Consider the following 122,610-nt stretch of genomic DNA (forward strand, 5'->3'; position numbering starts at 1 on the left):
TAAAGCTGCGGAAAACGAGCTCCGGAGGGGCGGCGGGTCCCGGGTTTCCGCGCAGCCACCGCGGCTCCCTCCCCGGCGGGGGAGCCCGGCCCCATAGGGCACCCCAGCGAGGCCTGCGCCTGCCTCCGCGGGGTCTCCATAGGGGTCCTGCCCCCCCCACATGGGCACCCCCCATAGGGCACCTGCCCCCCCCAAGGCATCCCCATAGGGCACCTGCACCCCCATAGGAAATGTGCCCCCCCTTGGCAGGATAGCCCCATAGGGCACCTGCCCTCCCATAGGGGCCCTGCTTCCCCACCCCACCTGGGCACCCCTATAGGGCACTTGCCCCCCCTTGGCTGGACAGCCCCATAGGGCCCCTGCCTCCCTTTAGCAGGGCACCTCTATAGGGCACCTGCACTCCCATAGGGGTCCTGCCCCCCAGTGGCAGGACAGCCCCATAGGGCACCTGCACCCCCATAGGGGACTTGCCCCCCCTTGGCAGAGCACCCCCACAGGGGACTTGCACCCCCATAAGGGACCTGCCTCCCTTTAGCAGGACACCTCCATAGGGCACCTACCCCCCTCTTGACAGGGCACCCCCATAGGGGACCTGCACCCCCATAGGGGACTTGCCCCCCCTTGGCAGAGCACCCCCATAGGGCACCTGCATCCCCTTGGCAGGACCCAGGCCCATAGGGCACCTGCACCCCGCTAAGGGACCCGCCCCCCCCATCGGCAGAGCACACGGCCGCCCCCTCCCCTAGCGAAGCACGTGCCGCCTCCTCGCCCCGCCCCTTCCCGAGGCCCCGCCCCTTCCCCCGAAAACATTTAAAGGAAGGAAGGGGGCGGAGCAAGGCCGTCTGGAGGACCGCAGCTCCGCCTCTATGGTAGGTTTGCCGCGACGGGACCACCCCGGCCGCCCTTCTCTCTCTCCCCGTTCTCCTCCCCCTCCGCTCTCCCGGCCTCCTCTCTATGGTGCGGGGCGGCGCGGTCACGTGGCTCGCGCAGGCCGGAAGGAGCCGGGCAGCGGCGGCTAAATGAAGCGGGGGGTCGGACGGGGCGGCGCGGCTCGGCCCGGTGAGTACCGGCCGCGGGGCCCGGGGCCCGGGGCCGCCGCCCCCGCGTGGGGCGGCTCCGCCCCCCGCTTCCCCCGGCCCGCTTCGCTCCGGCCTGCCGGGGGAGGAGGAGGAGGAAGCGCGGCGGCAGCGGGGGAGGGGCTTGTTCCCGGACGCCTGGGCTCCCCTGCCTCCCCTCCTGACCTTGGGGCGGGGGCTGCCGCCCCCCGCTCCGGGCCCGGCTCCCGTCCGCGGGTCCCCTGCCCCCGCTCCGGCGTCCTCTGCCGGGTTCTCCCCCCCCCCCCCCCCCGGTGATGTACCCCGGTCCTTGCTTCCCCCCCCCCCCCCCCGTGAGTTACCGGGCCCCTTTCATATGTGCCCCCCCCCCCCGTGTCCCCTCCTCACCGGTGGGAAACCGAGGACCGTTCTGTACCCCCCCCCCCGCCCGGCGGGGTCCCGGGGCCTTTGCGTCCCCCCCTGCCCCGCTGAGGTGCCCGGTGCTGCCGGCCGGCCCGAGGGCGGTGAAGCGGGTGAGGGGCAGGAGGCCGGGGCTAGGCCCGCAGCCCCGCATCTCTCCCTGGGGCTCCTCGGCTTCCCTCCCTCCCGGCCGGCACCCGCGCCCGGGTGTGGGGGCTGCGCGGCACCCTCCGAGGGGGTCGCGGTGAGCGGCGGCTGCCTAGCACACCGGTGCGGCAGCTCGGCCCCCGCCGAGGAAGGGAGCCAGGTAAAAACTTCCTGTGGTGTGTTCGTGTGCTGTTCTGACCTGCTTACGTCAAGTGTGCTTAACGTGATTTAAAAAGGAAAAATGAGTAGGCTCTAGAGCTCATCAGAAAATGTGAATATAAGCTCGTTCTTCTCTTCCGACCTCGTGTCTTGTTACGGAAACGCTTGGTGCCATTTGGACATCTCGACATTTCAGGCATCTGCTGTGGGAGCTCCTGCAAAAAAGAAACCCAAAACACAGCTGTCCTCAGAGCTGAGGGATCTGTCTGTGTAAGAGATACTCCTCCTTCACTCTCTTCCTCTGTTTCTCTGTTGATTTGAATGCGAGCTCAGCATGGTGGGAGAGAGCAAACACTAAAAGTGCTAATATACACAGTGTTTATATAATAAAAATCTCTGGTCTATGTTTCTGCCTTTGGAATTACACTTGTTCCAGCAAATGACTGGAGGAAGGTTTGCATATTTTCATAAAATGTGTGGCACTGAAGAACTCTGAGATTTAAGAGTTTCGGCTAACTTTTAGCATGTGTATGAAGAAAGCAGCATGAAGTAATCAAGGTAGCAGTCCTTCTTGTTGGCTTGGAACTGATGAAATTTAGATCAGCCTAGAAGAATAATCATTTCACAGATCTGTTTGCTTTGCTACTCTTAAACTCTTTATTAGAACCCCTGCATTGTAGTTGGTCAGGTAACTGTCTGACCTTGTACTTAAAAATCTGCCTTGAATGATTTTTTTTTTCACTTTGCATGAAGACATAAAACATTGTCTTCTAATATCTTAGTTAAACTTATTGAAAAATACTTAAGCAAAAAACAGCCGTCATACAAAAAAAGTTAATAGTCCAAATTTCTTTTCAGCTTTCTTAATGCTTGTCAAGCAGAGTTCAATTCCTTAAATGAAATATTGTGGTTCAATCACTGATCTGCGATCTCTAATTTTTTTTTAAAAAAACCCTACTATTGCTGCTGTATGCTTTTATTTTTGTTTCTGAGGCATAATGCTGAGTACTGTGGGATTATAACGCAATCTTGTATGCCCTTTTCACAGGGGCTCTTCTTGCGTCTCTCTAAACCTACTGATACTCATACAAGACAGCGGATTTTTCTTACTTTATTTCAGCCAGCAAGCCAAAGAGCAATGACTAACTGCCTTAGTAGCTAAAGAAACAGGTAGTCTTAATGCTAAAACCTATGAGTAGGCAATTGTTTCCTTGGTTTTCTCTGTTCTTTCGTGTAGTATTTTGTTCTGTCATATGATTTTTGCCATCTAGATAGATGCATCCTTGAAGCCGCTGGAGAAGCCTTCCAGCAGTTGCCCTGGAAGGGAAAGCGGGTGTCCCCAGCCAGGAGAGCAGACTAGACTTTACATGCCTGTTTAGAAAGTAGCTTCCTCCTGCCTTGTGCTGCCTGAGAGAGGATGGAGTAAGAGCTTTTCTCCCAGCGGCCTGTTTGGTAGGTGAGGGGGGACGTGTCTGAGTCCCGTTGCTCTCCAGACACAAATCCGAAGCCTTCCGGCACCTCGCGGTACAGGTACCGTGCCACAGGAGTGTGCAGCGCTAACTTACAGTGGGGCCATATTTCTTCAGGACTAGCAGAATTGAAGGGACGGCTTTAATTACAGAACTGCATGATTTACAGCTTTAATCTGAGCTTTTCATCTCTATCAGCAACGCTGTGCAAAACTCCACTGCCTTACGTTGGGCCTTCTGATACTGTAAGCATCGTAATAGACTTCTTGTGCAGGGTGTCCGCATAGCGCGGCTAGATGCTACTAAGCTATCATTTTGACAGGGGTTTGACAAGAAGACTGAAACTCGGGAAAAGTTCAGAGCCGCTTCCTGCAGGTCTGCAGTGACGTTCAGGCCATGCTGTCGTGCTGTGTTTTGGTAACGGGCCTTCCTCTCTCTTTGCTTTCCTTCCTAGAGTGTTTTCCTGTTGGCCTGGCTGCAGGCATCTTTCTTGAGCAACAGCGTAAGTCAGAGTGCAGATAGCTGTTCCTGGAAGAGTGGCTGGGGCAGGCTTTATCGATGATAAGGTGTATCCTGGTTTGCAGCAGGGTGCTGGCAGCCTGTCTTAGGTTTGTGTTTCAGAAGCTGCCTCAGAACTCTAAATTCCTTGGTAGGCCAATGCTTTGTCTGCCTGGGAATGCAGTGGGCGTTGCTGCCATCGCCGTGGAACTGGTGCTGCCTCTGACTGCTACGGCTGTTAGCAGTGTGGCTTGTGCTTTGAAATTGGACACAAATTGCTAAAAAGTCCTGTGGCAAAAATAGGTGGAGCGTGCAACTCCGGCGAGTTAGGCGTAGCCGAAGAGAGAGGAAGTATATTTGGGGGGCCAGGAGCTGATTAGCAAGCATGAGTAGCACAAACCCAAGGGAGTGAGAAGCGAAGCCCTTTGGGTGTTTTTAGTGCCTGCTGGAAGAAGCTCTCATTCATTAGTTTGGAACGGCTGTCTTATTTATTTTTTTTCTGAAGTCATTGTGAGTGGTTCGCTGTGTAATAGCGCAGGCAACTCGGCTCGGCAGCGGGTGTCAGTGCTTGCCGCAGGCTGCATTCTTTTCAGGACACTCAGAGCTGCGCTGCTAATTCTCCGAGTCAGAAGCTTGTTTTTTTGCACATGGATTTGGTCTGGAGATATTTTAAGTCTCTGTTTAAATTATTGAATTCAAACTTGGGCCTCTGTTCTTAACTACTTAAAGGAGAGGCTCTAATAGTCTCAGAAGTCTGTAGACTGGCTAAAATAATAGCCTTGTGCATTATATGCCGTGATAGGTGGGTGGGCTTTTCAAGCTGCTACATGTAACTTCCCCTTAAGGGACCTATCCCTGGTGGCATAGGTGCCTTTTATTTATTTTTCTTAAATACTGCTCTGTGAAAGGCATGAAACGTGCCACTTATTTCGGATACTAGTTATCTTCTCGTAGTAGCTCAGGATATAAGTTTATCTGTACTGACATGGTAGTTCCTGTGTTTGAAATGGAGCCGGTAATTTGCTGATTGGCATGCTTTGAAAAGTATGGTGTTTTTTGTTTTAAGCAGATTGCTGTGATGGAGAGCTAAGGAGCTCTGGGAAATCGGAGAGGGGAAGGCAGGGCGAGGAGGAAGAAGAAAAGGACACTTAAGAGTGTTCTGGGAGGCTCAAATAAGCTATGCTTGCCAGAGTACTGAGATGTGAGATAATAGGGAATGTCTTATTGAGCTGAGATAATCTTGTTCTCAGCTGTTGCTGCCTTCATGTTGCTTTTATAGAATTTCAAGTTTATTTTGGAATATCTCAGGAGTGATGTTTTTCTTCTGGGTCAGTGCTTAAGAGCTTGCAGTGGTTTTAAATTCATAATGATCCTCAAGAAACCTGAAGGACTACGAAATCATATTTCTGTTGAATGGTACCTTTCTGTTAATTACCTGTGCTGTTGCAGTCCATTCCTTGCATCTGTACAGGGAACTGTCAATGTCTGAATAAGCAGAGAAAGTATTGGGCTTGGGGGAAAGATTTTAACAAGGTGGAGAGGGAAACTGCTACACTGAGTCACGGTGCTGTCTCTTGCTGTTCCTGACCGCGGTAGCTTAGCCTGACAGCTGGCATACTGGGTCAGTCCTCTGCCAAGAGCAGAGCTTGGAGGTGGCTGTGGGTGTAGGGAGGGTGGCAGAGCTGATACTGCAACAGCTCAGCCTGGTCGCTCACTTGGAGCCCTCAAATCATGTGGCTTGGTCAGGGGAAATCCAGATTAAACATGATTTCCTCACCGGCTTTGTGGGAGCCAGACTCCTCCGTTGCTGTCGATGATGCTTGGCAATTCTAGGAGGTAACTCTTAAAGCCCATCATTGTCACTCGTCATGAACAAAAATGGTGATCTGAACTAAGTCTGGGAGTATACGTAGATATCTGGGTGACCTGAAGGGTTTTTGGTTGGTTTCTGAGGGAGGACGAGTGCTATATTGCACATACTAGTACACTCTGCTTACCTCTGTAAGGAGGCCAAGCCATGGTTTGTAGTACTTAGATAAACATTTGGACAAGATCTGTAGAGGCATCATGTGATATTGCTGTGTAGTATAAGGTGATTAGAATCCGTACTAGCTAGAAATCTTTGGGGAATAAGAGGATGGAAAATGGCCTCAAGTGATATATTTTGTATCTAACGCCTTCTCATGCAAGGATCCTGTAATGCTTTGTCAATGCTGTCCCCTTCTCACCAAGCTGTGGGCACTTACTGCTGTTTCTCAATTGGAGAAACCGAGATGCAGTGTTTTGCTTTTTGCAGTCTTTGCAGAATCAGAGTTAGGAACCGATTTACACTTCTGCTTCCAAATGCTGCCTCGAGGAACTGATGCATTTTTGTATTTGACAGAAGAGGAAGGGAAACTGCTCCCTGATGCTTCTTGCAGATCACTCTTGTTTGAAGGTGCTCGAGGACTGTTAGTGAAAGGAGTGCGTACCCACACAGTGGCAAGTGCAAAATGTGGTGGTTGGCCAGATGTTGCAGTGGGATTGCTAAGTGAAGTAGGCAGTGATGTTGACAGCTGCCTGCAGCGGAGTGGTGATGCTGCCTGGAAGACTTTCCTCCTTTCCCTGCTCTCGCTCTAGTGTGCTCTAATGCGATATGAGGAAGATGACAGCAGCAATGTACTGCGAAGGCAGGAAAAGAAAATTTTTCCTTTGTAGGAAACTAGCAGCACAGGGCATTTTGTACCTCCCCTGCTAGCAGCATTTCCAGCTACAGATGAACCAGACTGGCAAGATCTGTTGGCATTAACTTGGCTAGCGAAAATAGTTCATGTCCCCTATACTGTTAAACCGGAATCCTATTGTAGTGGAGCAGGCTTCATTGTGTGTAAACGGGGAGGTGCCCTTGGATCAGCAATAACTAGCACAGACCGGCTTGCAATAGCTAGAACGCACCTCTGGCTTGAATACCACGTCTGAAAAGTGCTCGTCAGCTTAATGCTTTTTTTGTTTGTTTAGCAGTTTGTGGCTGCTTTTACTGACCCTCCATCCCAGATGGTTAAATAATCTGTTTGATGTTGTACTGTTGCAACACCCAGCAGAAGAATTTACATTTTGCTATGTGAAGGCTTAAACCATGTTAGACATTTGACTAAGATATGCCTAAAGGATAGGCCTGCAAATGTGCAGCCTGAAAAAATGGTTGTGTCCTTAAGCAAATGGTCTGAGTGCAGCCTGTGTACCCTCCTAGCTGTGGTCAGTAGTGGTCCTCATACTCCTGCATATGCAAATGTTTCCCTTGAGGTGAAATTGTTAGGTTCGGTGCAGTCTCCTAAATATGCAGGTCTGTGGACCTGGAGTACTAATGTGCAGTGCTTCCTTCCCTGCTTTATGGCTGGCCAACTAATAATTCATTCTGTCCTTGTGAACTTTATTCTTTTCTGAATCTCTGCTAATGCTGAATGTAGAGCATCTCTAAATCTGGCCATGATCTAATTTTGCTGGTTTCAGTTTTGATGTAGTGGTGTAATTATTTCAAACACAAACCCTTTGCTTTTCTATTTTAACAAATTGTGCTTAAACCCTGCAATGGCCACTGCCACGTGGCGTGGATGAATTCAGCCGGGAGGACTGTCATGAGCCTGAAAGGCTGCCCTCTGTTCTGCTTCTGAGAGCCTGGCTGCTGGACTGAAATGCAGTTGGCCACAAGGCCAAAGCATGCCTGCACACACAATGAAGCCTGTTTTTGTGAAAACAGTCTCTGGCTGGCTTGGAAAATCTTTTAACAACTGGTCATCTGTGGTGCTCAAGCAGCAAGGACATAGTTACCATTCCTCGGATCGGGTGGAGGTAGTCCTCCCTGTGCGGTGGTTGTTAGCTACGATAGGCCCCTTTTATGCACTTTCTAGCAAGTATCAATATAGTGCTGAGCAGGGACTTACTGCTCAGGTACTACATGTGCCTTCTGAGGTTTCTGTCTATATTTCATTTCAGTACTTAAGGCAGTTTGACTTACTTCATTGCAAAGTGAACTTGGTCTGTTGCCTTAGCGTGGCTCTGACCTGGCTCTTGTACGTACCTGGGCCCCTCAGCTGAATGCGTAAAAGCATCTTCCCAAGCCGGTGCCTGATCTTGGACTAGGAGCTTGGACAGTTTGAGTGCTAATTGTGCCTAGGCTTTGCTTATACAGTGTAAGCTGCAAGCAGGGGGAAGATCTTACAGCTTATTTTAGCATCTTATTTCTATTCTCCCAGTTATGCCACAGTTGATGCGGGAAGACAAAGTATCTGATTGAAATCCTACAAAAAGATTTCCAGGGCTGCTCTTTTTAAAGCTGGACCAATTCCTGGCAGTGCTTAGTGTGAGAGGAGTTGACAGGCCACGGTGTGGGGACATGGGCTATCTTAAGCAGGTATTACAGTGAACCTCTTAACTTGAAGCCACAGCTTCTGGCTACCAGCGGTGACCTTTGAAATTATGATGAGCACAAATGATTGGCTTAAACATGGCTCAAAGGAAAGGGTACAGCTGTAACAAGTAGGATTCCTAACCTGTGAAGTCTGTCTTATCTGCAAGCCCCTGGTTCTGGGATGTTTGGCATCTGTACACTGCAGAGGAATGGCTGGTAGCAAACTCCTAAGTTTTTGCTTGTGAAAGTACTGTGCAGATTGACACAGAAACCTTCCTTCCTTTTTCCTAAGGTGGGCTACTGCAGTAAGTGGGGGGTTTTTTCCTCCCTTTTTTTTGCCACCTCAAGGTCAAGTCCTCCTACTTCCGACTGTCAGCAGCTTTTTGAAATGAGATGAGATCCTTTGCAGACTTCAGCCATCTTTGAAAGTAAAACTTCTTGTGATATGTTCAGGTCACATTAAAAAAAAGAAAAGCCCCTCTTCCAGGTTTGTTCCTGGTGCCTATGGCTTTTCTGGATCATAGTTTCCCAAGTGCAGCTTAGGTCTTCCAGAGCTGGTCTGCTGGGTAGCAGCTTAACATCTAAGGTATTATAACAAGCCGTCAAGCTCTCTGTGATTTAAAATCCTCTAGCTGTTACTGCACCTAAAGCTGCCTCTTTGTGCTTTCTAGCCCTCTTGACTTTGGTCTAGTTAGTCACTTGCTGCTGCTGTTAATAGCAGTTTGCCAGTTGTGCAGCCCATCTCTCTCTGTTCTTGGTGCCCTCTGCAAGCAGAGCTGACAGCAGACCAGGCTGCTAGTTGCTCATCTGAGTGTCAGTGCTGTAGCATGTGAGGGTTACTCTAACCAGCAACCTTAAACTCCTTCCTTTGTTCCTTTTCCACTGAAAAACTGCTAAGATGATAACCTGAAGGCTCCTGAAGACATGCATCCAACTTGTTAAATAACAAAGTACAACCTTTCAAGGAGTTTTTTTGTTCTCTTAAACCTTTTTAAAGGTGACACTCAAGATTCCCTAAAAAGGATAAAAAAGAAAACAACTAAGTTTGGAGAGGAAATACTGCATCCCTTGCTCCTGGAGAGTGCTGTGAAGTATAAGTAATAAAGAGGAGCACTCTCAAGTCTCTTCTGGAGCAAGTAGGTCATCTCTTTTTTCTTTTCTGAGGGGCCTCTGGGTTGATAGGAAGAGAAGCCTGTTGGAGTTAGCAGTAGGTAAGGCACTGCCAGGTAGGCGTAGTGCCTGGTGGTCCATGGAGTCTTGCTTTTTCAGACACTGGTGGGCTTAATAATGGTGTTCCTCATAGGGGAGAAGTCTCTTACTGCCTGCTGTTGGAGTACATGTGAGTTCAGGGCTAGAAAACTAGAAGTAAAACTTGCTCTGGAAGTGGCAAAGCAGCAAATTGCATGATTTCACATGCTCTTCCCTTCATCTCCACCCTTATATCACAAAATCAGAACAGAACAGTTCTTTAAAATGATGTCTTGGGAGACGGCCAAGAGCTGTTTCTGGGGCCTGAAGAGTTTAGTATGTACTGCCATAGTCAAGTGCTGAGATTCCAGTACCTGAACCATTCCTCCAGCAAGAAATACCAAGCTGGCACCTATTTTTCTAATGATTGAGGGGAGGGGGAAGGGAGGCTTTAGATTTTGGGGATACTACTGTGTGGTCTTGTGCAAACCAGGAATCTGTCTGATAGAATAGCACCCTTTACAGCCTTTAGAGGCTCTTCCTCCTATTCCTCCTCCCTTCTCAAAGCCTTGAATTTTCACTTTGCTCTGAAAAAAGTAGCTCAAGGCAATGGCATTAACCCTCTTTCCAGCCAGACTTAAATTTAACTCTTCCTTTCTCAGGACTGAATTTGATATGGGGGGTGGCAAATGACTGACCTGAAGCTCCCACACCTTTTGACCTGAGTGTGCTTTTTGCATACAGAATTACCTAGCAGTCTCATGCTGGTCGGAGGGATGGGGCAGTAGTAACCTGTGTTACTTAGCAAAAGAACTGAGGTGGGTCATGGAAAGACTCTGAAACATCTAGCAGTTGAACTTGCTGACAGGTACCAGGAAGTTGCTTGAAAGCATCAGAAACTTTCAGTTTCAAGCTGAATTAGCAGTAGTCCTAGGAGTTGGATCTGCCCACTTCTACTGTCACAGCTTGGAAAATAAATGTACCTGTCCTCTAAAAGGTAAGATTGTTTAAGAAAAGCTCATGAGTAGCAGAAATCAGTTAACACTAGGAAAACTAGTACCACTCCAAGTGGCTAGGTGAGATAAAACCGGACAGATTTATTTCTTCTTGTACTTAAATATTAATAGATATAACAGAAGTGGAGGTAGAACACTTCCAAGAATTATGATTAAGTGATACTCTCACCATAATGGAATGAAGAACTTTAAGTTGACTAGAAGTGTTCTGAAAACACAGATAGTCAAGATGTTTCCTGGAAGTCCTAAGCTGATCTGCAAAATAGAAAAGTATAGTTAGTGATTCAAATTCCAATTCATCCTTAAAAATCAGCTCTCAACTGCTCCTGCCTAACCAACTTTCATTGGACAAGCAATGACATATATATAGCTCCTGTCCTGTTGTGTTTGTATCTGGTGTTAATCCATCAAAATGACTTACAATGTGTTCCTGGTAGCACTATTTACTGAGGAGTGACTGAAAATGTAGCCTTGTTCAGAAGATCTCTGTAGTGCAGAGATCCTTGTTCTAGCTGCAAGCAGGCTTTTGGCGAAGTGGGATCAGCGCAGCCCCATGCTAGTGAGCGCATAGTTGGCTTTTTGTCGATGAAGTGATAACCAAGCACTCTGCAGTTATCAGAAGACCTTCCTTCCATCATCAGCATGCCTTGGAGGAAGGGGCATTGCTTACTTGGACACATTTCACAGTGCAGCTTTGATTCTTGGGTGAGAGAGGATGAAAAGTAGAAGACTTTCACCTGGTAACTAAAGTTGTGATTATTGCCAGAGAAACTTGAAGATCCTTGCCTGTCCTGTCCATCTTAATTGTCCAGCCTGGAACAATACTTCTGAAGCCAGTTATGGTGCTGGGGTGGCTGCAGAAGTAGCCAGTGCTGTTCTAACAGTTTTCTGAAAAATGCACGCTTTGGTGTTCATTCGTGTACAGGGAGGTAAACCTTCAATTTCCATTTACTTAACACTGTGTTAGGAGGGGTGGGTTCGTGTTTTGTGGTAGGCTGTCTCCCTTCTGGTGTAATTAAATCAATTCTCTGCTTTATGCTATAGAACTGTTTTGCTGGGGACAAAATTCCTCACCTCTGCTTTTATTCCTTGCTTTTCATCAGATCTCGAGAATCCTGCTCTCCCTTCTTTGAGGGCACACGTCTGTCTTTAAAACCCTTTGTTAATCTAAGCTGATTGCTAATGCGTTGTGAAATGCTTAGGAAGTGGCTTAAAAGTTATAAGCCAATTCTGTTATTAAATGATCTGCTGGTATGTTGTGTAATGTTATTCCTCTTCAGAAAATGTGACAGGCCTGAAAATTGGTGACTGGGCTACATGGACGCAGCGATCTTAAGTTTACACCCTTTCTGTGCTCCTAAGAAGAGCTTTTGTGAGACTTATGGAGCCAATTGTACTGTTCTCTTAGCAGCAAGCCAAGCTGCTGCTGGAAGCCAGGTGGTCTTGCCTGCAAGTCTCTGCCCATGCACTCGTATCCCTTGGAGGACAGGGGCAAGGCTTCTGGGCTGGGGCCAATGTTTTCATTTTGGCGCGGCTTCCTCCTTTTGCTTAAGCTGTAAGTCGGCCTCTGTACAAACCTGTTCCATGGAAACTGTTGCAGGTACACATCTTAACCTCTGGCTTTATTCTTCTGAGAGGTGTGATGCAGTGGTGGGAACTGCCTTGTGCATCACAAATAGGACTTGTTTGTGCAGCAGCGTTTCTTGTCGGGCTTATGATCAGGGGATTTCAAACTTTCAGTTGGGATGATGCTGCTGAACATGATCGACTGCTGTTAAACTCTCCCTGCTTTTGCTAGTGGCTGTTATATGGAGCAGCCCCTAGCAAACTGTGAACCCTCTGATGAAATGTCTCTGAAATGCTTGAGTTATGCTGGTTTATTTCACTCTTTTTTTAAGAGCTGAGTTTTTGCTTTTCATATTGCTAGTTGTCACAAACCATGAATTATTTAAGTAGCTTCTCTTTATTTTTTTCAGCTTGAAACCAGCCAAAAATTTACCTTGCTCTCAGGCTACCAGAAGACAAGTTAACCGCCTGCAGGCAGAAAGTGAGGACTGAAGCTCTTCTGTCAGCGTAGGTGAGCAATGGTGGTGTTGCTGTATGGGGGGAAGACACTAAAACATAAAATAATTTTATGTCATTGACATAGCTTAAGTTGCTGCTTCCCTCCCGCAACCCATTTTGGTTGTGATTTTAGTCTCCTACCTTCCTTGAAGTGCTTTCTGTTTAGTCCTTCTGCCTTGAGCTGAAGCCAGAAAAGAGCCCTTTGGTGTCTAGTCCCATCTTGGGTACTTGGGAGTTCAAGATTTCAATATAAGTAGGAAAAAATACATTAAATTCCCTAGGAGGGAAGTCTCTCTTAGCCTGTCCCTTTAATTTCTAGTGCCATCCAGAGATATTCATTCTGACACAAATGTAAGGTAGAAGGAGGGCATTTGAGTTCTGCTCCAATTACTGCAATGAAGAAATGCCTGCATATACCAGGAGCTTGAATATATGCACAGTACAGACACTTGCTATTTTTAGGTTAGACTCAAAATATGTAATGTGATGTTCAGGGATTTTTGAATGTGTTTTGGAAATTCTTGTTTTTAAGCAACCTACGCGACTGAGAGACCCTCCTGAACTATTAGCAGCAGATTCTTCAACTCGTAGTAGTTATTAGGGCCTGTAGGGTACTCTGTAGGGTATACTTTTTTTTGTGCAAGAACCTTGTTTGGAAAGTACCTGCAACTTGCATGTCAGTCTGAGATCTAGTAAGTTCAGAGAACAGTTACACATAAGTCCCTCATGGTCTGTTTTTTTTATTTCTCCCCCCCCAGTAACTATTCCGTTAATGGGTTTTTCTCCTCAAGTTGCTGTGAGAAAGATCTGCCACAAAGTATTTTATTGCCTGTGCAGTGAAACAACTTGGCTGTGCAAATCATGAATATATGAAGTAATCTGGAAAACGGAGGGAAAATTTAGTAGAATCCCATCTTCAGCAGCATTCTTTATTGTGCTGTCAGCAGCTAGCTTCAAAGTCATGCTAAGAATTTTGCATTATCCTGTTACACTGTAGAGATTCAAGTCCCAAATCCCATTTGGTGTGCTGTAGCGTTGGTAGAAGTTCTTAAGAAAAGAACTGCTTGCCAAGCATGTGTCTGCATGCTGTCAGATCTGCTTTTCTTAAAAGGGAAAAAACCCTTATAGTTCTCGTTTGTGTCCTATACTTGCCTATATTGCAAAGAAGGTGATAGTAGTGTTGGAGCTTAGTTATAGGTAGCCCTATTTTTCAACTATAAATAGGCTCTAGCATTGCTGAGGTAGTGTAAAGGGTGTGGGGTAACTTCTTTCCATCTGCTTTGCTTGCTTTTTATTATGCTGTTAATGTAGGGCAAGACCCTAGGGTAGCTTTGATCATGTTACCGCACATTCTTTGTGGCCCAGTGTTATAAACATGAATAAACTTCTTGATTCATGCCACTAGATGGAACTGGCCCATGCTTATAGATATTTGTTTAAACGTGAATTCCCTATTGAGTATTGACAAAATGAATTACTAGCTGTCTGTGAAAGCTTGGCTTTTACCCTCTCAAAGTAGTGCTTTATAGGCTGCTTCACATTTTTTAATGCAATGTGTTTCGAAAAAGAAGTGGTGCATTGCCAGTTCCTTCCAGGTTTGGCTTTTATTTTTTGTTGCTTTGCCTGTATATTACAGTTAAAGTGCTATTTATTACATTCCTGCCTTTAAACCACCGTGAGTCTTCTGGTGATGTGCACATATCTTTTCCTTCTACAAAGGGAGTAGACTGTCTACTTTCTTAAACTTCGCTTCAGATTATTTTGTGTACCTTTTTGGATGTTCAAGGTTGAAGAGTGCAAGTTCCTTTCTAGATGGACCAGACTTGCCAATGGAGAATGCCATCTTCACAGTAGTCTTACGGCTTATCAATTGCTTTCGGATTTGAACAGCAGTGGTTTAGTTGGCATTGGGCAAAGCACCAGGTGAGCTGTTTGATATCAGTTTAGGAAAAGATTTTTTGGTGATTGTGCTAAGCATTTTTAGTGTTGAACTCCTTTGCCCTGCCCCTACTGAACTCTACTTATGCTTTGCATGCCCCATAGAGGGCAAAGTCCATACTGCTTAGCTTTGGTCAGTAAATGTAAGTGGGCACCTGTCTAGCTTCTGCTGTCTACGCTGCTTGGTGCAAGGGCTAATCTGTGACTTTTGTGTATGTGCTTGTCCCTCCCCAGCCAGCCTCAAGAGTGATCCTTCACCATTTGACAGCCTGAGCGTTGGCATTTGCCTGCCAAACCATTCCCTCATCGACTGTGAGCTTGCACGAAAGCAGCCGAGAGGAGGCAGTTGCTAGCTATGCAGAGCCTGCTGGTCATTGCAAGGAATGCTTTGTGGGACCAGCTTGCCTTCAAGCAGAAGTGGTTGGCATGGATACACTTGATTGGGTCTTGAGAGGCCTGGGTGCTATTCCTGGCCTTGCTTCTAGCCGGCTCAGTGACCTTGGTCACACTGTTCCTTTTTGTGCTTCCATTTCTCCATCTTCTAAATGGCAAGAACAATATTGATACTGTTTTTGAAGTGCTTGGAGGACTGGGGATGAAAAAAAATGCTCTACAGGACTGGGTGATAGCCATGCACAAGTACCAGGGAAAATGGAACTATAATAATACGTATGTGACATATAAAAAGGGCAATGTTTTTGCTAAGTGTGCTTATCCAGCTGCTGAGCTGCTTCTCAGGTGCCTGTCTGCAATGAGAGAAAATGGTTTTGTACCATTCTGGCAAATAAAGTGCTATCCAGAGTAAGACCTCTTTTTTTGTTTGATTGTAAGGAAGTTCAGAAGCTGAAGAACCTAGTGGAACTGATCTAAAAATCTTGAAGTGTGGCCACTGACTAGCATATTGATACTAAAAAGCAACAATATTCCTATGATATTCTAGGGGCTGCTTACTGGAAACTGGGTGTTCTCCTGAAGTTTCAGGGCTCGAATGTAGGGGTAGTGGCATATTTGTAGAAATAGTGGTTAAGGAGACCTCTCAAGGTCTCTAGTCCAACCTCCCCCTTAAAGCGGGACTAGTGCCAGTGCTGGGACCAGATGAGCTGCAGCTTTTTCTAGTCAAGCCTCAAAAACCACTAGGTTGGAGGTTCTGCGATGTAAAGGGAAGACTACTTCTGGCACTGAACCGTGCTACTGGCACCCATTATATGTGTTCAGCAAGTGTCCTGCCCTGCAGATGTGAAGATGCTGTTTCCTTGCTCCTTCATCCTGGTGCCTGCAGTGAGAGGCTCTGGGACCAGGTCTGGGCACTGCTCTGCAGAAGGGATATGTTTTCCTACCTAGAAGCTGGCTAGGTCGCCAGTGTTGCCATACAGAGTGTGCTTTGTGAAGTGTGCTTTTGGTTTTGGCTTTTTCTAAAACAAATGTTTTTGTATATTTTAGATTATACACTTATATTTTATCTTCTATTAAAATATTTTGAAGATGGTGGTGATGACTAATTCCTGGTGTTAGGTGTATGTATCTACTATGCTTTTAAATTGATTTTTTTCATCTTGCTCTGCTAGCTGCAAATCCTGCTCCCTGCAGAGGAGGTTAAGTAGAATTGTTGAGGAGGAATTTGTGCTGCTCTTCTGGGCTAGCTAACAGGATTTTATGGCAGACTTGCCACTTTCTTCTGACTTATGCATCAGTAAATATTTCCATAATGCAGATATCTGTGCTCTAGTAATGAGACAAATACTTCTCTATAAAAAGGCATCCTTTTGTGCTCCAGTGATCAAATTGTGCTGAGAGTTCCTGTATGTATTCAACTGTTCTGCGATGGTGGGCACTGAGAGCTACAGGCTGACAGAGCATAAAATGGAAACCTATTGTGCGGGTTGAAATGATTCCTCTGATCTCCTAATCCTGTTCTGGAGCCTCCAGCCAGCACATTGTGCCTGTCCAAGAACAGGTGGCAGCAGGAAATTTTAGTCCCAAATGCTCTGTCCTGTGAAGGAACTTGGTCCCTGTTGTGCTGTCTCTTCAGTTTGGGAGCAGGTGGCATATCCTGGAATTTATACCAAGCCCTCCTTGAAGAGGGAATGTCTCATAAATCGGGGAAGGCCTATCTTTAAAATAGCAGATGATGGCAAGAAAGTGTGTTCTGTAACTGTGACTTGTAACTCTGTTAACAAAGCAGCGACAGTAACACGCACTTACGCGCTCCCCCGCCGGGGGTGCAGCTTCTTTCTGAAGCCTCAATAGCGTGAACATTGCTGGAAGTGAGCTGCAAAGCATCTCTGACCCCTCCGAAGCTGTCTCGGCTTGGCAGGCGCACAAGGGAATTCAGGCTTTGATAAAATAGTCTCTCCATTGAGTAACTTTTTTACAGTTCAACTTCTCAGTAGTCAGGCCTGCCAGTCTCGCTGCTGGCTGTTCACCTTGATGCTAATATTAGCATTTCTTGCGTACTAATGGGTGGCATGGCTTGTTTCCTAATGTTACATGCAGCAGGGGATGGTTGTTAATGACGCTGAGCCTGAGATGCCAACTCGTGTGTGCAGGGTCGTCCTGCGGCAGCTCGGGCACCTGGCTTGTGCTTCTCCTGCCAGTAGATGGTGGCAGAAGCACCACTATGCAAGCCGATGCATCGGGCTTTTGCCTTCTTGGAAACCAGAGGAGTTCTGATCTGCGGAAATAGGGTTTGAATCCTGACTGGACAAAGTGCATCTCCTCCCTCCCTGTGATTGCATAGCTATAAGCATCTTCGTGTTTTCTCCATAAAAGCTTTTTAGGCCTGTTTGTACTCTTCAGTCATGCTGTCCTAACTGTCTCAACAGAAAACTAAAATGTGTCTTTCTAGGCACTGAGAACTTCTTTAGGAAGAATATCCTCTTGGAGAGGCTGTGCTGGGAAAGCCAGCAGAATCCCAATGATGCTCTAGTGACTGTCTCAGAAAAGTTTGATTAGGATGTTGCTAAATATGTATTGCTATCTTCTTTTTTAATGTTGTCTTCTAGTTCCTCTTGCTAGCCTGACTGCCATGCCTGGGCATTGATGCTTCTGGGTGCAGCTGTTTAAAATGGCAGAGAGAGGTGGGAATGAAGAGGTAATTCACTTGAACAGCTTCCGTAGCCACAGAGGGAAAGGTGAGTACTGACCCGTGCATATTTCCAAAACTGTCTCATGAAACTGTGTTAACAAGCAGCAGGATTAAAAGATATTAAACTGGCAAGTGATGTTAATGGGAAAGTGCTAACAGCCTGTTTTGCTGTGTCATATAACACTCTGTTATGCCTTATTTTCTGTGGGTGGTAGTGAGGTCTGTCATTTTATACTGACACTTGAAATATTTTGCTCTGCCCTCTTGGGTTTTTTTTTTGTTGCCTTAAGGCGGACAAGTAACTTCTTGGAAATACCAAAGCCATGTAGAGATATTCAAGCTGGTTGGAGGGGCTCATTGTGTTTCAACCTTTTAAGGGCTTCAGAGGAACGAGGCAGGGTTTGCATTCATATCCTACTAGGACTGTATGCATTGGCACTTGTTCCTCCATGAGTGGAATTCAGAATGACACTTTCTCTGTACGTGTGAAGGATGGTAAATGAATACTCCAAATAAGTGAATACTTAAACCTATTGAGTGATACAGTTGTGTGTTGGTTTACCGTAGAGTTATTAAAGTACAAACCAAAACACTGTTTCAAATCATAGAGACAAAGCATGGATGTACACTATCTATTCAGCACAGAAGTTGCATGTTTCTGGCTGGAACTTCTCTTCTGAGTTCCAGAAATTCTGTTCATTAGCATCCATGTTTCTCTGTTGACAAGCCATGAGAGACAGCCTGTTATTTAGATGACAGCCTTATCTGCTGCACCCAGACCCAGGGGCTCTATCCCTCCCTTGCATAAGGTATTCCTACAAGGTCGCACCCTTTCAGAAGAGGCCGGATTGCACTGGGGACCTTACCTCTCCTCTAGACCAAAATGCATAGACCTCGGGATACTGAAAGTTCATGACTTCTCTGCAAAAACTAGTAGATGCTTTGTACCTGGCTTACTTGAAATAGTTTTTGCAGTAGCTTGACTCCTGCTAAAGTCTGGGATAGCAGAATCTCTGTGCAGTATTAATTAGTGAATGTTTCATGCATATGCTGTTGTAGATTCTTGAGCTGTAGTTTGTGCAGGTCTTTCCCTCGGTGGGCTGAGGGACATGGGAGTGGCTGTAACGCAAGTTGCAGAGGAACCAGTGACCTTTGAGCACTTCCCTGTTGCTGCAATGCAAATGTAAAGATAGCTTTTTCAGATGCTTCAGTGCTTTTTGCCTTGTAATTTCAGCTGTGTACCTTTAGCAAATAGCTAACTTTACCTGCTTTACTACAGACTGGATAAACCACAGAGACGAAGGTCTTATCACAATATCGGATTCCTCGGATGAAGAATTACCTTTGTTGCTGGAAACGCCGGCCCAGCAGCGGCGCGAGGAAGATGACGATGATGTAGTCATCTTGGCAGAGGTAGTCCTTCATTTTTGTACGTTTTGCTGCTTTATCTGTTGCCTTTATAGCCAGTTTCTGTGCAAATATCAATGTTCCTCAGAGTCCTGTCCAGTTACAGTAGTTTACTTGGCATGTCTGAAATGAATGTTGAAATGATGGCGTTTTGCTGGGTTTAAGTGTTCAATCATATGTTGGGTATGACAGGGGAAACCTAGACTGGTGAACTGTATTGTATTTAAATTTGTTTAATGAAGGCTGTAGCTTCCATAAAACTATCTTGCCCTAGAAAGGTGGAATGCTTTGTAAGAGGACCTGTAGTCTGCTTGGGCTGCTGCTCTAGTTAATGAGACTCTTGCTTGGCTGGTAGTAGCAAACATCTCTTGTCTACTATTTCCAATAAGCTTTTGTGCTCGACGCTGATCCCGAGCAGTCTTGTGTGGGTGTCTAACCACTCATTCTTTGGGTGTATGGTGGAGTAGGTTGAAAAGCAATTGTCTTCTCCTGCATACCACTTTTATGTGGGCATTTGCAGTAGAGCAGCTGTTACGCTGCTAGTTCATATTCCGATTTACTGCAGAGTGGCCTGTAGCCGTATTCTAAGCAGGTCCAACCTCTCATAGTAGAAAATCTGGTTCTTTAAATTTCATATTTCCCCCAGAATTAGAACTTCACAGAGGTAGCACTGGCACTTTCCAAACTGTTGAGTAGCTGACACGGTAGAAGACCTATAAAGTTGAAGTGACTGCAAGAAGCTGAAAGATTTTAAACAGAAATACATTTTTGTTGTTCTATAAAATGTATGTCTTCAAACCTTGGTTGACCCCATATGCTTTATGTTCCACTATTCTATTTGGATTGGGGGGATGTTGCTGACACTTGAATTGTAGCTTTACAAAGCCAGCCTACTTGACAAACCTATCTTTTTTTTCTCTACCAGCACAGGCAGTCACACCGGAGGGTGAGGTGCTTCAGCTTCTCTTGATGATTTCTACTATTTAATTTCACATTTAAGCTATTTTAAGAGTATATTTGAATTTTTCATTGAAATAACAAGAGGCACTGAGAAGATGGGTTTCTAAGCTGGCTTTTTTCTTTCTTTTTTTTTTAACAAAAAAGTAGTAGGGACTTTTCAAAACCTCTTTGTATACAAAAGTCTTAGCCTGCCAGAAGCAGGAAGAAGGCCAGAGATTACCATTTTGAGCTTTGATTCCTGCTACCTGCTTAAATGATTTGATGAGTTGAGATGCAAATATGCTGTCAGCTAGTTTCTACTTCCAAGAGTATTTTACTGGGAGTGGAGTGGAGGTTGGGGTAAGCTCAGGAGAGTAGTCCAGTCTGAAAGTCCTGTGCATCCTCAGTTTGCCAAACGTTCTCTGCTGTGAGCACTTGGGGATGGGCCAAGGATGGAGTAAAACTGATCAGGATTCAATGACATAAAAGCAGTTTTATGCTTGGTGCTAAATGGACTTTTCATCTACCTCCTATCAGAAATGTGACCAGATGCAAAAGATGGTCTGGAGCAAGGACTCTGACGTGCAGAAAAGAGCTCCCTCTGCTTACTCTTGTCTGTCTGTCTTTTCAGACCCCAAAGCATCAGCAGCTTCTGCGTCCTAATGTCATCAGACCTGCTGCTCAGTGGCAGGGTGCAAACACTATAGGAGAAGGAGGATCTAAAGGTGCCGTAGGGCCCTTGAGGAGCATATATCTGCAAGATGAGATCTCAACTCTGCTGTGCCAGAGAGACCGGTATAATCGTATGGTGGAGAGCAGTGCTGGACCAAGCAGGGATGAGAACATGAACCTTGCCTTGCAGCAGCCTGGACCCTCTGAGCCTAATGGCCCCAGATTTGAAATTAGGAGCAACCAGGAGCCTGGACCCAGTTTGTTTCCAGCAATAAAGACAAGTCCGCAGCTTGTTAACAGGGGTGTCATTAATCTGGAGAAAGCAGATTTTCCACCACAAGCGAAGGAAAAGGTGGAAGCCCAGGGCTGGCAAGGAGAGGACTTGGAGCCAGAGCCCTTACAGAACCTCAGAGGAACAGCTGCTGCCGCCCCCGTGGGTGGGCAGGTGATCCAAGAGAACAGCCAGGTGGATCACCCACATGTCCAGCCATCGGAAAGCAAGCCGCATGCTGTAGTAAATGGCTGTGCTCCTCAGCAAGGCCAGCCGGAAGCAGACCCAGGATCTCTGAGGGCTTATGGAGAGGAGGCTCCTGGGCCAGCCTTCCCTAGACCTGAACCACAGCAGGATGGGATTCCAGGTCCTGCTTCGCCCCAGCCAGCTCATCCACCAGAAGAAACGAGAGGTCAGCAGGCAGCAATGGACAATGAACAGCCAGGCCCGGCATTCCCAGGGCAGGACTCGCATGAACTTGGCTCTAGTAATGTGCCAGAACAAGGAGCTGCTGGGCAGGAGCAAGACCTCACTGCACTGCTCATCAGAGAGACGGTAAGTATTCCCCCATGCTTGTTTGCCTTCAATGCGCACATTGTTTTCAGACAGGTATTTCAAGGTATGTCATGTTTCATGTGCTCAAAGCACAGCTCCTATTGACTTCTGCTGCAAATCCTCTGCACTCGGCCAAGTATCGGATAGGTGCAAGGTGAGGAGCATGCAATGAACTGTCTTGGAGAAGCTTGGTTTGGAGGACTAACCTGTTCTATGGCAGAAGCGAGGGGAGGATGTGAACCTTGAGGGCATCATTTGGTTTAGGGTTGGCTGTGGGTCTAGGGAATTTAGCAGAACTGACTGCAGGGTTTCAAGGGCACAGTGAGGCAAAATGAGTCTGCTCTTAATGGTTTGTTTGCAGCTCTGTTCTCTTAAAGGCTACTTCCTTCCCAAGTATACTTTTTTCTTGTCTGGCTGACCTATAACTCAGGTTTGTACAGCTGGCTTAGAGATGGATTTAGAACTAAACAAGTAAAACTGATACTAAATGCAGGTGGACGGGGAGAGGGGCAGAACAGAGAAAGTTTAGGGACACATTGCTGGGACCGATGACCACTTTCAGCTGGTTCTCCCAGCCAGAGCAGTCTGAACCATGGCCATGTAAAGGCCACCATAATTCAGGGCTAACTTCCCTTGCAGTGTAGATTTCAAAGCAGTAGCTCTGAGGGGATATTGGAGAGGCAGAGTGAAGATGATGTTTAAACTCTCCACGCACACGTGCTTCCGTACACCTACTAGGTTGGATGGTTTCCAACTGTGCATGTGAAACTTCGCACAGAGGGGCACTAGCCACAACTACTGACTGGCAAAGGAAGGCACTCCTTGTCTTTGGCCCATTCACAAACATGGGTAATGTGGTGTGTATATAAGGTACTGTGGTGATGCCCTGCATCTGCTGTTTCCCCTCTCCTCCAGTGCCATGTCTGCTGTTGATTGTTAGATGGGAAATATCTTTCCTTGATGCCTTAAGGAATAACTTTCCTTAAACAAGTGTAAAGATCTGTCTTAATTCTCCCCTAAAGTCATTCTTCCCCATCCCATATCTGATTCTATTTGTGAAAATCAAGGCTGAGAAAGTACTTTTGTTCTTATTCTCAAAGTAGTAGCCCAATGAAATTCCACTCTTCTTGAGTAAGAGCTTGTTGATCAGTGACCGGCTCTGGTAAGGTGGACAAATAGATACTCTTGTGTTATCAGAGTTGCTTGACAACCCTGACAAGTTCAATCTTGCAAAGCAAAATACCACCTGGCACAATCAACTGCAATACCTGTACAGAAACCCAAGGAGCAGAGGGCACCTCTTTGCTGCTCTTTCCACGTAGCCAGTGCTGGGAGGGCTTTTACAGAAATGCCAATAAAGGTTTGTTTTTTCTGTCTGGTCTCATCAACACTGTCTGGTTGCTTTGAATGAGTATATGTATCTTTTTCCTTTCTGCTTTGGAATGTTGTCTTTCCGCAGGCAATCCGAAACTCCTTAGTCCTCTGTAGGTAAATATTAGCTCTGCTTGTGTTGTAGATCGCGCCTGTGTGTCTCCTGTTTCTGTCCACCCTGAATCATTTGTCAAGCCAGCTGCTCATGGCCCCTCACATCGCTACCCGCATTCTTGTGAGAAAGAGCTGTTAGTCATCCCGTGGAGGAAAGGAAAGCCAGCGGATTGCAGTATCCAGGGTGGCTGGATGTACGTGGCCTCTTAGAACCCACTCTGGCCCCTGTCTCGGGCATACTAGATAATTATAAACTTCTGTCTTTGGTGCTGTTGCTAGGTTGTGCTGCGCAGCTCCTCTAACACCTACATAACCTTTAGCTTTTCCTACTGTAGGAAGCAAGATTCCCTGATGTGAAGAAGGAATATATTGAAGAGCTAATCAGCATCAAGAACTGCTATGACTTAAATGTGTAAGTATAGAGCTGAGGGGCCAGAGCATGTCATACAGCAGTCTGGCTACAGTCACACTTCCACTGCTCCTCTTGCTAATGCTGCTGTTTCACAGCATATAAAGGGCGGGAGTCAGTGCTACCTCGGTAGTGCCAAAGAGCATAGATTATTTTTTTTCCCCTTCTAATGAAGCTCTTCTAATGCAACACTTAGTTCTTTGGCTTTGTAATTCTGACATCACACTTCAGTTTCTCTGCTTTTGTTAAGGTGATTTGCAAATGCTCTGTTGCTGGTTATTTGATTATTTAAGGATGTCACATATCATTTCCCCTAACTATTGCAAGGTTCCATAGGATAAGATATTGAGATGACTTTTTTTTATAAAACATAGTTCAAAGGTGGGTTGGTGAGTTCTGAATTGGGGAAGATAGTTTCCTGCCTCTTCATTTCATTTGGCTTTTGGCTTTTTCCAGGCAAAGCTGAAGCCATCCTGGACTCCCTCATTTGATGCGTGATGCTGATTTTTCCATCCCCTTTGCTTAATCGAGTAGCAGTGGTACTGTTGACTTCTCTCAAGTCACTTCTTGCAGACAGAGTAGAGCAAACACGTTTCAAGAGTATTGATTCTAGATAGCTGCTGATGGACTGGTTTTGATCAAGTTGAGCAGAAGTGTGGGCTGGGAAGGGAAGTAGGCAGTAGAAAAAAGTTTAAGAACTGTCACTTTCCCAGTTCTGCTAGCAGCTCAAGAAGCCCCCAGTGTTAGCAATCGTATTAAATATGCCTGTGAATCATGTTAGAATCAAAAAATTAAGCTGTTAACCTTTTTCTGTTAAATTCTGTCTTCTTCCTACCCTTTTGGATAAAGCTTGCACATTCGAAGAGTGAAAGATTGTGTGTTGGCACCAGCAAATGCTGGGGAGGGAGCTGTCTGAAGTAAATTACTCTTTGACTTGTCTGATGTTAGGTGGTATCTCTCTGCAGCTGTTGCTGCTATCTGAAATGTTGAAATTAGTTATATGGTATGAGAATGCAGTATAGATGTTGGTTATTAGAGTATTCATTCCAACTTGTATGAATCTGATGCCCTTTGTGGTTAACTAGGGCACTAATTAAGCAATATCGAAGTATGTGAGGCTTACAGTTATTTATTGGACCATAAAAAAGTTAACTGGAAGGGAACTAAGGATGAGCCCATCCACTGGGCCTTGATTTCCAGTTTGCTGCCTTTGTCTATGTCATGAAGTCATGTCTTCAGAGCACGACTTGTTGGTTAGAAATTTTAAGATTTTAATTTCTTTCTTCACTTCTGAAAGTGCATTCCCTGCAGTAGTGGCCTGTTTAGCATGAGAAGCTTTTGGATGCCTGCACTGTGTACTTGATGCACCTAAGACTGGATGCTTATATTGGGATTGTAGAAGACTACTAGGGCTGTAGGCTGTTCCTCAGGGTGATCAGCCCATTACAGTTGGGCATCTAGCTGCAGGATCTTCACACAGATGGTGTGGAAAAACTCATTAGTGTATCCTGCAGGGATCAGGCAAAGCCTGATAGAATTAAATCCCAGTATCAGCCTCTCTCAGTCTTAATGTGTTCCTTCCCTTCTTGCTCCTGAAATCCCTCCTTTCTATTGTGCACCACAGAACCAGTGGGATGAAAAGGCACTTACAGGCTTCCTTGTAGGCCATCTACAGTGTCTGCTCAGTGGTGCATTACACACTTACTGGGTGATAAAGGTTTCTTCCCCATATTTTTATTTCTTTATCCAAACTACCTTTTGAGTTGTCACTGCATCTTTTGTTTTGGAACAAATGGGTCAAAGGACTGGTCAGCCTATCTGGCAGGATCTCTCTGATGTCCATGGTATGTCAAGCTGAATCAGGCTTGAAATATAATAAGTAAGGGTGGCTGGGTTTGGACAGGAATGAGGCTTTTAACTGGCTCTGTGTCCTGTGGTGCAGATAGTAATGAACAGCGCTGCAAGCGTGTGTGCACTGCACACTGGGACGCACTTAACTAATTGTCAGACATATTGAAGGTTAACATGTCTGAAAATCCTGAGCATTGAAGTGGCAACTCGCAGAATAGTTCAAATGTATTCTGACTGTGCCACAGCTGAAATCCTTACATCTGAGCTTCAATGATTTGAGGTCCTTGAAGTTCTGCTTTTGCTGGATTTAGAACAGTTACCCTTTACAAAAGGGAGGGGGGGAAAGGCTGGATGCTATTAAATGCTCAATGCCAAGATATTTTGTTGTTTTCAGAAATGATTGTCTTAAAACTTTCCACTGATGTGAAAGATAAGATGTGAGAACTCCTCTTAGCAGGGTATCATCTATTCAGCTTTTGTGTGCAGAGGCATTCACATTTAGTCAAAAGCTTCTGGCTCAATATGTCAATACCTGATTAAACAAAAAGAAATGCCTCTGCTTTGAATGTAAAAGAAGGGCTAAAGTAATTGTGCTGTGATAGTGGGTTAATGCTTTAAGGCAGTTCAGATTTCTTAATTAAGGACTGATTTCTGACATCAGGAATGTAAATTAGCAGCAATTATGTCTTTGCTCCATCTAGCACCTTTTCATTCAAAAAGTTTTACAAATGTTAATTGCTCCTTGTAGCTCCTTTCAGATGGGTATTATCCTCAGTTGGGGAAACTGAGGAACAGCTTATGTGACTTGACCCAACTAGCACAGCTGGTTGGTGACAGAGTTGAGAATAAGCTGTGAAAGTCTCATTCAAATAGCCTACAACAGACTTTCTCCTTCAAAAGGGCTTCTAAAGTGTCTGGAGCTCTGGCATTGCACATATCCTTAGACTACTTGCTAGGGTCTCCTCTATGCTGAAACACTCTTAAGCTAAATCTAACTGACAAAGTTTATAATTTTTTTTTTGTGTGTGATCAGACCTCAGCTATGCTGGATTTAGAGGGTAGTAATCATGTAATTTTTCAACTTAATCATTATTCTTAAATGCTAGAGCAGTTTCCAGTGTGAGTTGGATAATGCCTGTCTGATTTCAAGCCTTATTACAATAAACCTGTGTTCAGAGTACACACCTTAGGTAAACCCAGTTTAAACATGTTTTTATCTCAGCTTTAATGTGAAAGCAGATGAAGACTGGAACTTAATTAAAATTTGACTCTAATCCATCCAGGAAGACATCAGCCTTTCGCAGGTTTTGTGGGAGATTTTAAGCTTATTCTTCCAGGGGTGCATTTATACTAGCTGCTGTAGATGTCAGCTGTGTTTGAGTTAATGCTGCTATGCTGTGACCATTCTTTCTTGTATGGTCTTCATAATGTTAATTCCAGAGTAGCAGAAAGTTAGTATACTTTGACTTTTAGTCATGCAAGATCTGACTTGTACTCAAGGGAGGTGATACTTTACGTGGATTACCCATTGACGTAAGAGTAGGGAAGTGAACCTGTTTCCCCACTGGCATGGGATAGTAGTAGCTCACCCATACGGACTTCTGTTATATAAATGTAACTGTCGAAAGGCAAATCTGTTTGCTTTTCCTTTTGCAGTCATACAGCATTCTTTACCTAATTCTAAGTCATTTAGGTTCAGTTTGCTCTAGCCTGAGACCTCTCTTAGTTCTTATAGGACAGGCTGTAACTTGCCTGCCCAGCCTCTCAGTTGTGGGATACTAAAAACTTGAAAAGTGAGGAATGAACCTGAGCTCCCAAACCCTCAAGTAACCATGTTTATCTTTTCAGACTTTGTAACTTTCTCCTGGAAAATCCAGATTACCCAAAGAAGGAAGGCAGAGTGGTTTTAAATCCCAGCAGCAGCCTGCTTGCCAGCCAAGATGAGACAAAGGCAAGTGAGAAAGCCTCATCTGTAGCGTGCCTCCCATTAAGTGTATTCAACCTGAGCTGATCTTGGGATGTGTTGTTCTATTAGTGTGTATTTGTGGAGTGGCTGACTGTGCTGGGCTCTTATAGGAGGCCTCTGGGTGCATCTAAACTGATGTTAAGTAACAATAGTTAGTTGCTTGTAAGATGACTTCAAGACTCTCATGTTTTACTACTGTGTAGCTTCAGCTTGCCTGCTTTTCTCCCTTCAGCCAGTCCCTGTGTCCTGCCTGCTTGTTGGCTACCTCTCACCTGGAGTGTTCATTTTGGTCACTTACCTAGTAATTTGGTTCTTCTGTTGCATGAAATAGACTTGGACATTGTCTCGTGTGACATTTAGGCATTGCCTTTTAGCTTCCTAACTGAGAATCTTCCTACAGTTTCTTGACTTTTTTTTTTCCCCCTAATAGTCTCTTTGACAAAGACTTTTCTCCCTGAAATGCTCTCTCTAAGTAAATTGAAATGACTGTATGTGACTTGAGATGTCGATACTGAATACCTCTTTCTGCTCTGGGAAGTATCTCTCAAACTTGAGCTGGTGAAGCTGTTCACCCTTTATGGTAACACAAGACAGTGTGAGAAGAGGATATGTATTTGTGTAGCCACACTCCGATGGCTGTAAGCTAGTTGGCTTGGATCCTGCTGGGAGCAGAGCTGCCGAGTGGTGCAGCTCGGGGCAGGCTACCTGCACAGTGTGTACCCCAGTGAGCTTCACATGCCGTGCTGTGCTCTAAGCTCATGCTTGGGTATGTGCTCAGAACAGGGTGCCGTGTAACTTGAGTTTTGTGCGGTCTAGCAGAAGCTCCTGACTGAAAGATGGGTTGTTTGGGGGTGTTTTTGTGTGTCTGTAAAAGCCTTTTTATATCCTCTTGTCTTTTGCATTTTCTTAGGTGCCTAAAGTGGACTACTTTGACTTTTCCAAACTTGCCCCACTTGATCAGCGGTGCTTTATTCAAGCAGCTGACCTCCTTATGGCAGACTTCAAAATGCTGAGCAGTCAGGACATTAAGTGGGCACTGCACGAACTCAAAGGACACTATGCAATCACGCGAAAGGTTCTTCAGTTCAAATCTTTTTTTTTTTTTGCTAGTCACCTTTCCTCCTCTGAGGAGAGCAATGTGATATCTCTTGCCTTACTGCATTATCTGCTTGTGTGTGTGGTAGTATTTTTATATTCTGCCTTTCCTTTCAAAAAGTATTTGTCCATTTAGTTGAGAGATTTGCAAAATTTATCAGCCACAGAAAGTTGTTGCACTTTGGTGTCCTAGGAAAGTTAGGAGGCACTAGCTAGTTGATGGTGGGCGGTGGATTAAACCGAGAAATGCTCCTGTACTTTGCTGCTGGAGTGGGGCATAATTGCCAGTAAAGCCTAGACTAGCCAAGTCTTAAGACACTTAACTGCTGTGATTGGTTTCTAACTGACTACATATAATTGAAGAGGAGCCAGAGTCTCTCATTGGCCTGCTCCTCATTCTCATGATTTGCAAAATGAATCATATACTCCTTGTAAAAGAATGTCACTGTAATGGAACTTCAAAGAAGCTTGTTCAAGTATCAACAAGCTAAATGTGAATGCGGTCTCAAGTTTTTGACCTGGAGCTACTCTTCTGATACGTTTCTCTTGCTTGAGCTTCTTTCCAAGAGTTAACTTTAAAAAAGTAAAAAGAAACAAGGGGCAAGGTGGTGTCTTTTTCATTTGAGTGATTGAGTGTTGAGTAGCTGAATTGAGCAAAAGCAGGTGGGTCTAGCTCTAAACTTTCAGAAAAGAAGCTTCAAAAAAAATTGAGCTCTGTTGCATTGAAATGAACACTAGTTGTTTTAGAGATAAGCTGAAGTGTTGCAAAGCGTCGTTCAACTCTGCCTGAACAGGTGGCTCTTTTGTGTTTATGAAATGATTGTTATAAATTCATAAAGCAACAAGATGGATAAAGGGTAGAGAGGTAGGCTTACCTTTATAAGGTGTTTAGCTTTCCTGTTTCTAAATCGATCTTATGCACAATTTGTTCGTGCAGTGCTTTAATTTGATGTGCTTGCTTCTGTTTTCTTCCAGAGAGCAGAAAGGATTTATGCCTATATGTTGTTTTTCTAGGCCTTTTCTGATGCCATCAAGAAATGGCAGGAGCTGTCTCCAGAAACCAGTGGGAAAAGAAAAAGGAGGAAAGAAATGAATCAGTTTTCATATATAGATTTCAAATTTGAGCAAGGTAAATACCAAGTGGTATGCATGATGCTCTCTGCATGGATACTGTAAGCAGAGCTGGCTTGCAGAGGAAAGTACTATTGTTGGAAGGGGCTGTAGTTCCCATCTATGTCTCTGTCATTGTCTAGAATCTGTTTTGAAGATATTCTTCACTAGTGCATCTGCTTGGCGCAGTGCTGTTTGAGATGCTGGAGTTGTGTGGCTGGTAGTGTGTAGAGGAGGAAGGGTTTAAGCTTTACTCTTGCTGCCCCATCCCACTTAATTGTACCTTTAACTCTGCTTTAGGTGATGTGAAAATTGAGAAGCGGATGTTCTTCCTGGAGAATAAGAGACGGCACTGGAGGTCCTATGACCGGCTCTCACTTCTCCCACCGGTGCTCCTAGAACAGGAATTCTATGAGCAGAAAGTTAAAGAGATGGCAGAGGTGAGTGGCAGGAGCTGCTTTGATCTTGTGGGGCAAATTATTTCAGCTGTTGTAAAGGTCTTGGCCTTAAGCGTGGAAGTACGTCTCTTTTGGAAGTCGAACGCTGAAAAAAATGTTGAATAACTGATGGCTTTTGCCCTTTTACTAAATGTTAACACTTCTAACTTTTTGAAAAATGAGTTACTTGGGGGAGGGGAAAAAGCCAAGCAAGGAATTTTGTATTTACTTAAATATACCGTTGTCACTTTTGCTGCTGAAAAGCTTCCGTATATCTGCTAATGTTGATTTTTAGTCCATGATAAAATGCCTTTCTGGACTCTTACTTATTCCAAAGTAAAAGCTGTATTAATGAATTCTTTCCTCTAATAAGTAGCAGTCTCCTCTTCTGCTTTTAGGCTTGCTTAGTGTTGGTGCCTAATAGCAACCAGGCTCAAGGCAGACTATCCACTCACTTTTTCTTCTGAAAGGTGGCAGTCCTGTCTCTCCAGAACTCCTTGTCCCATGTTGAGGTGCATGCATTTCAGAGCAGAACCTTGCAACACTTCCTGATGTGTTGTCTTCCCCTCATAATCCGACAAAAGACTGAATTCACAGCTCTGCAGCCACAGTCCTTTCTGAAGTAGTTTCTTAAAGATCAGTGTCTGTCTCTTAGGCAGATGATAGTGTTCCCTTTTAAACACAAAGCTGGTGTTCCTTGGGGCTTTCTCAGGAGAAACCTATTGAGTGAGATCTTGCCTGCCCATAGAAACTTGAAGTAATGGCCCTCTGTAATCAGAACTTGGTTCTTTGTTTTTGTTGCCTTTGCTTCTCCAATCAGCTTTAGCTGAATCAGAAATATTTTAATGGATTGGAAGGATGGGCTGAGTGATGTTGTAAGCAGATGGTGTGCCTTTTGTGGTGATTTGTAAGTCTTGAGATAATGTAAAAGTGTTTAGGGGATGGAAAATTGGTTTATCCCTTCTACAAATACAGATACACCTGTCTGTCTTACAGCATGCAGATTTTCTCCTTGCTCTGCAGATGAACGAGGAGCAGTATCAGAAGGTCAGTATTGGCAATATGGTTCCTAGAGTTCAGTTTATGTGTAGAGACTATTTTGCACTTACTACTTTGCAGACTTCTCTGGCCTCTGGAATAGAGTTTGTTTTCTAAAGGGCTGCATTTGCACTGTGCTGCTTTTGCTGAGCTGGCAAAATCTGCATAGTATGTGTTGGCTGGCTCTTAGAAAAGGTAGACAAGAGCTGAGTCCAGCAAGACAGTATTGATATGTGTAATGATCTGTAGTAATTCAGTCAGCTGCTGCTTCTATCTTTACTGGCCAGAACAAACATTGCAATAGAATTGTACCAGTTTTGCTCTTGCTATCCACATTATGGCTGTTTAAAACAGATTTGCTATTTTTGGAGCTCTGCCAGTGGAAAGGCCTTTCTCATTTGCAGAAAGGACTCTGTTTAAAAAAACAAAAAAAAAATTAAACCTTTCCCTTTAAATGAAGAGAAAGAGATCAGTTCAGCAGCTGTGGATTACATTTCTTTCTCGATGCCTCTTTCTCTTCAAACTTTGGAGATGTTGGACCTGTAAAGAAGTGGGCGTACTTACTCTTAACTATGGCAAGCTTCTCCACCTCTGCAGTGAGGAAGTCAAGGCAGGGTCTCTCCAGGCAAATGGGTGAATGTTCCTTTAGAGGGCAACAGATTTGAGTCTTGGTTTTTCCAATGTGAACTGTGTGTATTCTCTACTGCTTCCTTGCAAGCACAGCTTCCCTAACCCAGGATGGTTCTCTGCCTGTGCACTAAGAATTAGTCAAACACTGTTCTTTAGGGATTTTTTTTTTTTTTGGGGGGGGGGGGGGGACTGTCATGAAGGACATGTAGATGTTAAGTTACTTAAAACTGAGTTTCTGGGTTTGCTTTCTCATGGTGAGTTTCAACCACCAAAGAGGATATTTAATAGAATAATGTATATCTGTAGCTCACTTGTGTTTTTCTTATAATTAATACTAACTTTTTTAATGAATTGCAGTTGTATGTGCCCACAGCATTGCATTCTTATTTCTGGCAGTGTTTGTTGGTATTTTGCTATAACTATTGATTTTTGGATGCTGTTAATACCTCTGTTTATGGCTGCAGGATGGTCAGATGATAGAGTGCCGCTGCTGTTACGGGGAGTTTGCATTTGAAGAGCTAACGCAGTGTGCAGACGGTCACTTGTTCTGCAAGGAGTGCCTAATTAAATATGCTCAGGAGGCAGTCTTTGGCTCTGGGAAGGTAAGGATTTCCCACCTGGAAATGGGTAGATTGCTGTTGGAAGATCATGTTGCTGTTTGCAGAATGTTGTTGCTGAAACCAGATGTAACTGCACTTCCAAGGAATATTTGGGCGGAATGGAGTCCTGAAATCCACATCTGACAAGTCTGTCTCACCATCAAATGGATAGCCAAGAACTTCACAATGGGATCTTTGTCGAATAGGATTTCTGTCTTGCTGACTGCTAACTTGCTCCATGCTTAGCAACTTTTGATGGATTATTAGGAAAATTTTTTTAGTGTTCATAGTAACAACTTGCTCTTGTTTGGTTTTGATTTACTAATTAATAAACCAATGGTATCTGCACAGAGAAACAGTGCTTATCTCTGATTTGGCTGGTCTCTTCTTAGCTAAAAGCTTGTTCTTAAATTCCTTGTGATCCCAACTGAATTTGGGGGTCAATTCCTCTACAGGACTACTAACCTTCTCAGTTTCATATAGAAATGCTGATGCTACTAGGACATGGTTACCAGAGTTGGTCCAAATTGTAAGGGAGCAGCAGTTAGCAGTTATCCTGGTACTTAGCTGAATTATAAACGAGTTATTAACCTGCTGTGAGGTATGCATGCTCTTTTACCTTGAGGTATGATGGTCAAACTTTAGGGTAATTTTTGGGGTGTACTCTAGGATCTGTATTTCATGTAACCATATAAACTGACAGCTGTACTTAGTATGAGTGTATTGCTCAGATTAGAACATGCTATTCATGAGCGTGGTGCCAGCTCCCGGTGGGGAAGACACAGTGGTAACAGGCTGCTTTGTGGTCACAGTGGCTTTGGAGCAAGTGAACTGTAATTCCAGCTATCAACTTCATGCCCAGTGCTCGTCTGAGGCCTGATGTAGCTGATTAACTAGCCTTGTTCGTACCATAGCGAGCCCCTACTCTTTTCTCTGGCAGCCATCTGCTGATTTAAGTTCTCTCTATAAGCAAAGCTCTGCAGTGATTGTATTTGGAAATGTTCTGGGTACTGAGTCATCTTGTGTTTGTCACTAGGAGCACTGAAACTGAGCACTCTCCTCTCCTTCCAATTGTAGTCAGAGCTCAGCTGCATGGAAGGGAGTTGCACGTGTTCATTCCCCACCAGCGAGCTGGAGAAGGTGCTTCCAGAGAACATCCTTTGTAAATACTATGAGCGGAAAGCTGAGGAGGAGGTGGCTGCTGCCTGTGCAGATGAGCTTGTCAGGTAGGTCTCTAATGCAGGATACATGAGTCAGAATGGATGAACTGGAGGAAATCCTGTACTTTCTGTTGTAGAAAACTGTCCTCCAGAACCGTAAATGTGTCCTGACTATGGGGCAGGTAGCTGTCAAAGAGCTGCCTTTTTAGTTCAGGGCTTTTGCATTCCTCTGACTGTTCTTCTGTAGTGCATTCTGCCTTCCTTTAACTAGGAGCAGATTAAAATTCAGTAAGGCTGATTCCCCCATCACTTGCCAGCCCTGTGCTGATCCTCTAAATTTACATGGTCAAAAGCAGTGCTGAGCATATAATATTTTGATTGCAAAGAGGGAAGTGATCGAAGAAATATGAGCAAAAAGACAGTAGTCGGCAAATCCTTGTGGCAGGCGTTTGGCTGGCAGCCTTGTTAACAGCCACGTAGCTATTTGACTAAATCCACTTTCTGCAAAGATTTATTTGGCCCTGTGTTTGTTTGGCCTATTAATAGCATCTTCTTCTGGGCTGCAGGTGTCCATTCTGTAACTTCCCTGCTCTACTGGACAATGATGTGAAGCGGTTCAGCTGTCCTAATCCCCGCTGCAGAAAGGTAATTGGGTCACACTTGCCATTTAGTCTCTTCTGGAGTGTTGGGCTGGAGAGCTGGGAGGACAACTCACTTCCTAGCAGCAGGTGAATGAACATCTGATGTGGCTGCATGGGACAGCAAAGTATTTGCTGGATACTGCTGACACTGGGTAAAGTTGTGTGGCTAGACAGATTTTTTTACAGGACACTGATATGGACATGGTGACTCACTTTCACATGGCAGGCTTGGAAGACATTGGCCAAAAAGAAAAGCCTCTAGGTGCCTTAGGTTGCTGTTTTGCATGAACAGGATTGTTTTAGGTGAACAGGGAGCAGGGTGTTTAAAAGGCATAGAAACAAATTGTAATCTGTTATCTAATAAATTCTGGAGAACAAGCTGAAAAAACCTCATCTGCTATCCTTAGCAGAATTTGACATGTTACGTTTTTCTTATGCCACTGTTTGAATACAGATTCAGCTGGTAGTGAATAAAATGTGTTTGAAGTGCTCACTTAAATGTGCCCCTTCGAAGAGCAGAAGATCTTTGTGCTTTTCAAGTTTCCTAATAGCTGTAACAGAAGAATCGTCAGGTCCAGTGGCTGGGCAGAATGGAGAAACTTACTGCTGCTACTTCTACATGTTTATTTTTCTGCAGAACAGATGGTACAGAAATGTATTTCAGTCTCCTGAATGTATGTTAAACCCTGCTTACATCTGGTGCCAGTGAGTTGGGGCTGACATAGTATCAATGCTCAGACCTAGTACTGTGGGACATCTTGCATAACTTCAGCCTCAACAACGAATTCTCACGCAATATTCAGAGCTGCCTATCCCGCAGCAGAGACTTCTGCTAATCACAGAATTTCCTTTTGAATGCACAGACTTGTATGCTTGTAGCTGCCAAAGCTTTGGGTTCTCATTTTGAAGTCACACCACTGTTTGCATGTATTGAGAAAGTAATAATAGACTTTGTATAAGAAGTCAAATTTCATTGTCTGGAGAAATTGAAGTTGCTAGTAGTGAACTTTATATTCTGTTATGAAAATTGAATATACTGGGGGGGAAGGCCATTTATGAAAGATGCACGATTCCATTTTTGATCTCTAATCTCCAGATTTGTTTTGCTAACATTAGCATTTGGGAAAGGACCCTCTTATTTCTGGATCATCCAGATTTCATGAGCAAGGAGGCTGGATTGCCGTTAGGTGGCACTGTTGATTCAGGTTTAAATCGTTCTTTTCTCCTTTCTCCGTTTTTTGCAAAAAAAAAAACAAGAATTTAGGCTTAAACAACACGAACGTTTCAATGTGTAAAAAAAAAAAAAAAAAAAAAAAAAAACCAAAAAAAGCCTGATTTTTTTTTTTTTTTTTAATGTGTAATGTGGCACAGTAAATGTGGCGAGAGGGTCAGTGCTGCAAGTGTCCTCTTCCCTCTGCTCTGCTGTTTCATTTCCTTCCTAGGGCGCTGTTTGTTCCCCCTCCCTGGGGCTGCAGCATTCCAGTGGGCTGGATTTCTGGTTTCCTGGACAGCTTGTGTTGATTCATTAGCTGAAAATCTGCTGAGTAGCTTAGGGCTCTTAGAAATCTAAAAGACTTCAGGATTTGAAGTCTAGGATGACAAACTGAGCTGGCAAGATGTGTTAGTGTCTCATCTCGGCAACTGCAGTGGTCTTTCATGTTCCTGCTAGTTTGTTTCCTTCCAGAATTAAGAATTTCAGTTCGTGTTCTTGCTTGCAGAAAGTTGTTGCCTGTAGGGGGGAAAGGGCTAGTCTAGCCCTTTCCTCTCTGGGACCTCCACGGAGGTTGGAAAGGATGCACTGGTTTTCCTAGCAGTGCCTCTGGCAGACTTTGTGGTAGCGATGAGTGATCCTGGAAGGAGTTCCTCTCCAGTTGGAAGGACTGTACTTGCACAGCTGAACTGAAAGTGAGGGGAAGTATGAAAAGGGATAGGTCAAAACATGCCCCAGCCTCCAGACTAAAAGGGTGGGGAGAGGAGGACCAGACGCTAGTCCTGTTGTATTTCAGTGCTCCACTACCTGGATGCTCTGTCCTGCTTCTGTAGTTCATGTTGATGTTTTCTGGCTTTCTGTTAAATTTTGCAGAGAGGTTGATTCACATTTGGATCAGATACAGAGGTACTGTAAAGCATGTGATGGAAACCAGCCGGAAGCCCTTATTTTGGCTGTGTTTGTGCATTGGGCCCAATAAAAGAGGAGCTCTAGGCACACCCAGCTTACTGCTTACACGTTGCACCTCGCAGGGACTGAAACGTCGCTAGCTGTAACCTCTGCGCTGGTTGCCGGTTGCCTCCTCCGGTGGCTGCGTGCATGAAGAGCATGCAGATGAGCCCGCACCATCTGTCAGTGCCATTGTGGCTCCAGCTGTGTTGCGTGAAGTTTGGCTCTTAGGTGGCCAGGCCTTGCATCTTAATGTCACTAACTCTTGCTGGGTGGAGGAGAAGCTTAATTAGCCAAAGAGAAAGGTTGTCCAAGCCACCCTGTGAATGCATTCTCCCAAGAATTTGCAGTCTGAGCATGTGTTGGGGGAGAATCGGCTTTCGCTCGGCTGGCTGACGTGAGACCTGTCTGAGCTGTGAGGTTCTGCTCTGCAGCGAGTCCCTCGCAGCGGGTTCCCAGCGGCTGCGTGCACGGCGGGAGGGTTCCCGGCGGCCGGCTCGGCCAGCCGCCATCCTGTTGTCCATGTGTGCATCTCCGTGTGGAAGCGGTGCTCGAATTTCTCACCTCCAGCGATGCATGTTTTTCCTCAGTGTGTTCTCACATCGCAGAAGGTCACCCAAACTAAAGCTGCTGATTCTGGTGAAGCTATGAGACACACACTGCATGTTGATTTCTTAAGTACTAGCAAGTGAGTGTGTGCTTTCATACGTTGGGGAATTCCTGTTTCTCACCAGAAAAGGAAGCCCTTCTCGCTCCATCTCCCTCCTCCCAGTATCCCATACCGTGCGTGAAGACTCGGCTTTTGTTCGGAGGCTGCTCGCTGCCGTCCCGGTCGCTGCTGTGGGTGGGGGAGCTGCGCCCCTCTTTGCAGTCTCGGCACAAAGCGCTGCAGGGTTTCCAGCCAGCCACGAGCTAGGGAGGGAAAGCTGTCGTTGCCATGGAAATACAGCACGAAGCCGTGCTGTGCTGTCCTGTCCTTCTAGGTGCCGGGGAGCTAAAACCGTGCACAGGTTTTGTAGCCAGACTGCGACTTGCAGCCAGCTTGCAGGGACTCGTATTTCCAAGACTTTAACTCCTTTGCATAACTTGCAGGGCTGAACTGCTGCCTGCCTCGGCGCTGGCTGGGCGTGAGGAGCGATTGCTGCTGGCTGCCCAGCGCTGGACTGTGCAGCCCTCTGACTAGGCAGCCGCCGCTCTCCTTCGCTGCTACGCCGTGCGTCCCATTAATGAGGCTGGGCTTAGGGAATGAGTTTGCCTGCTGGCTGTCTGAACTGGTGTGCTGGAAAAATGAGCATTGACATGCCTGTGCGAGTGGATAAACTCCTCGCTGTCCTGCCTTTTCATCTTAAGGATAGGCTCCCTGGCCAAAGCAATCCTTGTGTGTACTTTTAATTTGCAGGACTAAGATGTGGTGTTTTAGGAGACTTCTTTTTAGGCTGCTAGAATTTCTTAGGATTGATTTCAAGGTGTTGGCGGTGAACAGATGCACCCAACTGCTTTTAACCTTCATTTTCTTTTGGAAGATGAACAGGTTTAAGCTTGTATTGAGCTCTGCCTAGTAAGCAGTGTCTGAACATGGCTTTTCTTAGCAGGGTGCTAACACAGCATCCACAACATATGTTAATAAGCATAAGTCGTGTTGTATAGTTCACAGCAACTTCAATACGAGTGGCCTTTCTTGCTGAAATAACAAATTGTTGCTTGAGCAACCAGATTTAAAGCCATAAAAGCAGCTAACGGGGCACTCTGCAAGGCCTGTGATCGTTGTACCTGGTGTGATAATGGGGCAAGCAGCTGTTCCTGACTCAGAGGTAGATAATGAGGCAGCCCAAGCCACCTATGATCCAGTTACAAGTGTTTTATAGGGTGCAAGGGAAATGCTTGTGCAATCAAATACCCAGCAGCCGCAGCGGATGTGTTCAGGATGACATAATCCTTCCAAGGATGTCATCCAACACGTGCCACGGTGCCATGCGGGAGGCTGGGCTGTTGTTGCCCAAAGCTGCCCTTCCCAAACACCAAATGCTTTGCAGAGTTAGGCTTAAACTGTATCAATCACTGGCAGGGTGCATGTGCAACATGGGGAGGGGGGATCATTCTGGTTGGAGAAACTGAGCTTGAACAGAATGCCTCTGAGTAGGCTGTGCATATGGAGAATTACTTAATTCTCCTTGTTTTGCAACATGTTTTCCCAGCTGCTGAAGTCTCTCAGTCAGCTTCCTGACAGCAGTGCAAACATTTTGAAGGTTCCATGGTCCTGTCTCGTTCTCTGTTCAGCAGTTCTTATCCCTGTCTGTATGCTTCTCCTTGGGCATATTTATTTGGATGCAATTGTTATTTGTAGCTTACCCCTCTGCTTTAGTGGAAAGCAGAGCTGAAGATGGCAGTTGCTTATGGCAAACCCCTGTAATTTCTTTTTGATGGCACTAACCTCAACGCCCAGCTCCCCTGTTTAAATATCCATCCTGTGTCTATGTGAATGTGGTTTAGCGGAATTTGTTGGGATGAGGAGGAAATGGAAATGTGGTGTGGAGGATCTTGCTGCTTGTCTTACTGGTGGAGCTTGGGAATGGAGTACTTGTGTGCTTGCATCCAGTCTGGGCTGGGGGCCTGTCTGCTGCTTGTCTCTTCCAACAGAACAGCTTTGAAGCTGTTAAGGTTCACTGCCATCGTCTTTCTCAGCACTGCATGGGTGAAATCTTCTGCTCCAGAGTCTTGAGCTTTCTTCTTCAGCTCAGTGCCTTTGCACCCTTCTTAAATGAGTGGTGCGCATGGGAACACACTCCACTACAGTGCTGCCAAAACCACAACAAATGGCAAGTTTCCGTCTGTCATCTCGGCTCGGCTCTGAGGCACTCCACTGCTGGGCAGGCGATTCATTTTTCTTCCATAAAAGGACATTGAAACTTGTCTGTAGCGGCGGTGCTCTCTGTGCCGCAGTCAGTGAGCAAGGCAGGCGGAGATGCTATCGGTGGCAGCGCTGGCAGTACTGCAGCAGGAGCTCCGGTGACTTCAGTATCTGCTCGCAAAGGGATGGGCAGGAGGGAGGGACCAAGGGCGAAGGTGGGGTTGAGGTGATTGTAGGCTGCAGATAACAACCCATTCGACTTTCCTGCCAAGTGCTAAAGAGAGAGATAACAGTGCTCCTGATAGAGCAAAGCCTTAAAAGTACAATCCCATGTAGGAAGAGCGTGTGTGTGTGCTGAACCACGTGATGTGTCCTATTGAGGCGTGTAGGGTCAAAGTTGTGCGGGGAGTGCTGAGAGTCAGGAGACCTTCCCATGAGGAGTGCTGAGAGTCAGGAGATCTCCTCCCAGGCTTTCTCCTGGGCAGCGGCTTACCTTTCCTGGAGGCATGAGGAAAGGCCACGTTCCAAGGAGACTCCTTGCGTCCCTGCTCTACTGTGCACATCTGCTCGTTCTGCTGACGGCTTGCTCCCTCTCTGAGAAGGAGCACCCAGGAAAGTCAGTGAGCAGGAGTGAATTGTTGCCTCCAGAGCAATTCCTATAGCTTGCTTCCAAGTGTATCCTTCGTTTGGGCCAGAAGCAGCTACAAGTATTGACTGGTGCCAGCAGTAGCTTGCTCCTAAATGCCACTTTTCTGGGAGAAGGTACAGTGGTCATGTCTCCCTGCCTTGTGACTAGATACCTGCCCTCCTTCCTCAGGACACGTGGGAATGGGCTGTAGGTGCTGCAAGAATATCTCATGGGGAAAGTGGGCTGCTGCAGAGGCAGACTGGGTTCATTGCTGTGGTGGGATGCAGAGAGCCCATCAGTGGGAGCTCAGGTGCTGCTGCTTTTGCAAGGTCAAGTCTGTTTATGCAGCGGTATGTGGAAATGCTTCACCTGATAAATGAGTCTGACAGAGGAAGAGAGCAAAGCCCAGCTTGGAAATGGACCTGAGGAAAGAGGTCAGCTTAAATGGGGTATCTGTCTCTTGCAGGAAAAAAAGTTGCTGAAAGCAGAGCTTGACTTACATGGTCTATTTTTAAAGAGAGTAGCTCAGTGCAATTCAGCAACAAAGCTTACTCCTGTGCTTGGTTTCTGCCTTATATAGCAATATCCATTCAGTGAAAAAGCAATTCTTCCACTGTTTACTGACCAGTGAATACCTCTTTGTCCGGTCCATAAGAGGTAGTGCTATCTTCCCTTCATAGCTTTGTCCTCTGTTGACGAAAGGTCTGGAGGTAATAAGCTAGGCATGACTTCATGTGAGATGGAAACCTCAGCCTCTCTTTCATGACCCAGCAGTCCCGTCTCTCCCTCCCTGGGTCCAGCTTGACACCACTTAGGTGGAAGAGATATCCTGAGAGCTGCTGTAATCGCGTGGTGGTCAGCGCAGACGAGTGATGACAGCGTCTTTGGGGATCAGCTCTGAGGAGATGGATAAGAGCACTCTGGGTGGGTGGCGCTGGGTGTGAAATGTCCTCAGCTGCTCTGAGCACAGCAGTTGCTGGAGTCAACCCATAACCAGACTGGAACTGCTGCTGCTGGAAAAGCCCTGAAGCGTGTAGCTGTGCTCAGAGCAAGGGCAGGCCTGGGAGCCCACTGCAGCCTGAGACTAGCTGTAAATTTTGCCATCTCTTTCTAAGATCCCTTGAAAGAGAAAGGGAGGGGTGATGTTCCAATTTCTTCCATTTCACACAGGGAACAAATGGAGTAATGTGATGCCATCACACTAACATCAAGGAGGAAACCCTAAACCTCTACACAGAGGTGTGTAGTGTGGGTTTTTTGTTGTTTTTTTGCTTGATGCGTTGTTTTTCTTTAGCAGTGGAATAACTTAGGTTGTCCATCATTTGCATTGGTCCTCGCAACAGGTAGCGATGCTAGTGAGCTGCCCTGGGACGGCTGTGGGAGCTGAATACCGGTACTTTCCACAGTAGCAGTTACAAAACCATGGGCAAGTTTAAGGCTTATACTCTGCCCAGTGCTACTTGTATTTGCAGATCATCAAAGCAGAGTTAATGTTTTGCCGCTACAGTGGAAGTCGAGGTTGGAAAGGATGGAAAAAGACTGTTCCCAAGCCAATTTAAAAACATTGTTCTGACCTTATTCAAGAAGCTACATCTTCCCTCTCTTTCCTCCCCCTCACATTCCTGTCGTAGCAATCATTGATCTCTAACCTCAGCTTCATCTGCCACAGCTAACCACTTAAATGCACTTAGAAACAGACTTTCTGCACACACCTTGTCTTGTACCTTAGTACTTCCAGGGCAAAGTTATCTTTGGAGGGGCATGAGTCAGCTGTAAAGGTTTTGAATAGTATTGTGTCAGGGTAGTTGATGACTGTCTCCTCCCTCAGGCTAGAGCATGGAGATGGCATAGCCTTGTATATGTAGTTAGAGGAGGTGTTTTGCTTCTTTCTGTTTTCACATAAACAGATTTGAGCAGATGACACAGTCATCAGACTTCCTGGGCTAATACAAGGCTGCTGCAGATGATGTCCATTTTGGAGGCTGTCAGTTGAGTTTGTTTCCTAATTTGGTCACAGTGTGCTTAGAGCTGGCCTGCTTTCCTTTTTTTAAACACTCATCCTTTTATATCATTGTAGTGGAGGGGAAGCTGTTTGTATCGGAGAACCTCCAGCTCTTCTTACTTCCTCTGCGCAGAGGAAGTGATACTTGAATGGTGTCTTTGAAAAAGCAATGCAGTTCTGAACTTGATCTTTTTTCTTTTCTTTTTTCTTTTCTTTTTTTTGCTTCATTCTTTGCTACTCTTTAATGAGCTCATCTCAATGAGCCTGCTGCTTTTCTCTCCGTTCTGCATATTCATTTGAGCTCTTAGTGCTGGAAGGACTCTGGAATAAGTCTCTTAAGTGACAAAAGGAGCTGCACTGAAGTTAAACAATAAAATTGATAAGCGGAGGATAAGAGATGCGTGATGTAAATCTAGCCTCAGCTAATGGAGAGTGTGTTTTGCTTCATACATCATCACTAACAAGAGTTCTGGCACCATTTAGGAAGCTGAAAATGCCAAACACTGGGAGAGAAAGTGTGACTGGTTGGCTCTGCTAAATGACCTTTAAAAATGAGCTAATGTCTTGCAAATCCTCAAGAAAATTAGGGACCACAAGCCTCCTTGAAGAGGGCTGCTTTTTGGTATTGGACCAGAATTAGCCCCTGACAAACTGCCTTTGGTTCCTGGCATGTGGGAGGCAGCCATCAGCTGTCAATGTGACTTTTCAATCAGCAACAGAAACAGCTGACAAATACCAAACCTGAAGCCCCCCCCCCTTTTTTCCCCCCTGTGCTGTACTTAGCAGGAAAAGAGGGGAAAAATGTTTCCAGGTGATCCAGTTGAGGGTGTAGCTCTGACAACTTCAGAGCTGTTGGGAGGCTTCTGTGCCTTACAGTGATGGTGAAGCTGTTGTTGAGGGAGCTGCCACCAGTGTTGGAGAAGACTCCATGGTCCTTGAAGGACTAGGGGGTGCTGGGTCATCTATTCAAATCGAGGACTTTTCTAGGTCCAGAATACATGTCATAAACCGTTCCAGCAGAGCCTCAGGTCAAAGTGAACCATGAACAGATTGGTTCTTGGCCTTAAAGGTTTGGTACTAGATGGGCAGGTATGGGCTGGTCTTGGCAGAAGTTTCTCTGGAGAAAGGAAACTTCAGTGTGAGTCATGTGCTGGATGCCTGGTTACTGTTGACCTCCAATACATGAGTAATGGAGAAGGGCAAATATGTGAAGCAGCAAATGTAGAGGAGGCGAGTGAAGGTGAAAACAGGTTTTCTCTGATTTTGTAAAAATCACCTCTGTGTGTCATTCTCTGTTTGCATATTATCTTCTAATTAGTCCTGACTGACTCGCTCACCATTTCCACCTGAAAGGAATGATACGTTTTTGAAGTATGCGGTTTATAATCTCAGTAGGCCAGCGTTTCTTCTCCTCTTCCTCCCTCCTCTTCCAGTGCCCCCTAAAATGCATTCTCTTATTGCTTTTAACCTTCAAGCCTCTTTTCTTTTGCTCTCGCTCTGTTACTACTCTTGCATTATTAATGGGGCTGTAGCAATCCAGCCAGAACACTGACATTACTAATTACTACTTGTAGCAGACGAATGAGGAGCAAGATAGAAACTGGGTCAGGAAATGCTGTCATCAGAACTGCAGAGCAGAACTCTCTGTACAAGCGGGTTTGCATTGAAAACGGACTCCTCCACCCCGAGGCATACCTGTGCATGTTCAGGAGGTGGGCCCTCCGTGCGCATTTGCTGCATACAAATGAAGTGAGTATCTTGCACACACAAAACGGTTAATGGACCTTTAATCTTCAAGAGCTGAGGAATGGAGTGATCTGTTGTGCTCTGCCTGGTAGCACTTCAAGCATCACAAAATTCATGTGCTCTTCAGTGTTGGTACTGCAGTGTGAAGCCCCTTCTCTTATTAGTGTCAAAGGCTGAGGAAGCATTAGTGACTGGGTTTATTTTTGCATTTGGGGAGAGCCTGTCACACTCTATGCATTCAGCTTGTCCTTTGTAGTGCCAAGGGCATCCTATAGCAGCAAACAGCTTTCCATGCTCCATATAAAAGAATATGGCTGCTATGAAATCAGAATTAGACCATTATTTTTGGGATGCAGCAATTAACCTGTGAATACTGGGTTGCTGTAAGCATAAGGAATTGCCTGTCTATCCTGCTTCTGGTTAATGGAGCTGTGCCTTTTCACTCAATTGGGCAGAGCATCCACTTAGGAATCTGGCCTCCCTTGGAGGCCTTGCTGTGAGCAGTTGTGCTGTCATGTTAGCTTGCTCCTTGAATGAGGGGCAAGTGTGAAAAGGGAAGTGTCGTTTACTACAGAATATATTGACTCTTAAGATAAGTGACAGTTTAAAGTAATCCCTTAACACATGTATTTGTTCTCTTCTCTGAAATAGTTCAAATGGCTGAAATGCATAGGTCGGCAATAAAAGACAAATACAAAATTAAGCAGTGTGTACTGGCAAAAGACTGAGCTCTCTCTCTCTCTCTCCCAGAATGATGCTTAAAAACCCCCCCACTGAAGTCTGTACTGTCCCAGCAGAGTCATTACACAGTTCTCTGTGTTAGCAGGTTGGGAGCAAAATGGGAGGCTCTTAACTTCCTAGTGATAAGGGGAAGCGAGCATGTCTCTGAGACAGCTCAGGTGGCAGGTTCCTTCTCTTGGAGGCAGGGGAAGGGACCATGTATCCTGTTTTCCCAGCATTGCTGGTCACACAGGATGGCAGCTTGGTACGCACTCTTGAATGTGGTGTTAGTGGGCCGGAGGGATTGGACCTAGCTGCTTTGAGGGGAACAGAAATAGGCACATCTTAAGGTCCTGTCTACACTGGACACAAGGGTTAGCCCCTTGCGCAATAGAAATACTGATGCAGCATCTATGCAAGTTCTCCTATCTGTGAAGTCAGGCCATTAAGTCTCTTGCAAAGCCCAACACGTAGGAGCCCGGTGTGACTGCATGTGTATGCAGCACCTGGATTACGTTGCTTTTAGAAGAATAGAGGGAATCGGCAAAGCAATTTGTGCTCCATCTCTGCTAGACTCTCTAACATTCAGATAAACTGGTAGCACGCTTCATTTGTGTTCTCAGCAGAGTAGGTGGGCCTGCACGTGAGCAGCATGACTCCTTAAGAAGTCAGATGGTAACTCTCACATGAGAGAGTTAGATCTCTGGGCTGGACAGACTTGACAATATCCCCCTTCAAAGTTTATCCTTTAAACTGTCCTAGTCACACACTGCCTTTGGCACCTGCCTGAGTCTTTTGTAATGACGAGCAGTATTTAAAAGAGAGGCTGGCTACTCTAATCTCTTCTCTGTGGGCTGAAAAATCTATTCTACTGTCGCTGGCCAACTTTATTTCTCTAATCGATCATAATATGTGTAGGGTTTTTAAATCCTGGCTCGTGTCTTCTCTGGTGTAGGTGGGACTGTTATCCAGAAATGAGCCCAAAGCAGAATTTGCTAGTGCAACTTGGAGTGTTTGAGGGAGAGCAGGCACTCCCATTAAGTGGGAGCTGATGATGGGCAGTAATTTCTACCATGGTTTTTAATAAAGTCAGTGTGGAGCTGGAGAGGTCTAAAGTCTATAACCCCCATACTCTTTTTAAAAAGTAAGTATTGGCTTGACGTTAAAATCGAACATCTTCAGTAAGGCAAATGCTTCCTGTTCCAAATTTCATGCACACTTATTAAAAGGCAACAAGGTTAATGAAGCTTTGAATGCATAAGGCCTTATTCGCTGAGTTTAATTTTATTTTAATTGCTCCAGAGATTGAAATTCGCAGCTATGGCTGTCCCCTAACATGTGATTAAGGAACTGGAAAGGGACGATTTGAATTGTTATTCAGTTTTAACTTCTTCCTTACTTCTACTAATTTTTTTCATCTATCTTTGAAAGAGGATTAGATAAAGCTAAAACATTGACTTAAGAATGCATTTTTGTATTTCTGATGGAACTGGTGAAGCTGTGAGGTGCTGAGCAGACACCTGGGACACTGGGAGCAAGGTGGAAAATGGGAAGGTTTTTTGCAGATTGTCACTCTTCCCTACTGTCCTGTGGAAGATCAAGAACAAGTAAGGTTGTTCCTCCTCCCACCCCGATACCTGCCACCACATTCAGCATATCTGTGGGGTTAAGCTGACTGAATAATGCCATAGTCCAAATCAACCTAGTCTTCATTAAGCATGCAGTGTTTATTTAAAAAAAAAAAACAAAACTGGGGTGTCTTTAGGTTTTTTGTTTGTTTACAGGGGCTTTTAAACAGTAGCTTTAGTGCCTGTGACTTCTGTGAGGATCCAGGTGCTTTTGTGGTCCCCTGTTAACTGTTGTGCCTGCCCTGCAGAGCTCTAAAAAAGCTGAAAATTTGAACTGCAGAAAAGCCATGTACCAGCAAAGTGTTGCAGTGATGGAAACAGCAGGATCATGTTCCTGACTTCGTTATAATAAAAACTTATGGCCCATGTTGAATGCCCCCGTATGCGGCTGTCTCTGTCTTTATCTCTGACAGATGCTATCGAATATTCCAAGGCTACTGTACATTTTCATGTATCCTTACAGGCTTGTTAGCCTTGACTAGAGGGATAATAATATAAAGAAAGCTTTCAGCAGGAACAGAAGACATCAGGATTTATGTTCATCTCCAGTATTGGAGCCATGCAGGTAACAACTGTTTTAGGGTTTTGCCACAGCTTTGACTCCTTTTGAAGGTCCTAGCTGTCAAAAATCCTTGGGAATAGCAGGTAGCAGCATCCCCTTGCTATAAGTGGCAGGCGTGAGATGCTGACAGGTAAGCAGACCCTGCACGAAGAGGTATTTTGGACCTGTCGGGCTTTCCCGGTAATAAGCCAGTGACTGCTGATAAGCTGTTGTGTATAAGGTGTTGATTGGGATACGTATTGAAAAAAAGTTTTGAAAAAGCTGTGCTCAGGAAGCTTTCGGAAAGGCACCTGGTCTCTTCTTGCTGTTGTGGGAAGAGCAGATCTGCAGGTGCTGCCCGGCCGCGACCGTGGAGAGTTGCAGCGTGAACCGGGGCGAGGATGGCAAGCGCGGCTTTGGGTCCCAGCGCCCCGCGGGTATTTTTGGGAGGACCACAGAGTGCTCAGGGGTGCCCCGATGGCGTTGGGCAAGCTCTCGCGTGCCTGTCGAATCGTTCCCGAAGCAGAGGAATCCGTAAAACAGCTGGGGCATCCTTACTGCTCACCCTTGCCCAGCCTCGAGCTTCCACATCTGGCCATAGCACAGCACCTTCTTGGCTACTGTGTGAGACTCCCGTCTGCCTGGATGGTCCTGCCCTGCCGAATCGCTGATGGCCGGGCCCTCGCGCCGGGGGCCGGGGCCTGTGTGTGGCAGCTCCTCAGCGTGGGGAGCAGAGGTGACGGCTAAGTGGGCTCGTTGCCGCTACCCGTGTAAACAGAGCAGATGTTTCCGCGAGCCGGGGCAGCGCTAATGGCCCGCGTTGGCCCGGGCTGCTGTAAAGCGCTGCGGCGCGCTTTCCCGGTGAGGTCAGCGCCGCTAAAAGCTGATGGGAGTTTAATGTTGAGTCTGCCTCGCGAAACGGAGGGGTCAACCGAGAAAGCGGCAGCTAATGGAAGCACAAGTACGCCTGTCATAAATCAGTGCCGAAATCCCGACCGGGCAGAGCTGCTGCTGTGTCCTGCAGCCAGCGACGTAGCTGCAACCACCCATTAGCTCGTGGGTGGCTGCCTTCCTCGCCGTGGCTTTTGTCACGTTAGTGTTTGACTTTAAGAGGGACAAATAGTGGTGGAAAGTGGATGGCTTAAGGAAAGCTTTATCTCCGTTTGCTGAGCGAGCCCTGCTTCCCCCAAGTGTTTGTGGGGTCCTTAATTAGCGCTGCCCACCCATTTGGGGAATGATAGACGACGGTTGAAATCTTACTTTAAACAAGTCCTTCTGGTAAAATAAAACCAATTGTATTTCTGCTGCGAGGTTGCTAGGAGCTCTGAAGACATCCAGGAAAGCTTTGCGAGGCAGGAGACAAAGCACGCTTGGCACTGTTTGGAGATCATCTGGTCTTTAGAAACAAACAAATCTTTTCTTGGGGGGGAAGCATGTTTTTGTTAACAATGAAAGGCTGCTCAGCCATCCAGACCAACCAACATATTGCTTGTAAAGCTGGACCCTATAACTTACGTTTGCCAATGAGATAAGCTGGTCATATTTGCTCAGTGATTTATGCTCTGTGAAGCTAATCTGAAAGAATGCCTTATTGCTCTATTTATTTTTTTTAAAAAGAAGCTTGTTTGACCTTCTTTTTTGTGTTGGAAGTGTGCATGCCTTTAAGCTAAATCTCAAAGCCCAGTCCAAACTGGGGTCTAGCTTCAGGGTTGCTGCTTAAAACCCAATATCCACAGGCTGTTAGTGGCAGAGATGCCATTCAGGCAAACAGGAGGTGAACATCTTTCCCCCGAGGCTCTTTCTGCTTTGAAAAGCTTTTCTGGAATATCCAGCCTTATGCAACCCAGCAAAGCCAGTCTGCAACAAGGGGTGGGGAGATATCTTTCCCCCCCCCCCCCCTTATTTTTTTCCTTTCTGGGTCCCCCTTAAAGTGCAGAGGTTGAAACAAAACAGATGCTCTTGGATGTTTTGCCTCTGATCTGCAAGGAGGCAGTGGGCAAATCACTTGGGTTACGAGGCCTCGGCTTGACTCATCGCGTGTGAAATGAGGATGCGCCCTCCTGTTTGGAAGAGTGTGTCAGACCTGCTAAAAAGCAACCTGCAGGAGAGGTGATCCTCCAAAGGAGGATGAGAGGAGTATCAATGTTGTTGTTGCGTTACTGTCACCCCAAAGTTTGTGCATATAACTATCCATATAAGTAAAATCTGAAAGTGCCTTGTTATGACATCTTCTCCCCAAAGAAGGGAAAGGATTGCAGCTATTGGAGCTGTCTACTGAAAGAGGGATGGAGCTTCCAGGTAGCTGGAGCCCATGCCAGGTCTTGTGTTCAGCGGTAGCCGGCTACTGCTACTATATTTAGTTTCTTTTAGTCTCCCAGAATGAACACATTAAACCTTTCTAGATATGGAGATAGGCACGACACCAACTAGCACTAAACAGCTTGCCAACTTCTCAGCTTTATAGTTGTTTTTAGGCTGGTTCCTTGCCTTTCTTGTGTTTGGGGCTGAGCTGCGCTGATGGGATAGAGGATAATTAGGTGAGTTTGTGAATGAAAATTTGGTTTTATAGGAGTCTGGTCTGCACATTGAATCTGGGGTATTTTAGAAAAACTTCTGGAGTATTTTGTTATTTTGCGGCTTTAACTCCTTGTTTTGTGTTTCAGGGGTGTAGAGGAAGGAATTGGCACTTTACAGGAGTCATTAGGTAACTTTTCCAGTTCTATACTACAAGCAACCATTCAAATGCTTTCAGAGGCAACTTTGTTTTACTGTAAAAGATCCCTTTCTTGAACAATCCCGACTTACCCGTGTAATCAAATGAAGCACGCTTTTTTTTTCTTCCCTCTTGGAACTTTATGCTAGTTGCAGCTGTTGTGCAAGCTATAGATTTCTAGATTTGTGTCAGAAAACCATGACTTCAGACCACTGGGATTTTTGTGGGTGGGTGAGTGTGATAACAGATTAATGAGTTTTGCTCAGTATCTCCATCTGCCAGACTAAACCATGTCCTGCATAGGAGACTTAACACAGCTGTTTCAGCTCATCCTTTAAAAGCAAAATAGTCCAGGGTAATGGAAATCCTTTACCTAGTCAAAGCTGATCCTGAATATAAAAAAGGAAATTGTTCTTAAGGTGGGCTTTCAAAAGGCAGCACCTTATCCATAATATATTTACTTTTCTTTTCCTGGTATAAGCACTGTGAACTCAAAGCATGCAAATGAGGGAAAGTAGTGATCATATGGAGAAATGCAGGTGACTAAATGCAGGACTAAGTAGAAGCCCCAGGTACTCACGAGACATGTAGATCAGGTTCCTCGTCTGAAACTTGAACTCTTACTTATTTCTGCGACATTCACAATTGCCTTCCTTAACTCCCATATGTAAGTAAATTGAAACATGTAGGATAAAATCAGTTATTTCAGTTCCAGTGTGGGGGACTTGTACCAGAGGGGAATAACTGGGAAGCCATAGCTATGGATATGTAAAAGGAGATACGCTTTCTCAAATTGCATTTAGTTCAAATCTCTGTCCCTGCAAGGGGCAAACATAAAGTCCAGCTGAAAACAGAGCTGTAGTGAGGAATGAGATGACCAGATCAGACAAAAGCTGCAATGCATTAGTTGTAGCTGTTGGTTTTCCTATTCCCTCCTGAGAGCTTTGAAAGTTTAAATGGGAGTCAGGTAGCTCCTGAACAAGAAACATGTTATCCTTTGCCTGCATTCTCCTATATGTAAGAAGTTGCCACGGTTGGACACCAATTTCATGTTGTTATTTTGACCTCAAGCGTTATTCTTTAGCTTCTTCTTTTATAGAAAGGAGTATCTGTCATCTTCTGTGCCCAGAAGGCATCAGCAAAAAAATGTTAGGTGCATGTGCTGTGTGTGCCTGCAGATACCCACACCCCTGCTGTCCCTGTATGCCACTTCCCTAACTTCTCACTGCCCGTGAGGCTGGATAAACATCACCTGCACAGAGGAGCCCAAAGGCATTGGGGAGTTGGATAATGGGGGAAGGCTGGCCTGATGACTTGGACTTGCAAACACTAGAGGGTGTTTACTCAACACATTGGGTGGACTGCACTTGTGTGTAATGAGTTGTGCAACTGCACAGCTGTACCGGAACAGACTGAAGTCTTCTAACTCATCTTCCACATGGACTCATTACAAACACTTGTCAGGAAGGTGTGAAATTCCCATAATCTATTTGCATGTCTTACTCCATGTTGCTTTCTGTGTAGACCACTGGTCTGCTTTATGCTCGGAGTATTAGTGGGCCTTCTTATTGCTTTCTGCAAGCTTGATTATAGATGCCATCCGTAAAGTCTGGACAGGACGCTTCCTCTGAAGTACTTCACGTCACCCTGGAGAAGTGAAAAACCACAATGCAATTACCAGGAAGGCTGCTGTAGTCCTTAGACTTGCATGTTGGGGCATGTAGAGTCAGGGAGAGGAGACCTTGCTTTCTCTATATAATGGCATTAGTGACACCAACTGCTTTGTGCTGGTTCTTAGTCAGGATTGAAGACAAGATGCTAGAAAACACTTAGGAAAAGTTGAAGGTATTCTCTGAGGTCTAGAAATCCTGGCTTATACCAAGAAATTAAAGCTAACTCTTTCGAGAGAAATGTTATGAGCTCACTTGGTGAGTCTATAAATGTTGCATACATTTCTGAAGATGTACATCTTTAATGTAACAGGGGAAGGTAAGATAGCAATAAGAGTCTAAAAACTAAAGCTGAATGGAAACCTGGGTTTTGAGTCAATCTGCGAAATAATTGGTAGAAGGTCTGGAGTTCTTCCATCAAGTTGGACATCTTGATTCAGAAGGAAGAAGGTAGCTTTTAGTCATAAATTGAATTCTTGATGTAGAGAGCAGATGCTTTCATATGACCCCCTAATTTAATGGTCACTTTCAGCTTCATTCTGGGTTGAAATCTGCTGCTTTTTAGCATCATTACAATCTGTAGCCCCATCATTTCAAGCTGTGTTTCAACTAGATTGTCCGGGCTAAGCCAGACTAGGTGTGAACAGACGTGGCTGGATGACTGCCAAGGAGTGTGGGAACTGCAAGAAGTGGTAGCCTGAATTCCATAGGTAATGCTCTCACCCAGGGTTGTGTAGTGTGTTAATTAGCACTACCGCAGGGGAGACAACCTTGGGACTGGTCTGGTTCAAAAGCCGCAGGACAAGCTTACAGAAGAAAAATGTAGAGAACCATTAAACAAAGTACCACCAATGGTGCAGAAAGTCCCTTGCCTATATATAGCTGTTGCAGGAGAAGTATGCCTGCCTTGTCCTTGCAATGTTTCCTGTGTGTCCTCTGTCTTCCTATACTGGAGACACAATACAAGGCTAGATGGACTTTTACTATAAGAAATGCAACAGTAATTCAAGACAGTCTTGGACAAAATTAGCAATATCTTGATATCTAGGAACAAGAGATGTATATGAAAAAGAATGTAGGTAATCACTATATTTAAAACTCTACTTGTGGCCTTTATTCTGTAAAACAGCCTTTGTTTAAGCCTGGTGTTCTGCTCTGTTAAACTGCTGTCGTTCCAGGCCTCAGGTAATGGTTTCTGTACGTATACGCTGAGAGAAAGGTTATGGTATAAACTAGAGTTCATTGACTTCTCTTGCTATTGAGCTGTTGCATGTGAGTGTGAGTATACAGGAAGCTCCTGCTCTGCGGTCTTTTCTGCGCATTTCTGTTTGAGACCCTCCACTCCGTGCTGGATGCAAATGTTTATGCATATGCTTAGAAAAGACTCGTCTGGAAGAAGATTCTTTGCAGCACTCCACTTCCTGCTTTGTATTTAAGAGTCTTTGTTTCTTAGTTATTTTCCGGGTGGATTAATGTAGGTCACCAAGGCAGCCACCTGGTAAAATACAGTGCGATGTTACTGTCATCTTCTGTAACACTCTAGCATTCCCCTCCTCCATCACTTATCAACCCCTACTTCAGTAATGCTAACGGCTGTGTCATAGCAAGATTAACTGAAAATTCATGCAAATATTTACGGTTCCTTTCAAGGTGTGTATTAATCCAAGAATGTGAAGTGGGGTGGACACGTTATTAGGAGAGCCTGAAAAGCTTGCTCACGTGGACCGAGAATGAATCCTGCCAGGCTAGGTAAGCTGCTGCTGCCCGCTCGAGGCAGAGGCACAGGCGGCCGATACCCCTGCTCCATCAGTGAGTGTGAAGGAAGGAAGCAAGGACTGGACAGCCCCGGTGTGCAGTGTTTCCTGAGGATGGATTGGGGTAGAGGAGCAGCTGTAGCACATGGGGAACAAGAACAGGGTTGACTCTCTCTGTGCTGTATCAGCACCATACAGCAACTCTGTAGTAAGGGTAGGGGAGAAGAAACACAAAGGCAAAGTAAAGGAGGAGAAACTCAATGCAGAAAGGCAGAAGCAGAGGAGCTATGCAACAAGGTGGCATCTGGTATTACATGCCTGGGGTGGCAGTATTCATTAGGAGATGCTAGCTTTAATCACGGAGTGGAGGCTTGTTCCTTTGTGGTTGTGGGGCTGCGCAGGTTTCCGGGGACTGGGGAGCAATGTGACAGGGCTTATGAAGTATGGCTTTCTATCCCAGGAGAGTGGGGTTGGTACCAAGAAGATAAGGTGCTAGACACCGGTCTAGCCTGATAAGGATCTCCTCCTAACTTTAAAATCTCTGTGCTCATAAAAAGATGTAAACTAAAGGTTTTAATGGTAGCATGTCAACACTGCCCAGAAGTGTAGAGTCTGAGACTGCTGTGGAGCAAGACCTAAGGGGGAGCGTGGTGGATGTTGCAGGTCAGCTAAAGTCAGGCAGAGAGACCCCTCTCAAGGTGAGAGCTGGAAGAAGCAGTAGAGTCTTTCTGGCTGTAGCTTTACACCCTAGGAGACGTTTGTAATGTCTTTAACATGTCATAGCCAAAGAATGCTTTATGCATTAGTGATTAGCGTGGCCTTGTCAGGTAAATAGGTATTGCCACCTCTTTCCCAGAAGGGGAAAAAAGAGAGGCAGGATTCCTTGTAATTTCTCAGTGTCTTGTGGAGTGTGTTGTTCTGAATCAGCTGCAGAGCTAGGACACCAGAGGGAGCAAGTGAGCCTAAAATAGTTGCTTTCAACAAAAACCAGCAGCAAATAATCACAGCCTTTGCAAGAGGTAAATTAAAACCATCTCTTGCTTGGGAAACATGCACAGCTCAGCATCTTCCATCCATAAATATTTCCTCACTGTGGAATCTCAGTAACCCTTTCGGTGCTCAGCAGCTGTGCTCTTTCCTGCCTGCAGCCAGCCACCAGCTCACTCAGAGCTCAGGATCTGCTGGGCTGGGATTTTGACCCTTTGAGAACTGAGCTCTGGGGCTGTGGACCTTTCTGGCCGGGAGGAGTCGAGAAAGATTTGGACAAAACCAATGCAGCCTTTCTGCGCAGTGCTGGGCAGCCCGACGTCTCTACGAGTGACTGTTGGTATATGACTACTAGCGTGCGGTGGTCTCCTTAGTGCACCCCTCATGCATTTCTATTGCTTCAGCTTTGGAGAGAGTTGATTTTGTTCTTTTCCTGTTGCCTGTAAAAATGGGGATTGTCTGGTCTCCACATGCACATCAGGAGCCATAAAGCAGCTGCAAATCTCTTTGTGTGTGTGATCAAAACTCGGTCCCAGCTAGATTATATTCTTCCCCCCCCGTTGTAACAGCACTACATCCTTTTCTACAAAGAGATGCTATGAGGTTGACTTGGGCTTTCACTCTGAAGTCAGATAGCGAGCTGCCGTAAGAGGGCTCCAGAGCCCCATGCTTGAACGTGGTCTTTTGTAGAGTGATCTTCACTTTTATCAGTATGTCCAAGCTGCCGTAGCAAAACCCTCGTACACGTGGTCTAAATATTTTTTTGTACTGCTCAGACTTGTTATGAACCTGGTCTCTTTATTTTGACCAGTACATTTATATGTACTACAGAAATGTCCCATGCCTATAAAGCTTATTTCTTTGCCTGAATACAAAAATTTGACTTTGAAAAGCTTCCCCTTCTTGGGGGGAAAAAAAAAAAAGAAAAATTGCTGTTGTAAATATACCCCCATAACAGGAGCTGTGTCCGTGGGAGGTGAGGCCCAAGACAAGATGGAGAGTTCATCTGTATGCAGGGTGCTGTGTGCTGGCTGGTAGCAACACGATGAGGCTCCACGGTGGAGTTTGGGGCAGAGTCAGGAGTTAGGTGTTGCCATGACAATACAAATTGCAAGGGATGACTTTTCATCATCAAGGGATGAGAGCATCATGTTTAAAACAAAAAAACAAAAAAAGCAAAGTATTAACTATTAGTCAAAAGTATGGTGTGAATTTTAGGTTCGGTAGAGGCAAAGCCACTTAAAAAAAAAAAAAAAAAAAGTGGGGACATAGATATTTATTCTGGAAATCTTCTTCCCCTTGGGGGGTGAGGGAACAACAAGAATATCCTGTAAGAGCCAGGCATCTTATGAGTAAGCATCCAGCAAGTTTTCCATGCAAATTTTTGGACATGCTGTAATGAGTTCCAGTAATAGCTCACTGCTGACTCTTAACATCCCAGATATTGCAAGAATATGCACTGATAGTATGTTTACCGGTGAAGATACAGCTGCCAGTCTGGTCCTTCAAGCACAGTGCAGATGGCCTGCTATTTATATTACTGTTGTGCCTAGAGCAGATTCCTCTGTATTGCCACTGTCTGGAGGAAAGTAAATGTCCACTGGAGACTAGAAATGATAAGGACGTTTTTACGGGAGGAATAGTGAATCCAATTGACCTTGTCATGTTCTAGTGGCTTTTTAGTAGTCCCTGTGTTGATCTGGTTTAGACGGAACATTTCTGATCTTGATGTGTGGATTCTTGTTAGGAGTCAGTTTTATTTTGAGGCACGGTCGGTATAGCATGCGTTGCTACTCCGATGGGACACCTAACTAGAAGCTTCTCCCTTTTTGAAATAGACTCCCCAGAAGACAGTAAAGCAAGTTGCTTTGACTGTCATTCTCCCAGAGTTGTTCTGTAGGAAAGACTAAATTTATCCAGCTGCCTGTAATTCAAGATGTGTGATGATTGCGCTGGTGAGGCAGCCTGTTGTGTCTTGTGCAGCGCAAATAGAAATTCCGAGGAAGGAGAGGATAATTAGAAGCAATCCAGTGACTCTTGTGACTATATAAAAATAGGACTTTTACTGATTTTTTTTTTTAGCAGCCTCATGTCAAAAGCTCTTTTTTTTTTTTTTTTTTTTTTTCCTCCTCTGTCAGAAAACAGTAGAATGAGGTACCATACCTGTTTTTCTTCCTTTTTCGGTGAGTAGGATGTGTGATTAGGACCTTGCTTCATGAAAGGCTTCTCGGCTTGGGAAGTCGTTGGGATGGCTAGTGCAAAGCCCTCTGCCTTGTTTATGAGGGGACATTAGCACCTGCTTCAGCAGTGGGACCTGCAACTGGTCAGAACACATGCATGCGCTTAGCAGGGAGTAGATCTGTTTTGAGAAGAATGTGCTTCAAAGGAAGCATCCAAAGAAACCTTGCAGCCTGCAGCTATCCAGTGTCTCTCTGAGCTGTTTCACTTTGGTATTTTATCATGTCTTGGAGAGGCTTTTCCCTGCTTGACTGTCCTGCAGCGAAGCTCTCCCCTAAGACGAAGCGCGTGCTTGTCGCGCCTGCTCTGACGGCCGCTCTCCCAAGCGAGGGGTTCCAGGCTGGTGGACAAAAGCAGGAAGTGAAGTTTTTGTGGCTTTTCTAATATAGCGTATCCTCTTTGCCCTCCTGGGAAGTCGAGTAGTGTTGTATGTATGTGTATGCACGCACAATTGTGAATAAAAAGCACTGACTGTATAGTGGTCTCTACAGCTGCTCCCTCCGGCTGCCGGGCAGGATCGGCGCTGCTGCCCCATGCCGTTTGACAAAGGTGCATTGTTGCAGGGTGCGTGACCAAAGGTTAAGCTTATGCACCTGAATAAGGATAAACAGAATTCAAGACAAATGCTGGAAGTGCTCTTGGGAACGCTGGTGGTGGGACGTACGCTTGAGGCACGGATCTTCTAGTGTTCTCTGGCTCCCTTCTTGCTAGAAGTCTTTGGTTTTGAGACACCGATGCTGGTAAGGGTTGCATAAACCCTACAGTCATGCATGTGGGAACCACATTAAGGAAGAAACTTAAGAGGCATTCTGAGTATGAAATTGTGTTGCTTTCACTTTCTTTAAAATGCTTTTTTTTTTTTTCCTATGTTGTTGCCTCAATATTGGCAACTTCCTCCCAGACAACTACAAGAGATGTCTTCTTGGGATTTTAACTGGTCCTACAAGCATTGCACTGATTTCCTTTCAAAAGCTGTTGAAGCTCATGTTCATTTTTCTTGTTCTGGAGTCATAATCAGTTTTGTGGTTGTGACCCAAAGACCGCCACACTTTTTTAATATATGATTCTGAAAGTGAAACTAGCACAAAACAATGAAATTGTCCTGTCAGCTTTTGCTGAGTGCATTTGAAATGCAAGGTGTACAGCACTGACGACAACCAGTAAGCAATTTTAAGTGCAAGGCCATTTGGCCTTAATCTTTGTGTAAGTGGGCATAAAGGTAAGAGAATGCTTTTTTCCTTTTAAAAAAAGGGAAAAAAAAAAAAAAAAAGTAAAGCTACTATTCCTGAATAAAATCACTTCTGACTGCTCTTATTTTTGGAATGAACATGTCTGCATTTAAGCTCAGGAATTCAGAATAAGCTCAGATGGGAGAGACGTGGGGGTTTGTTAAGCAAACATAAACATGTCCCGACTGAAAGGGCAAATGCATTCCTGATTAAAATGAAATTCTCAGCTTGTTAACCATCATTTTCCATCAGATGCATGATTAAGGTTGTTTGGAAAGGTGCATATTCAGACCGGTGCATTGTGCAGCTGAAGTGCCTTCACTGAGCTTTCCAGGACCATGGCACAAGCCCAGGACATAGTTCTCTGAAGACTGCCTGGTTTTGGCTACCAGTCTGCTGCTGTCTTTTTTCTTTTTTCCCTCTATTTCTTTTGTCTTCCTTAAAAACAAGATATCTGTGCCTTTCTGCAGCCTGACATCTTTGCCCACGTGCATCCCCGGTGGAAGTGGAGAAGACCCTTTAATTCTCCCTGGGGTGCTGGTGGTGGCCGGCCTGTGGTGTTTCCGGAGTTTTAAGGAAGTCGCTGAAGTTCCTCATTGTTGACTCTCCTCTGTAGAAATGAGACAGATGGGTCTTTTCCTTTTATGGCTAATAATGCTGGTTTCCCTTTGCAATAAATTCCTGGGTCAGAAGTGGAACCGAGAACTCGGTCAGGGGGAAGGGGCTGGTCTTCCCAGCTCAGGATGGGTGGGGGTGTAATTTGCGACATAGTAATTTCTTGGCTAAAATAAATGGAGTTGCAACATCTACCCAGAGGCTTAAGACAGCTATGGGGAATGGTGACCATCCTTAATTTTATTGGGAAGAAGTTTATCCAGCCCAAACGCTGCTAAGGATGACTTTCAGATGGCCTGATGGAAGCTAGATAAGCAGAGACAATACCCACTTTTTGATGATTAACTTTTAGTGCTTTATACAAAGTGAAATGTCGCAGCCTTTTATGGATGTCTTGGAGTAGTTTTCTTCCTGGATCCTAATGAGCCATTTTATACAGCAGTTAATGTGGTCTTAGTGCTTCACGCTTGGCACCACCTTCACTCATTAGCTAGAACAGGTAATGCCCATCTGGATGGTAATTGCAGATGGTGTTAGTAAGCCAAAAGCCAACTTTGTCAGCCAAAAATGTCTTTTACAAATCATCCATGCCTTCAAATGTTTAGGTGAATCTGAACCTTAGAAGTATTTTTCTTTTTCTTTTTTTTAAAAAAAAAAGGGGGGGCAGTGTCTCCTATTTCTTGCTACAAAGTGCTTCATATCCAGTTTCACGACTTTAATGCAAATGGTTGGTTTGGCAAGTCATTTAAATTGCTATTGTTCCTTACCTGTGAAACCTGTTGGCAGCTGCTTTAGTTTCAGGTCCTGTTCAGCACTTTAACTCTGAAATTAGGAGAGAAAAAAGGAACTGGTTAGGAGAGTCTGTTGTGATGTTCCCCTGACTGTCCGTAAGCCTGCTTAGCTTTCAGTACATGGTTCACTTACAGCCCCCTCCGCTCTTTCCTCTAGCAGGCAGCTGAAGGACTGTTCTTATCCTGGTCAAACTGGTTGTTATTTTCCTGCTTACACCTTTGAACTAATGACTTGGACACTCAAAGTAAGAGTGGTGGATGTGGGCTCATGACTACCTCGGCGAGTTACAGACCTCACGTTTAATTCTAACCACCACTCATTAGATAACTTTCACCCATGGGTGTATGATTGGGGCCTCTCTTGTAGAGGAAGGTGTTTTGAAGATCTCGTTTCCTTCACGTGTGACTTCAGGAAGAGCAGCCAGTTTCCTTTGGCTGGAAAGCCTTTTCCCTACGGCTGCTGACGGGTCAGTAGGAGCTGGAATGCTCCCCCACGGGTTGGGGAAGCAGTTTGGAGATGGTTTTCAGTAGCAATTGCACATTCTTCAACTGTGACTTAACAGTGGTGTGTTTGTGGTCGCTCTTCTCCCCCATCTTTATACTAGAGGTCCTGTTCCAATAGTAAGAAAGGTCTCCAGAAAGCTAACTGGCGCAGGGAAATGAATAGAGTCTATAAACAGTTCTGGGGTTGGGGAAATAGTCAAAAACAGACTTGTTTTTAAAAATTTCCTTTGTTCATTGTGCTGCCAAAATTATTGATCTAATCTCTTGGTATCCCAGACATTTTTCTGTCTGTGGCTGGGTATTGGTTGAGGGTGTATTACTTCTTCCTCTAGAAGGAGCTACATGTACATTATAACTTAATCCAACCTTTTGCTTGGTGCTTTGAGGATTATCCTATCCGGATTCTTACATATGTTCAACTGTACCAAAGCACTCTGTAGTTAAAGTTAATTTTTTTTTTTCCCCTTTTGAATTCAAGGAATCTCAATAGTTTTCACTAGGTCCTGTGCCGGGACTCAAAAACCTGCATCGCTCGCTAGTGAGATGCACCCAGCGCTCTTCCGAGCTGAGCAGTGCCTCCTGCGCGGAGGTCTGTGCCCGGGCCTGGCTGCTGCTCGGGGTCCTGGAGGCATCCACCGGAGCATGGATCGGCAGCCCAGGCCTGGACGCACACGGCGTACGAGCCAGGAAACGCTGGGGCAGCTCGGGCTGGTTCGTGGGAGAAACAATAGCTGCGAAGCCCCGGGAGCAGGGCAGCGATGTGTGCCGGCAGCCCCGGCACAGGCTCCTCCGGGAGCCCCTCACGCAGCGGGCGGGAGTTTCGGGGCCAGAGAGCATTTTTCGAAGAAGAATGGATGAAGCTTAACGTTATTTAGGGCAATGACAGCCGTCAGCTTGATTTGTAGCGAGCCTCCTTTTGTGCGGGTGTGGAGCGAGGGACGGGGCCTGCGCTCAGTACGTGCAGGCTCCAGCAGACCCTGTCTCCGCAATGGGAAAAGCGTTTCTCGCTCTGTCTCTGCGGCCTGGGGTGGGGGGGGCTTGTTTTCCCCCTGCTACATGAGCCAGGATTCTCCCCCTTGAAATCGAATTGACAACAGTGATACAATGCAAAATATTTGGGTTTGTTTTGCTTTGTGGTTGGGTCATAGCAGAAATTGCTGTTGCTACTTAGGAATTACTGTTATTTCTCAAGCAGATCCCTGGAGACTTTTTTTTGTCTGTTACAGAAAATAGCCTTGCAACATCTCTGGTTCATAGACTAGTCGTGCCATGCAAGTAATTGAAGAGTGCATTTAATTAAACTTGTTTGGTGCTATACTGAAGCATGGGGAGAATAGGGGAAATGATCTCTGTGATCAGTGTTTGTAACAAAAAGGGAACTGCTTTGTTAGGGCTTGTGCAATGCAGTGAAAAGCAAAAAGCATTGCAGCTTTTTCTTCCTGTCTCACTTCTGTTCAGATGAGCCTTCTTTTTAGTGATGCTGAAACTACACAAATGCTTCAGTGTTTGCAATGCTTGTTTTTAATCTTGTTTTGCCCTGCCTCTTGCGTGGTCTCACATGCTTGTGCAGAAGCAAGCCTGTCTTGCTGGATTACCCTCTCTTGTTTCAGAGCAAGTGAGGGCGGAGGATGTCCCCTTGGGACTGCAAACTTATTCTCGCTGAAGTGATTTACACACATCCAAAATGGTGGTCCTCTTATTCTGAAGTGTTTCCAAACCCTAGATTTTTCTGACGCTATTTAAAAAAAAGTGGGAATTGAAAGGGATTATATGACTTAAATGAAAATTAAATTACAGAATAAACAACTTTTCAAATTAGATTACAGATGTGTCCTGCATTAGCCTTTATTTGGCAGGCTGTTGCAGTACAACTGCTTTTAACCTGCGTGGCTGCCCTGGGCTGATTGACTTTGGTCAAGATTAGATTAGTCTGGGTGTAAGCAGGCACTTTACGAGATGGCCTCTGATTGCCATGTCCCTTCTTTGCAGCACTGCCTGCAAGCGCTGGGGACTGAGCACTTGCAAGCTGGGTGCTGAGCACTGCGGGAAGTGGGGCCCTTCTCATCCTCTTTTTGTGACCTCCCTGGGACTCTCCTGGCCAGAGGAGACCCGGTGGGGACAGGGCAGAAGGAAGGTGCTGTCAGCAGTTAGGTTCAATCCGTGTGCTCCTGGCAGAACAGGCTGTTAACCTGGCCCCGTGGGAAGCGTGGCGCCTTTGGGCTGCGTGCGTATGGTTTGGGGCCGGGGATATGGACTGGAGACGTCAGCCAAGTATTCGTGCGGGGAAGGCGTAATGCAGCATCTTCTCCAGGTTGCTGAATGATCAGTGATGTCGCGGAGATTCCTCTAGCTGCAGAGCTATTGTATTTTTTCCCTTGGCAATTCTGTATCGCTTCAGACCTCTGGCAATTTTAAAACTGGTTTATTGGTGCCTGCGAAATGCCAGTATTTGTTCACTTGGTGCTGGTTGGGTCAGAACTGCAGGGTGCAATAGCATATACCTGGCAAGGGTGGACGGTGGCATCTTTCTGCCTTCTGAGGTGTGCTTTGCATAGGAGGTGGTCTTGACCGTTGTACTCTGTATGCCCTCTGGTTCTGGATATTGCCCTTTTTGCCTTGTTTTTTTCCCCTCAGAGCAGCTGGTTCTCGTTGCCCATCTGCTCCCTCCGGCCCTGGGGATGCACGCTGCTTCTGGCGAAGCCGCGGGGTCAGCGACCGGCGTTGGGAGGGCTCGCAAAGCCATCCCGGAGCTGCCGTTTGGAGGCTACTCTCGCTATCCCTGCACCAAACAAGAACCCCGGCCCAGCTGGCGTTAGGCCGGGCTCCATGGGTGTTTTAGGTACAAGGGGAAATGGAAATGACAGCTGGGGGCTCTGAGGTGGAATCAGTGAGCTGCCTGCACGTCTGCTTCCTGCTCCGCTCTGCTTTGGTTTGGTGCATGCTCATTCTTTTGATGTCTTTCTTTCTTTAAACAAGCATTTGCAGAGTTTACACTGTGCTGCGGAAGGAAAGCCAGTGTGTTTGCATTGGAAATTAGGGTATAAACTCTTCTTACCATGCAGCGCTTCTTGGTGGTTTTGGCTTTTTTAAAATCTGTCATCGTGCTCTTTCTGCCCAGGGTATTTCAGCAGGCTGCTAGTCCGGACCATTGGCTTCAGTTTTACTACTAGCTTATTTTAGCGTAGCAAATGAGTCGCAGATGACTTACTGTCACACTGGTGAATTTGGAAGATGGAGGTCAGCAGGTCAGAGGGCCGTTTTCAGTTTATCTGCCCTAAGTAGAATAGCTGCAAGCCTGTTGTGCCTCCCGAGTAGTGCAGCTCACATGGAGGGGCCCCAAGCTGGGAGGGGGGAAAGCTGTCCTCCCTTACTGTCTGCACAGGTTTTTTTCTGAGGAGGAACAGGTAAAGGGGGGACACTGCTAGGTAGGCATTTAAATATATGAATCATCTGAACTTTTGAGGTTTCAAGGAGGTCACATATTACATTGCTTCCATTTTTCTGTAGCGTTGCTAGTTCAGTGAGATGTGCTTTTATTATGGCCAGCCTAAAACCAGGAGTGCTTCACTTGTGGGGTTTCCCCTCATTTGGGTTTGATTTCCATGGCAAAACAAGCTGTGCTTGCAGCTTTTGAGGGTGTTTGTACCCAGACTGAGGGTACTTGGCAGCACAGCTGCTCTGCTCAGGAAGCTTGCCTGTCCTCGTCCCTCGCTGCTGTCAGTGACCTGGCATGTTGACTGTGCTCCCTGCTTATAGTGTAAGCTGGAAAGACTTTAAATTGAGAATAAGGTAAGGCTGCTGAATTGCCATCTAAACTGCCATATTGCAGAGATCCACGAAAAGCGCTCGTCGGTGTGTTGCATAAACCCGGGTCTCCATGTGCCTGTTGGTGGAGGAGAGGACATCTGCAAACGAGTTCCTCCTGCGAGTCCTTCCAGATACAATAAAATCTGGGAAGCAGTAGGGGGAGAGAGGAGGAGAAATGTGGGACATCCCAGTCTTTATTCGAAGAGACTTTCTCCAGTTCCTGCCACGTAAAGCAGTGGGTATAGATTTGTCTGTGGGGAGGAATCATTTAGCATCTGATGGCGTAAGAGGGAAGTTTCAAAATTAACTCCAGTAATTGTTCCTCCCCGCAGTCTCACAATGCGTCGTTAGCAGATACGGTTGTGAATAAGATACGCTGCTTTTGTTACACCTTAACCTCCCCGATATCCTGAGGTGCCACCTCTTGAGTGGCCTTCCAGAGTTACCCTTTAGAAATCAGACTGTTTGTGTTGGAAGTTAAACCTGGCCCTTATCCGAGGGCCCAGCGAGCCTGATATTGTTTCTACCACCTACCTTCTGCAGTTACTGCCGCAGTTACTATCCGGACTGAGAGTTCAGGCTATTGGAAACAGCCCCCCGCGTTGAGGGGCTGTGTATAGGACTGCATGGATAACGCCTTAGTCCTCTGGATGGAGCAAGGTGATCTGCATTTGGGGAGATGCAGGAGGGTCAGCCCTGGGGTGCTCTGAACTAGCCAGTTAGTGTTTCATTATTTGCTTTGACTGGTAACTTATAGCTGCTATCTGCTATCAGTCCAGCAAATCTAAAAGCTGTGGTTAACTACTACATATGTGACTCGAGTAGCGTATGCTATATACTAGCGTATTTCTCGAGCTTCCTGCCATAGTAAAGAGCAAGATGACTTCAGGTATGCTAATTTAAACAGAGTCTTCAGCGTGAGGTCACAGGCTATATTTAACCTGCCTATATAACTTAACCAAGCGGTACGGTTTCCTCTGGCTGCACTGCAGGCTGCCTCAGGCCGGTGGATGACGGCCTTCGGAAAGGCCATTAAGCCGATCCACCCTTGCCATCTCCAAACTTAACTGCAGGCTGAGCTGGAAAGATGCTTAGTGTAATGCCAGCCTGCTGAGGCTTATCCTATGAGAAAAACTTGTTGCTCAGTTTAGGGGAAGATATCCTGGCGAAATGTGTGAGATGCAAATGCTCCTGTGCCCATTTGCACAGCCGTCCTGCTCCCTTGATATCTGCTGCTTGCATCTCTGGGGCTTAAGAGGAAGTAGTTTTGGAACAAATATTTATTTCAAAGCATTCCAAATAGTAGAATTCCTTCAGGTTTTGTGCAAGTTCCAATTAAAGCACGGTCCTTTTCAACAAAAGAGCTCTGTTTCTCTTCTATTCCAATTATATTAGGGTAAGTGAGGAAGAGACCAGCAAGCAATTTATCATCCTGGTGCAGTTTCTGCCGTGACCAGCGATAGGGTGATGCTGGGGACAAACAGGACTTCCTTGCGTGAAGCTGCAGATATTTTTGCTCTGTAAGTCTCTAACCACTGCAGCGAAAACAACAGTTAATCTAGCCTTTTAAAGTCAAACTCTGGGGAGGGGAAAAGCTTGCTTTGGTTTCCTAAATGTGTTGCTGGAGCTTGTGAGTTGCGCAGAGGCGAGATAGTCCCACTGACTTAAAAAAGGGCCCCAGCTCGCTGCCGAGGCAGGTGTGGGGCGAGTGCAGCATGTGCTGTGGTGGTTGAATTCTAGTTCAGGTGGCCCAAACCTACGTGGGACCCGGCCCGCCTGCGTCGTGCAGGTATCCGCCCTCTGCGTTTCTGGAAGCAAACAGATATTGCACATCTCCAGTGTCGAGAGGGGACAGGGAGGGGTTACAATAGGCTCAATTTAACAAAAACAGCGTGCAAAAGAGGAATCGTTGGTCGGACTCATAGTTTTTGATAACTGGCTTTAATACATGCCATAAAAGCTTTATGACACCCAGCCTTTTTGATGGGTGTCAGATATAAATGTGAATCTTCCTCATCTAGTTTTAGCTCTTCATCCCTCGCAGGTCTCCGCTTATGTTTCTGTACTGATGCATTCCTGGAGACGAATGCGGGGCTGAGTCGTGGCTTCGTTCCTCTCCTCCCAGGATACATCATGGCCGTGCTAGAGAGAGGAGACTTTGCTTTTCCTGGGCTTCTGTTAGTAGCTCGTCTCCCCCTTTCGGTTCTCAGTTTCAGGCCCGGAGCTCGAAGAGGTGCCGTGTGGCCGGCGGCCGCTGAGCGGCAGCGCTGCCCGCGGAACCGCGCGGCTCCTCGGGGAGGGGAAGCCAAGGAGCGAGCACCCATCGCTTCCATCGGAGCCTCGGCCGGCGTTGTCCCCTCGCACATCCGAGGCGCTCTGTTCGTTTTGCTACCTGCGCGGATTTTGGAGTCGCTTCCAGCAGCACCACGACCAGAAAGTAGCCGCCGTGGTGTCTGCGCCGCCTCGGGGAGCGTGGGTGCCCGGGGAGCTGGGCTCCTGTTTCCCTGTGCTGCGTCTTGGTGCATTTCTGCAAAAAGGGGTGCTCTCACCAAAACGGACTGGTTTGAGCTGGGCCGCAACCTCTCTACCCAAGCTTAAAGTAGGAAATCCCAGAAACAGACCTGAAGTGGTTTGCTCATGAGAGTTAATCTCTGCTTGGGGTTGCACTTGTTTAACTACTTCTGCATCCATTTGTAGCTGAGGTCAGTGCAGCTCTAGGAGTAGTGGACCTGTTGCGGGGAGGAGGACTGGGTGTTTTCCCATTAACTCCTCCAGTTCGGAATTGCAGCTCTTTAATTAAACGAGTGCAATAGGGGCTGGCCCTGAGGTGCTATTGTGAGAATACTATGTTCACATCTGCTTTTGGGTAAGACTTGGCCTGCTCGAGGTTAGCCTGCGCTATTGTGTGTCTAAAAGCAGGAAGAAGCAGAGAATCAATCACTGGGGCTGTGTCCCGTTGAGAATCGAATGGATATGCAGTATGTTTTACCTCCGCCTCATCCTTAGCGGGGAGCGCGGCAGAAGAAGTCCCCATGTGTGCAATCAGCAGAGAAGGCTGGAGCGTGCAGCTCGCGCTTCCTCGGGGACGCGGGGAGTCGCGCGGTGCAGCTGCAAAAGGATTTAATTAACCAGCATATGGAGAGCTAAGGCAAGCACTGGACCCCGCTCAGAGCCACCACCGAGTCTTGGAGGGCGGTGATGACAGCCTAATATATTGCCTGTTGTTGTTGAAGTTGGGTGCTTTTTTTCCTCTCCTTTTTGCATTTTGCTTAATCAGTAAATGGCTTCATCTACATTCCTAGCGAAGGACCAGGCACGCAAGAATGGTGTGGGCAGGCAGTCGGTGATCTGTCTCTGTCACCTGATGTTTTTGTCCATGTGGCATTTGTCTGGGTTGGAACTGTAATAAAGGCCGTGCTGAGCAGATAATGGCAGTGCGAACAGCAGCCTGACCGTGGCCAAAAGGACATGGGGCCTGCCAAGGAGATGTTGGTTCTTTGGGTTTTTTTCTCCTTGATATGTGGGCTGGGCCTTGAAGAGGATTTTGTTTGGTATTTTTTTTTTTAAGTGGAGGGTGGAGTCAAAAAATAAGTTTAGACTGTTTTAGAACTGCAGCATCCATTGCAAGGGTTGGAAGAGGTGCCAGGGAAGCTGGCCGGCTCCCATAAAACACTCCTACCTTCCTCAGGTGCTGGGACAACTAGCAAGGGCTTTTAAGGATGGTGATGCCCATGCTGAAAGCAAGCCGGCTGCGCTCAGCCGGGCCGGCCCTGAGCACGGAAAGCTGCGTATCCACATTGCAGACCCTGGGAACAAAGGATCCTCCTGAACCCAAACATGTTTGTGTTAATCACGGCTGCTTCCCGTCGGCCGGCGAGCGGAAATGGAGCCACTACCTCTAACAGATGTATGGCGAGGAGATTACAGTGCGTGATTAAACACCCTCTCCATCACGTCCTCCTCTCGGCTGTCCCAGCCCGGCACGTTAATGGACTGTCCCAGGCTGCCTGCCAAGCTTGGGCAGATGTAACAGGCAGGAGATACTTAATCTCCCGCATCCGTGCCTGTTTGGGAACTGCTCGCTAGAGCCAAGGCTTCTCCTCCAAACGAGCTGTCCCTCTCGCTAAAACACAGGCTGTGTTAGCTGGACCTGCCTGGGAGGAGGGAAATGCAGAAGAAACATATGGAGTTCACACCATCCAGAAACGAGTACTTTAACTGAAAAGCAGTCAAAAGTAAAACAAAATATGCTTTCCTGCGTTAGCTTTCGTGGCGTGACTAGGCCAGGATTCTCTAGTAGACACGGCACTGGCCAAAAAGTTGGATAGGATTTTATTTTTTGTGGACTGATTTGCTTTTGACTGTTGCAGTTTGAGTAGAAGCTTTCAGGGGGTGGGAAGGAGGTGTTCCCTCTCCGCATGGGTTTAGATGTTGCCTGGTATTGTGGTAGCGAGTCTTAGTGCCAAGTGCTGCTCTTATAATAGAAATAATCTAGGCTGGTTGCAAAAAATCAGCCATCCCATTGTGTGTTTAGGTAAATTAATATGGTAATGGTAGAGTATGCTGCTTTATCAAACAAAAAGCTGTTTCCGAAATAAAAGAGCCCTCTGTGGAACTTCTGTGGAGATCAGAATTGCAATCATGTCAGATATGTAAAACCCTCATCAGCCTGGCGGCTTCGATTCAAATAAGAGAAAAAATTGAAAAGGTCATTTTTCTTGGGAGACAGCTGTGATCTTACTGCTTCGTTACAGCACTGGCGCAGCTGCATTTGCGTGTGAATCATAGGCCTCCTCTCTGCTTTTGTCTGCCGGGGTCCAATTTAACTTCCTGGCACTGTTAAAAACGTGCCATTGTCTCGGCTAGATCAAGGAGGGAAGGCGCGTTGAGCTCCAGTAATGGCACATATATTGTCAGTTTTTCTCTGTACCTACTTTGTAGAGGATGTGACTTGGCCACAGGTGGCTTGCTGGGTGAAATTCATAGCTAAAAAGCCACGGAGATGGGTCCTTCAGGAGAACACGGATAGGCAAACCGCAGTGCTGTCTATGGGTTTGCCGCTCGCCACGGCAAGCGCTTCTTGGGAAGGATCCCAAGAACACGAGCAGCCGCAATGGTGATCGTTGCCTGTAGCGGTCCCAGTAAAATGGAGAACAGGACACCTCTTACCCATGAGGTGCCAGCAATTTGAGGAATCAGCATCACTCTGCTTGTTCCCTCTCTTAGTTGCAGAGGAATGGGCTTTCCTGGGTGTACAAGACCCTACTTGGCAAATAAAGACAGCCTTAGCTCAAGGGAGAACGTTGTTTTTAAAAAACGGCAGCGTTCAAAGCCAGGATGATGGTGGTGTCAGAAGTGAATGGCTCGGTACGGAAGTGTTAGTGGCACCATCTGCTTCGCCGGGGCATTGTCTCTAATTCAGCGGCAAAGGAGGCTCCTGGAGTTAAGTAATTGGGAATAGTAGGCTCCTGGCTGGAAAGTGTGCCAACCCTTCTGGCAAAAAGCTGTTAAATCTTTGTTGCTGGCGTGTGAAAGTGATTCTGTGCATTAGGGCTCCAAAGACTGTTTAACCCTTGAGGTACTTAAAAGACATGCAACATTTTTGATCTTGGAACAGCATTTGGTGGGGTGTTGCGGATAAAAGGAGAAGGCTGGTCCTCATCAAGGTGCGTGAACGGCTCAAAGTCTGGCAGCTTTCCGAGGCGTGATCAGCAGTCATCCTGCCATGCTGATAATGGCCCTGAACGTGGCCTACCAGCAAACGCACGCAAAATGGTGCCTGTTTTAACAGCTTGAGGGGAGACACTTGGAAAACAAAGTGTGCCACAAGTGACTCATGAGAATCGATAGCAACAAGGTAGTTATTGCCCCTTAAAACTAGTGGCTGGCTGTCTAAGGCATCTGGAAGGTGAGTGAGTGGTTGCAAAACCCTGTGCTGAGCTCTCGGGACGTGCGATCGTGGGCTTGGCTCTCATCTTAGTCTAGCCCTGTGCCTTGCAATATGGAAACGCGTCAGGCTTGCCGGCCAGGGTGAGGGAACCTTTAATTCTTTCGATGAAAGCACAAGCTGTTAAGCATCTCGCAGTTGAACACAAACAAGTCAACATGTTGCACCCCCTCCTAGCAGTAGCATCCTTGGAAGCTTTGGTCTTCATCCTGTTTGTTTGACTAGTGATCAAAAGCATGTTGCTGCTTACGTGCGTCTTGAGGCAGAGGAAATACTGGGGCCTGAGGAGACCTCTTGATTAGACCATAGTTACTTCTATAACATATCTCATATAAATGTCCAATCTCTGTTAAAATGGAGGTAATGTCGTCAAAAAGACCACCAAAAAGTCTCTGGGCAGTTGTCGCCTTTCAGTGGTGTGACCAGAGCTGGGCAAAGCTGTCTTTTGGGGCTTTCTTTGGCGCGGAGGAGGAAAGGATGCTTCATGGCCTTATGGGTTTTCTTGCCAGAGGGAGCATGTTGGATTTGAAAGCCTGAGTCCTGGCAGTTCTAAAGATGAAACAGTTGGATTATGAAACGTGTACTTTTTCCAAGTTTGATTTGGATGGTTTTTAATCTTCCTCAAATTAAAGGAAAATCTCCTGTTTGATCCAAAACAAAATGATGTTTTCTTTGGACAGCCAACCGAAAAAAGTCAGCTATATTCCCAGTGTTAGGCCAAGTTCCCTTGCCAGTAGTGTCTCCACAGCTCTCCTGTTCTGTGTGGCTTCACCAGACCCAGAGTTGTTGTGTTACTAAAGTGTTTACAAGAACAGGAGAGTTCAGTGACTTGCTCTAAGTTTAGTTCAACTATTACTTCCAGTATGATTGAATTTATAAATATTTGTTCATATTGCACCTCCGTTTTACAGCCATTTGTCCACATCCTGTCTATGTAGACAAGCATATATTTTGTGAGGTTTAACAGAGCAGAATATAGATTTGCTGGTGTGCACGGTGAAGCAGAGTTTCTGATGCAGCTGCAAAGCAGTGGCAAGCTTCCCGTCACCGGCAGTCGTGAAAGCCCTTTGCATGAAGCCCCAGCGTTTTGCTAAGGACACAGATGAAGCCGATGTCCTTTAGAACCATGTTTTGATCCTTGCAGTCTTCTCCTAGACATAATGTGCTAACCTGATAGCTAGACACTCGGTAAGTTTTAGTCAAACTGGGGCTTCTAGATGCATTTTGCACAGTGGTTGTTGGCTCCGGTTGAGTTCTGTACCTAGACTCATTCTGCTCTCTAGCAGAGCCCAGACCTGCAGGCCTCTCCGCGGCCTCATGCCTCAAACAGTGCTGCCAAGGACAGCAGCGAAGAACAGTGAAGACAAGGGAATTCTTCCAATCCCTAATTACTGAATGATGCGCTGAGTCTTCTCTTCGTTTAATACGTGTTATCTTCCTCAGGAAACTTGTCGAAAGTGTCAGGGGCTGTGGAAGGAGCACATGAACCTCACCTGTGAGCAACTGGCTGAGAAAGATGACATCAAATACAGGACATCTATGTAAGTGAATTCTGCAGCTGGCAAAAATGGGGGTGGGTGGCTGTGGATAAACTTGTAATGGCTTTAGACAAACTCTTGGGTGGATGGAAGTAAGGAACCTAACTGCTTGTGGCTAATGGAGCCCCAAAATGTTGCTGGGTGTCATTACCTTGCAAGCGCAGGGTCCTGCACCTAGGGAGGAATAACCCCATGCACCAGGACAGGCTGGGGGCTGACCCGCTGGAAAGCAGCTCTGCGGAGAAGGACCTGGGAGTCCTGGTGGGCAACAAGTTAACCACGAGCCAGCAATGTGCCCTTGGGGCCAAGAAGGCCAACGGCATCCTGGGGGGCATTAGGAAGAGTGTTGCCAGCAGGTCGAGGGAGGTGATCCTCCCCCTCTACTCAGCCCTGGTGAGGCCACGTCTGGAGTACTGTGTCCAATTCTGGGCTCCCCAGTAAGAGAGACACATGGCACTACTGGAGAGAGTCCAGCGTAGGGCTACGAAGATGGTTAGGAGACTGGAGCATCTGCCCTGTGAGCAAAGGCTGAGAGACCTGGGGCTGTTTAGCTTGGAGAAGAGAAGACTGAGGGGGATCTTATCAATGTATGCAAATATCTGAAGGGAGGGTGTCAAGAGGATGGGGCCAGACTCTGTTCAGTGGTGCCCAGCGACAGGACCAGAGGCAACGGGCACAAACTGAAACATGGGAAGTTCCATCTGAATATGAGGAAAAACTTCCTTCCTGTGAGGGTGACAGAGCACTGGAGCAGGTTGCCCAGAGAGGTGGTGGAGCCTCCTTCTCTGGAGATATTCAAAACCCACCCGGATGCGATCCCGTGCAATGTGCTCTAGGTGACCCTGCTTGAGCAGGGGGTTTGGGCTAGATGTTCTCCAAGGGTCTCTTCCAACCTCAGCCATTCTGTGGTTGTGACCTTCCATCAGGGAGGTCCTAGGGAAGTAAGCTGAGTGATCAGAAGGCTTCTAGGATTTCTTTCTGTGAAAAATACTTGGCAGTGGATCTGAGCGGTAACACAAGAACATGGGAGAGTTGTCACCAGCCCAGGCTGTTCCTCTGGCTAGCCCGGTGTCTCGCAGGCTGGCACCTGATCGCTCTCAGAAGTGAGAAACCTCCGTTATGTGTTGCTTCCCTTCGGTCAGGGGAGAAGGGAGGTGTTGCACAGAAGCATACTGAGTCAGTAACTGGTTTATTACTCTGAAAATCTATCCTGGTGATGAAGTGACGAGGCATGGGTTGTTCAGCTGCTGCTTGCTAGTTTCGTAGAGGGGGATGTGTTATTTTGCGTACGTTTCTGTGTCTGCCTTAACCAGTCGTGACTTTTTTTGTAGGAATCTATACAGAATGGAGTTACGTTTTGAAACACTCATGTGGAAATCCAAAGTGTTTCCATAAAATCTTTTGAACTCTGATCTCTCACTGCTGCAGTAAATGACAAAATCCTTTGGCGTTAGGAAACAAGTGGGGATTCAGCCATGGAACTGCATGTCTAGTGCAATGAAATGGGACTTTCCTATGTTGCCCAATCGTTTCCTCTCTGATTTAAAGTCTATGTGGTACGAGGAGAGGTTGGAAAGCTCTGCCACTGGGAGGCTGGATGATTGCTACTTGCTCATCCCGCAGTCCATAATTTAAAACAAAACATTTTTATGATCTTGACAGGGCTTCTTTCTCTGCCACTCCTTTCCTTGTAGGAAAGAGGGGTGAGAGGGAGGAGGGAGGAGTGTCATGTCCCTAATAAGGAAAAAAAAATACTTTTAAAACCTTTAGCAGAATGTTGCTGTAGATGGATGAGTTTTACTGCATGATACAATAAAAGCTTCCTTTTGAAGCTCTGTATAGGGAAAGGGAAGCACAGCTGGAGTTCAGGCCAAACTTCCTGCCTTGCTCAAAGTTTCCAAAAAAAAAAAAAAAAAAAAAAAAACTGCATCAGCAGCATCCTGTTGAGTAGAGGAGGGAAGAGCAGCTGCAGCTCAGAGCAGAGTCAGTCTCAAGTTGACTTTTTTCCTCTCTGTTCCTAGTGTATATCCAAATGGCTGGATGCAGCTCATGCCAGCTATAATTGCATGGAAGCTTTGCGTAGCTGCAGGTCAGCTGAAGCTTCTACCTCTAGCTGCTCCTTTTTTTCTTCCTGCCTTATTATTCACTGCTCCTTTGGCTGTGCTGATGGATCAGTTTGTGGAGCTGCACTGAACTGCTGGATTGCTGCTGCGATCCTCCTTAAAATACCTCCCTATCTTCTCCCAAGCATATGCTGGGATTGCAGGCCCACTGAAGTAGCTGGGTGGAGATGCTGGCTAAGGAAGAAGATCATTCCCCACTGTCAGGTCAGCACAGCCAAAGGACTTGACTTCCCTCAGTCAAAATGCAGTTCCCTTACTCTTGTCATCAAGTTTCAGTTCTCCTACATTGTGAATTAACTTGTAACATGATCTCCCGTGGTCAGAAAATTGGCCCTCAGGATGACAGCTTATATTCTTAAGTCTTTTAATTAAGTGGCCAAGGCTTTCCTCCATTTCTGTGCCAAAACGATGTAGCTGCGAGCTGAGCCCTTGCACTGGAGCGTGCGCCGCTCCCAGGCGTCTCTGCGGGCCAGGCGCCGTGCTTGGTCCTGGCTTCCCGTTTGTGCTCCGTTAGGTTCGGGAGGTAGGCTGCACCGTAAAGCAATAACCCCTGGAAAACTTATGTGGGGAATCTTAAGAGAAAGGAAAAGCTCAGTCTGCATGGGAAGATGTGATTATTTTCCAGTTACTGATTTAAATTTAACAAAAAAACAAACAAACTAGAGCATTGCAGCCAGGCTTGAAAAAAATACCGTTGTGGCAACTTTGTAACCAAAGCAACAGCCAAACATAAAATTAGCTAGCAGATGACAGCAAACAGTTTGCTTTTCCTGAACTTTATCTCCTAGACCGTATTTCTCCGCAGCCAAGTCAAGAATCCACGTGGCCTTTGGCCCTCTGACTCTTGGTTTAAATTCCTTCCAAGCCAGAGCCTGGCCCTGCTGTGTTTTGGCTTGCATGGAAACCAGAACCGGGTCTGTAGAATGCAGCCAGTGATCGACTTTCTTGCACTTAATTTGTTCTTGAGTTGTCATGGGTTGGCTCCAAGTGGAGTTGAGCCCAGACCTCCTTGGAACAGCGATGGACTTGGGGGGGTAGCGTAGGAGGAAAGGGGAGGAGGGAGAGGTGCACTGGGGAAAGGGAGGTTAAAGTACTGTTGGGATAGTGTAACAGTAATTTTACCGCAGACTGGCAAATGCAAACACTCCTAATTCTTGTCCCTCCTCTTGTGTTGCAGAGAAGAAAAAATGACAGCCGCCCGAATTAGAAAATGCCACAAGTGTGGGACTGGCCTAATTAAATCGGAGGGTTGCAACCGCATGTCCTGTCGCTGCGGTGCTCAGATGTGCTACCTCTGCCGAGCTGCCATTAACGGGTATGACCACTTCTGCCAACACCCCCGGTCGCCCGGGGCACCCTGCCAGGACTGTGCAAAGTGCTCTCTCTGGACAGATCCCACGGTGAGTAATGAAGGACTTTCATGAATGATTCGCGCCCTGATTTCAATTACTGTTCAATGCCAGTGTGTTGAAATACATGCTCTCCACCAAAGGAAAGGTGTTCTTTCTAGATAGCACAAGCTTTTGTCTACCAGGACAGCTAAAACACATTGGGAAACCTACTCCAGCAGAGTCACACTGAGTACAACTGGGAAGTAAGAGGTGTTCCTTTAGGAACAGCTCCTGTTGGAGGAGGTCTCTGGTTGGAAGCGCTCCGAGCACTGCTTTGGGGATGTGGAGCTTGCAAAAAGAGCTAGCGGGGAGCGTGTGCTAGCAGCAGGCGTTGGGATTCCTGGGACTTGTTCCTCGTTTTGCGGCTGAGTGGCTGTATGGTCTGGCTTTGCGTGTGAGGGCAAGGGGAGTCGTGTCTTTCTGGTGCCCAATAACTCTTGTTTTCCTGATTATCTGACTGAAGGGTGCAGAGTGAGCAGAGACAAAGCCCCTGGGAAAAATGCCTGAAAGTCAAAGGTCCAAAGGCCCCAGCACAGAGTTTTATATTTGTGTTGGTTCTCACAGCTGGTGTCAGCATTTGCAAAGGAAGAACTGAAATGCAGAGTAAGTTGTAAGGGAGCCTGTAGTAAGTAACTTAATACTTGGAGCTGTGATAAGTGTGGGATAACTTAGTGTGCTATCTCTGTAGAGGTCTTCAATACCAGAAATCTGGCGGGAGTGCAGGTAGGAGCAGGAGTTGAATTTCCTGATTACGACAAAGTAGTAGAACAACGTGAATGCGAGTCTGCCTTCCCAGGGCTTGTCTGAACCTCATTTATTCCCGACGGTTCTTTGTCTAGGGCAACTGTAGCTTACCAGACTGTTACTGGCCTGTCTTTCTGCAGGGAATGTGCACAGGCCTTTGCATACATAAAGCAAAAAAAATTCCACTCTAAATCTCTCCTTTCTACCCAGAGGCTCTTGGGGATTTCCCAGGGGTGTCCTAACTAGTATAAACTTTGTTTGCCGCCTTTTATTGCCAAATTATTCTATCAGTGAGAAGCATTCAACTAAACAGACACCTGCTTCTAGCTGTTCCTGCAGCTCCACATTTCAGACTCCCGGTTATGCGGTCCCCGGCGTCCCGTTCCACTCGTCCCCTTGTCCGTGGGGACATGATTCAGCGTTCAGCAGCGCAAGAGTCCTTTGTTCCCGTCAGGCGGCTGATTGGGTTCAGTAATGGCATTTGTGCAGAGCCAGAGAAAACATGAGGCCTCTCAAAAAGCTCATACTGTATTTTAAAAATAAATAAATAAACAACACAAAGAGTGCACTGTCACCAGGCCCTCTCCAACTCTCTAATTAACCAATGCTGTGGCAAAGAAAAATTTCCCACCGTCAGCAATGAGCTGGCACTGCCTGCATTTTTTTGGATGACAGAGCATTGGTGGGCTGAGGAGTTGAGGTTGGGTGACTGTCCTGCCTGCAGTGCAAAGAATAACATGAAGCTCAAAGTGGAGAACAGTTTGGTTTTCAGGATGAAATTATGACCCATTCCTAACCTGGTTAATCTGCACTCTAGCGTGGGGCATAAAAGCAGGAGTTAACATGGTAGGTGGGAGCAGCGAGAGCGAATTTGAATCTTGGCATGGGGATATGAAAGAGCAAAAGGCCATTGTATGAGAAATATCTTGTCCTTTGCCAGGAAAGATGCCCACCCGGTTGACTCTTGCCCGCCCGCGCTCTGTAGGCCAGCATGTTGGCGTCATTTCTATGTGTTTCTCAACACCTGTTTCCTTTTTACTGAAACTCCTCTGTTCTGTTGGCATCAGTAGAAGGCCAGTGCTGCGTGGCGTGGGAAGAGAGTGTCTGTTGTAGGCTCACACGTTTGCAGCCATGGTCCTCGTGCATGTCAGAACAGAGAGGAGAAGATGGGGTCATCTGTCTGGGGAATTCGCAGCCCATCACTTCGGAGCTTCCACTCCCCTCCCTGCATTAGGCACTGCTGCAAACACGGGGAGGGCAGACGTGGCACCGAAGCGTGGGGTTTTTTAGAGGGTGACAGGGCATTTTTGCTCTAACTGATGATGAATACATGTATAACCTCAACTGGATCTGTCCTTAGAGCAGACCTGCGCACAGTCACGGTACCGTTGTCCACCTTGTCCATTTTCATTTCACAGGTGTAAACTTCATCTTTCTGTCAGAATTGGATAATGCTACACCTCTGTTAACAATCTGTTTTGGGTCTTACGCTGCATTATTTAAGGCAGAATTCAATTTCCTTTAAAACAGGGAACCGTTGTTCTTTTCCAAACGTGTACCATTTTCTGCGAGTCTGAAATGATTCTTGAGAACGTACAAGTAAATCTATTCATTAGACTGGGTTAAAAACAAATTAAAGGCAGTCCTCTAGGAGCTGCAGCATCTGTTAGTCTTTGTCTCAAACGATCTTGAGAATAAAGCAGACACTTCAAAATTTCCCATAATAAGAGGTTAGTTAAAAATCTCGTCCCTATGCTGTAATCAGACTTGAGTTTAATTAAAAAGTATTGGTGCAGTATTTGCAGCTTTTGAGGCGAGCTCGAGCTGCAGTCAGGCTCCGGTCAGCGGCTCTCCCGGGTAGCAGGCAGCGGTCGCTCCATCGCTGCAGTCTTCTGCAGCTGATCGGTGCCCGGCACCTCTGCAGGCTGTGACCGCGTGCCAGGAGCTGCTGGCGGTGATCTGCTCGGCCCGAACACCCTCGTGCGTGTCGTGCAGCCCGCAGAGGCTCTGCCTCGGGCGGCTCTCAAGCCTTGCTGGTTTTACGATAGGCTGATGTCATATTTCCAGCAACGCAGCGCAGGAGCAGTGGTGAGAACTGACTCTGCAAACGGCAAACCCTGGGCCCCAAGGGCTGAACCCTCCCTGACTCCCGAACATCCGTAGCGAACCTCAGGCCGATCCATGCGTTTCGGCTGCTTTGTATGAATGCTGTGATGCAATTCGGCTGATGCATTTTGATTGCTTTAGCAAAGCAGATTCTGCTGTCATATTTTTAATTGAATACTCCTCTTCAGACTATCAATAATATTGCATAGCAGCCTTTTCTTTTGGCTTTAGAGATTAAGACATTTTCAGTAACTCTTATAATGCGTTAAACATTCCCAGACACCCATCATTGAATTTCAAAGCAGAAGAGTAACCATTGTAAGGTGTTTGCAATTATCCCTCTTTCTAGCATTGTAAATAGATGTTGAGCAAAGACTGCGTTCAGATGCATTACGGAAATGCATAAAGTGCATAACGCTGGCTTCCGTAGATGGAGGGAGGGGATGCTTGGAAGGGGGGGAGCTCCTCCAGATTTAGTTTCTTTATGCCGTGCTCTAAAATGGCTTAATCATAAGCACACGGTTAATTCGTGGTTTTCACAGAAACCCATTGATAAGGAAATGTCTGCGGCTAAAATAGCTCTGCCTCTCTGAAACACCGGTGCACGCTCCATCCCCGCGCTGGCCCCGCTGCCGCAGCGCTGCGGATGCCCCGCGCGGTCGCAGCACCGGCTGCTCCTCTCCCCGCTTCGCTCCCCGGGGCCGCGGGCAGCCCCCTCCGCCTGCTCCCGCTCCGCTCGCCGCAGCTGATCTGGGAATGATTTGAAACAAAACCCCGTAGTCCACTGGAAGTCTCTGCCGTGAAAATCATTGCAAGTTTATTAGTAACGGCTGTGGCTGCACATATGTGCAAAAGCAAGCAGTAAGGAGCCGGGAAGGGGGGAGGCGGGCTGGGGCGGGGAGCGCAGCCCGGGAGTAGCTGCCAGGTCCCTCGTTTCCCCTCTCCCGGGAGGCAGGCGGCTGTTTTCCTGTGACACTTAATTATTAAGGAAGATACCAAGAAACCTAATAGATGAAAACAGCCTTGAAAAGCTTTATGGATAGCGTTTCTGTTCTGGGCAGAAGAGGTTTTATTCGAGGGCTTTATCTCTGTGCGACTTGTAGAGCTTCCCCTTTCTGCTCCGCTGCTCTGTTTGCTCTTCCCCGATGGGCTGCTTTGTTTTCCCGGCCGCTTTTCCATGCGCAGGCAGAGCATTGCGCAGATGCTGGATGCTCTTTCTCTAAGAGCATTGTTGAATTTTGCCTCCCGTTTGTTGCAGTGAAAAGGTGCTTCGCTTAGCAACCGAGCCCGGCTCTTTATTTAATCCGTCCACGGACCGCCATGAGCCGAGACGGAGCCACCCTTTCGGCTGTGATTGGCTCCGCGCTCTCCGCATTCCCTGAATTCAATGGGAGATGGCTGAAAGGAAAACCCTCCTGCATCCCGAGACGTAACCAGATCCTTTTGCAATCCTTGGATCGCACGGGAGGACCAGTGGGCTCATGGCCACCGCGCTCAGGCCCTCCCCGGGGGCACGGGCATGTCTTTCGGGTCGTGGGGTTCAGGGTGGAGCTGCGGAGAGCATCTCGCTATCCATTTTGGGGCAAAGCTCGGTCCTGTTTTCTTTTTTCATTTAAAAAGCAGAGTCTGATAATCTTGTTCATTTTATGCAGCGCTCGCAGATAAGGAATGTAAATACATCTCTTAACTCCTTTGCGTTTTGCACCTGGCCACCTCCCCTCTGCTGCGATGCCGGGGAAGCCTGGGAAGGGCCACACTGCAGCATTGCCCTGGGCTTTCCCTGGCGGGGAGGGGGCCAGGACACCCCCTTGCCTGGGACGTGGGCAGTCTGGCTGGTGCTGAGAGCCCCCCTGGGCTTTGGGGGGGTTTGAGTGTTGTGGGGGTTTTTTTAAGCTGTCAACAAGACAGCTAACAGGAAGATCACTGTTCACTTGGCAGGATTAAATCCCTTCAATCTGCCCAGCCTGTGAACAGGCTGTTAAAATTATAATCTGATCCTTTGCTAAGGGACTTGAACCCACTCAGGAAGGTGGACACGAGGCTTTTCAGACTGTACTGGAGCTTCCACCCTGGGTGACATTAGGTGGTTTCTTGCCACAGCCACCAGCCATGAGGTCACTAATGAAAGCTGGAGTTCTGGTGCAGCTGCTTTACCTGCAGAAGACTCTCACTGTTATCTCTCTCTCTCTCTCTTCTAGTTGCTTTGAGATCGGAGAACAGTCTTTACTTCTCAAAATATTAGGTCTGCATTGCAAAAATATCACTGTTGTACCTGGTGAATATTTGCAGCACTGAGACTTGTTCTTACTTTTTAATTCTGGCCTGTACCAGTGCAATATGTAAGAACTTGTGGCATCAGCTTTTCCTCCTGAACATGTTCTAAAATTACCTTACTATTTGCCTATATCACCAACTTTTTGTTCCAGCTAGATGTGGATCTTTAAGTCCTGCAGGTATTGAACTGTGCTGTGCACTGATGACTTGCCAAACTTAATGCTGGCTTTTGATTTTAAGTAGGAAGGTGCACAGCGTAGTGAGTTTTTGTTTATTATATTAAGACGCCACTTTATCAGAAACCCTGATGCAAAAAATTCCAGGTCGAGGCTTGGTATGTGGGATTGAGTATAAATACCTCTTAAAGTGTATTTTTCCATTGGGAAGTTATCAGCGGAGAAGCAGCAAAGCTGCTAGCTCGCGTTCTCGGTTCGCTGTGCCCTTGCTCTGGTCTGCGCTGCGGCTGCATCCCTCTTTCCGGAGCGGGGCCCTAACCCAAGGCTGCCGGGGCGCGGGGCCTGTCCAGCCCGGGCTGTTGGAAGGCAGGATAGCAAATCCCACCGTTGCTGCAGGGATGGGGGCCGGGGCCGCCCCGGGGGGCTGCAGCCGCGGCGGGCAGTTGGCTGGCGTCGGCGTGGAGGCCAGCTGCGGCTTAGACGCGGGGGGAGAGCAGCCCTCGCCGCGGGAGGGTCTGGTGAAGCACGAGCTGCTGGGGTGTCCAGTTCCTGAGGGCTGACTGGTACCAGCAGCTGGGTTTGCAGCGGCTGCGGCAGCAGGGACGTTCAGCGAGCGAGCCTGGCTCTGAGCCCGCTGCTTCGCAGCGTCTGGGCCCATTCCCCGCGGGGGCAGAGCGGGGAGCGCCCTTTCGGGGAATCGGCCCGGGGCTCGGACCGGAGCCAAAGCTACTAGGTAGAGGGGACCCCTCAGCAATTTAGGACTTCTCTGTGTGTTTTGGGGTTTTAAGGTGAGAATTACATCTTTGCGGGAGGGAAGGAGATAGGATGATGTTCAGTCGAACATAAAACATTCCACTGCTTATTCATCATATAATTAAAAAAAGAATTTAGGTGCATTTTTGCAGTGAGTGGAAGTAATGTGGGAGAGGTGGCTCTTTCTATTTTCACCCTCAACTACATTGAAAAAAATACATTTGGTGGGGGGGGACTTGAAAGCTTTGGGGCCACCCATCGAGAGCGCTGCTTGGAAGGGGAGGCCTGCAGGATGCTTGGTTGCCTGCTGCTGAGCTGAGCATGCCCAGGTTGTGGTGTCCTCCAGCCAGGGAAACAGCAATCTGATACTTGGAGGGTAATTAAAGTTCTGTATAGGCTGAGAAGAGCCATTCTTCAGCACTTTTTATGGAGACAGATAGGCTGTAATTAACAGTCCACGGAAGCAGCCTGTTTGGGAAAAAAGCACGTGCTGGAAAGTCTTAATTTTAACCAATGACTCAAAGAATAATCAAAGAGAGGGAAGTATTGAGTTTGGCTTTCTGCAAATTAAGATAACTCTGGTCTCCCAGGGAAACCTTATCTGCTGGGGGGAGGAGGGGATGTCTTAGCAAGCTTCCCAGGCGTTGCTGCTAGACGTGTGCAGGACCATGAGATTGGAGTTGGGAAGCTGGCTAGATTCAAAATAAAGTCAGTGTAGCTACATGCATGAAGCATATTTCATAAGCCAGTCCCAGAGCACTCTTCAAAATAGAGGATATTTTCCACATTGAGAGTGTTCAGGAAGAAATTTATGGGTTTTGGCAATCCGGAAAATAGGATGAATAAAAACGAGGCAGGGTCTTGCACATTGTGGGGTATGGAGGGCTTGGAGTTTCCCTCCCCTTCCCCTCTTAGCGTTTGCAAATGAACTGCTGAAGCAAACCAAATGCTCTTGCATATGCAGGTAAGCGCAGAGCGCTTGCTGCTTGGCGCAGGTATTCTGTGTCGTACTTTGTTCCCAGCTAACATCAAGAGTGCAGACGCTGTCCAGGAGGCTTGACTGTTCTCATTTGTTTTCAGAAAGCGCCAGGTAGTGTTTCATCCCAATGGACACACAGCAGCAAATGCAGCCCTGCAAAGACCAGAAGGACCTCTGTTGCCATCAATGTACATATGGCCCAGAGGCATCTGCTGCCTGGCACTGAAACGGAGTTGTGCCTTTAGTTATTTGGGGCGATTTTTGTTACCTTGATAGCTGTCGCGTACTGTGCTGTGCTGCAGCAAAAACTCATTTTCGCAGCCGTTCTTGGGAGTGGGCAGGTGATGTGGAAGCACAAATTGGAGCGATTCTCTGGTTTCATGCCAATACCAGAATGGCTTTGTATGAAGTCTGAGAGCTGCCTGGACCCTGTGGGTGGTTGGTGCCCAGGGCCGTCCCTCCAGGCATGCTTTTCTAGCTCAGGACTTGCATAGTCTTCCAAGGCTGTCCTTGTCCATCCTGCTCTCTTGAGCTAATAAAAGGTAGTGTAAATGCAAGCTCTGTAGACACCTGCAGCCACCTGAGGCTTGCCTGCTTTGTTTGGTCTGGCTGTTGCTAGCTTGGGTTGAAAAAAAAAATGAGAAAGATGAGGAGCTGGAGGATGCTTTCAGTTCCTGGCTTGCCCTTGTGTTCTGTTTGAGCAGCAGGTTTGAATATTTTTAGTATAACTTCTAGATGGGCATTAAAAGAAACATATTGGGATTTATGTCCTCCTCAAAGTTACAGATAAGATCTAAATGGCCTCGTTACAGCACCATTTAGCTACTAGAGCCAGGATTTAAGTTGTGTTAATTCCAGCTGTTGGGCCAAAAACTCTAGAAGTGCTAGCGTAGTGTAAATATTTAATAGAGTATTGCCATTTAAAAGATTAACAGCTCTCCAGCAACTCTTTGGATGGGCGGAGCTGGGTTGCTGTTCTCTGGTTTGTATCAAGTCAATGAATTTTAGCACCAATCTCCTGGAAAGCTGATCTAAGCCTCTTAGTCATGGTCCGTACAGTGTGCCTGGCTCTGTGCAAGTTACTTGTGCTGCAGTCCTCTGTTGCAGCCTTGCCCTTTCACTAAAACCAGGTCAGCCCCGAATGAGAACTGTTTGGCCCAATTTACTTTTTGCGGGGGGTAGAAGGGGTGGGCGAACACAGGCTGAAAAGCAAGCAGCAGGGATGAGAGAGTGGAAACTTGCAGCAGAAATTAGCCCCCTGACTTTTTATCCTCCTTTAATTTTAGGAAGATGATGAGAAGATAATCCAAGAGATTCAGAAAGAGGCTGAAGAGGAGCAAAGGAAGAAAAATGGAGGTAAGTTGCAATCTTTATCTGTGATTAGAGATGAGACTGAAGATGACAGGAGTGCATAGGGTTCCCAGCTGCTGACAAATCTCTGGTTCTTCGTTGACTTCTTCCCAAGGCCTGGCCACTTGCAGGCTGCTTCTCAGTCCGGTGCTGTGCTGCACCGTGCTTCACTGAGACCTTGCTCCAGAGGAGTGCGAGCCCCCATCCCCTCCCTGCTGGGAACCGCTTCAGCTTCAGAAGTGCTGTTGCTTGCAGGCTCTTAGCTGGGAACATGGGGGAACGCGAGGCTCATGCCCAGCTCTGAAAGGGTGTCGTGGGTGAGCAGACCTGCATCTCATCTCCACTTGGCAAAGTAGCTGAAGGGCAGCGTAACCTCTGCGCTTTGTGGTGGGGGTACTGGGGCATACAAGGGGCAGCCCCCCTCCCTTGCAAGCAGGATTTGCTCCCCATTTGTGCTGCTGAAAGTAGCCAGCCTGGCCTGTGCCCTGTGGTGCTGGGAATGCAGGAGGGAGCAGTGTGAGCAGCAAAGTTAGGGACGTGAGGGGCAAGCTGAGATGCTGCAAGGACCATGCTGGAGAAGGGATGGAGGGTGCCACCAGCAAGCTTAAGACCGTAGGCCAAGTATGGCGAGTTTTGTTTGTAAGACAACCGGTTCTTCTTTCCTCCCTCTGCAGAGAACAGTTTCAAGCGGATCGGCCCTCCTGTGGAAAAGCCCATGGAGAAGATCCAGAGAGTTGAAGTCATCCCCAGACCTGTTCCTCAGAACCTCCACCAGCCCCGAATGCCTCCTTACCCCTTCGTGCACCCTCCCTTCCCGCTGCCTCCTGTCCGTCCCATGTACAATAACATCCCCCTCAACATAGGGCCCATCCCTGCTCCCTACGTGCCCCCCTTGCCTAACATGAGGGTGAACTATGATTTTCCCCAGATCAACGTTCAGCTGGAGCACAACTTGCCTATGCACTTTGGTCCTCAGCCTCGACACCGGTTCTGACCTGGTTCAAATAGCACTCGGAGTAGAGTCACTGCAGGGCAAAGCCACCCCCGTAATCCCAGCCCTCTTCCTGCTTCGGCCACTCTCGTTTTAGCCAGCTGCAAGGGGAACTGCTCCGTCTCACACGTACCTGCACTGCACCCGTATCTGTAGCTCCTCTGAACCTTTGCAGTCAAACATTTTGACCTGTGCTGGAACAGGGCTTGGTGCTGCATTTCCAAGGGTCTCTTCCTATGCTGGGCATCCAGATGCTTTGATTTGGCAAAGACTGTTCAGCCAGCTGCTGAGGGGAAAGCGGCGTTTGCGGAGCGCAGGGACGCAGCGGTTCCTTGGGGGCGGCACGGCTTTCTAAAAATCCCGCCTTCCTGTCGGTTAGAGCAGCTGCCCACGCAGTCAAGGCTGAGTCTTGGGAAAGGGAGGGGAGACTTGGCATCTGAATAAGACCTTCAGTAACGAAATACTAGGACTTGGCTGCCCCAGCCTTCCGCCTGGGAAGCGGCATGAGGCTGGGGGTCAGAGATGGTGATATTTCCATGCTTTCCAGTATCCCTGTACCCTGCTATCATTCCCCAGCAGAAAGAAGTGTTGAAAACAACTAAATCTAGCATATTTGGCATTTATCATCCTGCAAGGGGAGTCATGGGATGCAGAAGGCATCTCGTTGCCAGGTACTGCTCAGATCGCGGTAGGAGGCCCAGAGCCATGTTCTCTCTCAGGGCTTTAAGAAGTAACAGAAGACTCAGCACCTTAATTTTGGGGAACTGAAATTGCCCCCTTCAAAGAACTCAGTTTTTTTCCCAGAGGTGGGTTCCTCTCAGCTTCCAAAATGTGGCCTTAGGGTTTGTTCTGATCTGGGCATCCCAAATCCCCGTCTGCTTCTGGCAGCAGTCATCAAGCAGTTGGTAGAAGCCCCCGGAGCACAAGTGGCATACTTCATTACAAAACTGCTTGGGCAGATACCCAGTTAGATGCGTAACCAGTTGTGTGTGCTGTGTGTGCTGTTGCATAAAAATTAGTAACTACCTGTGTAGTTATGCACGCGGGCAGCTGTAAGCCTAGAGCCCTCCGTTAGTTAAAATCACTGCAGTCGAACAGGCGACTGTTGTCTTGTGCTGTAGGAAGCTGGCTGCTTCCCGAATGCTTAATAACTTCTGAAAATGTGTATTTTGATTTAATTGGCTTCAGAAGACTGTTAAGGGCAAACATAAGTATTGCTGGGCTTAGGAAGTGAGGATTAGGAAAGCGAAACTTCCTTGTAAGAAGCAGGGGGTGTAATCGCTGCCTGCGCTTAGAGGAGGTGCTGGGCCTGGGAGAGGAGCGTTAATGCAAAGCCCTTTCTGCGTAGGCTGTTACTGTGCTGTCCGGTACAGCCCCCCTTTCGGAGAGAAAATGGTTGGAGGGAGAAAGCCTCCTCCCAGAAGTGCTGGACTAGTTTTCACCAGCCCAACTCTGCAGTGTTTTCCCCAAATTGCTTGGTCTGCCCTGCATCCTGCTCTTCCCTGCTGAGAGCCAGCTCAGCGCATTCCCCCTGTGTTTTTTTTCCCCCCCTATATATTAACATCCAGGTGTCTATTGGTTTTGTTTGTTTTTCAGGTAAAACTCCCTGCCTCTGCCTCGTGACTTCTGTCAAATCCTCCCTAGCTCGCGCCTCTCCGTAACCACCGTGCTGCGTCCGCTTGGCTGCTGAGCAAGCGATGAAGGGAGAGACGCGTTGCGGTGCCGTGGGCGGAGGACGGGGCGGAGGACGGGGCAGAGCCGGGCTGTCGGTGGGACATCCCGGGAGAGGGGCCGGGGCAGCCTCCCTGCTGGCAGCGGGATCAGAGCCTCCGGGACGGTTTCACAGAAGGGACGTCCCCGCTTTTTGGAGCGGGTGCAGCCATCTCCCCGCTCCCAGACACTTCCTATAGACTGAAACGCACCCGCGAAGCCGCCTGTTCCCCTTCCCCAGTACCGTCGTCTCTAGCATTAATAACCAAGTGGTTATTCACTTGCTGCTAATTTTTTTTTTTTTTTTAATTTATTTCTGGAAGTAGTCCAGGGACCGTAGTGGCTTCTCGATTGCTGCTCAGCTGGGTCTTAGCCAGGTTTCAATCCTACCTTATACCAACTGCTTCGTGTAGTAGCCAGGAGCAGTGGTGTCACGTTGGATTTAGGGTGGGCAGAGATTTTACCCGGAGCTGTGGTCAGAGTGAGCAGGGTCGGCTTCCCATCAGAGAAGGGGAATCCTGTCCTTAAACAGCCAAGATCTGGCAGGATTAAGGGCTGGCTTGGACTGAGCTTTCCAGGCTCTGTCCCCGGCTGGGTGGCACTTGTGCTCCAGTGCCCGCCCGTGCATACGTGGGTCAGGGGCCGCGGTGGGCTGAGAAGCCTGGGGGACAGCTTGGCTGCTCGGCTGGGAGCCCCGGCTGAAGCAAACCAGCCCATGGAAGAAAATTGGCCTCCCCATCTCCGTCTTGCTCACGGAGTGGTCATTGCTCACTGAAATCCGCTGATAAAGCAGGTACTAACCGTAGCACCCGGTGCTTTGTGGCGAGCGTGCGGCCGTGGCGGTGCTGCGTGGGGCCCCCTCCATCCCGCGTAGCAGGCACGGTTGCTTTAATGGCAGGGAAGACACCTCCCCCAAGGAAGTCAGCAATGCCACGTCTTCCCGAGTCTCAGGCTGGTCTCCATAGATAACGTGCTGCTGTAATGCAGGTCTGAGCTGGCAGCGAGGACAACCAGCTCTGTGCTTCCCTGCTTGTCTTGGCTGGTCAGACTTGACTTTATCTGGTCTCTGGCTTACACAGAGGACCGAAGTGGGAGGCTGGTCTTGCACGGAGGAGCGGTTTCATTGCACTGCCCCTTCTTGCAGTTAGTTTACTAGAGCACTAGTAAAAATCATGATCTACTTCAACCTTGTGATATATATGTCTATAGATACCCAGCTATGAAGAGTTGAGCCTTGGCAGAGAGAAGTGCAGAGATGGAAGGAGGAGCAGCGGGTAGAGTTGCGAGGGAAGTGCCATGTCCAGGTCTGCCTTCTGGCTGGGCTCAGCGCTGCTGCTTTGCTGGGTCTTCCCCCGGCCTCTGCCCACCCAGAGCCTTTGCAGAAGGTGAGTTCAGGTGCAGCATCTCCATACGAGCAAGTTCTGCTGCTGTGGAGCAGTGGCCAGGGTCCTGGGAGGGGCCTGTGCAGTTGGGAGAAACATTTCCCCCCTATCCTTTCAAAATTATGAGCTTATCTGGCATCTGAGAGAAGAGAAATCCGTGCTTGGTCCCTTCATGTCCTTTCCAGAGCTCCTGCCAGCCCAGAGAGATCTGCTTGGCTCCCCGTGCAGCCCATGGGCTGCCTTGGGGCCCCTGCTGTATCTGTCAGTGCTTCTCTTGCCAAGAAAATACTCAAAAATAGTCAAATTGTCAAAAGCTTTGGCTAAAAATTACCCCGTGGCCAAAGGAGAGTGTGGCTGCTCCTTCCTGCTAGCGCGAGAGGCTCTGAGCAGTTGTGGGCTCTGGTACTGGTTGGGTTCATGTTGACGTGTAAAAAAACAACACTCTTCCTGCACAACCAACAGAAAAAAAAATATGTTTTGGACTCTACATCCCAACCCCTCTTCTACCCTGCAGCCCTTCGTTAGATCCGTTGCCTGTTGAAGGGGGACAGGGAGGTTGCTGTGCCCAGGTAGATCTTATAACAGGTACTTAATGTGGTTATTTGCAGTGTCCCATTTTACTTGCCTTAAAGGTGGAGAGAGAAACTTAGTATTTGCACTTAGCAAAACATTATATTAAAAGAAAAGAAACCCTGTAAAGATGTGCATGTTCTGCAACTTTGTATAACAATAGCCGGAAATAAATAGGTGGTTTATTAAAAAAATATTTTTCTTTACCTTCTGGTAGTAAACTGTTCTAATATTCAGTGTGTAAAAAGTTCCTGTATTATATTGTAATTTGAATTTTTGTAAATAAATTTGTGCACTCTGGCTTTCACCTCTGTGCTTTTGTTGCTGTGGAAATGCCGTCCTTACACCAGAAACGCGCTGTTTTGATGTTGAGGATAATTATAGGCAGCAGCAGATAGGCGGGAGAGCAAGCAGGAGTGTTTTGCCAGATCTCAGCCTGAGCGGTTGAAAACTGTAAAAGTTGCAAGGCAGAAACATTTGACCCTCCTGTAAAAGCTTAATATGTTCCAAATGCTTTTGAGGAAAAACTGAATGGAATATAAAATGGTTTCCAGTTGCTCTTTTAAATGGAAACCAGGACTCTATAAGTAGGTTTTTTTCTTTCTTTCTTTATTCGGGGAGGGGGAAGGGGCGTGGGGCCTTTCCCCCTTTGCAGAGGACTGATGGTAAATACAGACCCCGCGTTTCTTGGCTCTTAAACACAAAGGGAAATGTCGGCCGGCAGCTCGGGGGCTTGCCGAGCCAGGCGGGCGCGTTAGGCGCAAGGCAGGATTCCCCCAGCTCTCCTCAGTCCCCAAACTTGCGCAGCAAAGGGATTTTTTTTGCCTTAAAATACATATGGAGGAACAGATGCAGCTGGAGCTGCTGGCCCCAGGCAGTCACACCCTAAAATTGGAAATAGGGATAAAAGCAGCAGTGATTCAGGAGTGCAGAAAAAAGGGAGGGGAAGGCGTTTGGGTTGTAAACGCAATCGGAGCGAGAGCCTTGGTTTCCCAGGGTCTCCTCTGCGGCCGCAGATGGTGCCTGCCTGGGTCTCCGGGGAGGAGGGGGCTGCTGCTGCCTCCACAAAATGGCTCTTTTCTTCGGAAAAAAGAAAGCCCTTAGGAGGGAGCAATGCATCGCGTTAGGCACAGCGGTGCCCTGGGTTTTACCTGTTGTTGCAGCTGCACCGAGATCCAAGCCTCGGCCAGGGCTGCGCCGCGCCACTGTGCTGCACCGAGGCTGCTCGCAGGGGCAGGATGCGTCCCGAGATAGGCACGGCCGCTCGCTGATTACCCGGCAAGGCCGTCCTTGCTCCAAAGCGTCAATAAAGCTGCCTCTGAGCAAACCCAGGCGCCGGCTTTCGTGCCGGGCTTAGGGCAGCCCGTTCTGCTGAGCCGCCGCGCGGAGGGACCCTCTGCCGCGGAGGAGAGGACCCTGCCCGGCCCCCCGGGAGCCACGGGTGCCTGGGTGCAGAGCCCCAGGGACAAGCCCGCAGCCAGCTCCCGTTCTGCCCGGTACCGTGGGGCTCCCCGGTCCCGCTGGGAAAGCCACCCCGTCCTGCTCCGTTGGGTCTCCCGGAGGAGAAGGGGTCCACGGGGCCGAGCCCAGCGCGGCTGCAGCCCAGCAGGGCCTTACGGCTGTTCTGGGGGGAGAGCTCGCGAGCCCGGCACCCGCGCGGCTGCTTTTCGAAGCGGCTCAGCAGATTGCACCCAAAGCACCCCGACACCCCGGCTCACAAGTGGGGGGAAAGGCCTCGCCGGCTCGAAAGGAGATGGGTGGCAGGAAGGTGCCTGCCCCAGCGGGAGAGGCTAACGTGGCTCCCCCAGCCTCATTCATCCTCTTGGTTATTTTTCCCAGGATCAGGCGCATCCCAGCAGCTCTGGCAGGAGCATGGCTCTGTGCCCCCCCATGCTCCCCCCTCCAGCTTCAAAGCCTGAGATGTGCAGGCAATCGCTATTTAAAGCAGAGTGATTTAAGGTGCTGCGGTTTCCCCAGGCTGGGTGAAGGGCTGGGAGCCCGGAGGCTGGGGAGAGCTGGGCAAAGCGGCCCCAGGTGAAAACCCTGCAGGGCCCTGATCACCCCTGGCCAGGTGCCTCCTCCCGCCGGCAGAGAGGAGGAAGAGGAGGGAGAGTAAGGAGCCAGAGCTATGGCAGGACCAGGGGAGCCAGGTAGGCAAGGGAGGGAGGGGGTGGCTGGGTTTGGCAGGGGGAAGAAGGTGACCCGCAGCTCCTTGGTGAGCCCATGCCTTACTGCATCTTCATAGCCGAAATGGTGCTCGGTGACAGCACCAGATCCTGTCTGGTCGCTTTGTCCCTAGGGCTGGTTCGGGCTGTCCTGGGGCGCGTCAAGCAGGAGGTCCGGGTGGCATGGTGTGGTGCAGCACGGCTTGGACTGGTGGCCGTGGCGGTCCCAGCACAGCCCCAAGCCAGAGCACGGCATGGTTGAGTTTCGCCTCTCCCTGTGGTTCTCCCTTGCTTTGAAAGCCCCCGTTCCCCATTCTGCCTTGAGAGTTTATGTCGGACGCTTAAGGGGTGCATCCAACCGAGACCCCCAGAGCCAGCTCGAGGCCACAGGTGCCACCCCAGATGCTCCCATGGAGCCACCATCACGGCTGCTGCCGGGAACAGCGATGGGCTGGAGGGGCCCAAAGCACCAGCGACCGCGGCGGCGGAGCCGGCACCTCGCGACAAACCACACGCCAAGCGCTCATCTCCGAATGCAGGTTTTTATTCATCTTTCTCCATTTGAAGCTATTTTTAAGTTATACAAATGGCACTTACAAAAAAAATTTAAAAAAAAAACAAAACCAAACCCAAAACTTAACTTCAGAGTGAGATGTTTTCAGAGAGTCACGACACCCGATAAAAGAGGAGACAGGAGAAATTCTTGACCTAGCATCACATGGAAGAAGCCAGAGCAGGAGTTACATGGTTCGAACTGCGACGAGGGGCGGGAGGAGAGGAGACGCGGTGGGCGTGAAGGCCAGCGGAAAGTGTGTGCCGAGCCACAGGGTCACGCAGGGTTTCGCCAAGACGCTCGTTCCTTTGAGAGGCACCTGGGTCCCCGCGCGGCCGGTCGCGGTCCGACCGCCCGAGCGAAGCCGAGCCCCGGGCGCGGGAGCTAGAGCCGAGGTAGAGTCGCACCGCCGGGGCCGGGGTCCCCGCTGACCGCCGGGGCCCCGTCGCTGAGTTATCGCCCTCCCCTCGCGGGGAAGGTCCGGGCGCGCGGCGCGGCCAGCGTAGCACCGAGCTCCCGCGCAGGCAGCCCTGCGGCGGCGGGATGGCGTTAAGGCTTGCGAGCCCCGCGTGCGCGTTCGGGCGCGCGGCCGAGGCGAAGCACCGGCTCCCGCGGGAAGCCTCTGCCGGGAGCAAACCCCCCCGCCGGGAAGGCCCCAAAGGATAAAGTGCCTTTCTACACCCTCAAGAACACTTTAGCATCACCCATTACAAACGTTCACGTTTCACGCTAATGCAGACCTATTACAGACAACAGCTGGTAACACAGTGCCATGGCGAGCATATATAAATAGAGAACTAACAAAAATACTGTTTTGGTCATTTTTCTGCTTCCAGTAATGTTGAGATGACGTGCTATCAAAGCAGAGGTGCCCCTCGGGCCGGTGGGACCAGGCAGCTGCCCCCTCGCGTCGCACGGCCGGGGGGGCGGCGGAGCCGAGCTAGAGCGACGGGCAAGCCGTAACTCGGCGCTAGGCGTTCGGCGACCAGCTTCGCCGTTCCAGTAGGTTATGAGGAAAAAAAAAAGGTACTGAACAAATATCACTGTGCAAAGTTTGCTACAAACTTTTCTATTCTGTAAACCAAAATCTGCAGTTTGTGCTTCCAGCCACCGCCCGGGGATGGTGGTCTCTGCCGGCCGGGCTCCCGCGGCCCCCGGGCTCTGGGGACAAAAGGCTCCCGGCGCCGGAGGGGGCTGGATCGAACCCAGACCGCCCTTCCCAACGCGGTTTTGGTCCCTCTCCAGGCACAGCCGTGCGATGAGCCCTGGGGACCGGGGAAGCTGCCTTGGGCTGCTGCTGAACCCCCCCGACGGGGTCTGAGATGCTCCTGCAGCAGCTAGAAGCATAGACGGGGCAGAGGGACAACCCCATTTAAAAGGAGCGCGGGACTCCAGAGAGATGAAGGTCTGAGGCTTTCCAGACAGCATCACCCTAAAATAGTTTCTCGGTACATCACCTGTACGGCTGTGGGAGTTGCGCTTGCTATCCCTACGGACAGGACGCCTGCCGGCATGCGCCAGCCCCATCCCGGGGACGTTTTGATATGTAAGGTCACCTCTCATGCCTCGGCTGGGGACAGAAAGGTCTTTAAAAGCCAAGAGAGGCGAGAAGCTGCCTTCCCGGAGCCAGGGTTTAGTCTAGCACAGTCCCTGGCCTCCCTTGCTCGGAGGGATGCTAGGCAGGACGGGTCCTCCGGGAGATTGTCCAGCTTTAAGCTGCGCCGGGTGGCCGCAGGGACGCTGGCAGGACCGAGCGAGACGCTGCCAGCACTGATATGGCTACGAGAGCACAGAGGTGACCTTATTCCCTTTTTCAATACAGGAGAGGAAAAAAAAACTACTCGGGCGATGCTCGGGGCCGGGCCGGGGTACGGCAGGGAGCTTCCAAGGCGCGCGAGCCTGGAAGGAGGCGGGGGAGAGAGAAAGACGCCTCTACAAATCTATAGGCAGGCTGCACCACCTTCTCCAGGTCAATTTATCCAGTTCTTAGAGAGCTTAAGGGAGACCCACCTCCACCACAACGATTCTACGGCGGGAGGGAAGGGCAAGCCGGTCTGAAAACCCTTGTACGGGGAGGAGAAACGAAAAAGACGGGGGAAAGAAAGGTTGGCAATGGGAGGTACGCTAAAGTGCATTAATATTCCCAGAGGGTAGAGGCGTCAATGGCGTCGGCGGATGCCTTGAGGACACCGGCATGGTCGCCCTTCAGGTATTTGCCATTGATTTTGATAGCCACTTTGTTGTAGTCGCAGAACTCAAAAAAGAAGTCCACGGGCGTATCGCTGCTGCTGGTGACGGACGACTCGCTCCCCACCATCCAGTACTTGCCGGTGGCATCTGCGGGCAGAGGAGGGGAGACAATGCGGCCCCCGTGAGCGACCGCTCCCACGGCCGAACCCCGGCAGAGCCGGGGACCCCCGCGCCTGAGCCCTGGGCTGCCGGTGGGATCCGGAGCAGCCCGGGACCCAGCGCAGGATTTGGTTCACGGTAGCGATTCTGGCTCGCCCACAAAATGGGCAGAGGTGACAAAATTTCCAGGAAAGAGGCCAAAATTAGTGCTCACTGAAACGGGTAAGGCAAAAAGGCATAAAGGCAGGAGGGGCGCACGGCAGCCCGGGGGTCTCGGGGCGTGCAGGGGGTCTCGCCTGGCTTCCCGCGCCCCGGACGGCCGCTAGTAAGGAACGACCCCACCTCCGAAGCCCGTCCACGGCGCCGGGCTCACCTTTGATGTTGTACGCGCCGTCGTTGAACTCCAGCTGAAAGACGTCGTAGGAGGAGCGGTTGGAGTCCAGGGTGCCGGTCACCTTGCGGCAGCCGATGAAGCCGTGCTCCCCGCGGAGGACGATGATGGGCCTGTTGATGAGCTTCATCACGAAGTACTCGGTCTCACCTGCGCGGGGAGGAGAGGTGGGCGTGAGGAGGACGAGGCACGGCAGAGCCGGGTCCCTGGCCACCAAGGGAGCGGGGCCAACCCACCCCTACGTCCACCTCCAGCAATGAAGGGTATTTCCTTGGAGTCATTGAGAAAATACGCTTTGCCGCTTCCAACCGCAGTGGGAAGAGGAGTCGCTTGGAGAAGGCTTCCCATCCCGGCGTTTTGCCCGTCTTCCCCGCTAACCCCAGCCGGGCAGGGGGACGTCCTTACCCGCCGTCTCCATGGAGGCCGCCAGCTGCCCGTTCTTCTTCGCCGTCACGTACTTGCCGTTGGCGGCCTTCAGGGTGATGCGCTTGTCGCACCACTCGATGTCGAAGTAGCAGCTCGCGTTCCTGCGGGCAGAGGGAGCGCGGCTAAGCGCACCTTCGCGTGCCCCGAACTGCCCGGGCTGCCACGACTGGATTTGGCTTTCTGGATTTGTCCAGTTTATGCTTTAACACCAGGCGGGACTGCGGCGACCACCCCGATGGAAGATCTCCTCCCAGCCGTGCCCTCCCCGGGTTAGCGGAGGCAGCGGGAGGGAGGAAGCCATACGCGCTTTGGGGTTTCAGCCTGGCTTTGGACCAGCTCCCGCAGCCAGGTTTAACTGCGGGGTAAGCGTTTTGCCAGGCCCAGCATGCCGGGAAGGATTACGTGGCCTAAGGGAATTCCCGAGTGTCTCACGGCAAGCCCAGGCTTAGCTCTGGCTTTCCAGGGAACGCGTTTCCTTGCGAGGAAGAGTCTTGGGGCGACTGTCTCAGCTTGTCTGCTGCTCGCACTGCCGTTGTGGGGCAGCTACAGAAATACCTGCACCCCCGGGAACGGTCTCGGAGAGGGGGAGGCAACTGGGGCAGAGGGGCTGGCTGCTCCCCACCCCTCCGCTCCCCTTCCCGGCGCCCGGCTGTGCAGAGTGCTGAAGGCGCCCAAAGCAGCCGGTCCCACCAGGAGAGCCCGGGACTCACTTTGTGGAGGCTGTGGACTGGATGCCCCCGTTGGAGGTGAGGGTCCAGTACTTCCCGGTGTAGGTCCTGAAGGCGCACTTCTTGGTGTCCTTGTTGATCTCCAGCTGGTAGGTCTCCTGGTCGCCCTCCTCGTCCTGGTTGGCGGAGAGGTCCATCCCTGCAGGGCAGAGGCGGTGAGGGGGCACCCGGGGGACGCGGCCGCGGGGGCTGGGGCGCTGCCTCCCCCTCGCCCGAGCGCGCTTGGGCATCCCCAGGCCCCCGCGCGTGGTCCCCCCGGGCACGGCCGGCTCAGCGCCGGGTTTCCACCCGGGTGCTCGAGCATCAGCCAGGAGGGACCAGCACAGGCTGCGCTCAGAGCGAAGACCAACTCTAGATATTTCACGTGTGGAAGGACCGTAGTTTTTCCCCGAGAGGTGACAGCCAGGTTGTGCAGCCCATTAGCAGAGGCCACCAGAGCACCTATGAATCCTCAGCCTATGGCATGTTTAAGGACCGTGGTGCCGCGTGTTATCTGCGAGTTGTCCGAGCCTCTTAGGGAGGGAAGGGAGACCATGGCCCCGGCAGGGCCGTGCGCCGAGACGATCTGCTTGCTCAGGCCCCCGGGGGCCAAACGCGCTCGCCGGGAGGCCGAGCTCGCCAGCTTGGCAGCTTTTTGCTGAAAAATACTTGTGGGATGCGAGTCACAAGCTGAGCGGGGAGCCAAAGCAGGCGAGGGAGCGGAGCGCCCCGGGTCGGGTTTTGCAGAGGGGGCTGGGCGTTGCAACGCACGGCGGGTGCTGCAGGGTCTGCAGCTTGCACCCCCCTCTCGCGCTGCAGATCCAGCAGCAAAGCCCTCTCCCCTCCGTTTGGGGGAAGCTGGACACCCGTCCACCACCACCTTTGCAGAGGGAGCGTTTCCCTAGATACGCCGCGCTATCGCTCTTTGAAATGCAAACTCCCCCACGGAAACCGCCTCGTGTTGACACCTACCTGGCGGCTCCAGACCGCCACATCTGCATCTCCAACCCCACATCTGCGTGCGGCAGCACTGCCAGGCCCTGCTATCTGCTCCGGCGCGCAGCCGGCGGGCTCCGGGCCCCCAGCGCTTTGCATAGCCGCCCCCACCCCTCCGAAGGGGATTCGGCGTTGGGGGCTCGGCTTTGTTGTCTGTGCTCTTATCTCCCCGGCCGAAACCCTCCGCCGCCCCCGCAGCGCTGCCCGTCCACGCCGCCTCGCTGGCGGCTTCCAACACCTCCCGCAGCCGCCCGGGTGCCAAGCGCTGCCCGCCGAGCCGCGACGCCCTGCGCCCCTCTCCGTGCCCCACGGCGGGGGGGCCCGGGAAAGGCAGCGGCAGCAAGAGGGGCTGCAAAGAGGGGCCAAGCACACGGGAGCACGCCGGACGGGCTGCAGCCGCCGCGGGACGGCTCATGCAGGGGGCTCAGCTCCGGTGGGGAGGGGGGGTCTCCCACCGGCCCCCCCCCCCAAGCCGCGCTGGGTTGGGTTATGCTGACTCAGCGGAAAGGAATGCAATTAGGGCTCTGCAGAAGGAGGCTTCAAAGGGCTGTAAGGGAGCCGGAGCAGGAGATACGGCGGGTCATAGGCATGCGGAGCCGTGGCAGCGCAGCCCACGCGATGCACCGCGGCGGCTGGGCCGGCGGCGGGTCTCGGAAAACGTTCTCCCGCGGCGCCCTGCAAAGCCGCAGCCGCTCCCGCCGCGGTCGAAGGCAGGGACGTCGAGGCTGGACACGTGAAGCGGCACGTTTTTCACGTCTTTGCTTCCGAGGGAGGCAGGATGGGATTGACGGAGGCAGTTGCAACACGGCGGGGGATTTGGCGCCAGCGTTTGCAGGAGCCTGGATGCAGGAGCCAAGTATCCTCCATCGCGGGCGAGCGCTCGGCTGCCCCGCGCCGAGCCGGCCTCAGCGTTTGCAGCACGCGGGTTCGGGAGCGCTGTGTGCGGGGAGGGACGGCAGCCGGGCACGGAGCAAGCGCAGACGCCCTTCCCTGCTTCCCCAGCAAAGCAGCGAGCTCCTCCACCCGGGAGCGCGGCACAGCCGCGCCGGGAGAAGCCGGCACCCCCCGTGCCTTGCAGCAGCGCCGGCCCGCGCAGCACATCTCCGCGCTGCCAGGTCCGAGAGTCCGGCGGGCAAACGAGAAGCAGCGCCTGGGGCTCGCGAGCCAGCGGTACCCAGCAAACAACCGAGCCCAGGCGCATCCAGCCCCGGGCCGGGGCGCGCGGCGGCTCCTTCCCTCGCTCCGAAGGGGACGGCCGGGGCCCAAGCGGTGCCGGCTGCCCGCGTCCACGTGGCCGAGCCCTAGCAAACCACGGGCCATGGCGTGCCTCTGCCTGCAGCCTGCCGGGGCGCAGAGCTGCCGGAGCCGCGCGAGCCGGGCCGGGGGAGCGTGGGGGGAGCGCGGGGCCGCGGGCGCTCTGCCCCCGGGACCCCGGCTCCCACAAAGGCCCTTTGTTGCAGCGGCGGGGCCGCAATGAGCTGTTCAGCCGGGCAAGGAGGCTCCTTTCCGCTCCACAACCCCCAGCCCATCTTGGAGGGGGGGGGTCCCACCGCCGGCTGCCCACGCGCAGGGCACCACGGGGACGGAGCTCGGCTGCCATCGGGGGGGAGGCTCCAAGCCACGTGCCGACTCGGTGCTCCGGGGACATCGCTGTCCCCAAGCTGGCCAGGCTCCAGCGCCGAGAAGCCAGGAACCCCCTTGACCCCCCCCGGGACCCCTTCACGGAGGGGCTCTGCAGAGAAAACCCCTCATGCCCCCCCACCCCCCGGCTCTCCTCTTCCCCTCGCCAGCTTCGTGGAGGCTGAGCGGCCTCTGCCCGCTGCAAACGTGAGCCGGCACCGAAAGCCGCTGCAGCGCGGCCCCCCCCCCGAGCCCCCTGCCACGGGCTTTGGCTGCGCCGGGCTCCGCAGAGCTGCTGCGGGGGGGAAGCGAGCACCCGGCTGGCTGCGGCAGCGCCAGCATCCCCCCCCCCCCCAGCAGCCTCCCAGCCCCCTTTCACACCTCCCAGCCCACAGCCGCTCTGTTTTTCTTGGAGAGGGACTGCGGCGAGCCGAGAGACCCCTGTTGCTGGGGAGATTTCACCCCTCCTCCTCCTCCTCCTCTTCCTCCTCCCTCCCCCCCCCCCCCCCAAGACATCCGGGCAGCGTCACGAATCGCACAAAGCTGGCGGCGCCCCCGCCACGCGCCGCAGCCCCCTCCCCACGTCCCAGCGCGGGGACAAAGGGCTGCAGCAGCCGGGCCTCGCCAGGCCCCCGGCCCCCGCGCTGATACCCCCCAGCTGCCCCCCGCCACCCCCATCTTTTTCATTTTTATTTTTATTTTTTTAACATACTAGGTTGCAGCGCACGATTTCCTCCCAGAAAGGAGCAAGGCGATGAAATCACTGCAACGAGCCGCCCGGATGCGAACGCAGGCAGAGCTGCAACCTTGGAATATTATGCAAAAATAAAAAGCCCCGGCGCTTGCTCGCGGCGGCCGCGCTGGGCGATGCCGCAGCGGGACATGCTCGCACGGGCCCCACGGCGTGCAGTGACCTGCGTGTGTGCAGCAGCGTGATGCCCCAGGCTCCGGCCCCGCCGCACGCCTCCGGCATCGCCCCCGACGCCCTCCGTGCCTCCAAAAGCAACTTTTGGGCACCCGGAGGTTTAGGGACCAGGAGGTTTCTCCTGGCACCCGGAGCCTTAGCGAAGGTGCCGGGGTGGGAACCAGGCAGGGCTGCGCAGGGGCCCTGGCGCAGCGAGGCCGCGTGCCGGGGTGGCCGGGCCATGTGGCCGCGATGCACAAAGCCCGGCGGGGAGACCATAGCCCTTTTCTTTAAAAAAAAATGAGGAAAAGGGCCTCGGGCTCCGGCGAGATTGCCGAAGCAGGCGCAGCGGGCGCGCAGGCAAAGCTCCCTTTGTGTAGCTCTATGTAGGTCATGTTTCCCTGCCCGGCTCGGCTCGGCCCCCATCGCCGGCGATGCAGCGAGCTCGGCGGCATGGAGGGGGCGGGCAGCACCCCGCGACGCCCCGCCACGTCCCCGCCGGGGGACCCCGGGGGCCAGGACCGAGGACCAGAACCGGGACCGGGTGGGTGGGACGCATCAATCACGGCGCTGCACTCGGGCTGGCGCTGCGCGGGGGCGGCGGCCGGGGGGGGGGGGGGGGGGAAGCGGAGGCTTTTGTTCCTCGGGTTCACGACGAGCCGGGCAGGCAGCAGCCAACCCCAACAAGGCGGAGGCCCCTCCATCGCCCCGCGGCCCCCCGGCCCCTCGCCGTGTCCCCCGCCCCGTGCCCCCCCCCCGCCTCGGGGAGCGATGCGGAGGGGCGCCCTGGGGAGACGATGCTGCAGGGATGCAGGGAAGCGGGGGGGGGACACACCGAGGAGGTGCCGCCAGAAGGATCGGGGGGGGGGGGGTGCCGCAGCAGACCACGCTGAAGGGGGCGGGGGGGCACCCCGGGAGGTGATGCCAGGGAGCGCGGGGGGGCAACGCCGGAGGGATGCAGGGCGGCACCTCGGGCGACGACGCCGGGGGGGCGCGGGGGGGCCATGCCGGCGGCGCGGCGAGGCCGGGGGGCCGCGGGGGGGCCCGGCGGGGGGGCGCCGCCCGTCCGCCCCGTCGCGGCGGCCGCCCCTTACCTTGCCGGGTGGAGACGTTGCGGTCGTTGCCGGCGCGCAGCACGACCTGCGGGCAGCTCTGCTCGAGGGCGAAGAGCTCGTCCTTGCCCACCTTGGCGCTCTTGCCCGCCTTGAGGGTGCCGCTGGGCCCCGAGGGCGCCAGGTAGCGGCCCTCGCCGTCGCGGAAGGCCACCTTGCCGCAGCGGAACTCGAGGGTGAAGGCGGTGCCGGGCTCGGCGGCGGCGACCAGGCGGCCGTCGCGGCGCAGCAGGCGGTGGTCGCAGCTCTGCAGGCTGTAGCGCTGCTCCACGAAGAGCAGCGTGATGAGCGCGTCCACGCCCCAGGGCACGTCGCGGTCCACGGCCAGCTCGTCGCGGCGCGGGCCCAGGTGCGCGTAGCGCTTGCGGGCCAGGCTGTAGAGGTTGGCCTGCGGGTGCATGGCCAGGTGCACGCTCCACTTCTCGGCGGCCGAGACGGCGGGGGCGAAGCAGGAGAGCCGGTCCTCGGTGCCGCCGAAGAAGCGCCGGTGCGGCTCCGACTGCAGCGACCAGCGCCCGTCGCCGTGAGCCACCACGAGGAAGCGGCAGTCGGGGCCCGGCTCCTCGCTGTCGCAGCTCACCCGCCCGTCCTTGTCGGCGGCCAGGTAGCGGCCCAGGTGGCTCTTGAGCAGCACGGCGCTGGAGTCCTCCCCGTCCTGCTCCAGCGTCCAGATCTGCTTCTTCTTCATGCTGGCGGCCGAGGCGTTCACCTTGAAGCCGAAGGCCTCCGCCGTCAGGTACTTGTTGCTGCAGTTGATGAGCCCGAACTGGATCTGCACCGGCTCCGCGGTGCCGTTGGCCGTCATGGTGCCGCCGGTGCTGCTGCCGGCCCGCTGCCGCCGCCGCCCCGCCCGCCCGCCGCCCTTATAGCGCCGCCGCCGCCGCCGCGGCGCCGCCCCCCGCCGCCGGGGCCGCCCCCCGCCGCCGCCGCGACCCCCGCGCCGCCCGCCCCGCCGCCCGCTGCGCTGCGCTCCGGCCCCGGCGCTGCCCGGCCCCCCCGGGGCTGCACGGCCCCCCCCGCGCTGCACGATCCTCCTTCACTGCACGATTCCCTCCTCCATCGAGAAACCCCCCTGCGCTGCACATCCCCCTCCTGCGCTGCACAATCCCCCTGCACTGCACGACCCCCCCTCTACATTGCAAGATGCCCCTGCACCGCACGACTCCCTCCTCCATTGCAAGACCCCTCCCACACTGCACATCCCCCTCCTGCTCTGCACGATGCCCCCCCCGCGTTGCACGACCCCCTCTACATTGCAAGATCCCCCTGCACTGCAGGACTCCCTCCTCCATTCCTGACCCCCCCCCGCACTGCATATCCCCCTCCTGCACTGCACAATCCCCCTGCATTGCACGACCCCCTCTACATTGCAAGATCCCCCTGCATTACACGACTCTCTCCTCCATTCCTGACCCCCCCACACTGCACATCCCCCTCCTCCATTGCACGACCCCCCTCTGCATTGCAAGACCCCTCCTCCATTGCACAACTCCTCCTGCAATGCAAGATGCCCCCAGACTACAAATTTCCCTCTGCGTTGCAAGACCCCTTCCTGCATTGCAACACCCCCCCCGTGCATTGCAAGACCCCCCCATTGCAAGACTCCCTCTGCCTCACAAGACCCCTCTGCACTGCAAGACCCCCCCCACTGCAAGACTCCCCCTGCAACGCAAGACCTTCCCTACATTGCAAGACCCCTCCTACATTTGAAGACCCCCCCTTGCATTGCTAGCCCCCCCGGCATCCCTCTGCCTCTCCCTGAGCGTCAGCCACGCCGCAGGGGTGACGGGCAGAGTGGGGAATAGGGTGAGCAACGCCGTGTCTCCCGGCCGCCTCCGGGCCATCCCCGTGCCCTCCGCCAGGCTCCAGCGAGGCTTCAGCCTAGGGGATGCGAGCTGCACACCGCGGCGCGGGAGCTGCCGCAGGCTGCGAAGGGCTGCGCTGGGGGAAGCAGTTGTGCTCGCAAAGGCAAAACCCGACGGCCTCGCTGCCGAGGGGCTTGGGTTCGCGCTCCACACGTTCCCTAGAAGCGCTTCCACGAGGCTGGGAGGATTTGAAGCCCCCCAGCCCCACGCATGGGCCTGCAAAGCTTCCCACTCCTGTACGTGACGGGCACGTGGTGCTGCCTTCCTCCCGCTCCCTCCTCCCACGCCCAGAGCCGGCTATTTCTCTGGCTATTGTGGGGGTTTATTTTCCTTCCAGCCGGGTCGTGTCGGCCAGACCGGTGCTCTGACGGCGTTGGCCTCGCGGCCCCCAAATCCCGCCGTAGGAATCGTTTGCAGCCAGAAACCAGCCATCCAGCAGGGTCGGCAGAAAATCCCCCCCTTCCGCTGAGGCGGATCCGCTTTGCTCCCGCGAGTCCCCCGCGCTCCTCCAGCCGCAGCCGGGCCGGCTCTAGGACCTGGCAGGAGGCCGGTGCGGCGCATGGCCCCACCGCCGCCGGGCTCTGCCGCCTCTCGCCTCAGCAGGCAGATGGTGGCGAGGCCGGGAAAGACACGGCTCTTCTGTGCGGCGAAGAAAATAGCAATTATGCAGGGAAAAAAATAAAACAACTGTTTTCCCTCCGCCAAGCCCAGCGGGGCGGGTGGCTGGCACGGCCTGGCGCCGCGAGGCCGCCGCGTGCAGGGCCCTGCCGGGCCGTGGGATGCTCCGGGTGTCTGCTGCCTCCGCGGCGAGCAAGGCCCCGGCGTTCCCGGTATATATTGCATTGCCGATGGCATCTTCTGCCCGGGAGCCCCCCCCCGGCAAGCGCTGGCCGTGATGCTGCCATCCCTGCTGCCGCCGGGGCCATGGCCGTCTGGTGCCTTCCCAGCGCCATTCCCGCGGGAGAGCAGCCCCGGGGTCCCCGATGGGGTCCCAGCACATGTCACTAATAACGAGGGTTTTGTGGCACCTTCCTGGGGATTTTGCAGGGCGCGTGACTTCCCCGCGGGAGGTCCAACGCCCCTGCTCTGAAGGGAAAAGCAAAGAGAAGCGAAACCCCGGCTGCAGGCAGGTCATTGAGTGACCCGCATCTTGCCTGGCTTCGGCACAGGAAAGCCCCCGCTTTTTCATGCTTGCCTGGACACTTTCTGCTGCAGCTCAGCTTTATTTATAAAGTCCCGGGGCTTTTAGCCAAGCTCATGAAATCAGGCCCGAATATCAAGCTTGAGCTGTGGCCGGTGGGCGAGGACGCTGCAAACCCCTGCGTTGCAAACGGCCCCGGATGCAAATGCCTGCAGGCTGACTTCACGCTGCTGGTTTCATCCTTCTGTTTTGGGGCTGCGGAGAAGCCGCTCCGGGGCAGCAGCCCAGCCGCCCGGGGGGGTCGGCGGATGGGCCGGGCCGCAGGGGCACCAGCCGCGCTGCAGCAGCCGAGGCTGCAGTCTGCTGCGCTGAGCAGGCGGCCGGTCTCCGGGCTGACGTGCCGCTGTCCCCGCCAGCATTGCGTGTCCGCGGCACGGCATCGCAGCGCAGCAGTGTTAGCCAGAGCCTCCGGCCTTGGTGAAGGCAGGGCGCTTGGATCCATAGCATATCGCTGCTGGGGTGCCTGGCAACCCGCCGAGCCCCACGGCCGGGTTGTTTCTGCAGCCCCCCCGGCACAGCGAGGTGCTGGGGCCCTTTGCCAGCGCACATGTGTCTGCGCCGTGCGGAGACGGGCTGCACCGCGGCTCGCCGGGCCTCTCCCGTGATCCCCACGAGCTGCAGCCGGCGGTTGGCGAGAAAACGATGGGGGATGTGATCAGCGGAGGTGAATCCTTGGGGTAAAACACATTTAGTTGCCAAAATGTAGGGAGCAATCCTCTCCGGCTCACGCACGGCAGGTTTGCACGGGCGCCCGTGCTCTGTGGGTGCCCCGCTGCCCAGCTCCTCCTTTCTCCTGCATTTTCTCCATCTTCAGCTCCTGCACCATTTTGGGGCTGGGTTTCCCTGGCGGGGTTTTTTTTGCCGAAAAGCACCCCGGCGATGGGCACTGGCATGCGCGACGTGCCTGCAACCGGCGCGGCCCCGCGAACGGCAGCGGCGGGGACCGAACGCCCGGCTGGGAGCTCCCGGAGGTGCCGGCCCCGCTGCCATATGCTGCCGCGAAATTTCGCAGAGGTGCTCGGGTGGCTTTGGCGACAGTTGGCCGGCGCCCCGGCCCGATTAAAATTGCATTAGTTAGAATTTAAAGAGCAGCAGCCGGGCGGGGGGAGGTTAGGGTTAGGGAACGCCGGCCGAGGGGGATTTTGTGGGCCAAAACAATCAGGTAGCAGCGGCTGCTTTCAGGCCTTGCAAGAATAAAAATAAAAGAAAAAAAAAAACCCTTTCAGAAACAAAAAGGGAGCTGTCGGCAGCGGGCCCAGCGGCCCCGGCGGGTGTCCGGGCGCCGAAGGCTGCGGAGAGAAACGGCCCGGCCGCATCGCTCCCGAGCATCCTGCCAGGGCTGCGTTGGGGGCGGGATCCGGAAACCTCCCGCCGGTCTGCGATCAAACGATACCGCCCAGGCTCGGCCGAAAATAGAAGCTGCCGCTGCCTGAGCAGCGCTGGCTGAGCGCAGGGAGCCCGAGCCACTGCCGGCGGCTGCACCGAGCACGCACGTGCTCAGCGCGGGGCTCGGCGGGGCACAGCGAGGTGTCGGCGGCACCGTGTTATTTGCTGCATCCCCGGTGCGGGATCAGGACCTGTCTGCTCAGGCTGCATAAACTGCATTTTCGCCCTCAGTTGCAGCCGCTTGCATCTCTCAGCGCAGAATTTGCTCCCGTCACCTAAACTGGGGAGATTTTAACACGACGCCGATTCCCTTGTGCCTGTGTCCTCCCCTAATTAACGGCGGCACCCCGGGCGGGCTGAGCCCTCGCTGCCGCTAGCTCCAGCCTGGCCCGCGCCGGGCACGGGGCAGCCCGGAAAGGCCCCGCCGGAGCGGTGAAGCCCCCGGGGCGGCTGGCAGCGAGTCAGAGGGACGCGGGAAGGATGTGGGCGCTTCCGCCGGGGAAGGAGCGAGCGGGGCCGGAGGAAGCCGCCGGAGGAAGCGGGACAATGCGGAGGAGGCTGCTGTTTACCCTGCCCAAGGCCGCTGGCTAGCCGCCGTCCGCGGGTCGCTAGCCGGGCGCCGGGAGAGCCCTCGACGCCAAAGCACGTTACAGAGATGTGCCGGGGGGGGGAGGTCCGGCCCCACTCCCCGTGCCGAGCCCCGGCAGTGGGGGTGGCTCCTGGGGCCGAGACCCCCTCCCGGCCAGCTCCATTGTGCCGGGGAAAAGAGCCCATTAGCCTGGATGGGAAACAGGGGATTGGTGCTGCCCTCTGGGGTCTCCAGCCATGCAATGAGTTGGTGCGTCCTCTGCCATCCCCAGAGGGGCTCAGAGCCCCCAGAGGGGCCAAGCACGGTGCTGGGGAGAGGGTGCAGACCCCGGGGACCCGCCACCCCCTCCCCGCTGTGGCTCCCTCACGGCCGGGCCGCCATATGGCCCCTTCTCCTTCGGGATAATCCATCTGCCTCGCGGCTGCTGCTCCCGCGGACGTGCTGGATCCGACCCGAGCGCCCAGGAGGGCTTTCCCTGCCGCACCGCACCACGCACGAGCCCCTGGCCGATAAAACGGGTGCAAAACTGGTGCTAACGGGAGTGGGGGGGGCTGTCCCTCTCCCCCACCTCCCCATCCTGCCGCTGCCTTGGCTCTCCGTGCCCGGGGCTGCCGGGAGGCTTTGTGCCCGGGCGTGCGGCCGCGGGGAGACACGTCAGCCGGGGAGGAGCGCGGCGGGCTGCGGCGAACGCTCGCGCTGCCGAACGGAGGGGCCGGCTGCCGGAGGCCCCCGGGACGGCAGGAATGCGGGGAGGCTGGGCGGGCGCTGAAACCCAAAACCGGCTCCGAGGGGCCCCGGGGCCCGGCATCCGGCCGGGAGGCGGCTGCAGCCGGGGGGCCCCTTGCGGGCTGCGAGGTCGGGGGCTGCAGCCGGGCCTGGGCGCCCGCGGGGGCTGTGGAGAGCCGGTGTGAAAGGGGGGGCAGCGGAGCCGCCGATGCACATAAAGCCCTGGTTTAGGGGGTTGGCAGGCCGGGACAGACCCAGGGAGGGCTTCCCTGGCGTCGGACATGGCCACGCTCCCCAGCAATCCTTCGCAGAGGGAAAAAAGGTCAAATCTCCTGAAAAGCAGGCAATAACTGGTTAAAAGACAGCTGCGAGGAGCTGGAGGAAGAGGTCCTGGCTGGTCCGACAGTGACGGGTGCTGCTTTGCCTGGCCTCCCTGCGACTGCTCGGTGCCGGCTGGGAGCCGTGATGCCGGCCCTTCCCTGCCTGGGGTCTCGCCCTCCGGGGCCTCAGCGCCGCAGTGCTGGGGGGGGCCCTGGGCAGCTCCCCACCACCCAGCGAGCCCCTCCTGGGGTGGTGTTTCCTCTGACTTGGGACTGGGTTTTCTAGGCCCTGGGCAAGGAGCCGGGTTCCCTGTTTGGCTCCAGCTCCGAGGGGCCCGGGGGGAGCAGGGGGGGGAGCCGGGGACTGCTGTCACTTCCCAGGGCAAAGCAACGGCCTTCAGTGGCCAGTGGGCAGCACAGTCCAGAGCTAGACCAGGTCCCTGGTCGGCGTGCACTCCCAGGCGCAGGGTGCAGCTCAGCAGGCGTGGCCCCATGCAGCAGGCACCTCTGCACGCGGGGTCCCATGCACGGGGTGCATTGCTGCATGTGTGGCCCCATGCAGCGGGCATCCCCATGTGCAGGGTCCCATGCACGGGGTGCAACTCTGCACACAGGGTCCCATGCAGCAGGCACCTCTGCACGCGGGGTCCCATGCACGGGATGCATCTCTGCATGTGGAGTCCTGTGCAGGGGGTGCATCTCTGCATGCGTGGCCCCATGCAGCGGGCATCTCTGCACATGGGGTCCCATGCATGAGGTGCAACTCTGCACGCATGGCCCCGTGCAGCAGGCATCTCTGCACACGGGGTCCCATGCACGGGATGCATCTCTGCATGTGGAGTCCCGTGCATGCGGTGCATCTCTGCATGCGTGTTCCCATGCACAGGATGCATCTCTGCCCGCAGGCTCCCGTGCAGGGCGTGCGTCCCGGCATGCGCGGTGCAGGCCTGGGCGCAGCGTGCATCCCCGCGCACAGTGCGCATCCCAACACTGCCACCCAGCAGCCCGGCCGCGCTCTGCAGCGGCTCGGCTGGTGCTCAGGCTGCTCCACACCCGGGCTGGGTGCACAGCGCGGAGACGAGCGGGGCTGCTCAGCGGAGGCAGCCCGGAGCTTGGCTGGCTCCTCGGGCCCTTCCAGCCTCTGCAGGGCCCCACAGGGCCAGGAGGGCACGGGACCATCCTCGAGCCTCGTTTGGGGAGGCTGCGTCCTCCGGGAGGAGGCCCCTTGCTCGTGTGCATCGCTTGCAGACACAAAACGGGACCTTGCAGCCGTGTGGCAGGCGATGCTGCAGGACGCGAGCCCAGGGCAGGAGCCAGCGTCACGCAGGGGTGCCCGGGTGCCCCAGGGCCAGCAGACGCCCTCCCGCCAGGCCGACGGCTCGGTGCCACCGAGACGAGTCGCCGGCCCGTTCACTCAGGCTGGTTCATCTTGTGCTGTGATTTCGCAAAGCGATGGCGAAACGACCGGCACTGCCGTGCCCTGATCCGGGACGTCCCCGCTCCTCTGGGCCAGGGATCTGCAGGGAGAGCGGCTGCGGCCCGGGAGCATCCCAGAGCATCCCGGAGCATCCCGGAGCATCCCGGCCGGCTCATTCTCATTTTTCACAGCTGTCCGAGCAGCACCCAGGCCCATGGCAGGTGGCTCAGCGTCCCACACAGCACCGCATCCCCGCTGCCATGTCCCCACCCCAGGGGACACAGGGGGCTTCAGCCCTGCCGGCAAATACGAGGCTGGCGAAGGTCCACAGTGGTTTTGCATGGCCCCAGCGGGAGGGAAGGGTCCCGGCCGAGTCAGGCTGGTCGGATCGCGGCTGCAGAGATGGGGACGGGGACAGGGACGGGGACGGGGATGGGGACGTGGCGGAGGCGGCAGCCGGCGGGACAGGGGGAAGAAGGATGGCCCGGCGCAGCGGACGCTCAGGAAGAGGACGCACCGGGCCAACTGCTGCCGCTCCGGTTTTCGCTTTCCCCCTCATCCCGGAGGAAACGGGCTCGCTGGGCTCTGCCGCTTCGGCTCCCATTGCGCGCAGCGGCCCCGAGGGTTCGCTGCAGCCGCGTCCGGCCTCCCGCTGCTCCGCGAATCCCAGCAAAGCAAAGGCGCCACGTGCGAGCGGGGAAACCTCAGCCCAAGCTGCCCAGGGGGGTCTTTTTTTTCCCTTTTTTTTTTTTTTTTTTGAGGTTTCCCCCCCTCCCCGTCTCCCCAGGGCCTTGGCAGCGGTGCAGCGGCCGGGCCGGGCTCGCTTCCGCCTCATTCCTGCCGCGCTGTGTCACTGGAGGCGAGCGGCTGGCGCGGGGCTGCTGCTTGCACAGCTGGGCGGGGGCATCCCGTGCCCCCCCGGCGCTCGCCATCCCGTGATGCCCCCCGCCACGAGCCGCTCAGGCGCTTTGCAAAGTGCCGCTTTGCGCACCAGGTTTGGCCCCGGCCACCCGGGATCTCTGCCAGCGATGGCACCTTGGGGACAACCGCGGGGCGAAGCGAGCAGCCCGGGACGGAGCCGGGGCCCCCCCGGCGCACACCCAGCTTTGCTGCTGCGAGATGCAGTCAGAGCAATTTCCGACGTCTTTTATCGCTGGGGTGAATCATTCGTCGGGGCCGGGCAGCCTGCAGACAACACCCTGCCCTCGTAAACCGCGGCAGGCACCGTCCCCGGCGAAGCCGCCAGCCGCTGCAGACCCAGCAGGGCCTGAGGTTTCCCTCCCCTTATTTCCCCCGCCGCCCGCCAGTGCAGCCGGGCGCAGGGATGCCCTGGCCGCCTCTGCACCTAATTCTTTGCAAAAAAGGGAGATTTTGGTGCCTGCATCGCTGAGGCCTCAGTGCATTGGGTAAAAACCTCCCGTGGCGGTTTCTGGCCCCTCCGGGGTCCTCTGGGGACCGGCCCGCGGCGTCCAAAGGCCGCAGGGCTGCTCACAGCCCCGGACGCCGCGGACGTGCCGAGATTTATGTGCTGCTCTGGCCCGGCGCCGGGTGCGACTGCTGCCGCGACCCTCGCGTGGAGCCGGGGCGTTCGCTCCCCGCGGCAGCATCACCCTCCCGGTCCCGGTCCCGGTCCCGGTCCTGGCATGCCGCCGCGTGCCGGCCGGGCGAGGAAGGCGCTCTGCGGGCCGCTCCTCCCCGCGCTCCCCCCGCCGCCGCGGGAAGGGAAGGCCGGGGAGGAAATTGCTGCTGACGGCGCGCCGAGCGCTGGTGGCCGGCGGATGACTAAGTTTGGCAGTGCTACCTGCCCGCTGCTTTGCCTTTTATGGAGGATTCGCGAGAGCCGCTGGAGCGATTCTCCCGGAGAACCGGGCGGGAGCCACCCCGGCCTCAGCGACGCTCCCGTGCCCGGACGGCCAGGGCGGCGGTGGCCGGACCTGCGGGCGGGAGGATGCTGGCGGCGGGGGTCCCGCAGGGGTAGGGGGTCCCGGGGGGGACGTGGCACGCTGTCCCCGTGCGGTGGGAAGATGGGGACGCGGATGGCAGTGTGCCAGGCCCACCGCGGCCGGGGGCGGCAGGGCGGTACCCGCCGTCCGGCCCGTTTTCACGTGCCCAGCTCCGCCACGGCGATGCCCCTGTGCCGCGGGAATCGCCGCCGTGTCCCGCAGCCCCGCTCCGCCCCGGTGACCTGAGGAAACGGCAGATCCTCCGGAGACGAGGCGAGCCGGGCCAAAGCCCAGGCTGCAGCCAACCCCCCCCCCCCCCCCGTGCCTCAGTTTCCCCAGCTGCAACGCCCTGCGCCTGGCTCCGGGGGAGCAGGGAGAGGGACGGGATGGCGGAGGGGGCAGCAGCGGGCCCTGCGAGGTCTGACCCCCCCCCTCCCCTGCCCGGTGTGGGCCCCCTGCACCCACCGCAGGGCTGGGGGATGCGGGATGCCTCGATGGGTGACGCAGGGGTGCATGGGGCTGGGATGGGAGCAGAGCGCTTGCGCTGGGCGCAGGGCGGAGGGGAGCAGGCATTGCTCCTGCCGGCATTGCCCCTGCCGGGCTCCCCTCTGCCTCGCCGGCCGACGGAGGCTCCGGGCTCCCTCTCCCACGGCTGGGCCGGAGCGGGGGAACGTCCCTGGCCTGGCCTGGAGGGAAAGAGCAAGTATGTTGGGGACATGTCATTGCATGGGACACGTCGCTGCAGGGGACACATCGCTGCAAGGGGGACATCGCTGCAAGGGGACACCGCTGCAGGGGTGCCATCACTGCAGGGGGGACGCGTTGCTGCACAGGGGGGACATTGCTGCACGGGGACCCATTGCTGCACGGGGACCATATCACCGCAGGGGGACACATCACTGCGGGTGGGGGGGACACACACTGATGCCATGTCACTGCAAGGGGACACCACCACGGGGGGCGTCACTGCAAGGGGGACACGCCACTGTGGGGGGACACAGGTGCAGGGACGAGGGCCAGGGCCACCGCTCGGTGCCAGGGCTGCTCCGCTGGGCGCGCATGGAAACAGGGCAGCCCAGACCTGGAAAGTCCCCAGCTGGTGGGAAATAAGGAGAAAGAGAACTGAAAACGGCACCTTTCCTTCCAGCAGGCTGCATGGCTCAAAAAGCCGCTGCCCCGCAGGGCCGCGGGGATGGGGACGGGCTTTGGCTGATGTCCCTGGCGGCTCCCGGGCGGCTGCCCGGCGTCAACAGCCCCCAGCCCGCGGCGAGGGGGCTGGGACCGCTCCCCTCCCCTGTGTCCTGCATTCTTGGCATTATTCTGCCTCCTCTCCTCCTCCTCCTCCCCTCCACCCCGGGGACGCGCTCTCAAACCGCTCCATTTATGGACAGGAGGTTAGGTCACGCGGGAGGCTTCGGGGACGCCTGGGCCCATGGGGAGGCATGGGGGGGTCTCGCGTGGGAGGGGATCCCCAGGGATCACAACAGGGAGGATGTGCAGAAAGAGGGGGGGAAGGCACCTGGCTGTTGCCCCCCCCGGGATGTCCCCGTGTCCCCGTTGGTGCCCCTGGGGATGGAGCCATGGCCAGGGCCACGCGCGGGAGCGGGGCTGCAGGTGCCCCCGGGGTGAATAGGGTGCTGGAGCCACTCTGAGCCGCAGCTGGGGGGGGAGGGGAAGAGCCTCTGCGGGCCGGGGAGGGGTCGTCCATCCTGTTTTTCCATTTTATCCCAAAGCTAAACCCCGTGACCTGGGGGCAAGGCGGCAGCAGCCCCGCGGGGCTCAGCCCGGCCGGGGCGACGTGGGGGGGGGGGGGGGGGGGGAGGCCGGATGCGACCCCGGCCCCGGGCCGCCGCGCAGTCACCAGGGCAGGGCGAGATGACTCCGAAGTGGCTCTGGATGGTGAAACGTCCTGATTCATTTGAATTATTCATATTAAAAAAAAAGCAAAAAAGAGTCAGCGAGTGATAACCCTGCCGTTCGACGGTGGCTTAGCGGCCGCTCGGGGGTCAGATTCTGGGGGCTTTTTTTTTTTTTTCCCCCTGATTTATAATAATATCTGGGGTGTTGCTAAAGGGAACCTCTTGGAGTGACAGCAGATATCCAAGCAAAGCGGCTGCCAGGGCCAGACCTGCCGCCGGTGCTCGGCACACGCGGCAGAGCCGAGGAGCAGGGCAGGAGGCCGTGCCGGCAGCGGAGCCCCCGGGCTGCTCATCCCGCCGGGGGTGAGAGGGATGGGCGAGAGGCGCCTGACTCAGCCGCCCGGGATTCCCACAGTTTCCGTCAGGTGCTGCCTGGAGTAAATCGGGAAGAGGTTTCACAAGCCCCGGTAATTAATGCTAATTACAGAGCAGCAACATAAGACTCATTTCTTCCCTGGGTGTCCTTCCAAAAATGGCTTTCTGCAGGTGTGGCACCATCCGTCACTTGTCTTTAGGTGCTGCTCTGCCTTGATGAAGCTGAAATCTTTGAAGGCCCGGGAGTGTGGGAAAAGCCGGATAGAGAAAAGGGGACCTCGCCACCCCCGGAGCCCGCCCGGGCTGGGGCCGCTGCCGCTCGTGCTTGCCTTGGGACAGGGCTCGCTGAACCCGAGGTCAGGAAAAGTGATGGGGAATAATACAGTCCAGCCTGCCGAGCGGCAAAGCCACTCGTGCCAGCTGCCGGCAGAAAAATGAAGCCACGGAGAAGGATCTCGGAGCCGTTTTTTATGATTTGCTCCTTTGCCCTGGGACAGGGGAAAGCTGCTGTTTTGGCCTGGCACATGGGGCTTTCTTATAACCGGCTCTGTGCAATTCTAGCGCCAGCTCCGAAATGCCGGCCTGCGAGGTGCCGGCGCTGGCTCCTCTCCTCCCTGCTCCCTGCCGGGTCGGGCTGCGGGTGCGAGTGCTCTGCAAGCTGTCTTTTCGCCGGGGTGGAGACGCTTCGCTGCAGAGAGGAGTCCTTGGCACCCCCCGGCAGCAGGCAAACAGGAGAAAGGGAAAATACCAGCCAAACAGGCTCCCCACAGAAATGCACCCCACGAAGGCAGATCGCAGCGATGGCTCTGCTTCCCGAAGGTCTTTGGCAGGAGGCCGAGATCTTGGGTTCCTGGCGCAGAACTGACCTCACGCTGTTGCTATAACCCACCAGTACCAGCACAGTCCAAGCTGAGCTCATCAAGGAGCCACCCTTCAGCACGCATTTCTCCTCTCCTGGGCCCATTACCTTCCTAGGATGCTCACGACGGCTGCGATAGACAGCCTGACGTATGGATGGCCCTCTCACGGTCTGCTCCTCCTCGGGAGACAACGACCCTCGTGCACCGTAGCTGCGGCTCTCCCGGGGTACCGGTGCAGTGGGATGCAGAGCTGGAGGTGGGCGAGCTGCAGTGGAAAGCCCTGGCGGGGTAATTTGGAGAGCAGATGAGTAAAACAGTTTAGAGGAAGTAAGAAGTGTCCTGAAACATCACCAGAAGCTCGTGCTGCGAGTCACTGAACTTTTCTGCAGCTTGAAAAAGTTTGGGTGAGGGTTTTAAAGTTTTTTTTTTCATTGTTGCTTTTCTACTCCTTGCTTCCCTGAGCTGGCCATGCTCAACACCCCTCCGTGTGAAAGGGAGCCTGTGTTATTTAGAAATAAAGGGGAGATGGGAGATGTGAGCTCCAGACGCCCTGAGCGAAACCTTGCCTACCTTATAAGCATTTCATGCATCTCCAACACTTGGGCTGCCGAAAATCTCCTCTTACAACTATCTGCCTAGAGAGAAGAAGCCAGGGGAGACACACGCATGGAAAAGGCTGCTGCAAAGAGGAAAGGAACATGTTGTCCTCCATGTCCACAGTGAACAGTGCAAGAAATCATGGAGATCATGCAAGATATGCTGAATGCTCAGAAATGATTCAGACATGGAGAAAACCTTCCCCCTCCATGCAGGTGGGCTGTAGAGTCTCTCTGTCCTTAGACACTTTAAGAGCAGGTTAAACACAGCTCTCAGGGACACTTTGGGTAGTTCTGATCTTGTCTCAGGGCAGGGAATGGTCTAGAGACTCCCGAGACCTCTCCATCCTCATTTTATGTGAACTTCTGCAGTTGGAGAAGGTTGAAAATTGGGAAGTGGCTCAGCCTACCTGGGGATGCAGCACACCAGCCAGCTGCTGGTGTGGGTATTACCTTCAACACTGGAAATAACCAGCTCTGAAGGGGAAACCCTTCTAGCCCAGGCTGCAAACGGCTAGCCAGCAGCTGCTGGGATTGCTTCTGCTGGCCTCTTGCAGCCCAGTTTTGTTGACCAAAGAGGTTTCTCTAGTCTGTTTAAAGCCAGGATTAGCATTATGGAATCTGGGTCTTTATCCAACCAGGACAATTGTGTCCTGTTTAATGCAAGTCCTCAGGACTTTCTTAGCAGAGAGGGATGAAGGGGATAGTGCTTTCCTATCTGATGAAGAAGAGCGTATCCAGTCTGGAAACATTTCTTATTATCTAGGAGTGCAGATAATTTCAAAAGAATCAGGTGAAGCTCACAGAGGAGGAAATCTGACAGGGTTAAATCCACCTAGCTCCAGTTTCCAGGTCACTTTCCTATTGCTCTGCCAGGAGAAGACGTTCCCATGTCCCTGCAACGCGCATGCTGTCTGCGATGCCCCCGTGCTGTGCCCAGGCTGGGTGGGGGCCCCTGCGACACAGCAGAGCTGACGGGAAAGCTTCCCCATGGGGCTAGAGACAAGCCCTTGGAAAAAGTCCTTGCATATAACAAGCCCATCTTCTCCGGAGGTTAAGTGAGGTCTCTGGGAGGCATCTGTCTGTGTGGTTTTTAAATAATCTGGACTTTGCTGTGATTTTTTCTTTTCATGTGTCCCAACTTCTCCCTCTGACTTTCTCTTGCAGCTTTTCCCTTGCAGTAAGGAGAGTAACTGTGCTTGTAGCCCAGACAGGCAGGTCTCCTCGTGTTGCTCAGTCGTTGCTCTGGCCTCCAACTCACGATATGTCGGGATCTGAAGACCGAGGAGGGAGGAAGAGGGCGGCACTAAAAACTGTGTTTTTAAACATGTGCGAGCAAATTCCCCCAAGGATGATTGCTTTATTGAAATGTCACGCTAACGAGTTTGCTGGCAGAATGCTCATGGAGAAACATGCTGGAAAATGGGAATGCAGCAAGTTTTGGCTTTGGGATCACAGCTTTCCGTGCTGCCCGCCCCATCCTGTTCACCCGGAGAAGCAAATCCATGTGAGCCTGCGGCTGGGCGAAGGAGCTCGCTTTCCAGCTGGAGTACCAGCAAGGCGCTGCTTGCTAACAGTCCTCTGCCCAGCAATTATCTGGCGACACAATCCAGTATGTAATTTGACTAAGTGCAAGAAATGGGTGCACTGAAAAAGAGACAGGGTATGGCCACTAAACTAGCCATTTTGCATGATTCACCCAGCACGGCCTGGGCTGCAGGCTGTGCTGGCGCAAGGCTGGTGCACCTAGAGCCAGAGCCCCCGGCAAATGTCACTGTGGTCCCTCTCCCTCCATGGAGACATTTCTCAGTAGCTTCTTCTCCTTCTTTTAATGGATCTAATATGCCCTCAGCATGCTGGGCACCAGAGCCCATTTCATTAGCCAGGACCAGTAATTTATGAAAGGAAAATCTTGGTCTGCCTTTTGGGGTTTCCATGGAGTAAGCTTGTCCTCACTGTGAGATGCTCCTTGCCTAGCTCTACGGAGAAACCACCAATGTGGAGCGTTAAGCCCTGGAGAGGGGCTTAGGCCATAGGCAAATCGGTGGCTCTCCTTTATGGGCTGCTAGAATTGAGGGGGCACCTCAAAATCCCCAGGAGATGAGTTGGCATCAAAACTCCTTCCTATTATAATACCTGGAAACTTTGGAAGTTCAGAAATGCATTCATTGCTGAGCACAGAGAGTTATCTTGGATGCAAGCACCGTGGTTCATGCCCCAGCATCCGCTGGCAGCCAACCCAGAAAAAACAACCAGTTGTTGTGGGGGGCTCTTCTCCTTCTCTGTTTCTCAGACTTGGAGCTTTTCCGATGCTGCACAAAGGAGGAAAGAAAAACGACCTCTTCCCCACCCATCCCTTGCCAGGGAGTCTCTGTGCAGAGCACCTACGGCATGGGGGATGCGCGGGGCCAGGGCATTCGTGTCATGAGGGGATGTCATGCCAGGCACTTGGAGCAGGGAGAGGAAGAAGAGAAGCATTTCTCAGGCACATTTCTGGTAAATATATGGCTTATCAAGCACAGGAGGAGGAGGTGGGGGAGGGCATCTTTTGCTGACTGCGGGCCTCAGCTGCTCTTTGGTTTCCTGTTTCCGCTGCCTCCTTCTCGAGCCCAGGCCCCATTGGTTAACAGAGGCTACAGCCAGGTTTTGCCATTTAAGGCTTATTTCCCCAGGCTCAAGGCTGTGCTAAGAGCTGCTGGGTAGGTCTGTCCATCGGTGACTCTTTATTAGTTTAAATGCATGGCCCTAAAGTCGCAAAGGCTTGTCGAAGGCGAGGGGGACCCTTGCCTCCTTTCCCTCTCCCTCTTTTCCTCTCCATCCTGACCTCCTCCGTCACACGTTGCAGGGAGAAGGTGAGGTTTCCGGCTTCTGCTGATCTCTGTGGCAGAGGAAAGAGCAGAGGGAAGGGATTTGGGTTGGGCTGTGGAGCGATGCTCCCGTTTTAGATGACCCCACAGGGCAGGACAAAACATTTCTCGGTCTAAGATGCCGCAGCACCTGGGTGTGGGGCTCTGGTCGCCCTGGGGCCTCGCGAGCGGAGACTCCTGCCACCGAGCAGACCTGCGCCTGGCCCCGAATGAGCACCGGGCACCCAGGGCTGGGCGACCCTGGGGCGAACGCCCGGCTGTCGGAGAACGTGCGTCTCGAGGGAAGGAAAAGGGGGAGCCGGGAGGCAGCCGAGCTCGAGCCGGGAGCCATCATCAGACCCCAGCCAAAGCCGGGTGCCTCCGTTCCTGGCACCTCAGGGCAGGGAGGGCCAGCGGGCGGTTGTGGAGCCAGTTAGGTTCGTGTGCCAGGCGAGAAGTAGGGCACCGCGGTCCCTCGAGAGCAGGGCCCTGCGCCGGGCTTTAGGAAGAGGCAGACAGGAGCCGGCTCGCTGTGCTCATTCCCAGGTGCCACCCGGCACCACCTTGGACACTTGGCAGGGAGCCCCTGAGGCTGGCCAGAGCCGGGGCACAAATGGTCCTGTGGCCCCGTGCTTGGCTCCCTCCTCTCCCTCCCTGCGCCCTCCTCAAGCTGCCTGGACCCAGCTTGCCTGTGCAATGCTGCTGTGGCTCAGTAATGATGCTGATAACGTCTCATCCTCCTTCCTTTCTCCCCAAATATGCTCCACAGCAGCTCCAGTGCAGCTGGCCTGTCAGCCTGTCACTACTGCTAAGACCAAGGCAAGACCGCTGCACGGGCCACGTCTGCCCCTGCCCAGGGCTTCCTCCTTCCCAGCACGGCGGCTCGTCGCTGTGCCTTCTTCTTGCTCGTCACCCTTCAAAACAGGAACAAGGGGTTACAAGGAATGAAATGTGTTGTGCAAAGGATGTTATAGCCACAGACAGCAGTGTTTGGAGAAAAATGCTTTCACTGAGGTGGATCCAGGCTGGAATTGTTTTGTGGGTTGCGCCTACTAAATCCCCGCAGGAAACCCAGTCCCTGATCTTCTGCTTGCTCATTTGCCCCCTCCTTGGGGTGTGAGGAAAGCAGCAGAGACAGTCACTCTTCCGTGTCACGACCCATTTTGTGTCTGAGCAACCCCGTGGTCCTGGTGGCCCCTGTATCTGCTTGGCTTCCTCTGCTGCTCTGCTGACTCCAGCGCTCCCGCAGAGGAAGAGGCCTGGAAGTCACCTCTGAAACCCTGCACAGCTCTGGCACGGGGAAGGGAAGAGAGCAGGAATGTGGATGTCCCAAACCCATTTCTTGGCCATCGGAGGAAGAGCCAAATCCAAATGCTCCAGCTGAGCTTCCCCATCCTCCCGTCTCCGACTGGCCAGCATGGAGGCACGGTGCCATGAGAGGTGATTCTCTGGGCTGCGCCACCTGCAAGCTTGGAAGCCCTCAAGGCTTAATCGAGGTTTAAGTGGTAGTTTGGCCTCTCGCTGGGTAGGGAGTTTCATGCCATGCATGCACACAACCTGCATTTTTCACATATTCTCCCAGCCGATAACGTCACCACCTCCCTGGCTGGGATCAACGCAAGCTCACGCACATGTCGCCCGCGTGGGACCACCACAGCCCTGGGGCACGCGGGCAGGGGCACTGCAAAGAGGCACCCAGGGGTCCCAAAGTTACCCTGGTGCAAGGAAAGACCAGCTCCTCAATGTGCTCCTCAGAGGCAGCAGGAGAGACTTGACAGCTGACAAAACCATGAGGAATCTGCCGAGTCCGTTCACACTTTCTCCTTGATCTGTATTATAAGGGCCAGCCCGCACTAGCAGTTTGCTGCAAGATGAATATGAAGGTGTCCTCATTAGTCCCTGGGGAAACATTTCATTTCGGTCTTGGTGAAGACCAGGCGCACGGTATGTTAACAAGCCAAGGGAGTCAGAGTTAGCACATGACATTGACGGCTTTTGTTTAACTTTCTCTTGAGATCTTACCTCCTGCCAGCAGGAATGTGTGACACGAGCCAAAGCACACTCCAAAACACTGTCTCGATGGAGAGATGGAAACTTCTGGGGCAATGGCCTGAGAGGGTAATAAAATACAGTTGTTATGATTTCTCTTGTGGGGATCAGTATCTCTGCACAGGGGCTTTGTAACGGGTGGGTTTCTTCAGTCCCTGCATTTGTGTGTGGAGTGACATCCAGGTGGTTTTGAAAGGGATTCATCTACTGCATCCCCTTGCACCTCCAGGCTCCCCCCCAGCCAGGTTTGCTACTGATTTCAGCGAGAGCCAGACCAAAGGACTGGCTGGGAGACACGTTGTCCCTGGAGAGAACGGGCTCTTTCCTTTGTCCCACTGCCAGACGTGAGCGGAGTCACCCTGAGCTGCACGTGGCGTGGGGACCGGCCCTGCAACGAGCCTGTTTACCTGACACAGGGGAAAAACCTCCCGGGTGCTGCTCCACTGAGTCACCGGCATCCACTCGCTGATGGCAGGGAACAAGCCCGGGACCTCCAGAAGACAAGGTGAGAAGTGACAGATGGTAGCTCGATGTCATTATTGGTGGCTCTAGTAAAAGGGCTGAGTGCTCCGTACACAGTGCATCACCCTCAGGGGGTTATTTTAATCAAGGGAAACATGGGGAGTGAACGGGGGACTCACAACAGCTGGCATCACTCCCCCACCGTGGACTCCTCGCCTTGGGCAAGGCGCTACATCAGGATTTTCCACCATCTGTGCAAAAAGAGCCAGAAATAGGGCTTGGACAGGCCCCGAGCAGCTCTGACATGGGCCTCTGCCAGTGCTGCTCCTAGGAAGGGGCAAGCTCCCACCTTGCCTGCTTGCACCCCGCACACCCCCGCGGGCTGAGGAGCCTGGCATGGGTTCGGGGCACCTGGACGGGTTTAGGTACCCATCTGCAGGCTCTCATGGCTGGCCCCAAACCACAGTTCTCCCAGATTCTTCTCTTCCATTTACTCACCAAGACAAAGTGACTCCTGTTGCTGGAGATAAATGGGGATTAAACCCCCTAAATGCAAAGCAGAACTGCATGCAGAGACTCCAAAGCATCTCATATTACATGACATGAGCTATACTGTCCTCCAGACTGGGGGAAATATGTTTCCACCTTCTCCGTACTTCAGTTTTGCGCATGGAAAACAAAGACAGCGTTCTCTGCAAAAGGCTTAAAGACCCCTTGATAGGAAGTGCCATTAGCCTCGTTGCTGTCAGCAAAGCTGAGATGAGATCAAAGCGACTTTCGTGGCATGCTTGGATATTCCAGTATCTGTTTCATTTCCTAGGTACAGTATTAGACAGCAGAAAACTCCATCCAGCTGTCTCCCTGCCTTTATTGTTAACGACGGAGAAAAATCAATTTTCAGAGTAATTAAAAAGCAGTTGAAAATGCGCCGTATAGGATGACATAATGCTGTGTAACATGTGTGTGAGCCTTTTGATGGGCCAGGTAACAAAACCCCGAGGAACATCCTTTGTGGGAAAGTCCCCCAGGGACTGCACCATGGCAGCGTGTTGCTCAACGCCGGTTTGGGAGTCCCCGGTTTCAGTGTCAGAGGCTGTGTCAGTGGGGTGGCAAACGGTGCCAGAGGGCTGATACTTGCAAAGAAAGCCCAGGGAATGTCTGCTTTTTTTCTCTTCCCCTTATTCCTTCTGGTATTAGCTGGAGGAAATATCCCCCGAAGCTGATGTTCTGCCTAGCTGGAGGGGCAGGTCTGTACAGGGGATCTTCTGGCTGAGCGAAGCTGGTCTAAATCCCCGCGTGGAAGCTCTCCAACCGGAATAAGAGGCCAGCGTAGGGCTTAGCTTATTCCTCCCCCATCGCCCAGACAGAAGCGAACCTGAAAGATGCAGGCGGAGAGGCCTGGGGCAAGGAGCAAGGCAGCACCGCTACAGCGGTCTGCTTGCACCAGTGTAATCGCGCTGCGCTGGCGAACGACCTTGGGCAGAAATGATTCAACGCTTCGGCCTCACCGTCTCTCACTGTCAAGGTCAACCAGACAGCACCAGCAGCACGTTTAACGCTGGGGGAAGGGAGGGCCTCACTCCGCTGCCGTCGGATGAAGAGCCGAGCCGAGCGGAGCCGGCTCAGCCCCGGCTTTTGCAGGCCAGCGCCGAGGGGCCGGGGATGCACAGCCCCAGCGCTAGCCAGGATGCCTGTTAGCGCAATGCCTGGTCGTTTATCCCGCTTCCTCCAGCCCGGGCTGAAAATCCCAACCTGGCCGTCTGCTCGCGGCACAACGCCGCCTGCGTGGGCTGGTAGCAACGGGCGACCCTGGGGCGATGTCCCGATCTGGGAACAAAGGCGCAGTAATCAGCTCGGGGGCACAAAAATGAAGGAGCTGGGAAAGCCGTGCAGGGAGGCCAGGAGAGACCAGAGCTGGAGGCACAACTGGGGAAACGGATGCAGAAACAAGCCCTGCTTGCTGCTTCAATCTCCCCAGCTCCTGTTATCAGGGGTAAAGCCAGTACAATAGGTTATAAATCAGGCCCACGTCCCCTTCCACCACCCCTGCCACTGGGCAGGGCTCTGCCTTCTCTGACTGCCCCAGCTAAATCCAGCACTGTTTGTCCATCAGTGTCCTAAAGAATTTACACACCTTTTTTCAGTGTGATACAAAATAGTAATTCACCCTGGATGGGGGAGATGCTTGATGCAGTTTTAGCCCCTCCATGCAGACGCAGCAGGTCAGGGGAGAATGGTCCCCTGTATACAGAGGTCTGTGAAGAGGAAGGCTTTCATCTCACTCCTGCAAAAAGCAGTGATAAATTGGAGAGAGCTCTGAGGAGATCAATACAAAGGAGCAGGAACTTCGGGGATTGATGTATGAGAATATAGAGCAATACGTAAAGGGGAAGAGGAGAGTCTGCAGCTATTTGAAAGAGAGGAGATAGCATCGGGGATACAATGAAATGAGTAAGGAAAATGTCAGGGGCCGTTAAGCTTCAAACTGGAGAGGTTTTAGATTCAACGTGTCTCCACAGAAGGAGAGGTGGAAGCCCTCAGTGCTTGGACATTTAAATAGACCAGAGGGAGCACCTCCAAAGGAGGGGACGATGTGGTGAAGTCTCCGGCCTCGCAGTTGTCCGTGGGCCCAGGCCTCAGCTCCTTGCTTAGATTTCGTCTCAGGCAAATCCCCATGGAAGCAAATGCGGTGAGGGCTGAACTGCAGAAGAGGAAGGTGCTGTGAAATAGGGGATGTGGCCAGGGCCTTTCCCTCTTCCCCTTTGGAGCAGGAAGAGAGGGAAAAGGCAGCGCTCAGAAAAGCCTCTGCAGGAGGCTGATTTAAAACAGCTTTGCTGCTTTCAGAAGTTTCCACCTCTTCTCTCGGTCTCATGACAGCCAGAGGGGGAGAACTGAAGCCCAGATGAAGGAGCCAGGGCAGCCACGGATGCGGAGAGCGGCTGGCTCTAAAGAGGACATGCGAGAGTTCGAGCCAGTCTCTCAGCTGGCTGGGTGACTTGTCCCCCTTGCCTAATTATCCCTCCTTTCCTCAAAAAGCGTGGCAGATGCAGTCACCGCACAGGCGAAGGGCTTCTGCTCCGGGGGAAGGACAGGGAGGGGAGGCAAACGACGGGGCTCAAATCAGCCTCTCCGAGGGGGCTAGAAAAGGAGACAGCAGGAGCAGGCAGCTGCAAGGAGGAGAACGGCGACAGCACATGCTAAGGAAAATAAGGCCCCGATTACAGCCACAGGGAGAAGTGAGCAGAGAAGAGAGTTCACACTTTGCACCATGAAGGCAGCTGAAGTGAAATTAAAGGAGTGGGAGGTACAGGGCAGGAAGCAGAAATAAGGGCAGGACTGCGCGCTATCGGTGCCAGAGCCAGGCCTGACTGTATCAGCCGGCGAAGGGCAGGAGGAATCCTCCTCCAGATGGTTGTGTCCAGAGCCAGCGCGAGCTGAGCTCCGCAGCACAGACCCAAGGACAGGCAAGGAGAAGCGAAGCAAAACAGGGAAATTCTGGAGTTTGCTTCTGGTTTCAGGTTGGCTGGCGCTGGGAGGTCCTCCGTGGCCATCGCTGTCCTCATGGACCTTTACACCCGCCTCGACAGACCTGGGCACTGAAAAACCGCTTGGGGGTTGTCCTGTGCTTTCTTTTGCTCTCTTGCCCCGTGGTCGTGGCAGGTCTCGGCTGCGTGGAGGCTGTTTGCACCGTGACACGTGCCCTGTGTGCTGGAGAGTAACGCACTTCTACTGCCGTTTTATGGCAATAGGAAACTGAGACCCCCTTGTGTTCTCACGGCACGTAGTTTTGACTATTGCCTTAGCTCAGACCTCAAACCCTGGAAGTTGCTTACTGAAAGTCTTGCTTCCATCTTCTTTCTCTCCCTGCTAACACGTAGAGGCACAACTTCTTTTCCATTACTTTTTAGTGGGTGCGTGAAAAGCTGAGCTCTACATGGGCTTTTGTCCCAATCTGATGGGCTTGAGAGGGACTCAGAGACAGCACAGGCCCGAGACAACGGAGAAGAATAACTGCAGACCTTCGCTGCTCACTGTTCCTCTTTCTCTCCTTTCGGTTCTTGTGACACACCCAGGAATAGATTAGAAGAGAGCCCTGAATGCAAGATTGGAGGATCCTGGCTTGGTCTATCACATTACGGTCTGTTTAGACCTTGAACATAGCGATTGGCAGGTGGCCTTGCTGTCAAACTGCCTTTATGCTCGTCACACAAACCTTGGCCCGTCGCGACCTCAGAGGAAGCGGTAGGGCTTGGACCACTGGCTGTTTGCTGCGGACCACATCCTGCATTCCCTGTGGGGGCAAAAGCCCCACCGCCTCCAAAAGACACGAGACCTGCAGCCTGCGTTGTTGTGCTCCGGATGCCGGCAGATTGATTGCTTTCTGATTCATCCTCATAATTAGGAGGTTCTAATTGCCTGGTAATCTCCTGTGCTGCTTAATAGGCTATCTCACATTTGTGGTTCCCTAGCTCTGGTACACCTTAGCTGTTCACCAGGATGCTCCAGAGAAGGCTGCAGCACATGCACCCCCGGTCCAGCTAACCCAGGTGCTCCCAAGTGTCCTGTCCTCCCGCCTGCCCCGAGGGCTGCCCGTTTCCTGGCCCTCGCAGCACCTCATTCATATTTATGGCCCCCAGCCCCTGCTCCGGTCAGCCTTTGTGCACAGGACGGAGCGAAGCGACCGCTGGCCGTGACGGACACCCCCCCGTACTGACCTCCTTCTGACATGTCCCTCCCTGTACCCACCACCCCAGTGCGTTTGTAGGACTTTTTGCTAGTGGTTGTTTTCTGCAGGCCCCTCATTAGTGCATTCATGGACCCTGTCTTATCCCTGCCACCCACAAAAGCCATCAGCTATATCCATGCCTTGTGGCTCCCCTTATTTGACGTATAATCTTGTAATTAATAATCAGCCTTTTCAAAGTGGAGTGCAAACATTAATTAATTCCCCGTGAGGTAGGTAATTAACAGTGATTATTCCCATTTTGCTGCAAGGGAAGCTGAGATACAGAGATCTGGCACCATTTGCCCAAGGTCGCAGAGAAAATGGCCGGCAGCATGGGCACATTAGCCCCGGGCACCCCGTCCGCCTCGTGCCTGCACAGCCCTAACGAAAACCTCCCGCTTTCCTGGACTTGATCTTTTTTGGCTTCCCATGAGGCCAGGGGGGATGGAGCACGGCCCTGGGGTGGCCCATGGTGATGGCCACCTCCAGCGCCAACGGGACTGGGCATAGCCTTGGGGTGGCCCATGGTGATGGCCACCACCGGTGCGGAGGGGACGGGGCATGGCCCTGGGGTGGCCCATGGCGATGGCCACCTCCAGTGCTGAGGGGACGGGTCCCAGCAGGGTCACCGGACTCCCAGCTCTCTACTCCCTGCTCTGTCCCCTCCGAAACGCCGGTCCCAGATGGGCGCTGGCGCAGCAGGGCAGCTCTACAAGGAGGAGGTGGCTGAGCACCGCCGGGGCACCGCGGGGAGCCATGGGGAGCTCCAGGACAGGGCTGCCGTTCCCAGTCCGTACCCCACGTCTCCTCTCCACCCATCCCTCCCCCCTCACATGAGGTAATTGCAAAACTCCATCTTAGAGGCTTTTGCACAGTTCCTCCTGCCGCTCGCTCCTTTGTTTGTCCCGGGGAGCACCGATGCGGTTATCCACGCTCGCCGGGGCACACAGCGCTGTGCTCCCCCCTCCCTCCGCACAGGGACCCTGCCGCAGGGACGGGCACCGGTTTGGGGACACAGGCCCGGTCCTCCAGGCCCCGACCTGCACCCGTCCTCGCCAGCGGAGCCACCGTGGCTGCTCCCCGGTGACAAAGAGCGTGTGGGAGCGGGTGGAGAGCGGCAGCCTCCCTCGTGTGCCCCCGGCACCTCCCTCCTCGTGCGGCCTCACCTGGGGCCTCTCCGCTCAGCACCCCCTTCCCTGGGCGACCCCTCTGAGATGCCGAACCAGAGGTGTCCCCTGAATAACAGGCATTTTTAGCATTTTTTTCTTTTTCCCAGGGGACTTTTCCTGTTGTTGCTGCTTTAAATGAGACTGGATATTTAAAGTACCTAGGCTGAAGTCTGTGCGCTTTGCACTGGCAACAGATTGCAAGTTGATGCTGCTACTTTACTTACAGGGCTGCTTAATTAACGTGATTAATCAGCCCGTGTTTGTACCATGTTCTGGGGATGCAAAGCCCTGTGTCGCTGCCGGCCACTGTTTTGCTGATGGTGTCCTTGCCTTTATTTTGAACTGGTGTCTTATTATAATAATGAAACACAGGACTGCAGAAACACAGTCCAGAGAGGAACAGCCACGTATCGCGCCACACACCCTTCCCGCAAGGCTAGCCCCACACGGATCAAACGGCAAAGACGCAAATATTGCCCAAATCCAGCCGAATCTCTGCTCCCACGGTGACCTCCGCACAGGGGCGGGGGCAGGCGCCCCTTGCCCGTGAGGCAAACTGCTCCGCTTGACTCAACGCCTTAGTCAGAGCTGGGGGATCGTTTCCTTCTTCCAGGTGACATGTCTGCAGCATATTGTCTCTTAATAAAAATATAGTAGCCTTTTAACGGTTTTCTGGAGGTGCACGCAGCGTCCCCCGGGCAGGTTCAAGGGAGGG

At 51.4% G+C, this 122,610-nt stretch overlaps 2 protein-coding genes across 9 annotated transcripts; one reads left to right on the forward strand and one right to left on the reverse strand.

The window, feature by feature from the left end:
- The first annotated feature begins 808 nt into the window (after positions 1–808).
- RNF216 (ring finger protein 216) lies at positions 809–86,590 on the forward strand. 8 transcript variants are annotated; one of them, XM_064520149.1, is made up of 19 exons: positions 809–869; positions 12,295–12,395; positions 14,169–14,305; positions 17,323–17,451; positions 18,685–18,818; positions 20,383–21,249; positions 23,070–23,146; positions 26,843–26,945; positions 27,871–28,035; positions 29,070–29,184; positions 29,466–29,605; positions 30,599–30,649; positions 31,735–31,872; positions 32,947–33,095; positions 33,596–33,674; positions 69,640–69,737; positions 73,035–73,257; positions 81,567–81,636; positions 82,305–86,590. In XM_064520149.1, the coding sequence occupies exons 4-19, from the start codon at positions 17,385–17,387 to the stop codon at positions 82,622–82,624; spliced, it is 2,796 nt and encodes a 931-aa protein (XP_064376219.1). In that variant the 5' UTR covers positions 809–869; positions 12,295–12,395; positions 14,169–14,305; positions 17,323–17,384; the 3' UTR covers positions 82,625–86,590. The 8 variants fall into 8 exon arrangements, with proteins under 8 accessions (XP_064376219.1, XP_025950959.2, XP_025950961.2 ...); XM_026095176.2 differs by lacking the exon at positions 809–869 and adding an exon at positions 922–1,059; XM_026095177.2 differs by lacking the exon at positions 809–869 and adding an exon at positions 922–1,059 and having other exon boundaries at positions 14,195–14,305.
- A 2,386-nt stretch (positions 86,591–88,976) lies between these two features.
- Positions 88,977–98,372, reverse strand: FSCN1 (fascin actin-bundling protein 1). Its single transcript, XM_064520150.1, has 5 exons — positions 97,489–98,372; positions 92,878–93,034; positions 92,147–92,268; positions 91,724–91,891; positions 88,977–91,338 (listed from the first exon to the last, which is right to left on the reverse strand). Exons 1-5 carry the CDS (start codon positions 98,309–98,311, stop codon positions 91,136–91,138), a joined length of 1,473 nt encoding a protein of 490 aa, XP_064376220.1. The 5' UTR covers positions 98,312–98,372; the 3' UTR covers positions 88,977–91,135.
- Positions 98,373–122,610: the final 24,238 nt, after the last annotated feature.

Source organism: Dromaius novaehollandiae, chromosome 14 (assembly GCF_036370855.1).
Source record: "Dromaius novaehollandiae isolate bDroNov1 chromosome 14, bDroNov1.hap1, whole genome shotgun sequence".
NCBI classification, from domain to species: Eukaryota; Metazoa; Chordata; class Aves; order Casuariiformes; family Dromaiidae; genus Dromaius; species Dromaius novaehollandiae.

Bases quoted from the DNA above. Each gene is read 5' to 3' on its own strand.
- FSCN1 (XM_064520150.1), bottom strand. From the start codon at position 98,311: ATGACGGCCAACGGCACCGCGGAGCCGGTGCAGATCCAGTTCGGGCTC. The intron at 92,269-92,877 runs GTGAGTCCCGGG...CTCTGCCCGCAG, and splicing joins CAGTCCACAGCCTCCACAAA to GAACGCGAGCTGCTACTTCG. The intron at 91,339-91,723 runs GTGAGCCCGGCG...CTCTGCCCGCAG, and splicing joins CGGCGCGTACAACATCAAAG to ATGCCACCGGCAAGTACTGG.
- RNF216 (XM_064520149.1), top strand. From the start codon at position 17,385: ATGGCAGAGAGAGGTGGGAATGAAGAGGTAATTCACTTGAACAGCTTC. The intron at 33,096-33,595 runs GTAGGTCTCTAA...TCTGGGCTGCAG, and splicing joins TGTGCAGATGAGCTTGTCAG to GTGTCCATTCTGTAACTTCC. The intron at 81,637-82,304 runs GTAAGTTGCAAT...CTCCCTCTGCAG, and splicing joins GCAAAGGAAGAAAAATGGAG to AGAACAGTTTCAAGCGGATC.